General features: G+C 39.2%; 2 protein-coding genes and 1 long non-coding RNA gene across 14 annotated transcripts; all 3 read right to left on the bottom strand.

The window, feature by feature from the left end:
- Nucleotides 1-929: 929 nt before the first annotated feature.
- On the bottom strand, nucleotides 930-19599 carry PDGFRL (platelet derived growth factor receptor like). Its single transcript, XM_065061101.1, has 6 exons — nucleotides 19372-19599; nucleotides 12533-12827; nucleotides 4702-4853; nucleotides 2995-3288; nucleotides 2576-2715; nucleotides 930-1690 (listed from the first exon to the last, which is right to left on the bottom strand). The coding sequence occupies exons 1-6, from the start codon at nucleotides 19424-19426 to the stop codon at nucleotides 1502-1504; spliced, it is 1125 nt and encodes a 374-aa protein (XP_064917173.1). The 5' UTR covers nucleotides 19427-19599; the 3' UTR covers nucleotides 930-1501.
- A 2881-nt stretch (nucleotides 19600-22480) lies between these two features.
- Nucleotides 22481-84857, bottom strand: SLC7A2 (solute carrier family 7 member 2). Of its 12 annotated transcripts, none has more exons than XM_065061085.1 (14): nucleotides 84718-84857; nucleotides 81869-84214; nucleotides 54354-54450; nucleotides 44605-44995; nucleotides 43196-43351; nucleotides 40968-41133; nucleotides 40259-40395; nucleotides 39396-39618; nucleotides 36749-36888; nucleotides 32932-33034; nucleotides 30630-30835; nucleotides 30159-30325; nucleotides 29078-29186; nucleotides 22481-28483 (listed from the first exon to the last, which is right to left on the bottom strand). In XM_065061085.1, exons 4-14 carry the CDS (start codon nucleotides 44978-44980, stop codon nucleotides 28296-28298), a joined length of 1971 nt encoding a protein of 656 aa, XP_064917157.1. In that variant the 5' UTR covers nucleotides 44981-44995; nucleotides 54354-54450; nucleotides 81869-84214; nucleotides 84718-84857; the 3' UTR covers nucleotides 22481-28295. The 12 variants fall into 12 exon arrangements, with proteins under 12 accessions (XP_064917157.1, XP_064917161.1, XP_064917158.1 ...); XM_065061089.1 differs by having other exon boundaries at nucleotides 81869-81931; nucleotides 84718-84789; XM_065061086.1 differs by lacking the exon at nucleotides 84718-84857 and having other exon boundaries at nucleotides 81869-81931; nucleotides 84063-84697.
- Nucleotides 84858-88505: 3648 nt separating this feature from the next.
- Nucleotides 88506-93896, bottom strand: LOC135579355 (uncharacterized). The gene is made up of 2 exons (XR_010472229.1): nucleotides 92012-93896; nucleotides 88506-89006 (listed from the first exon to the last, which is right to left on the bottom strand). It is a non-coding gene; the product is annotated as an uncharacterized LOC135579355 (long non-coding RNA).
- Between the last annotated feature and the right edge of the window lie 20857 nt (nucleotides 93897-114753).

The raw sequence follows: 114753 nt of genomic DNA, 5'->3' as shown, positions 1-114753 counted from the left end.
TTTCCATGGATATTTATCTTATCAGTTATATTACTTTACGTTCCTGCATGCTGAAGAAAACACTTTCAGCAAACTTCTTTACTGCTTTTGTTACCTATGCTAATAACCAGGTTAATGAAATTATTGAGAAACTGCCATTTTTACATTACTACTTACTAGACACCACTACTCCAAACAGTACTGTACACATCTGCTCAAGGGCTTGAATCACCTGGAGCAAAGGGCTTTTACTTCAAGCCCATACCAGAAGAAAGCTTTACAAATTCTGGTCCAATGGGGGTTCAGCCACACTGCAGCATGCAAGCAAGGGACCAGTTCCTGCTTTAGTTCCTCGTAAGCTCACGCTTTGTAAATAAACTGGCTTATATTAAGCCTTTTTTTGTTACACCACGGAGTTGATTTGTGTTGGCATTTCTAGCTTACACGAATTCTATGCTTCAGCCTAGGAAGAAAAAAACATTGCCAAAATGTCCAACAACATTGTTATCAAGTTCTTATCTTTTATCTGGAAAGTCTCTTTTCCTTGTACTGGTAACTAAGTTAAACTTGTTATTAACCTGAGAAAAAAATTCTGCAGTATAATTAAATATTAGAATAAGGTTACATTTTTTTCTTCTGTAAATGATACTGTATAAATAAATTCAAGTTTTAACCTAGCAAACACTTTGCTACATAATTTAGTAAACATAATCCCCATACATCTATTGAGAAGTGAGCTCTAAGTAAGCTACGTATTATAAGGTTGGAAGAATCCAACAACATAAGGAAAAGCCAACATATCCAACCACTTATTTTCTGGACATGCTCTTTAGCACTATAATATATAGTTACTATTAATCTTCCCCAGGAGTAAGAATGTAATTTGTGTGTTTACATCTTTCTATGTATATGAAATAAACACACATACAAACACATGCACACACACACACTTACGTTTTCATAATGTTCAGAAATTTAATTATTCTTGCAAAATAAGCACTTGATGTTGGCAAATTCTGTAACAAGGTTTTGTTTTGGGGGGGCTTTTTTTGTGGTTTTTTTGTTTGTTTGTTTGTTTTAAACATGTACAGTAATCTAAAATTGCACAGCACCAGAAGAGTTACACCTGCTTGGTGGGTTTTTGAGGATATTTAATATCCTCTCAGTTCTCACACATATAAAAAAGGCACAAACCATAGAGCAGGTTAACCTTGTGAAAGAGTTTGAGGAAAGACACCACATGCAAAGGAAAGCCCAAGAGCACCTATTCCTAAAAATAATAAGCCCTATGCATGTTCAGGCTTAAACATTAATGCTTCATTGTAATTTTACTAACTCACAACTGATTACTGCTGGCAAGACAGAGCTTTGTTTTGGTCTGTCAAGCTAGTGACTATGGAATGCATTAACATATGAAAAGAGACAGTGATAGAGAAAGCTTCATTTAAACGTTATTAAAGAAACTAAATGGATATCATGTCAAATACCATACAGTTCATTCTATGTCCAGCAGCCTTTCCTGTTAATTTAGTCCAACTTTAGTAGCTACTGTTGTTTCTCCTTGGAGGTTCTGAGCTATACAAATGTAGTTTCCAGCATCTCTGGCTTCAAAATCCTCAACAACAAGAACACTCTCTGAGATTCTCGTGGTGTGTCCACTTCCTCTGTTTATCAGTCTCCAGAAGTTTTGGACAATCACCGGACTCTCAGCCTGTTAAAAAAAAAAGTCAACACCAAAACACCCATATAAGAAAATGTGATTCTACAAAGTGTATGTAGCACACCACCCTATCAAACCCTGAAGCAAGAGATCAGAGAGCAGGAGCTGCATCTGACTGAAGGTGTCTGGCAGTGGCAGCAATATTCCTGCATTAAATATTGATGTACCAATAAGTTATGACAAATAATGATAACATAACGGCTCTTCCACTCTACTGTGTCTCTTTAGATTAGTGATGGGCAGCCAAAGTTCCACCTGGAGTATCGCAATGAACTCGGCTGCAGTTGGGTACATATCAAACAGGTGAGGGATGCTGGGGAGAGGTCAGGCTCAACATGTAGGGCTTTCAAAGTCTCAAAGAGGAAGGCTGCAGTGGCAGGAGTTAGTTGACTGAGCTTTACCTTGTTCTTTTCTTAACACAGAGAATAGCTTTAAATGTAACTTCAAAGCCAAAAATACAAACAGCGATGCTTAGAAAGATGCTTTTTAGATTTTGTTGCTGTTGTTATAATGAGTTGGTTTGGTTTTTTTTTTTTTTCCCCCTGTTCCATAAGAGAATTCTCTGATAAAACAGTCTATCAGGTCACATTCCCATCTCTGGAACAAAAACCTGAGAGAGGAGTGAGCTTTGCTGAGCTTGATTTTTGCTAACATGGGTAAAGCTCTCCAGCTTCATTCCCATTATATTTCTAAGCTCTCAGGGAAAGATGGGCTGAACTTCCAAAGGGATGTGCTGCCTCCTCCTGCCAGCACACCTCAGCTAGCAAGAGGCAGACGTCACAGTCTGAAAGAAGCTTTAAGTCTAGACACTGACTGGCTTTTGAAGCATCACCTTCATCAAGAACAAACCATTTTGCCAGGGCACGCATCTCTTACCTCCTGCCCTGGGTACTGCCACCTGAAGTTCACATCCACATCTGGTTCCCCAAGGACAGTGCAGATCACCTGAACGCTGTCACCAACTTCTGCTCTATTGGGTGACGCTGCAATTGTGGTTGAGGGCGGGCCCTTGGGAACTGACAGAAAATTAGTTTCTAAAGTTAAAATATACTGATAAAACTTAGAAGTCAATTTTTGCTTCAGTTTGCTTAGCGCAACAGGTAAGTGATGTACACCTGCAACTTTCCCCTCTACACTGAAAAACTGCTAGAATTTAAACCTACAAAACTTTATACTTTTGATCAAGGTTTTAAAACTATGATTACATTACCTATTTTAACTTTTTAAAGTTGTTTTCTAAACAATGTCAGCAGAAGAAACGAGTCATTGTAAACATACAGAAAACAGCACCTTACCTTCCACATACAGTAGGTGATACTTGATGGAAATCTGAGGGGCTCCCTGTGACTCTGCTTTGCAGTAGACGATACCTTTGTGATCAGAAGTAGGGTGCATATAGACAAAACCCTTCTTCACATCATAAATAATATCAGTTCCATCTGTTTCAATTTCTTCTGCAGGAAATTCCCTGTGTAGAGTTACTTTAGCTGAAGGAGTAGTAACACGGCATGGGATGACTGCAGGTTTATCTGGGTTCAGGTAGACAATCTCAAAATAACTGGGAGTAGGTACAAAAAGTTCCTCTTTATCTACACAGAAGGGTTGATAGAGTTAGAATAATATACACATCTTGGTTTAACAGAAAGAACAGATTGTACATATGACAAGAGAAGATAGCTAAGAGCAACATTAAAAAAATCAACCCAAAGCTTTTTGCTTTAAATATGCACACACGAAAAAAAAAAGGAGAAAAAAAAACCCCAAAACCTTTCTAACGTGCGACTATCTATTTAATCTATTTACACAGCTTGCATTAAAAACATTAAATCAAAAAGAAAAACAAAGTGCTCTTCACTTTGGAATTCCTTTTCAGCAAGTTTCCAAAAACTCATCTGGACCTAGTTCTGTTCACTTGCCCACTTTTAAAGGGTAATGCACATAAAAGCCCTACCACCACTGGTAAGATAAGCACTCCTAGAAAGAGATACTTTTGGGAGCTCTGGCTTTTTTTATACATACGATTTTAGGCAAAATGTTTGATTTACTGCTCTAAGTAACTGAAATATTTAGTGCTTTTAGAATGACAGCTAAAGAGTATTTGCATATTTGGCATACTGCTTAGAAATATAAAGCTGAAATTCCTCTTTCTAACATGAGCATTTATTATAAAACTTGGCTGAAAAGTTTATTCCAGCCTTTCTAAAGGAATGTATCTTCAGAACATAAAACACTTCTCATAAATGGCTTCTGCACGATCTCACTGAGCTCCAAAACATATCACAAACCCATCTTAGCATTTTGTACTGAAATATTTGCTAGTCAAGAATGCTTTAGCTCTAACTGGGCAGCAAAGGTGGTTTTACCACTCAGGATGTTTTCCATGATAAGAACAAATTAACCATTTGATTTCAGCTCTGGTTGTACCAAGTTGCAGTAAAGCGTGCTTGGTTCCCTACCATGACCCTGTCCATGCAGTGTCAGGGCTACAGTCAACCTTAAGGTCTGCGGGCCTGCACGTGTACTTCAGAGTGTTTTGCCTCTCAGCATGCTGTACAGACTCTTGGGAGAAATTGTGGCCTTACCAAGATCAGTGAGGTCAACTTTTTAAGTCAGTGCAGGTAACTGGAGGAAGAGTCCACGTGGTCATCTGAACACCGTGACAATGAATCTTCTGCACAGATTTATTTATCCAGGCACATTTTCAAAATTTGTTTAAAAATTAAATTTATAGAAGATCCTCAGAATGTGTGTTAGTATTTTCAAAGGTATTTGCTTTGCATTATGCATTATTTTGCCTACACATTTAGCATAATCTATAGGGAGAACAGACTCATAAATCACACTGAAGTTTTTCTGCGCACCAGCACTGTCTTGCTTAACATCCACTAAAACAAGATGAAAATTGTGGAAGAAAAAGCTTGACAGTGAAACATCCAATGTGGCTTCATTCCTGTCTTACTAGCAAATAAGTTTCCATTAGTAATCCCCTTTGAGTTAATTACCTGTGAAAAAGATGTATGTTGAACCTGTTTTAGTCTCATCCTTCCTGCATTTGTTACCATTGCAGAGCTGAAGCCAGCAGCTATATTCACCTGTGTCCGCTGCAGTGGAGTTTGCAAGGATCAGCTGACTGTACCTGTCAAGCTGTTTTATACTGGGGAGAAGAAAAACAAAAGGCACAGACAAGCACAGATGTATTTCCTCATACATTTCTGTCACCTCACTTCTACTTTGATTTTTTTTTATTCTTGCTCTACAACTGGCCCATCCTTTGCCTTCAGAGCTATGTTGCAACTCTCCTTTTGCTCCAGAAAGACCTGCTCACATGAGTAGTTTTATCAATTCCAATGACACACAAGCACTTGCAAGCTTTTGTCTTGTACATCATTCTTGGATTCCTTTCAGTCCCCATTTTGAAACTAGGCTGTGACTGCTATAGACAATGTGTTAATCTATGTTTTGCCTCAGTTTGTCCATGTATGTCCTGTATTTTCGTGCTCAAGTCATCCTGTGCACACCTCAAGTCCTTTTTTTGATACCATTAACTGTAGCACTGCTTCAATAGTATAGAACAAACATAATTCAGGAGTAGTAAAGAGTAGGTGTTTAATAGGAGTTTGATTTATGCCTGCTTTCACTGTGAGTGCTTTCCCATCTTTAACATACCGGTCCAAGTTTCCACTTCAAACACCATCATGAAGAGCTTCTCTCTCAGCCTGGATTTGTTCTGCCAGGCAGTCATTTTGCATCGCCTGCTCCTCTGCCCTCAACCACCTCACCGGCATCGTCTCACCGGACTTTGCTCATCTCTCCTTGGCTCTTTCAGAACACGACCCCGGGAACTGCTGCAGGTGTACTGACAGTGTCCTCGTGTAACTTCAGCTTGTGAGATTATTTCAGACTTGATTTGCTTTTTTCACCTTCTCTTGAATTTCCCAGATACATTTCTCAGTGGATTGACATTTGTAAATGTGCAAATATTTATAAAAGCGTAGATGCATAAGTAGATACTGACAGTGTTTCTAAGGGTTAAAGGTCCTATCTATGAAATTCAGCAGCTACATTCTCATCTTGTTCCTTTTTTATTTTAAGGTTTGCTTTCCTGGCTCTTTCTTGGAGACAGATGGTGTTATAGTTGGCAGTCTGCTCCGCTGCCTTTTGATGGATTGCAAAAGCAATGGTCCAACAGCACCAGTTTTGGGGAGCCCTGTCAGGACAGCTGCGTGCAGCAGTACTGATGAACTGCACTGCAGCTCTGACCCTTAAAAATGTTATTTTCAACCGCCTGCCTTTACGTGGTAGCACATCCAGAACATGAAGGTTTCCCACTTTCCTTTGCAAAACATTGAGAAAAAAGGTCATTTCTGTTGCAACCAAGCCAGGAAAGTTTTTTCCACTTTCAGGCATTTGACAAAAAACTTTTCTGTGTTTCAAACGGGGTCTGGGCAAAGACACAGCTCACGTGAAGTCTGAACAGCTCTCATACTCTTATTCAACTGTTGGTTCTCTGAACACTTATTATCCTCCTATTATTTTTTCTTTTTAATGTGGCAGTTATTCTGCAAGGCAGATGACTGGCTGAACCATTTATTTCTGGGATTAGCATGCTTTGAAGAAGTTCTTATCCCATAAAACACCTTGTCACAGTGTAACAGCCCTACTATAGACATACCTGACTGTACTGTATGCTCTGAATGCTGTTTTGCTTACATCTCCATCGCAGGCAGAAGAGCTGCTTAAATAGAGACCGCTACTTACAGCTTACATGCACTTCCCAAAATTTCTGACTCCCTAGGTGTTCTGCTAGCAGGTTGCACTACTACCAGCAATCATAAGCAACAGTTCACAAAACCCAACATTCAGCCTCCAGCCAAGGCCAGTAGCTTAGAAATGAAAACCATACCAAACACAAAACCCAAACCGGGTTAACTGAGAATTACCTGTTCCATCAAAGCCCTCAGACACCACTAGTCCACTCATCCACCACGGAGCAGCTTTGAGGCCAGCCTGAGGAAACAGGCAAATCATGTTTCCTGCTCGCTAATGCACCTGTCCTACCTGACCTCATCTGATTTCACTTTTTGGAATCCTATAATTAAGGAGGAGTAGCATTGCAATTTTTAATATACACACTACCTTACACTATCAATTATTTTGTTCTTTTTGATAAGATTAGAGAGATTCCTATTCGCGCAAGTGATCCTGTTGTGTTTCATACCCAACAGGAAGTCCAAAACATGTCCTACTCTGTATTACTTAGATTCACAGTTCACATTTCATAGGCTACATGACTACATCAGCATAAAATGTTTTGCATGTATCCAGTACTAAATGTCAACATTACAGAGAAACCATTATGCCAGAACATTTTTGTCTCCAACCATTAATGCAGACACTGAACTATAACTCAAAATCCCAACAGACAGAAAAATAAGGTCAGAGTTAATTAGTTATTGTACAGCGTGTTCTACTTAACTGAGAACAAACTCTCCAGTAATCAATGGAAATAGCCTAGAGAGGTAGTCATCCACAGACATGCACTAACAAAACCTGGCAACTGAGAGTGAAAGTGTTGAAACTTGTGACATGACCATATTAAGCAGACAAAACAGGCCATATAAAGTAAATTATGAATGGTAAATCCCACATCTGACCAATATTTCCAGGATAACTTTTATTTCATTAGTATTTTAGATTCCGGGAAACCTGTCTCAGAAGCCAAAAATTTGCTGTGCTCTACATATCACAAAATAAAAATGTTGTATATACAAACATTTCAAGCCTGTTTAAAGAAACTAGAAATCTACTCCAAAATCTTAATCCATATTTTCATCTTAGTAAGCCTTAGTTATTTGAAGTTGAAAAGAACTTTGTCAGAAAAATTATTATAAGTTTAGAAGCTAAAAACAGAGATAAAAAGATGGTGTACAGAGCATCACTCAAAGAGCATCTAGCAAACTCCTCTCAAGCAGCTGCATTCATATTGACAAAATAGAGCTTATCTCAAATACAAGCTCACTAGAAGAACAACATAACATCTTACTGTTTAACACAAGAAAAAAATCCCTAGCTTTCAGACTTCAGAGCACATGGAACAAAATGAAATCCAGTTACACACACAAGCACAACCGCTGCCCCACTAAGCCAGCAGGAGCCTACATTTGTTGTAAAGCAGTTTGGTTTTGCTCTCTACAACATACAATTTTCTCAGTACTTGGGAGAGTTGTCCTGCCCATGCACCCCCCTGCACACAGAGATGTGCACCTGATGCACATCCAGCTCTTTGCCCCAGCTTCTTCCACTGGAGCAGTTCCATTTCACATGAGTTTATTTATCAGATGAAGTTCTGTAATAAATACAGCCGGTCTTCTGGAGTGAGAGAACCATGCTTCAAGTCAGGCAGAGCAGAGACTATGTCAAGTCAGACTGCCCCCATTTAGAGAAGATTTTTGCTATAAAGCATAAAAAAGGTGAAATGTGCTTGCCCTATTTTTTTTTTTTTTTTTCTTCATCCCTCTCAGTTTTTGATCCTTCTCATACATTGTAGATCCAGTTTCTGGGTGAGCCTACAGCCATCAATTTGTTATGCACAGCCTTATGAAATGGCATTCTAGCCCTTTTGTTCTGGAGGTGCAAGAGCTACCTTTGACCGCTAACACCATTGAGATTTATGGCCAGTTCAGCCAGTACGCAAAATTTGCAGACAAAAAGTTATCTGCAGGGTGTATTTACACTGCAAGAGACAAAAAAGCATCACAGTTATGCTAGTCCTGAAGCAAGGTGGTATGTGTCCTTAACTCAGGACCCAAGTTTCCATGATTCTAGCTTTCTCCGTAGAGTTGCATTGCATGCTACAGTCTCTAAAGCAAAGTGCATCATTTCAGTGTGCACTGTTATCTGCTCCAGTTAGGACAGTGGAAAGATCATTTATCCTCTGAAACAAGAAACCAAAGTGTCCTCCTCCTGCTTTCACTCAGCATCTCTCCCTCCACTCATGACAATTTTTGCATATGTTAACAGCTACAGCCTTAGTAAAAACAGACTTGCTAGTACAGCAAGCAACAGTATTTTACGTACCCGGTTGTAAAGTAATCCTCCAGAGACTAGCTCAAAGAAAGCACAGCCCCCAATACTACAGAAATGGCTTTTTGAATTATAATATCTCCATTCTTAGAAAATCCACACTGTCCTCCAGGCTGTTGCATTCTCCTTACCACATGGGTGAGCTGCAAATGTGATAAGCATGGCATGGAGACAAAACATCTGGCTTTTATCCTTACTTCTTTTTGCAGCCACCCATAGGAAATACATTGTGTGTATGCTAAATTTAACTAGTTGCAAACCAAAATACCCTCTTCTCCCAGAACAACAGACAGGAAACCAAACACAGAGAGCAGGCACCTTCGGTGCCAGCTCCTGCCCTGGACCTCTCATGTTGACAAACCTTCTGACCAACTGAGCTACAAACATCCTCACTGCTCTGAGCCTTAAGGTCACTTATGGCTCCTGTAACTGCAATTCCGTCAGATGCCAGGGTGCTTAAAGCCTCCTCTTGAAGCAGCAAGAGTCAGAGGATGTTAGCACTTCCCAGGAGATGCAAAACACCTTATTTACTGTTAAAATTCCCAGAGCCACTGCATCTGTACATCCCTCCTGTTGTTTAAAGAAAAAAAACAGGAATTGGATGCCTGAGCATCCATTGCTGTAGGGACCTAAAAAAGAACAAAAGAATGGCAGCCATTGTTCCCCAGCAATTGCATGGACCTCTTCACCATTGTCCCTTCTCCTCACTGACCCTCCAGGCCTGGCAACCCCTCCTTCCTCACTTCCCATCACCTCCTCAGACCCCAACTCTTCCCCCTGTGGCTGCTACCAACTCTGCTTGGCACCAGTGCCCCAGTGCCAGTAAGACCAGCATGGAAATCCAAGGTAAAAAAGCCCAGTCCAGTTAATTAGCTTGGGTTTCACTCTGCACCTCCCTAACTGGTAAAGGAGAGATTAAAAAAAAAATATATATATATATACACACACACACACACATATATATCTAGCTGATTAAATATGTTTTTGCTGTAGTTTATTTGCTAATATTTTTTCTGATTTTCCCTCCTTTGCCCTATTTTCAGCATTTTTGTTTTAAAATAATTAGTGTAATATATTCATAATTTTTAAAAATTTGCCTATTGTAGCTGGTGCTTGCTGCACGGTCTTTACTATGTCGTGAGGAAGATTTAAGCTCCTCTTGAAAGGTTATAACATTTTTTAATAACCTTTTCTGCTGCCAGTTCACTTATAAACACTACCAATGGAGCTAACTAAATAACACACTATCTTTATGATATTTCCAGTTAAAGTCAATCAAAGCTTTCTAAAACCATGAAATATAAACTTCATATTTCACATTCTGTAAAGAAAACTTTGTTTCATAAGCATCTATTAGCACTACAGCAAAGATCTGGAGATTACCAAAGTCATGCTAAAACTGTGTCAAAAATACCACTGCACAAGATTTTCTGGTCAATGTCTCCATAAATTACTACTATTCTGTGACTTTAAGTGTGCTACTAATCTACTTTTTCAAGTTTTCCAGTTAATTACAGGATCTTCTGCGTACATTTAAAATTGTTGAGTCGGTCTAACTCAGTCTTACTGCTTCAATAACTTATTTCAAAACAATTGTTCTAAAGCAAAGATCATAATATTTCAATATAGACCCTTAAATATAAGCCTAACATACTTCTGAATGAAAAATATCCACCCAGCCAAAATGCTTTACAGCATTTGTGTGATGTTACTAACTTTTGTTATATGGTTAAAATATTACAAATACTGCGAACTTGAGTGAGACTAGAAAGGTAAATTGCTGAGGCAACAGAATTCCAAGCTGCTTCAAACTACAAAATACCAAACTACACTATTAGGAAACGCATATATTGTTTTTCCCAAGACTACCTTAAATTCTTGTATTTTGTCCCATGTGCATCACTAGAAAAGTACTTTTTTATGTAAGAGAGGAACAGACAGTCAAACAATGAAAGAAATTCAGATTCCTCTCCAAAATCTGTCAACACTTGCCTTGCCTTCTTCAATGTCAGACGCTAATACTCAGATAACAGAACCTGGAGGTCTACAGGACCAAATGATGCCAGCAACCTATTTGCAAATGCACAAAACATAGGATACACTTGAAAATGGCAAATGACACTCCCTTCCTGTCGATACTACTTTGCAAGTTCAGCTTTGGTTTGCTGGAAGGCCAGATCCGTATTGCAGCTGATAAACGCCACCTACTGGAATAAATCCAGATAAAACATTATTTCTTGCAAAAGAAAAAGCAGTGGTTGTTTAAATCGGTCACAAGATCTTTTAAGAGATGTTGCTGCGATAAGTTCTCAGCAGAAATAGGCTTGTTGCTATAACTTACTATGAAAGAGGCCCTGCACTAGCTACAGAGGTTTATTCAACCACTGCAGTCCTGAACTCCTCAGCTGGCATGGGACAAGCAAATAAACACTTGGAGAAGAACTGGCTCACAAATTTCAGGAGGATTTGCTAGAGATCACAGTGCACAACTGCCAATCTTCAACACACCTCTTTGAAAAGGGATGCAGAAAGGTGAAGAATACATCTGAAAAACTGATTAGGTGGGAGTGATTTGAAGGTAGCATCATACCTGTAAATAAGTGAAATGGATCACGAAGATTCAGATAATCTGAGTTATTTACATAGAGTGTACACACTTGTATTTCACTTAGGAACAAAAGTGCAATAGGAGTTGATACCTTTGCTCATTCTTCTGTGCTTCTGTCACATAACAATCCAAGAAAAGGTACTTACAGCTTTTTCTTAGGGCGTCATTCACAGTGCTCCACAGTCTCCTTACTAATTGTCCTTCATAGACAACATAAATCTCTATAAAATAGCCAGTGAAAACACACACTACTAATGGCAAAAAATGCCTGTGGAAGACATCCTTAAGCTCCTCATGTGCCACTCCTCTTTCAAACCCAGAACTAAATTACTACATTTCATCTACACTTTGCTTTGTGTACTATTCCCAAAAAACTGGGAAGGCAAAAAAAAATTTACGGGTTTTCAGAGAATGACATTTAGAGCAACAGGACGCCTCTGGTTAGGCACAGAAAGGGAGAGTCCTCAGTCACTCTTCCTGCTCTACCAACTATTTATGCGATTTCCTTAAAGATGTCACTAGATGAAAGAAAATGCCTTCCTAAACCCAAGGTGACTATCCTCAGCCACACCACAAATCCTGCAACTCCCTTTTGCACACAAATGTAGCTTTGACTGAAAAACTAAAGACTACGCTTACTCGCTCCTTAGCATGGCTGTTGATGTAGCTCTTTTCTAGTTAAGAGATGTGGGTTTGAGCCTCTTCAGGAAATTAATCTTAGTGTATCAGGTGGTAATTATGTTAGCAACCAGTACAGCCCACCAGGAGGTCTCTGTAGAGCAACAGAATTGGTAGTGAGTACCTGACATCCACACTAACCAGCCAGGAGAGTTTTACGTCAGTCTAACTAATATGGTTCCCTGTTAGTGTCTGGAGCACTCTGCTGTCCCACTGGACCACATCTTCTATTTTAGATTCATCTGAAGGAAATCCAGTTTATATGCTACAAGACTATCCCACAGGGCAGTAACTGGTGACAAATGAAAGATGCTTATCCTTTTTTGCTGACATTAGAAACCACTAGATGGAACATCTTGAATGTAAAAATGTAAACAAACAAAAAACAATGGTATTGAAAGTGGTAGGAAAAAAAGCAGTCTGGATCTTTTTTCGCCTCAAAAAAAAAAAGAAAAATAGCTTACCTGAGTCTGGAGTCTTTAAAGGTATCTAAGTATGAAGGATAGTTCCAAGTAACATTACTCCCCTTGCAGCGCAGCTCTATGCTTTGTCCTGCAGGCAGGCTTAAAGTGGTAGCCAGTTTCTGGAAACGACCTTTATCCATCACCTGTGTCAGTATGGACTGGGACTTCAAAGAAGAGTCAGCAGATTCTCTCTCCTTCATTTTGGGTGTTTTGGGTTTTACTTTTTTGTTAACAGGCTTAATTTTGTTTTCACCAGGTTCTTTTGAATGCTTACTCTTAGCAGGCTGCCCAATAACTAGGAAAATAAAGAAGGCAATGTTACTGATTAGAAAAAGGTTATGTAATCTTTTTGCAAAACAATCCTTATTATCACAAAGAATAACTGAAGTTTTCTTCTTCCTATAAAGGATTCACAAAAATGAACAAGAATTAATTTCATAAGTTTTTGAAGTCTATAGCATGACCCATTTTCCTGGTGAAAACGGGAAAAAAAGAGAGCTTTCAACATGTGGAAAAACTATACTTATAGTTCACATAAACAGACAAATATGTAAGGTATGAGAATTCTATAAATGGGAAGGGAAAGAAATACAGCATTTCTGTCTCCAGCTACTTTTGTAATTTCTGCCTCATGTCATTGCCATTTAGTATGCAATGCTACCCAAGTTCTCCCCCTCCACAAGGATGTCACATACCCATCAATTCTGCACATCCTTCTCACACACCATGTCACCGTAAGAGACACACAAAGAAAAACTGGCAAGTGTGGAACTTCATGGCAATTATAATATGTTGTTAGTGATGCCATTTTCTTCTTTTACAGTAACTACTGTGAAAATACAAAGGGCACTTAAGTCGCTTGAAAGTAGTATTTAATTCATCGCTTCTCTGTAACAGCCATTTATCTTGACAGTCCAGATGAAAACAGAACCTTATTTAGAGGCAAATGATAAGAGGGTAAGATTTTATAGTTTCTGGAAGGGAGAGTGAAATAAATATTCATAGTTCTTCCAGTTTTTCTTCACATCTGTGATGCCACTGGCCATGCAAAATTGGCAAAAAGGGCGGAATGATAATAACAAGGGAGAATTTGAGAGAAGCGATTGCTGCCTTCCACGGAAGACCACAAAGTAGGGTTTTTCTAGTAACTCCTAGAACATTAGCCAAGTGAGTGACACTGTGCATATATCACAGGGGCAAGCAGTTGGTGCAGGAGAACATTTGCCTTCCATTTCATTAGAAATGCTACAGCGGGTCAGGCCAAACGTCTACCTACCCAGCACCTTCGGGCTGACACCACCCAGTGTCAGATGGCAACCAGGGAACACAGCAACCATCTCTGCTCCTTTGATACTAGTGTCCTGCCTTCCAAGATCCTTTAGCTCAAGGGATCAATGAACCACAGTTACCGCTGTTTTATTGCATTGAGTGGGTTCTTCCCTCATCAGTTCATCTGGTCAGTTTTCAAAAGCACACAAACTATACATAACACAAAAACTAGGAGGCATCTAATATTTAAGTGAATAAATATCCATTGTTTCTGCCACAACTTTTTCTGTGTCTCTTGTACTTTTAGAGAACCTAAGTGTCCTTTAAACATATCCTTTCCAGACTGGTAAGTCCTACCCTATTTAACAGCTCCTTGTGAAGTACGCACATCTTACAACAGTTTAGTTACATCATGTTTGGGTAATGGATAGAAGATGAAAGCAGACTGTACACCGGGTTCAAGATATGGTCAAATCACTCTTGTACCTATTAGTGGCATCTTCTTGCCTGTCTAAGTAGCTTGTTGCTTTTCAATAAAGCAATACTAGGAGCGGACTTTCTCTAGAATAATCAAGCGTAACTGAGAGACCACTTTCCTTAATAGGAATTATCGGTTAGAACTTCCTAAGTATAAACCCATCAACGTGTACGCAAAGTTAGAGTAATTTGTGTTCCCTTGCACCTACCAACATAAAGTTTCAAGTCCTATTTTCACTGCCTAGTCTTTCAAAATGGAGAGATCCTTCTGCAACTCTTTACTGTCAGTTTTCTCTTGTTTCAGCAGATTTCAAATTATGCTGAAAAGCACACGCCTTACAAGACTGCTGTGAAATTCAACTGGATAAAAACAATTCTATGCCCAGATTGCAAAAACCGAAAACTCATTCCTACTCCTTGTTTTCTATTAGTTATTACTGCCTTAAGAGATATTCCCTTGCCTGACAGCACCTTGGCCCCTATGGAGTCTTTAACAACAGGCATATCAAAAGCCTTTGGGAATCCAAGTACATCGACCAAATCATCCATGCCACATTATAAAGTCCTTAAGAGAACTTCAGCAGATCTGCAAAACAAAACACACTTCTGAAAGCAAAGGAGAGGCGGGGGGAAACAATAGCCAAAAAAAGGCAACAATACAAAACCATACTGACTCTTCTGTAATTCATGCCTATTTATTAATGAGTTCAATTTACTTAATACATAGATCTTGCTTTCTGCCTGTACCTGCCTCAAAAAATCTTCCAATACTTGTATATTTCTGTTTCCCTCAAAAGGAGTTGTTCTGTGATATGTTATGCACCTGAGTCAAGGTTTTAACAATTTTGCATTAAAATGCCTTTTAAGTCTTAGGTCTATATCATCAAATCATGGCATTTAAACACTATTCATTTTGCTGATTTTTTCTAAAGCCATTTCTTTTGGCATATCAATGAGACATGTTCTCTAATGATTCTCCCCATAAAGATTCTGTCTCAGAACCTGCTATTACAGTGCTCAGTAGGACACTGCACTCAAAGTTTCTGATTTGCTTATCATGTCACCATTTACCATTAAAACCTCCCTCAGCACCTCCATAGTAAACATGGGAGCACACAAATAATTAAGTTTTTGATTTAAGTGTTACTTTCTGTAGGTGTTCTTTCTTATCCCCTCTGTCTATCAGCCTTACAAAGTTTGCTTCCATCTCTCCCTGTCCTATGTCAGCACAACAGATGAAGAAAAGGATTTATGGCTGGTTTTATCCCTTTTGCAAGCTGTTTCTCTTTTTGTCTGCCTTACTCTGTTTTTTATATTTAACCCATATGCGAGTTAAATATATAAGGCTCATGAGATGAGCCTCCTCATCTTATGTAATTCCCCTTTCCAAAATCAAATGCACCAGTCATTTCTTTGGCTTTCATTATTCCTGCAAGAATATTAAAACTACAGTCTGGCTGTTCTAAAGTAACATCTGAATCCAATTACCCGAGCACTGCTCCAGGTCAAGTCAAGAACTGCAGCTTTTCTCAGGGGTTCCCTGAGTAGCAGCTCTAAGAAGTCATCATTTGTGGCATCTAAACAATTGCACTCGGGGTCAAACCCCAACCCAACATGTGTGATCCAGCCTGTGTAAGGGTAAGCAATTCTTCTTTCAGCTTTTCTATCCAGTTCTCGCTACCCCTCTGATTTTCCTTAACAGAGCGGTCATTCCCGCCATCCTGTTGGGCGGTCTGTAACCAGGCTGGTTGTTCTCTGCAAGGCTGCTACTTCAGTCCTAATGACTTTTACTGACAAAACCCACCAGCGACCAGATTTGACACTAAAGATTTCTTCAACACATACTGCCACTTCTCCCTTGGGTTGGGCTATTCCATCTTTCCTATGTAATTTGTGCCCTACTATTAGGAGGTCCTACTGACAGGCCTGACAAACCCCATTTCAAACCAGCCACTCCGGTTCCCTCTTGTACTTTCCAAATTTGTCTGTAGAAGCACACAAGCTTTGGTCCAGCCACCCTTTTATTTTTCCCTTGATGCCCCAAATCCTAGTAAATTAGGACTATTTGTTCAAAATACTCTTTGCCATTTCCATTACATTCTACCATCCTCAATCGTGACACTTGTTCAAGGGCACACGGTTCTTAAAACCTCACCCCAAGGAACTGCATCATCCCAGACTGTGCGCTCTTCCACACTTGACACTCTGCCTTTAAGAAAATGTTAAAGACTGCCCTATGAAAGCTTTTCAATTTTAAGTGCCAGAAGCCTGGTTTTGATTTTCTCTAGATGAAGTTCTTCCTCTCTGTACAAGCTCGCTCTGTTCCACATTTCTGTAGTTCCCAGTGAGTCTGAACACTGCCCTCCTATGCCACACTGCCAGGTACACACTGAGACTGTCTGACCTTGTATTTCCCTGCAGGTGACAGCAGGGGCATTTCAAGAAACACCATCAGAGAAGCTTTTATCTTCCAACACAGAAAACCCAGTTTTACCTCTGTGATGCACCTCCCTGAGAGATGAGTTTCCTAGCAAGCCATGACCACACTGCTCCCCAGCGCACCCTCCAGGTCTGTCCAAGTGTCTACTGAGGCCACCACTTCTGCACCTCGCAATCCTGCCTTCTCTCATGGCTGAATCAAGTATCTGTATGCCCAATAACTAAATTAACTGGTACAGTAATCTGTCACCCAAAGATAAAGAGGACACACAATCAAATCCCCCCAGGAACACAGAACCCACCACCCCGATTTCCCCATTTCCTTATCCAAACTGCAAGACCTTCCCAAGGAAGGGAAGAAACTCAACTAGTCCATTTATGCAAGTATAGGAATATGCCATGTTTGGGATTTTTCACCATCTCACTAGATTTATGCACAAAGCTCTCGTTGTTTTAATGCACCAATAGCACTTCTTATTAAAAACAAACAACCATAAAAACAAACAAACACACACTTAGTAGAAAAATATCCATTGAGAAAAACCCTCCTTTCCACCTCTGATCAGCTCTAATGGCAGTTCTAAGATGCACTGTACTCAGTTCATCCAACAATATATTCAAGGTCCCTACTAACTCAACATGCCAAAGTAGGAGACTATGCTTCGATACATCACAAAAATACAAAATGCATCCTATCTTTTAATGTTTGTCCCTTGTTCTCGCAGATGTTATACACAGAACAATCCTCACATGAGTATTAATCACAGAATGCTAAAAAGCATTCAGTTTTGACTTGAGACATCACCTATATCTACATACACATTCCTCTGGTTTCACAGGTACACAGGAAGGTCCCTGATCTTCTTCAAGTGTCCATCTAGAGAAATTCAGAAGCAGAGAGTGAGTAAGGTCTCCCACACAGACAGAGGAATTGCATGTGTTCACTGTCTGCCACATGTGCCCATCCCATGAGGCAGACCCCACACTACAACTTGGCAAAAGCATAGACCTTTAAACTTTCATTAACAACGATGAATTCTTCCTTAAAAAAAAAAGTGTGAGGTTACCATCAAGAATAATTCTTCACCACGAGGACTCAGATGAGAGGGAAGAGTCTTTGTGATCACAACTAACGTAACAGGTTGGACACATCTCTGTTTGTGGTACTTCAAATGAAAAGTTAATCATCCAAACACTCATTAGACAATACAGGAACACACACCAACACTCATGCAGACATTCTGCAGGGACATCTTTCACTGTTCATAAACTAATAAGAGTTAAATTAGGAAGGCTATTTTGAAATCACAATGTCTACATTAGGACTTACATCTCTAGCTTTAGACAAGGAACTGACATTAAATATGCCAGGTCAGTTTCTCCTGTAGCTAAGCTTCTGGATGACCTAGTGCGAAGCACTCTGTCAAACCTCGGTATAAAGTAGACAAACTAAGAAAAAAGTTGGCCTGGGAAATTTTTCGCCCAAGTAACAACTAATTTCTGATTATGTGTTTTTATTGTCTATTTCTCAAACAGAAAACACTTTTCTTGATGTGGTAGCGTACACCCACAGACCAGATCTTTCAGCAGATGTCCTCTCCCACACCACACTGGTCCAGAGTGCAATTTCTTTGCCTATAGTCACAAGCTGGGGTGGGAAGGATTCCTGAAAGGCCCTTCCTGCCCCTGTTCAGTTGCTGAGAGCTTTGCCTGGCTGAGCTCCAACCATCCTAAAGGCAGGAGACTTTACAGCCTCCCCTGACTTTTTATTTTCTGTGCTTAACACTTTTGAGGGTGAAAGATTTTTAATGTTCTTACATGAATTTTTTCCTGGGCAGCTTGTGGTAGCTGCATCTTTGCCTTTCAGTGCACACCTCAGAGCCAGCCTCCTATGTTTCTGCAAACCCTCCCACGGGCTACACGGGCCTTCTTCCCCAAGCCCTTCTGTGGTGAAAAACAACAGAATTCTTTTGTTTCTTCTGAAGATTTAGTAAGTTTATTCACGTGAGAGGAAAAGTTTCTCTTTTGCTAAAAGTTTATGTAAATCAAAGACTGGTTACGAATGTTGGTTCCCAGTCAAAAAATTGACTCTTCTCCCACCAAGGCTCCATCACAACCTGAAACTGAACATAAGGAAAGTTTGGCCCTCTCTACAAACGAACAAGAGTGCCCTATTTATTTATTATTATTTTTTTTAACCCTAGCACCCCGTCCAGCACTGATCCTCCTCGGGGCGCAGCACGGAGATTTAAGCACGGACTTAACCGTCGAGCCTAACGGGAGACAGCGGCGGCGGCCGCCGCACACGCCTCTCCCCGAACCCCCAACACGTACCGACACCACACTTTCGGTCTCCGGCGGACAGGCTCGGCGCCTCGCTGGCCGCAGACCGGGAGAGCAACCCGCCTTCCCTCCGCCTCTGCCCAGCACGACGGGCGCCCCGCCACCGCCGCCCCCGAGATGGCTCCCGCCTGCCCCGGGGCTGCCATGGCGGGGGGCAGCGAGGGGCGGCCGCAGGTACCCGCTGCGGCTTCGCGGGGCAGGGGCGGCCGCGCTGAGGGCGGGGGAGGCGGCCCAGCCGTGAGGAAAGCCCGAGGCGGCTCGCAAAGCGGGGGAACCCGGCGGAGCAGAGGGCGGCGGGGGTCGCGGCTCACCGTGCGGCAGCGTTTCCTGCAGCAGCAGCAGGCTGAGGAGCACCCAGAGCCGCATGGCGGGAGCGGCCGGGACGCTGGGCTGAGGCGGGACAGGAGCGGCGACGGCGGCGGGAGGCGGCCCCGCGGCGCCTCAGCGGGCGGCGGCGGAGGGGAGGAGTCGCCGGGGCTCCCTGCCCGGGGCTCCGGGCCTGGGAGGCTGCTCAGGGACCGCTGCTGCCGCCACTCGCACTCCCTCGCTGGGGCGGGGGGGACCGCTGCGCCCACAGGCGGGCCCTGTGGAGGCAACTCGCCGCGGGCCGACCCTGCCTGTCCAGGCACCTGCTGCCGCGCTTCACCGCTCGCATGGTGAAGCCCCTTCAGCCCCTGGGCTCCAGCCTCAACCTCTCCCTCTGCGGTCAGGGCTCTGTCTGCCTCTCCGCAGCTTCTCGGTTGAGGACGGTGACAGGGTCGCCCTGGCCATCGCTGGTCCAGCACACTCACCAGAAATCCATGTTCAGACCAGGAACAGAGCTAACTGCATCCCCAACAATCCCGACCTCAGAAACACCTGTGGAAGTTTACTGCTTGAATTAGCTTGTCAGCGACAGCTGTCCTTTGCCTTATCTCGCTTTGTGCAGGTGCAAGCTCTTGGTTGCCTTTGGTAGCCAGATGTGAAGAGAGGGGCAGAATGTGTGAGCTGTGCAGGTGATTAGATAGATAGATAGATAGACGGATGATGTCAGGCATGCATCAGTGTTGGCCGAGGACAGCAAAAGCACATCTTTAAGTCAAACTATTGCTCTCATTCCAGCCTGCCACAGCAAGGAGATTTCCAAAAGCCTGCTCAGGAAAAGCTACCTCACAGTGGAAAAATAGAGGCAGTATATGTGTTTTGCTACTTGGGGCTCCATGTTCCATGACACAGTCTTCATGTGTGATTGATGCATGTGCGAAGCACACTGAGAAGGTGCAGGTGTCTCTTCACTGCTAAGAGATGAACATGGTAAACTTGATGTTCGCTGCGTGTGTGTTTGTGGCCACACTGAGCTGTCAAAAGCCATTTTCTTGGAGGAGAAGGGAGGGGAAAATATGACTGGATGGGCCACAAAGGTAGATGGCAGGGCAAGGTGAAGACACTGAACTGGGAGAAGGAAAAATAATGGCTGTCACAGGTAGACCCCATTGTAGACAGGACCACAGTTCAGTGTGAATCAGAATAAATGGGAAATGGCGTCCCTGGCCACAGCTCCAGGACCGGAGTAGATGTGAGAACAGAGCACTTACAGATCTTAAAGGAAGTCTAGGTTTCGTCTGCATCCATTAAATATGTGTATATATATATATATATATATATATATAGGAATATACCTAACGCACCCTTGCCCACCTAAGTAGGTACACATGCAGAGTTCAGAGACCTGCATGCCTGAGCCTGCTCCAAGACTGCACCCTGGGTTATCTGGTTAGCAGTGAAGCCACCAGTAGGGCCCTGGTGTGGAGTAAGATGATGGAATTTCATCACCTTTTTTTCATTCTACAGCCCTATCACAATTCTGCCTAGAACTTCCAAGGGGCTTTGTGCAGTGACCTGAGTGTACATTAGCATGTCCTAAACATTTTGTCCATTACCTGTAACAGATTAAGAAAAATGGTATTTTTGTTGTTACAGGGTATTTTAAAAGTCTAAGATTATTTCCCCTTTAAACAGTTAGAATACGACCAAGTATTATGTTCTGAAAAGGTTGTCAGTCTTTGTTTTAAAGGAAATGAGTCTCAGAGATAACTCAGAAAATATGTGTAATACAAACTACAAATTTGCACTGGAAATACTCACAGCCCCTCCTGATGAAGCATGTTGTTTGAAAACTGCCAGTTGCAATTCTTATGGGCCTTCCTAGGTCAAATTTCCCTTTTCATACACGAGGTAGGTCAATGATCTAATGGTGATTGAGCTCCAAATATTAGTATATTTTGGAAAATATTGTAATAGCACTTGGAAATAACACCCAAACTGCATTAATTTTAAGACATATTGAAGATGACATATAACTTTTTCCCATATAGATATACAACAAGGAAAGAGATTTTATGAATTTTAAGCTTCCTAGTTTTAAATAGATACTAATGAAGAACTAGTTACATTTATAGTCATCAGAAGAGCTAATGTAAACCTACATGTAATGACCCCAGTTCTCCACATACTTAAATACGTCTTTTCAGGCCGATGGTTTAAATGTGATATTTGCAGGATGACTCTTGTCCTCATTTAAACCAGTGCCCATATCCCCACTGCTTCATGGAATCAAGACTTTTAAGATTAGTCTTAGTAAATCTGTATGTACAATAATGTGATTATTAATGATTTGAAAACTTTGTAAGGAATTACATAAAAGAGTTGCAGTATACATCAGGAAAAACCCCAAAATAATAGAGTCATAGCTACTCTTAGGTCTGTGAACAAAGATGACTACTCAAATGTCTTTAAACAGTGCCAAATGATAAGCCTGGCCTGGGAGTGTAGCTCTCAGTGCCAAGGCTGTCAATCTCCATTGCCCAGACTCATGCTTTTGTCCTCCTGCTCTACCCACAGTACTATTCAAAGTTCAGGAAGTTTTTTGTTTGGTTGTTTGGGTTTTTTTCCACAAAAAGGGAAAAAGAAGACAACAGTGAGTTTATCCATCCCACTATGTGGTTGGATGCTGCCAGGCCAAGGCTTGGTGCATCAGAAGGTTGAAGACCATGAAGGCTGAGGGCTACTCCCTCCCTCTGGAAATCAAACCTAACATCATCTCTGGTTTGGCACTGTGAGACTAAATGCGCAAATCGCAGGGCGTTATTCTCTGTCAGTGAATTCTCAAGTGTTTGGGAGCAAGTATGAAATGAAAGCTGCTACTATCCCCATCTCCTGACCACTGGAAAAATAAAAGATTTAAACATAAAACATGGGTGGTTTTCCCCCTCTATAAAATCCATATGAGCTATCTTGTTATTTATTTTAAATGAGTAATGATTGGTATAATGTCATGACATTAGATATCTGACATGCTAATGGTTATTAAGTCATTACAGTATTTTAGTGTTTACTAAAACTATAGTGGTGTTTAAAGTTATAGCTGTTGTATGAAGTACATAAAAGTGAGATTCAACTTTATTTAAAAATACAGAACAAATGCACAATTGTTATCCTGTGAAGTACATTTTACAGTAAATGAAGAGCAATGTAATTTCCATCAGAATCTGTAACTAAGGTAACTAAAAATATCGCTGCTTACAATTCTATTGTAAAAGTGAAAAAAGAAGCACCATATTCTTAAATACAAGCATTTTTTACATTCATAAAAATTCAAGACTTTTCATTTTGGTAGAGCAGTTCAAGGAAATACAAATTTGTGGTTTAAATTGCATCATAGTCGTCCTATCTACATTTCAAATGCTCAGCAGCATATAATACAGAAATAATCACTACAATGTACATATGAACAGAAGGAAAAGTTAAAATGGATATGAACAATAATGTTTCTTAAAATGATGCACACATAACTCTTTTTAAAGATTTGTAACACGTCTTTCATGCTTTACTTTCTGGTTACACAATAGAAAAAAAGCCATCCTGAACATTCAGATCGTTTTATCCTTTGTCCTGATTCCAGCTAAACTTCTGCTGGTGAAGCTGGAGTTTACCCAGCACAAGGCTCAATGAAAACATACAAAGACAAAAGAATTTGTCCAATGGACAATAAAAATAATTATATATACACACAGTTCTTTGCAATGCATGTCTGTGCACAGAAATCCTTTGACTTAGCTAATGTTAAGGAGCTTGATTTCTAAAATTAAATGGAAAACAGATCAGGAGATGGTAAAGGCATTATATTCAGGTTTGGAAAGATCCAACTATTAAAAATGCAGAGGTCCTCAAAACATGTAGCAGGAAAAAAAATAAAAAACCTAAAAGCACAAATACAACTGAATACTTAAAGTACAATCAAATACAAAGATCCTACACTATGTGAAATACCAACTGCTCTTTCTGTAAAATATGTATTTGCCTAACACTGAGTAATCCCAGCGCTTTCAATGAGTGTACTGCAATTTCTATACAATTCCTGGCAAGTCTAGGAAGAATTAGGGACCAAGAGCATTATAAGGTGCTTTTATTTTCTTTTTTTTTTTTTTTATGAAATGAAGTAACACATGCCAGCCATCATGTGAATTTAATTCCTACTTTACAAAATGCACCTCCATGTCAAAGGCATCACACCTGATTAAAACAATTGCGCAGTCCCACACAGGCAGCCTGCACTGCCATGGATTTCACCCAGGCTGTTCAGCTCTCAGTATCTCAGGATGCCTATGGCACACCTGATATTGGGACTTACCAAAAACATCAATGAAAACAGTGTGCCTTTTGTTTCTTAAAAATTTTCAAAAAAACATGGCTAGACTCGTACATTTAACATCTAATAAAATACAGAATATATATTTAAGCTTTACCAAGTCTATGCCTCTAAATTCACTGTATTATTTGAAGTTTCTGGGTGGCAGTGTTAGATTCTAAAGTAAGTACATAAGTAAACATATATCACTACTATTGCCATTTACTCGTGATAATTCTCTGACAGCAGGTAATATAAATAGCTTTAACACATTGTGACATAAACATAATATGACATTTTAGGAATCTAACCAGCATTTGTTGTACAGGTAAAAACATACTATTGTTAATAGAGTAGTTTTATCCAGCAGACAATGAAATCTAAGATGCCTCATAAAAGTTCCTGTTGCAGAACTAGGACTGGAATACCACAAGAAGATCACTTTAGTTAAATTATACAGAAATGTTATCTCTTATCCCTCAGAACGAAAAGCTTTATTTATTCTCCCTTAAATATTCTTTGGCTTACTTTCTTAAATCCAACTAGGTAAGAATAATTCCTCTATCTAAAGGCACATCCAGAATGTACAAACACGAATACATGTTTTGGGGGATTTTTCTCCACAAAGGAAGGAAAAAAACAATAAGCTACTTCCAATAAAAGATATTTTGTATTGACACATACCATTATTATTTGCACAGAACAATTTACAATATCAACAACTATGTTAAAAAACAACAACAATTTAATTCCACTGGACTTGTGCTTTTAGCTGCTCCCTTGGCAAATACAGACACACGGCAAACGCCAGAACAAAACCAGGATTTGTTCCATACATGACACCCGGGCAAGGACTAGCGTGGCTGTCCTTCACATGGCCTGCTCCTGCAAAGTCCCACTAAAGCACCTGGAATTTTGAGACTGCATATAAAAATACACACCCAAATTACCACAAATATCTTACTTCCGGCTTGTGGTGTTCTTACTCAGCCACTGACTAATAATGACTTTAACTATACACACATATAAATAAGCTTTGCACATTTGAAACAACCAAGAATACCCAATGACTTTCATTTAATTACATTTTATATCTCATTAGTTAAGTGGATAGTTCCCTGTGCTGCGGCTGCTCCCATCTCCCTTAGCAACACTTGTACAGGCACATTCTTTTCTTTTTATATAATTGATTTCTATAACAAAGGGGAGAAATATTAATACAAATAAAAGGGGAAACTGTCAATACACAAAGTGCTGACACAACCATTAGGTAAACAAGCTGTAATATTTATTTACTCTATCCCCAGAAGCCTTAGGTAGCACCTGCTTTAGTCAGAAACTTAGTATATTGACAGTATCCCTTCAAAGGAAAATCCCAGTGCAAGTATAGAAATTATCTCAATCAGTACATCAAAATCACTATATGCTAATGTCAGAAAGATGCAAACACATAGACAGGTGTGCACACATACATTCTATATGATAGCCTTGGGAGGGAATGGCATCTTCCTTGCACATCACAGAACAGCAGGAGTTCGCATCTTGGGGGCCTGGCTCGCCTGCTCTGCAGCATCAGCAGCCATAGAAAAAATAAGTCTCTGCTTCCCAGACACCAAGATGTGTAAGGACTTTTAACAGAGCTGTGTTTCACTGTAGGCTTGTAAAGATGGGATGCAAAAGCTTTGCCTGAGCACTGCTGACTTGCTCCCACAGCAATGCCATTTTTTGCAGCTGAGGATTTAAGAGTACTGGGCAAGACAGATTAAGAATGTCCTCTGAAAGTATAACCACTGAAGAAGCCATGCTGCTGACAGAGTTGCAGCTGATCAGGAAAAGCATTAGCTTCTCCATTTCAAATCCTTGTGGGATTAAAAACAACATAACATACATTCATTTACTCAGTTTTTTGGTTACTTACACGTAAAACCTTTGTTTTGACATATCTAAGAGTTTCTATATTGGATTCCTTTCAAGAGCCTGAAAAGTCTTAAATTTCTAGTATTTCAAATAAGAACATGTAGTTCTTTTTTTCATTATTGGCATAAAAATGGGCTTCAGTGGAGAAGTATAATTAAAATAAGAGATCCAACTGACATGGACATTCACTGGATCGAGGTATTGGAAATTATCAGTAGGTCTAGCAACTGCCCTGAGAATTCCTATCCATTCCTATCAACCAAATATTTACTTAGTATAGCATCTACTTGTATTAGTCTAATATGAGATTTGAGTCTTTCTTTAATGGCATTTGTAAAACAATGAAGAGTTGTGGAAAAAAATGGCTATAACATGATCAATTTTGGATGAATTCAAATATATTAAAAAACGGTATCCTGTTGCCACCCACACTATAGTTTCTCCTCATCCTCCGTCTCATCCATTTCTAAGGACCACCAGTTGTTAGAACAACGGTCCCTAAATGCAGTTGCATTTAGAGGATGTATACGCTTTAACCTCCGTTAAGAGGTAGGTGCTACACCTATTTCATGCCTCTCAGATTTTCAGATAGCTTCTCCTAATTCTGAGTAGCCAGTAGAGGCCACTGGTGCACCAGCACACGTCTGTCCTCCCGCTGCGGCCGGCACTGCAGGACCCTCTCCTCCCAGTTCAAACCGGGAAGAAAGCATCAGGCTGGAAACCTCAGAACTGCTCCACGGTGGAATATCAGCCCATTGCAGGGTTCTCTATTGAGAAGCACTTCTGCCCTTCAACATTTAGGCACGCTTCTCTCTTACAACAGCGTAAGTCGTTTTAAGATTAAAAAGCATGTATTTATTACTGTGAAAAAGAACAGGAGACAGAAGGAGCTTAACTAGTCTCTTTTTCTTTCCTCTAAAAATTTTTTGTGTGTGTGAAATTCTAGTCACTATAAGGTGCTTTTCACTATCAACCAACATAGTGACATAGCTTTCACTGTGCTCAACTCTCACGAGATCTGAAGTTTTTATATGATACCTACCAGCAGAAATTAATACTAGTGATTAGTACTGGCAACAGATTGCAACTCTCCATGACAAAGTCCAAGACAGTTCTTACTTTAGGGAAGTTATTTTTATAAATACGTTCTTGAAAAATAACTTCACCTTTTGGAATCCTTCGTGGGACTTGAGCCTGCTACTTGCTAAGAAAGACTGTTAAAATATCTGGGTACCTTTGACAAGTGACATTACTTTTATGTTGAGAGAAGGAAGGTTTCCATTTTCACTAGCTTTAATAAAAAAAGAGTACTGCTGAAAAAAAATCGGTTCTTTACGTAAACTAGCATTTGGACTTCCTACCAACTTGAATGGATTTGTAGATGCAGACTTAGCTCACAAAAACCTGCTGTGCTAACATATGTTTAAGGCTTAGTTGAAGTGCTGAAATACTGTTTTGACAAGGATTTTTTCCAAAGCCTGGGCCTCTGATTTTTTTAACTTCCCCTTCAATCAGAAAAGAAGGCTGGGATTTTGTGCATTAACTTTTCTGAGGAGAAGCAATGTGTAACAACTGATCTCAGAATTATCAGCTCTGGCACATGATAAAGGAGAAGAAAGTATAGTCAGAACAAAGGAGTAGTAAGGAGGAAAACTTGATGACTGCTGTATGTAAATACCCAATTATGTAGTCAGGGACAAAATCCTGGCCCTTCTGAAATCAAAAGCATAATACTTGCTAAATCGTATATGAATGTCACTGTCAATAGTGTGACCTACAGATTAGTTGGAGTCTCCTTCTCTGAAAACATTCAAAACCCACCTGGACACATTCCTGTGTGATCTGCTATAGGTGAACCTGCTTCAGCAGGTGAGTTGGACTAGATGATCTCCAGAGGTCCCTTCCAAACCCAACCATTCTGTGATTCTGTTATTATTTCCCAGATGCTTTTGCAGAAAACAGCATAGCTCTTCTTGGAAGTGTTATTTTATACACACAGTATCTCTAAAAGGAAAGGAATTCACATAAGCAGAAATCTTGAATACTATTTAGAGGGACTAAAAGCCTTTGAAGTATCTTTACTGTTTGAGTTCTCCATGACTACAGATTGGTAAGGGTAAGCAATTATTTCTTTTTATATAAATACACGATGCTCTACTTTTTGCGAAGTATCAGATCTGTACAATTACCATTTGTTTTGCAAATACTTTCCAGGCCTGTCTGCAATTTATCTCCTGTGAGAGTTACTTCTGTAGAAAAAAGAGAGCCATTAGATTGTGACCAAAACTTGCAACAGAGGTAAGGAGAAGGTAAAAAAGGCACTTGCGTTCACAATGTAGTGTCAAATGTTCAGAAATGCTTGCAGGCTGTTGTAAAATTCTTCATATTCTGTGATTGGCAGTGATTTTGGATGACAGTTCAAACAACGCATCCAAAATTTTTGCTTGCCAAAGGGTACTCCTCATTTGTTTTTTAATTTAAATATTAATCTCCATGCTGTCAGGTCTGCAATGATGAAGATGGATTAGCAGCTTGTCCAAAACATCAGCCAGGCCTTGTAGTAAACACTTGCAATAGGCAGAAAGCTTTTGAAATTCAGTCTGCAAGTAAAATGTCAATTTAAGGTTTAAAAGACTTGCACGTTTGTATAGACTAACATTCACTTGTCCTCTCACGTGCAAGAAACTGATCACTTTCATTTGCATTTTCAGGTTCATCCACTTCTTCCACAGGGTCCTTTTCTTGCAACCCACTATTTTCTGAACAAGAATCTTCATCTCCATTGCTATGATGACCTTCAAGACTGTGCCTGATGCCATAAGCAAAGTAAATGAGGAAGCCTTGTGAAAGGAAAGAAGAGTTAATAAGGTTTTCAGGCATGCAGTGCATTGAGAAGTGGCTAGATATTACTCTCTGGCTGAACATATTTTCCCAAAAATGTTTCTTCTTCAGGTATCTGGATTAAAGGTCATGCTTCAGATCTTCCTGTTTCTATGGAAAGTGCAGGCACTAGATTACAGTGCATCACTGCTGTGTAAATGAATGCTCTAACAGGTCGTGGAAACTACTATCTCTAATTTATGTCTAGATGGAATTAATGCAGTTTTCTATATCTTAAAGGAGAACGAGTGATGTACTGGGAAGAAAACTGTTACAAAGAGGTCTCTGCAAAATTGTAGCTATATTTATTAGGAAAAAAAATGTGGCTTAGTCGAATTAGTCCCATAACTTTGATTCTTCCGATTACCGCAAACTGTGTTTACAGTTTTGCCTGCATACATATACCCCTTCTGAGGCATACTCTTGTTTTGATCAGAAATATCAGCTGACTTATTAAAACACAGACTTTTATTCAGATATTTAAAGCAAGATAAGAAATGTTCTGAGATTCAGTCCTAACATAAGAGGTGATTGAAATGAACAGAAGTACCTACCAAGTGCCATCCAGAAGCTGAATCTGATCCAGGTTTCTCCACTTAATTGCACCATCAAGTAAATATTTACCAGAATACTTAATGATGGCAAAAATGGCAATAGTGGAACCTAAAAGGAAATATTCAATATGTCTGTAGCATTAAATGTAATTTCTTGCATGTCACACTTGAGTTATACAACAAACTAGAGGTGACACATTTATTCACTAAAAACAACAGGAAAATTTTCTTCTTGAAATACAGGAAGATTTTCTTTGTCACTGGGTTTACCCACTGTTTTCTACGTATCTTAAACTTTTAACGCAAATTATTTTTAAAATACATTATCTAAGGCTGTGCACAAAATCTTTCCAGTTTGTGCTGAACATATACTAATGAATTCCTGAATCTACAGCTGAAAAACATTATTTGTATATTTTTATATATCACTTGTTTCTGAACTGCCTCTGCAGTTCCACCAGATTCCTTGACCTTCAACAGTATTAGCTCCATTATTGCCATTAAATACTCTATTAAATAAATTATCTTAAAACATAAGTGAAAGCTCAAAATGAAAGTCTTTTTATATTCTGTGAGGTCCAAGCTGTACCATGGTCCAAACCACTGCACACAACACTGACAAGTGACTCCACACTAATCCGTTTCTGAATTATTTTCTGGTTTCTAAGTGCTTAAATTGAGGTTTAAAATTACATGGGTGTCAGTGATGTGTACTTTGTGGATGTGACTAAAAGAATACCTAGATCTATGTTGCCAGATCCACTAGTTTTAATAGCAGCTGCCCACACCATCAGTGGTACAGCCATTTTCTGCAGCCATGCTCCTAACACATGTCACACATTCAGTCTGTGGGCAATGAAACCCTTTTGTGAGTCCTGAGAAGACCTGAACTGGAACGCACATGCCAGTGATGCAGCTGTGAGCATCTGCTACACTTCCCTTCACCAAAAGCCCTGCAACAGTGGCAGTGCAGTAACGAAAGAATGCCTGAAAAAGGACCATCTCTCTCTCCCTCTGCCCCACTCCCACTTGTCCAAATCCATCTAAACCTTTCATTAGATAATAACATAAAGTTATTCACCATAAAGGCTACTTTCTGCTGGCTCTGAGGCTGCCTTTGGATGAGGAGAACAGTAACTATGAAGGATGCCACCAACACAGCAAGAAGGCCGATGCTCCAGGGCTCCATGTTAGCAATGAAATGAGTCCCATACGTAGTGAGGACACTCAAGCAACAAACCAAGAAAGCTGTGTGAAAAAAAAAAAAATGATGGGGAGGTCACTTGATCTCTGCATTGAAGAGGAAGTGACTTTTTAAGAAGAATGATAGCAGGTCTTCAGTATGAAATGTTATCATGAAAATGGTTAATTAAAAGAAAATATAGTAGACTACAAGTTAGATCCATCAAGAAGTATAAAAGCATTCTGCAGAATGATACATTAATTATGACTGAAAAAAGGCAGTTTATCACAGGATTTTTAATTTTGTCTTTGGTAAAATTCCATTATTTATGTTAATGCATTATATGAGTTTGGACAGCTGAATACTTACCTAATAGACTCACTAAAAAGTTAACAGTAGTTGCAGTCTGCTCTGTAGGGAAACTGGATGGATTAATCAGGGCCTGAAGACTGAAGTGATTCTCTTGTATCATATTTATCTGTGATTGACTTACTGCAGATTCCCTTTCAGATGCAGTCAAAGCTGCTTTTTCTGGAGAATATTTTGGTTGCTCGTAGGTTAAATTGGGTTGGTACCTATGCATAAAAAACCCAGAATAATAAAAAAGTAAAGGTTACTTTGGGATTTGAAGCAATATGACTCTAGGAAATTATTTAAATACTAATTTCTTTGCAGTAGAGATTTAGAATTTCCCAGTTTTTAACCACACTGCAACATCGTATATTATGAGTCACTATACATATAAACGAACTATGGCAACTCACTTTTTTGCTGAGTTTAAGGATTTTTGGAGCAGCTTTTTAAGCTGTCACTGCACCAGTGGGTCAGAGAAATGACCAGTCTTGTATAAGAAAAGGGGACTGGATCTGGTGGTCAATGGCAGGGAAAGGGTTGGGGAGCTTTTCAGCAGTGGCAAGTTCATTCTGACTTGCTTCCCATACTGTAAGAGACCTCCTCACTGGCATAAACTGACATTTTGCATCTGCTTCATTAGAATTTAAGTCTATTTTTTAAATTCATATGCTAACTAAGTTACTATGGGGTAAAATAATCTTCTCTTTTGTAGTGTAAATTATGGCAATATGGAATTTGAGCTGAATTTAAGCCGTTACACTTTTCAAAGTTAATTACTTAGCCTTTTAAGTTAAAAAGAGTAATACATAATAAAGTGAGCTGTAGCTACCAATATATCAATAGTATTCTGTAGCTATAAAAACAGAACAGATACCAGAGTTTTACTGACAAGTATTTATAATCTCACTCATTGAGAGATAATATTTGCACTCTCTCCTAGGGCTACCACACATTGAAACTCTTGTTTGGTCTTACATTTCTAACCAGGCTAATACACAGCAATTATTTGCTTTTATTATTAGTTCATTCTGTGACCTCCCTAGAACACTTATATCTTTCACATACATCTCCACAATGTAATAGGCCAGATGTACAACATAGATTTTATTCATATCAAGATGTAATTCACTGAGTTTTGGACACAAGCTTACTTCTAGTACCTTTGGGACTAACACTTGGACCAGTACATCTTCTGGAACATAAAAGGTGTCTAGATTTCACATGAGGCTTTGACTTGACTAACGGCTATATTCGTGTTTTCTTTGATGGATCACTGCTTCTTAGTAATTGTTTATATGTGTACAGCTATTTTTTAAACATTTAGCTATGTAGCAAAATAACATACACTGTAAATGTCACTTCTGTTTATATACTGACCAATGCAAAATAAAACAAAATAGAACACAAAGGATGTTTTTGACTCACCGTGCTGGTTTAGCTGAAATTGAGTTAATTTTCTTCATGCAGTTAGAAAATTTTCTTTTTAGTAGCTAGCACAGTCTTTTGGTTTGGATTTAGTGTGAGACTAATATGATAACACTGCTTTTTCCCTGGGATAGAGTCAATGTTTGTTTGTTTGGCTTTTGGTAGCTAGATGTGTTTTGGAGTTGGTATGAAATGAATGTAAGAACTCATGGATATTTTGGCTGTTGCCAAGGAGACCAAGGACCTTTCCAGCTTCAGGTGCAAATAGCAGCTGGGGGGAGAATAACAGGAGAACACCCAGACTGACATCCAGGTTGGTCAATGAAATATTCCCTATCATTAGCATCATGCTCCATATATAGCTGGCATTCATTTTTCCAGCTCATTACTTCTGTTCCATTTTAGAGAGTTTGGGTTTTGCAACTCATTAGTCTGCCATTTTGCTGGTTTGTTTTTTTTTTTTTCCTTTTGGCCAATTGCCTTTTGCCTTTTTGCTCTCTTGCTGGGACTGGCTGTTCAGGACCAGGGGTACTTTCCCTTCCAGGACTGGCTGTTCAGTGCAACTGGACTTCATGACCAATTGTGTTATTACTATTACCATTACCATTACCATTTACATTTATATTTATATTTATATTTACAGTTACAGTTACATTTATATTTATATTTATATTTATATTTATATTTATATTTATATTTATATTTATATTTATATTTATATTTATATTTATATTTATATTTATTATTAGTCTTACTAAAATTTTCTTATCTCAACTGATGAGTTCTTCTCTTCCCTTTCAATTCTCTTCCCCATCCCACTTGGGGAGAGGGGAGGTGGGCGAGGGGTTGCTGTGGCTCTAGTTGCTGGCTGGGGCTAAACCATGACACTCACCTGAGAATGAGGACACAGGCTGCCACAAGTGAATAAGCGAGAAGCGTACCAATAGACATCATGTCCACTAAAGCCTTTAGGTCAAACAGAAATGCCATTATAGCTAAAAAAGAAAAAAAAATGCAAAATTTGTATGAGGCTGACATATTAAGTGCTAAGATTTTAAAATCTGTCCACAGTGTAACTTTACGTTGTTTTACTGACAACAGTATAAGTGCAATCATGGTAATCATTGAAAACACATTTTTGAAGTCATCGCCAACACTCTCAAACCTAATTCCCTATGACTGGGAATCTCATTCCTATAGATATGCACTGATGAGCCGTACAGTCATGCTGCTTAATCAGTCAATAAATATTGGACTTATTTGGCCATTAGTATTTGTACACGTGGCTTGTTGAATTTGGGCCACGTTGAAAATACATTTTCAAAGATAAGGTTCAGATCCTGCAACAAAATCTCAGCAAAGCTGAGAGGATGGCTCCCACTGCAAAACCGGGGAACAACGGTCTAATCCAAGTAAGTCGCCGGTACGTAAAATTTCCACTGATCTGAGAAAGAGTTCTATGTGAAGAGGACTTTCAGGAGCTGTCATGAAAAAAATAGTTTTGTAGGGTTTTTAACAATTTCTCTTACTAAGAAAAATTAAGTTCAAGTGGCCTTCAGGAAAGGCCAGCGAAATCTCACAAGATTTAATATTCTTAAGATCACTGAAATCAGAGGCAGAAACTACTATGATACTGAGAGCAATCATAGCAGTTTTTGTATTTCTAAAAGCTAATGCCACATTCTTGTGGAGACTCTGGAATGTCTCTTTTTGTCTATGCTGCTTGCACACAGACACACAATTCATAAAGAATTTAGCACAAGCCATCACTAAATGAAAGGCTACTGCTAATTCATTTGAAATACATGTGGTCAAAGAACCTCTTAAAATACTTGTATTTTATTAACATTATTGAGATGTATAAAGAATCTAAAAATGCTTACATTTTGAATCACCAGTAATCTCAACATTAAAAGAAACTATTAAATGTAGCCTTTATACACTGTACGTATAGGCACAGACAATTTTTTCTACATTCAGAAATACTTATATATAATATGTATGTTGCACGTTTGTTAATATATTTGTAGACAAGTGTATAAGCACAAAAACACACATTCCCCTGATTTTTGACCCTGAAGGAGAAAGCAAAATGTGATTTCCTGAAAACAAGACTGCTGTGTTACAGAAGTTTTATTTCACCTTTGAGTCTTGTCTTCCAATGAAGGAAGGAAGACCATCCTGTTTAATGATGGTGGATGTTCCTAAATCAAGTAAGTCATTTACAGCATATATTTCTGAATACCTCACTGCTTTGCATGCTCAAAAGAGCACAGGCAAGCAAAGCTGAGAAAGAACAGAATCAACTATATCCTCACATACAGTAGCTGTATTTCATTTTCAATCCTAGCTTTGAAAGGCTACTTTGTAGCCTGGAATATTTTTTTTTTTTTTTTGTATTAAAACCAAACTGAAAAATGCCTGTAAGCTTTTGACTAAGAGAAAAAAAGACACAGTATTGCTTTTCCACCTCTCTTAATTCTAAGCCAAGAAACAATGGTGTTGATAGATCAACTTACGGTGAAGAAACCTTGGACTGATACCAAAACATTTTGCCATGTGCGAAGTTTTGGAATAGTTATTACCACATGTGAGAAGGTAAGTCACAGTAATAACATGACAATTGCCTCAGCTGCAGGCTTGGCCTGATAACTTTAATTAATGGCCTAAACATCTATATTTCCTAAAGCTACGAAACTATCCATGCTACGAACTAATAGAAAAGTCATATAATATAAGCTGTTGCACACATCCATAACTGCTCTGGCAAAACTTTTTATGACCACAAGTTGCCAAATATGCAATTTTATTTTTTTTTTTAAATAGAAGGAGAAATTATTCCTTCTCCAGCAGTAAATAAAGCTGTCTTCAGGTGAGCTGTTGACACACCAAATTCCCCAAACTGTCTACAAGCAGTAAAAGTGACGGCTGCTGCATAGCTTTATCAGTCAGTTTACCAGCTGAGTAAAATGATTTTCTTTCTCCTCATCATTACTGTTATTTCAGATAAAGATGATAATCTCATCCCAAATAATTGCGCTTCCAAATTATCATAGGGGAGTATGTCAATATCATAAATTAAAATAATACAAAGTCAAAACAATAAAAGTGATTCTAAGCAATTTACTTGTACTCTGACCTAAGAAAAGGAAACTGATAATAATGCTTCATGTGGGAACTGTCTGGATAATGACTGTGTCTTCTCACATTATTGTCAAGTACATGGTGTGAGCAGTTCCAGCCTGGTGGTATCTGAGGATGATCCTGACTATTAAGAATAATACTCTTCTCTCAGTTCTGAACGTTTTATTTGATACCAATTTCAGCCAGGGCTTTCAGGTGTCATAAGGCATGTTTGTCACATTTGAATTACACTTAAGACTTATTTATTTGCCTTTCAGTTAAATATTTCTAGAGCTTTCGGTTTTCCTGGAAACAGACATCCCACTCAACGACAATGAAATCTGGGCACAGCTACATGTACCTCTGCACAAAGTATGGACAAAAGTGGAACAATTTTATGTTAAAAATTTCTCTTTGTGAAACATTAAGAGTTGGCAACAGCTCCCAAAATGCTCTTTTGCTAAAATATAAGTAGGCATGTATGTGCATACATATAATTGCATACACATATGTGCATACACATATAACCCCCCAACACACACGCACATACCCCTCAACCACAATTGGGTAAGCCTACACAAAGCCAGAATAATTTTCTTAGGATAAATTTTTAAAATCTTTGTATTTTACACAGAAGTTGATCCTGCTGCAAATGTAGATTCCTTTTCCTCATGTCTCACAATAAAAGTGACAGTGATTTCCCCCCTTTACAGGTGTGATATAGAGACAGACAAGGAAACCCTGTAAGTAGAACATCAGCCTAAGGGACCCAGATCAAGTAACAAGCTTATTCACAATACAAGAGGCCAATATAAATTAAAAAAAAAAAAAAAAAATCAAATCATTTTGAATTCTGTGACATTAAGGACATCACTACCACCATGATTGGTATGATCTGGAGTTCTTACACCCTTTGATTACTCCGTAATTTTATTCCCACTGTACATGCAAGGGAAGTTAACAAGCAGCCCTTTTAAAAAATATAAAGTCCCATGCGCGTGCATAGAGTGTTTAAATCTCAGTTTTAAGTAACACGGGCTTTGAGAGCTTACCAGAGATGACCCCTGCTGTCAAGGTGGCAGAAACTGGTGCCTGCCTCTTACTCACTTTGGCAAGAAAACTAAAGAGTAAACCATCGCGTGCCATGGCAAACAGAATTCGGGGCAAAGGGAACATAGAGCCGAGAAGACTAGAACAGAAAAATGTATAGTTCAAATACAGGTTATCAAGAGCACAATGTTTTACTGGTAAACCCAACTATACAAAAAGAAAGCTTGGAAGAGTTAATGGGTTTAGGTTTAGTTTTGGTTTAGGCTCTGTGTTGCTGCTTTTTTTGTTTGTTTGACAGATGTTCTTGGTTTTGGATTGTTGTTTATTTTGAACCTAGGCTTTGTAGTACTTGAGATTAACCAACAAATACAAAATCTGTGGTAAAGTTTCACTGGTAGCCTACTTTACCTGGTAACAATCAGATTTGATCATTTCAGTCCAAAGCAAATCAAAGCTGCACAACAGTGGTCTATTACGATATATGCAACGTGTTTAGCAGAGCACCTTTCTTCACAAGGATCAACTCTCAGTCTCACCTGCTACTGCACCAGACGATAGAGTAGCAACTAGTGGGGTCTTCGTTTTGGAACTGATTTGAGCTAGACATTTGAAAAGCAAGCCATCCTTCGCCATAGCATAGATTACACGCGGCATTGGGAAAATGGATCCAAGAAGACTGAGTAAAAAGCAAACACATGCAACATGGCAAACACAGTTCATGCAGAGTTCTATCATGGACAAGATAAACAATGTTAATTAATGGCATGTATAGAAACAAAAATTATGATTGTAAGACAAAACCAGAAAGCCCAAGATACTACAGATCAGACACAAACAGAAATGTCTGTTTCCTTGTAAAGTCGATAGCTTTTTTTTTTTTTTTAATTTAGATAACGGAATTCATTAGAGAGAATCAGCAAAATAATTCATGCCTTCACTGTAGCTCTTGGGTATTAGTGGACCAGGGACATGTTCCAGGTCACACTAACTATGCAATTAAGCTTTAGTATTCCTGGAGAAAGTCAATCAGACAGCAGCAGCAACCCAATAAGCATTAGCAGCATCTCTTACACGCTACATTTCCATGTGAGTTGGCTGATTAACAGTAATCCAAAGTAAGCACTGTACAGTTATACCTGGCACATTAGGTTTTTTTATTAAAGCACCTCTAGCCAAGCTTCATTAAGATTGTTTCTTTGTTTGATGAAGCTAATTAATTTAGACTTGTTATTAGCAGAACACAAAAAGCTTTTAAGATGTTGATAACTCAAAGCTCTTTTTAAACATACTTCTTAAATCAGGTGGTTTCTTTCCCTCAAAGCAAAATATTGTATTTAAGAAAACCAAAACCGCTGAAATGATAAAGGGCAAAATCATAGCCAGTATAACCTCTGCAGCAAGCACACTAGTTTTTAGCCAGGTGAATGGTTGCCTTTCTTACTATAGAGAATTGACTATATCCCTTACAAAAGGCATAGATTTACATACCACAGATGCTAAGTACCTCCAGTAATGCTTGTGAGACATATGACACACATGACAAACATGACACACATAAGTTTCATCGTACGTGAACTGATTTTGATGTATGAATGTCTCTTCTAAAAAAAAAAAAGTTTCCTAAAACACGGTGACAATTGATTTTTCAAATAAGGATACTGTTAAAACCCACTGCCATTTTTTTGCTGTTGTGGCTTTGTAAAATTTATTTATCCTACCCCTCTTTTAGTACACATAAATAACAGAAATATTAAGAAACACCTCTACCCTGAGGTAACAAGTTCACAACATAACATAATAAGAGGCAACCATGTGTACTAAAAGCAATGATCCCAACATTTTTTCATAATTGCACCTGTAAACTGAGGAGTATCAAATACAATTTTCTTTGTTCTGTTCTAAACTGATATCAGTCAAGAGACTGAGGATTAACCTCTCCACATAAGTAAATATAATTCTTTAGAATACACAGGAAGAAGAGACCAACAGTTCAAATTTCTGAAAAAGCATTCTACCATCTCAGTTCATTTTGTTTTCCAGTATTAATGTCTTTAATCTAGTTTCTGCTTATGTATCACTTCCACTATTTATCAATAAAGAGGAAAAATTCAATAAAATGCTCAAAACTGAGGAGACCATGACAGCTAGACAGAAAATAACTAAAAGCCCAGGATGAACTGTCTAACTATGACATTCTCCAGTCAGCCCTACAAGTCCTTTAATGTCATTCTGGAACTCTTTCCTTTTTCTGTCCGATCCTACATTAAAATATTCCTTTCCTTTACATCATTGTCCACAGTTAGTCTTCAAACTAATGCTTACAGAGTTATCTCAGGGCACTGTTTGCATTAGTGCTTAACCAGGCATGCTGTTTTCCTTTGTGACAAGGCAGCTGGTATTTTTTCCACTGAAGTTCATGTAAATGACTTCTCACCTACATAAGCTCAGGTAGAAAACCAGCATCAGCATTTTCCTATCCCTAAATTCAAGTGTCAAGCAACATGTTCTATTCTATGGAAGTGTTTATACCACATTACAATTGGGGTATAATATATATGAACACATACTAATTTATCTCATGCCCTCCCTGATCTTTTTAATCAAAATAACATGTTAAGTTATAGTTACATCCACAGTTTCACAAAGGGGAATAAATTATCACATTTTCACAGCTATAATCGACATCTCAAGTACCCGCACAGAAACCACAGGAAGAGATCATGTCAGAAGACTGACTACTGGAAGAAAACAGAGACAGGCAAAGAAGATGAGGAGTGGAGATAGTTATTAATCTCTTCAATTTTGCCTGCAAATACACAGAGCCCATAACGCTGTTGAGCCATTGGGAGTGGACAACAAGGAAGGCCAGAATGGGTGAGGTTTACTTTATCATTTATTAAGGTAGCTTGCAGGTAATATGTCTGAAAATAAATATTTTAATAAAAAAAAAACTTCTAGGTGATAAGCCAAAGAGGTAGAGTTCAATAACAGTGTGGCTTAAAAAAAGGATCTTAAATTAATGCACCTACTGTGGTCAAGACCTGCTCAAGTCTAAAACGTGCTTGTAATACTTATTCCTAATCCTTTGCATGAACTGAGCCTTCAAAATGAACGCATGAACATTAAATGTCATATATTATCTATCAGCTTTTCCCAATAGAATTTGTATTTCAAAGCCTTTACCTTGTGGACAATGCACAGAGGGATCCCACAGCTACAACGTATTTTGCAGGACCCCATCCAACATATTCAAATGCTACTGGCAGAGGACTTTTCTCATCTAGTAGATAGTATGGCATCATAAGTGTCAGTGCAGCTGAAACCCCAAAATAGGCCAGGAAGCAGACAAGCAGGGACACCACAATTCCTATGGGTATGGCTTTCTGAGGATTCTTGACTTCTTCTCCTGAAAAAAGAAAGAAAAACACCCCACCAAAAATTCTTAATGATTTCCACCTTCAGCTTTAAAAGATAACATCAAAGATAAATCATTTGTTCATCTAAGCCATAGAAATCACATTTGTAACAGAAGTTTTAAAAATCTGTATATAAACAGCTCAGTGACACAGAAAAAAACTCAGTATTTTGTTGCCAGAAATAGCTTTAAAAAGAGAGGTAAACTAAAGGACATAAAATACATTCTATAATACTCGAAGCCCATCATTTCTAGTTATTTACCTACAATTTCTAAGTTAAATGAACTCATTCCCTATCAGCCATATGTAAGCCAGCTTTTAGGAGAGATACCTCATCTCAGAGAATTGTAAAAGTGAGCAGGTGATTAACGTGATTTGGACAGAAAAAACTGTATACTAAACACCTCCCAGACTTAGAAAGCAACCATTAAATTTCTCTAGAACAGGAATAAAATAAGTAAAATCTCCTTCCTGAACTCAGAGTCGTTCTACATGGACCAAAGGAGGCTTCAGAGAAAGCAAAGGACTAACAGTACACAGATTGTTATGTTGCTTGTGTGGGGTTTTCTAACAAAAAAACATGTGATACAAATATACTTCTACATGTACACACACATATAAGTACTATACCAGTTGTTGCAATGCAGTCAAATCCTACAAATGCATAAAAACATGTTGCAGCACCAGCCAGTGTTCCTGTGAAACCATATGGCATAAATCCTCCGCTCCCATATAAACTTGTCACATTCTCATAGGATGAGAAATTCCTATAAAGAACAAAAATACAGCAGAAAAATAACTTTTGTTGTTGTGGTTATTGCTAGGACAAACACATGCATCCTCCTCTCCTACCATTCTGGAAAAACATGTTAAAATACTCTTTGTCAAGACGGAGTTCTGCTTTACAAAACTGCATGAGAAGACATTTTTATGTCTATGCTCGTAAGAAAGACAAAAATAAGAGTACATGGAAGAATACCTGAAGCAAGGAACTATCATCTTACTCACTTTGCAGTTGGCAGCAAAACATATTAAAACACTAGTGGTGTAGTCAACTCTTGCTGTCATACTCACATACCGCAGTTCATACAATACATGGCATAAGGGTGAGAAGCCAGTAGCCTCTCAAATGGCTACAGACAAAAGTATTGGAATAGGATGATTTTTTAAAGGAAACTACAAACAAATAATAGAAAACTATTATTAAGGGAATAATATTTTATCGTCCCAACAGGAAAGGTATTAGTTGATACATTACTTACAATACCACAAAAGCAAGTATAATGGAAAATTGCTTGGAAGATGAGCAAGTACATAAATTTTTTTTAAAAGTAATTACTTTGTTACTGCAGTAAGATTTATGAGATATTCTTCACTAATTTTCCAGTTGTAAGCATCTCCTTTCACAAAACCAGAAATCACAACGAAGATTAGGACCAAGATGTTAACAGCAGTGAAAACTTTATTCACCCATGCAGATTCCTTTACTCCAAAGGATAAAAGACCTAGAAAGCAAAAATATTTTATAGGTGTGAATGGTACCTTAAACTAATAAAATGGAATTTTAAAGAACATATACATGCAAATGCTGTGAATAATACTAAAAAAATAGCATTAGCTTTTATACTTTCAAAAAGCAGTAGCACAAATTCACTAGACTCTGACAGCATGGTGATTGAAGCCATAAAACAAAAAGCTTCTTTAACTGTATTCTTTAAGCATTTAAAAGTATTTTAACCAGTTGTTACTTACTGCTTTTCTGAGATTCCAATTCATACCTCCATTTTGTGTGATGGAGCATAAGAATTCTGTGCTTAATAAAAACAAATTGGTAGAATCTATTCTGTCCAGAATGATTACTCATTAGATTAATAAAATAATCGAAATTATTAGACTGATAATGTGATCTGTTCACTCCAAGTTTTTCAGGCCATATCCACCACAGAGTAAGAGTCCCATTTCCTAGTGCATTAATAAAACCTCTGAAAGAAATGCACACCTCCTGTTCATAAACACTGATTCATAGAGATTCTAAAAAATGTCTGCCATAACATACACATGCCTTAGGTTGCAGAGCAGTGCATTTAAACAATCGGAAAGTTATTGCATCGGGATACTACCGTGTCTTTGGATTTTAACAACTGCAAGTGTACTAATAGTTTAATGGAAGAGCAGGCAGTGAGCAGATCAGGAAAAATTAAATACAATGGGAAAGCCTCCACAGGTTCTTTGCACTCAAAGTGTTTCCACTAATATCACATACATGCTTTCCCTCATTATTTAGAGATTAAGTATGAAAATTTTAAGCCTCTCAGGATAATGCCCAAAAAATGTCCAACTCTGCTAATGAGACATTTGGTATCTTCTTATAGTACAGAAGTTATATAAGCTGGGCATTTTTTCTTGGAAGGGCATTTTTATTGGAAATAAGTGTATGCTTTCTTTAGCTTAGTTTCTCTGAAAAAAGCAGTGTCTCAATCAGCCCAATGCAGTATGAAACATAGTATGTACATTTTTAAAAGTCCTTTCTGTAGCAAAACCAAAACAAACCAAAAACACAAAATGAGATTTCTGTGGACTTTCCCTTGTGCTTAGGACATAATGTTTTCTGTAAAACATCATCTGCTACAGAAGGTTATACCCATATAATTGATTAGTTTCACTTTCCAGAGAACAAAAGCTCCTGCTTTTGTTTGATCTGAAGATAGGTGAACACAACAAATATTTGAGATATGGGTCAGACCTCTACTGAATACTGATATACTTCTAGCCCTGGCTGAAAATGAACTATGTGCTTTAAAACATACTGACTGCTTCCTTCTCTCCTAGTGGCACTAAGAAATGTTCCCTTGTGGAAAGCAATTGTTGAATGAGAACATGCAAATAAGGTGCAGTATTTTTTGGCTTTCCCTCAAAAAGCTGGTGTAAATGTTTGTGATTTAAAAACATGATACATGAGTAAGAATGTAAAAGAAACATGACCGAGTGGGGTAGTGATGAAAGGTTTACTCAGGTTTGAAACCAGTCTGTTGGGCCACGCCAGTACCTTGGAGTGCCCTTTAGCTCAAACTAGTTCCAGGCTGGAGAACTCTTTTAAAGACTCAAAAAGGAGAAAGTTATTTTATACTGAATAAGTTAACAATTGAAAGGGGAAAAAAACCCCTTACAAATACCCACTGCATACACAATATATGATTGAAGGAGAGCCCATCACTTTACCAAAACACAGAACTCAAGGTCCCTCTGGAAGCATTCACCAGCAATAAAGCAATAAAAAAACCACAGGAAATGTTATAATTTTCCTGTTATCACCAATCTGTTACTGAGAAATGATTATTTCATGTCTTGTCTTCAAAAAAAAGAAAAAAAAAGAGAGTACACACGAAAATTAGATTATATAAATTTAATACCCAGAGTCATTGTGTCAATACACACATGCAAATCTAAATGTCTTAGATATTATAAAGGTTATTTCTCATAAGACAAAGCCTACAATTTAGCATTTTTGTCTGTAAGAAACACTCTGACATCACAACCATTATAAATGAAGCCATATATGTGTCTTACCTGATAAAAGTAATACAAGGAGTACAGCAAAGAAGTCAGGATACTCTGCTAGCCCAGAGTAATTCATTTTGAAGTAGGTTCTGAAGAAATGACCAATCTGTTTTCCGAGAAGTTCATCAAAGGTGCCACTCCAGGCTCTTGCTACGCTTGATGTACCTTCATAAGATACATGCACATTCAGAGGTTTGCATACATACAAGGATACAGTTACTTCTACTGTAAAAGAAATAAAACTAAGCATGTAGCTACTTGCAATTTAAAAAACAGAGTTTGTGTTAAAATGGTGGGGTTTTTGCCAAGGGATTTTAAAATTATTGAATTTTTTCTACATACTTAAATTATAACATTTCTACAACTAAAATATACAAATTTGTACCTCATTCATTCCCTAAATATTGCAGAAATTATTTCTGTATCATTTCTATTTCATGCTATTCTAGAAGACACTTATTTCTAAAGATACAATATGATATATGTCAAACAATATAAAGCAATGTCAGAAAGCAGTTTAAGAAAGAAGAGGAAGAGAAGTTTGTGCACCTGGAAGTAAAATAAAAAAATCAGTAGGAAGATGTATATTGCTGTCAGCAGTACTTAAGACTAATACACTTCTTCAGTAAAGTGTGTGTGTGGCAACGGCTAAAGGTAACCTTGGTTTTACTGCTCTCCTGTAATGAAATACACTTCAATCCAATACTTGGGCATATGGATTTTGTAGCAATTTGGGCAACAGTCCTGTAGTTAGGTATACATATACAGCTAGATATGCTTATGCAAAACACAATGGATGCTTGGAACACGTACCTCTGGAAGAAAATAATTTTGAATCAAAAAATGTTGTCTCTGCTAAAGCATTGAAATAGTTATTTGAATATCTGCTATATAAGCATTGATTTTATTCCCGTCTGGTCAACTTTGCATTTTATGGGATTACATGACAGGACACCATTTAATTAGCATGAGGTTATAGTAACAAGTTAGTACTTAAACTTCATAACTTTCTTGAAGTGAGATACTATAGTGATGGGGTACCTGTAAATGTCCTTGCTGCGTACATTCAGAAAAAAAAAAAGTGTATTGATATTATGAAATTATTCTTGCTGACCAAAGATAGCAAATAAATCCTGTTTATTCTTACGCATCATCACTGAACTGACAGAATCTTCATACAAGTTCTTCAGTCCATGATCCTGAAGACAGACTTTTGCAAAAGCACCTTGCAAAAAATCTGGTTACAATGGTGATGCTTAGGAGGAAATAAGCTAAACACATTACCTTGGTTATTTGATCCCAGCAGGAGTAAAAAGCAATAGTAGCTAAGTAGAGAGACAGAAAAGACAGACCCAAATCTGTATGGTATTTCTGCTGTCTCAGAAACTCTTGAGACCTGTGTTTGTTCTTAATCTTACCTATAACATAGGACAAAATGAGATTCCAACCAGTGATAAAAGCCCACAGTTCTCCGACAGTTACGTAAGTATACAAATACGCAGAACCAGTCTTGGGAACGCGAGCACCGAACTCAGCATAGCAGAGACCTGCCATCACAGATGCCAGCGCAGCAATGAGGAAAGAAGCAACGATGCTAGGTCCAGAATCGGATTTGGCTACTTCTCCAGCAAGGACATAAACACCAGCACCAAGGGTACTTCCTACTCCCAGGGCTATAAGGTCCATCGTTGATAAACAGCGGCACAAGTTGGCATCTTCAGGACTTTCACCACTGATGTTCTTCTTCCTCACCAGACACCGAATGAAGGACAAAGCTGATCCACAGGGCAACATGGTGGATGTAGAGCTCTGAAATAAAATAAATCATTATTTTACACAAAAGGCAGCATGGATATTGCTGAAAAACAATTAAAACATTTTTGCATAAAGAATTTTAATCACACCTACCAATTTATATATTTACACTCTTCTATGACTTTAAATAAGCTGGCATGTGCTTTTTTCTCGGGAAACACAGTATTCCTAATTTTAAACTCAGCATTTATTTCCCCAGGAAAAGATATCCATTATCTTTAGGTTTACTACACTGTTGTAAAAAAAGAAGAAATTGTTTCTGTTTATCTGCTGATGGCCACTTCTTAACCATTTCTAAACCAGAATCAGAACAGATGTCTGTTACCTCATATATCATAAGGACTTACAAGGATCAGCACTAACATAAATAGGATTTTTAAGTTCTAAAACTCCAACACCAAGGCTATAAACATTAAAAGCTTTAAAACGTAGCCTTCTGACAGAACTAATGCAGTCTCTTTTTGCCTTCAAATACATGGCTTTTGCCTTCAGAATTTGCTTCAGCAAGAACTGCTTGAAAGCATATTAAAATAGAAATACTCCTTCCCACACCAATGAATTTCTCAGAATGGATTCCGACTCTCCTTGACAATCATCTAACAAAACCCGATGGGATAACTGCCCATCCCATGCTAACTGCAGTTATTCAATATTGCACACAGGCTTGGCTTTTGTGACCAGCCACGTCCTGGAGGCCGGCAGCTGGGCAGTACTTCTCTGGCCTGTGATACGAGTTCCTGCTGGGAGGAGCAGCAGTGACTGTTTCCCAGCTCAAAAAAAAATGATAGCTGAGGGTCCAAAGCATTTGCTTGGGAGGGAAGACATGGGCACCCCATTGGAAATAACACAAAGAGGCAGCATTAATGTACAAGTGCTGTCTTTCTTAATGAATTCATGTGAATTGTGTTGTTGATAACTAAGAGTTTGTAAGAATTAAGTGATGCTATTTGCCATCTCCCCAAACTGCTACTTGTCTTTGCAACATTTGCAGTAACTATCTATACTCTGATCATGATTTGTTAATTGGAACCCTCCTGGGAACTGAGAAACTTTTCGATTTAAATGAAGATGTTCTGCTGGTGGATTGCTCCTTGGTCTGTATCAGTTTCCTAGACCACTAAAGGGCATTTCTACTCAAAATAGTTGAATCCACTAACAGCAATGACTTTGCAACAAGACTGATAGCTCACTTAGCAGTATTTGATCCCAGAACAAAGAGGCAGAAGTAAGAGAACTGCCGTCCCGAATGTGAGATTGCTTGAAAACATCCCCTTGGGTATGAGAGAGATCTCTGTTTAGAAACATTTCTCCCCTATTCGTGTAATAGGTCCCCAAGTACATGCCACTTCTGTCTTCAAAGAGCATTCTTAAAGAAAAAAAAGTCTCCATTCCTTTTCAAGGAAAGGGAAGTTGATAAATGATAGTGAATGCAATTGAATAGCTCTGGGCAGTGATACTTAACGCACATTAGAAAGGTGAGAGCTGCCCCAGGGTAGTGGAAGAAGGCAAGACAGGCAAGCTGCCAAAGCTCTGCTGCAATGAGGCAGTCCTTCCAAGGCGCTGAACTCTCAGAGATCAGTATCGGCCCATCATATCTAGACTTCATCCACTGAGATTTCATACATCAGCTCCAGAACTAAGATGATGTGCATGTCAACCATAAGCTCTTCTGAGGGGAATCAACATTGAACTGTTCAGGCAAAGTCACCTGCTGTAGCTCCTGAACTCTTCAGTAACAGCAGCCTTTCTTTGGGCCTGAGGCTGAGGTGCTCCACTCCCCCAAAGCCAGGTTGGTCTATCTTGGCCTGTACTTTGACAAGGATTTCCAAGGCCACGTTGTTTTGTTTTGTTTGTTTGTTTGTTTTCCCATATGAAGCTGTAGCAATTACTTAGGACAATGTATTAATATACTCATTAGGCTGTAGCCCATGGGGACAGGCAGCAACACTATGGTGACTTCACGCCCTTCCCCTTTGCAATTTCAGTGTTGCATAAACATGGCATTTTCTTAAGGAATTGATTTTTTTCCTCCCAAATGATAGTTCATTTGTCACTAACAGGAAAAAAACTCCTCTGGCAGATGTTGTTCTCAGAACACTAAACAGTTTCCAAGACTTTCATTGTGCAAATGGTATCTCAGATTGCTCCATTGTAATTTGGGACAGGAAGTCCTGAAGGTTGTGAAGTCATCTATCGAAGTGGCCAGTTGGTTGGTATTACGGTTTTCTCTGCTGAGAAGGAACCATTGTGACAAATTAGGAGGTTTTTATCTGCTTCTGCTTTCTCTGATTCTTGTGGAGAGAACAAGAGGCTGGTTCTTGCTAGCCACAAGCCAGTAAGATGAAACACCTCTTCTGACTCAAACCCATGCTTTCTTCTTTACCCTTTAAAAACTGGAGCACAGTCACAAACAAGGTTCAAGATACAAATTTTGTGTCTGTAGGCAAAAGAGAAATATCCCATACACATAAGAATCTTATCTTTTTAGCTATATCCATCCTAACATGGACTTGATGAAGACACATTCTTTTATGATGGCCAGTGCAATCCAGAACATCTTACCCTGTTTCCTATGTATATACATAGTAAAAAGTGTCTGAACACTGCTTCACAACTTCTTTTGCTGTGTACCAAGTGCAGAGCACTTCTTCGGACATGGCTCCCTTTCAGATTTGGCCAAGATATCCCAAGACGCTGGTACTGATCACTTCATACTCCATAGAAAGCTACATCAGGAAGAACTGATGAGCTTATGAAGATATTTGGCTTGTATGTGGGACTAAATAATATACGTAAGTGTAGCAAAGCAAAGTGTCTTCAGAAATCACTGACAAGCGTAACCTTTTTCTGAGGTGTCCCTTGTAAGACAGATCCTTTAATGCATTACCCACTGCAAGAGAGCAACCTGGGCTCTGACTCAGTGCCAAGGCAGGTTGACTAATTATAGACCGGTCAGCCTCACCTCTGTCCCTGGGAAAGTAATGGAACAGCTTATCCTTGGTGCCATCTCAAGGCATATCAAGGATAACAGGGTTATTAGGGGCAGTCAGCATGGCTTTACCAAGGGTAAGTCATGCTTGACCAACCTCATAGCCTTTTATGAGAATGTAACAAGGTGGATGGATGATGGCAGAGCGGTGGATGTGGTCTACCTTGACTTCAGTAAAGCCTTTGACACAGTCTCCCACAGCATCCTCACAGCTAAGTTGAGGAGGTGTGGTCTAGACAATAGACTAGTGAGGTGGGTTGCAAACTGGCTTAAGGAGAGAAGCCAGAGAGTGGTAGTCAATGGTGCGGAGTCTAGTTGGAGGCCAGTATCTAGTGGAGTGCCTCAGGGGTCAGTGCTGGGGCCAATATTATTCAATATATTCATTAACGATTTAGACGAGGGAATTGAGTGTACTATCAGCAAGTTTGCTGATGACACTAAGCTAGGAGGGGTGGCTGACACACCAGAAGGCTGTGCTGCCATCCAGCGGGACCTGGACAGGCTGGAGAGTTGGGCGGGGAATAACCTGATGAAATTTAACAAGGGAAAGTGTAGAGTCCTGCATCTGGGCAGGAACAACCCCAGGTTCCAGTATAGGTTGGGAAATTACATATTAGAGAGCAGTGTAGAGGAAAGGGACCTGGGGGTCCTGGTGGACAACAGGATGACCATGAGCCAGCACTGTGCCCTTGTGGCCAGGAAGGCCAATGGCATCCTGGGGTGTATTAGAAGGGGGGTGGCTAGTAGATCGAGAGAGGTCCTCCTTCCCCTCTACTCTGCCCTGGTGAGACCACATCTGGAATATTGTGTCCAGTTCTGGGCCCCTCAGTTCAAGAAGGACAGGGAACTGCTGGAGAGGGTCGAGCGTAGGGCAACGAAGATGATTAAGGGAGTGGAGCACCTCCCTTATGAAGAAAGGCTGAGGGAGCTGGGTCTCTTTAGTTTGGAGAAGAGGAGACTAAGGGGGGACCTCATTAATGTTTATAAATATACAAAGGGTGAGTGCCATGAGGATGGAGCCAGGCTCTTCTCGGTGGCCAACAATGATAGGACAAGGGGTAATGGGATCAAGCTGGAGCACAAGAGGTTCCGCTTAAATTTGAGAAAAAACTTCTTCTCAGTAAGGGTGACAGAGCACTGGAACAGGCTGCCCAGGGAGGTTGTGGAGTCTCCTTCTCTGGAGACATTCAAAACCCTCCTGGACATGTTGCTGTGCGACCTCACCTAGGCGTTCCTGCTCCAGCAGGGGGATTGGACTAGATGATCTTTTGAGGTCCCTTCCAATCCCAAACATACTGTGATACTGTGATCCTGTGATACTGTGACTCACAAGTGCAGCTTATTGTGTGTAGTACTGTGGCTGACTGAGCACATGCTCACATGCTCACTGAGCACATGCTCATGCTCACATACTAACTTACAGAAGCAAAGAAAGTAACAGCTGGGTGTGCCTTTTGGTGGCAGCATTGTCCTAGATAAATTTACACTGACTACAAGCACATAATCTTAAAAAGGGTATTATTCCTAAGCCAGCATGACTGGGCAAATCAGAGTTTTCTGTTATCTTTAGGACAGAGAAGAACATGAAGTAGGGTAAATGAACATGGAAAAAAATGATCTTTCATACTTTTTGACCAGCAGGTCTCAGTGTTTTCGTAACTGCTTCTTTTTACTTCCTCCCTTTCCTGTTGGAGTCTAAGCCTCCTTCGTCCTAGCAGGCCACTGTGGTCTACTTCCCCTGCCTCTGCTGCCATGAGATCCACCAGCTCTGGCCTGGGCCCACAATGAACATCCTGCACAGCTGATGAGCAATGGCTCTTCTCTGAGCCTTCCTGGGTATGCTTGACAGCCTGGGAAACTGAGTTATAGATATAATTAATTCTCTATTAAGAGTTATATATATAATACATATAATGGTAATGATATATATATTTATATATATATATATATATATATATATAATATATATAATGGTAATATATTGAGTAACCAGTCAAGAAGGAAGTGAGTCCTCTTAACACTCTGCTACTGACACAGCTCACAGTGCTTCTGAGGCACCTGTCCTATGTTTCTGAGAGCAGATTTAGGTACCTGCCTGCCTTTGAACAGCAGTGTTGGCATGTAGCCTGAAAGTGCCACCAGTCAGGGTGGGCTGAATTGTTCATGCAGTTTAAACAGAGTAAAGGTTGAATCCCGAGATTATATAGAGTTTAAACACAGGAAATCAGTGATACAAAACCAAAAAGGAAAATGCCCTTGCACTGACCAACAGTGTACGTTTATTTCTAATTAGGATAAGGAGCAGACACAATCTGTTCCTTCTCCCATGCATTCAAACATGTGCTAGGCTTCACTTCCGTGAAGTCTGCTTTACAGAGACATTTGTCACAAACAAACACCTATGACGTCCATTTGTCACTGACCTTGGCACGTTCCTTCTGCTGTGTACAACTGAGGTGGCAGCTCTCTGGCTCTGCACGTGCTGGGTCACTGCACTTATGAAGTCTCTTTTGGACTAAGTTTTTCTTTAGCTACAGATTATAACATGGAATACACCTCCAAGAGTCCTTTGAAAATGGGATGCCCAAGTTTAACTGCCTTAGACTTGAGGACTTATGTTCAGCCCTTATTCAAGCTTCCTCCTTCCTTGAACACATTCCTAGAAAGAAGTGCAATGCCTTCCACATTGCAGTTTACAGTTTCACCCCTTCAACCACATGTGACAAAGAGACATGCAGGACAGGAGGACTTACTTTAGACAGAAAAAGAATTGGACAGACCCCTCTAACATAGGGAAAAACAACAAACGAACCACCACCACCACCAACAAACCAACAACAACACCCCAAAACAAACAAAAAAGCCTCCTCATGTAACATGGACATTTCATTATATTTGTCAGAGTACCTGAATAGGCACAGATACTTCTCCTATCCCTTTTGTTCATTATTGTCTTGGGATTTCTTTTTCAACAGTATCTCCTGATACACCTTTTTTAATTTCAGCCTTTCCTGGTCAGCTGTAAATCAGATAATTTATTGCTTGATCACCATGCATCTGAATGCTAATCCAGCCTTATAATTAATACCAGCTTTTCCATTCAGATGGATGATCAGGAACATTTAATGGTCATCTATTGTTCACTCTCTTCTAGCAGGAAAAGTTTGGTATAAAAAAACTTCTAAATGCAAATACAATGCAAGGGACAAAGTTGCCATCTGCAAAGTTTCTATTAAAGTTGCTTTGACTACTGCAAGTCATGTAAAAACTACCATTTTTGCAAAGTAGTTTCCAAGTAAAAAAAAACCCTAACAGCCTCCTACCCCAAAACAAAATACAAATAACAGGTAGATATTGTAGCAAAAAGTAACTTATATCATCTATCACCACACTCTTCCATTAAAATAACATTTTATCTTAATTATGTGAAAGAAGTGGTTTAAGTCAGTACACATTAAACCCAACTACAGGTGGGAAACCCAAAAGTTTTGCGGCAGCTGCCATTCAACTTCTCCTACAAAGTTTTCAGTTAAAAGCTCTAATAAAAAAGATAAAAAACATCTTATGGAAAGTCACTGTTAGAAAGCAATATAAAAACTCTGAAAGTTTTAATACTGTTACTGAGATGTATGTTTAAAGATTCCTGGAGTAAAAGTAATTTAAAGATACTTAACTTACAAACTATTTTGTTGATCTTCTATTATTTATACTATAGTAGACTATAAATGTCATGTGCAGTGGTTTGACATTTTAAGGAGCATACCAATTAAGGAGAAAATACTCCAATAAGTTTGTAACATACTGAAAATAGAAAATATAAATATATACAGATTAATTTAGTCCATTGTCAGCCTAATTTTCCTGAAAAAACCTGTAAAAGTTTATATTTTACATTTTGTATCTGTAGAATTTACGAGAAATTTTTTGTTTGCACTTCTGTATATTTAACCTTAGTCAAAATTGCAGTATTGTGTTCATTAGATCTTGTGCAATAACATATGAAAGTAAAAGAATTCAGAGATGAAGCAAAACTAGGTATAGTCTACGATTTGTGTGTGTGTACACACATGCACCGGCAATACATGATTTTACTACAAGTGTCTTAGAAGTTGATGTTCTGCCCAAGACTTTAACAAAATTTCTAAAGTCTTGGAATATTTTAAATAGTGTATTTAAAGAATATTTAAAGCCCTAAAATTGGCAAGCAGCACCGGTAACAGAAGTCTACTATGTATAAAATAGAAAAGATTTATCACCCAAAAGCAGGAACACCTTCCAGTCAGACTGGGAAGAAAAACATAAATCACATTGTCTATATATTAACATTGTAATTTGCACTTTGTCAGAGGCACAATAATGCTGTAAAGTACACTAACTGTAACACTGCATACCACCAGTCTTGCTCCTCAAAAAGCACATCTGTTAAAGGCAAAGATTCCTATGAGAACACTACATTGCTTTCAGGTTACTCCTTTCAGCAGTAAACGTCATTACAAACCTGATTCAGAGCAACTTCTGCCAGGCAAACTTCTGCTGCTCTTACCCAGTCCCGAACTTCTGCCGTCTTAAATGGAAGAGTAATGACTGAAAGTGATTTTATTACAATTTTTCCTTTAAAAGCCATCTGTAGGTGGTGTGCGAGCTGCTGGTGCTGAGGGGTGGAAGCTGGGCAGCCCGGGTGATTGGAGGGCTGTGAGCTGGACAGCTATTTGCCCAGCTAAGGTGGGGAGGGACAGAAATTTTTGCTGCTGCTCTGATAAATCATACCCACTCTCTTCAAGACACAAAATCCTGCTGGAATGCCATTTTCTACTTTTAAACACACATATGTGATTCCATATAAAACACACACTGTTGTGAGGGTACCTGCCACACACCCTGGTGGCTTCTTTTACAGAACCTGTAGGAAAAGCAAAATTGTCGGTCTCAAACTTGGGCTCCCACTGTGGAGGCAAAGTCTTCCCTACTTTCGTGTTCACTCTCCTTGTCAAAAATAAACTGGCTTTGAATCATATTGAAGGATATTTTCCAACACTCTAAGACCTGAATCCAGTACTGTAGCATGAAAACTGCTTTTGCTGAGTAAATTTCAGAAGATTATAAATAATAATAATAATTATAATAATAATAGTTTGAGCCCATTCTGTTGAACTAGGGTAGATACACCATATATCTTGTTCTCCTTTATATGGCTTGAAATGTGAAAAAGTTGAAGACTGGAATTAGAACAGTCCAAATATTCCCCTGACACAACCAATAAATAATCCTCAGTTTCTTAAAAATTAGCTTCCAGAATAAGCCAAACCCCAATGGATAATATACAGCTGTATTTTTATTACTTCCAATGGCAGACAACTCCAGCCCAAACGTGTAGTAGCATTTCCAGTCAACACTATTCATGGCATTTTGTTCCCTTTAAAACACTTCTGTTTCACTATCCCTGTGTTTGCTTTTTTCAGAGAACACTGAAAATATGAGTCTTGCTGAGAAAAGTCCTATGCTTTTCATCATTAAAGTCTTTCCTAAGAAAATATGAAGAAAAACCATATGGCAGCCCCCAGCACCTTGCTCTCAGCTTTTAGTTTTCCCTGAGTGTCAAGTCTGCCAGTGCTGCAGGAGCACAGAAGGCTCCTCTTCCTTCCCCTGTGGAAAGTCCTGCAGCCACATGGAAGGGACAAAGACAACCTTTCCTCAGCATTCCCAGGTCCAAGGAGAGATGCCTCCAAAAAGAGTGTGCTCCACAGGAGCGGGCCATATTTCAAGACCCCAAATCCAGATGACATTTCTTACATTATCCAAGGCTATTCTTTCCTTAAAGTGCAAAAAGGTGTGAAGAGAAAAGGTCTTGTTCCTTGAAGCACTAATGACAACATACTCATTGTTCCCCTTGAGCTGATCTCATCCTTGTTCAACGCAAACTTTAACACTTTTGCATTTTGTGCCTGGTCAGAGAACAGAGAAATTATGAAGAAATTATGATGGAAGTGCAAGCTGCTAAACAGGTTAGGTTTCTTGTGTGGAAATATATGGAACTTACTTTAGAGGAGCATCACTCTCAACCATGACAACATTTGGGCTTTTTTTTCCCCAAACCATCACCCTATAGCAAGTCCATGAATGACCTGATTATTACTTTTAGTTGATATCCTCAAGGCCAATTCTGAATCATTTACAACCATGTAGATCCATTAGGAATTGTTTCTAATCCATAAATTAAGCAATTTATTGCTTAATTATGGGGAAACATCCCTTTCACTTAAAAAAAAGCCAAAAAAAAGTAGAAGCCGTAATTGCTTCATTATCTGCTGAATACAGAGACTCCATTTCTACTTGGCTTCAAAAGCTAGTTTTCCTCAGGCATACCTTTCCCACAGTATCAGGGCAGTGTGTGGCCAGCCTGGGGTTCTGCTTCGATCACTTTCTGGTACACTCCTGCCAGGTTAATGGCAAGCAACCAACCCTGAAAAAAACAAACAAAAAAGCAAACCTTGATAACTACTGTCAACTACTTTCTAAATGTGGCCATAGAACTGAAGACTATTCAGGTCATATAGATGTGGTTTTAACAGGGGCATGGGCCCAAATTTAAACAGGGGAATTGGAATTCTGTATTTCCAATGAGGTAGAACAAGTTTAAGAAAGTAGTTTAATTTCAATTTTGTATTCCTGTAAACATATTATTTACCTATAATCATAGTTCTTTCTATAGCATCTATAAACACCTATAAAATATTTTCTGGACATTTTATATACATGCATTGTTTGCATATGTATATACACACACATTTCAAAACCTTTTGCATTGTGGAGAATTAACACAGAGCTGTCCAGGACATGTTGTCATATTCCCAGCAAGACAAACAACTCTTGGTTTTAAATACACAAACCTGGTCAGATTGAAGCCAAAAGCAAAATTCCAAGTTATGTCATTGGGGACAGGATTTGATTCAAAATCAGGATTTTGAATTACGAAACAGGAAAAAGTAGACAGCAATGCCAGAATGGACTAACCCTTCCTCTCACAACAATAGACAACCACACCACCATGAGGATTGTTCACACTTTTCCACAATATAAATTTTAAGGGTGTCACCTTTTATTTTTTTTTATCTTTTTTTCACTACCAACTGCAATCTCTAGAACTCTTCCAATTTTATTCACTGTGTAATTAAGAAGAAAAAAAAACAACACTTATTATTTCACGGTAGAGCACCATCATTACGTCTTACATAGATTTAGTCTCCAAACAGAATAGAAATGTAACCATGCAAATTATTTCTCTAGTTTAAGTTTGTCTGCAAGTGCCATAACATACTTCACAATCAGTATATTTAACAACTTCAGCTAACACATAGCATAAAACAATCCAGTGAATGTACCATAAGGTTTCTAGAGTTTGGGAAAATCCACTTCCAGTACATCTCACTGAAAATTGCAAAATGAGCAATTATTTATTGCTCCAGGTAACCACAGCATCTCCAAAACTTTCTTTGGTACCATTTCTAACACTGAGGCATCAGGTCCTCTGGGATTGCCTCTTCAGAAGTGGATCTTCCTTTGATGGAAAATGCCAGACACAAGATTACAGTAAGTCAGATTTAGTATTAACCAGATCCCTCTTTGTTTCCTGCCTCTCTTCATTGTTATTCTTGACCTTATAATGGTACAGATTTGTTACAGACACTAGAAGTTCAAATCCTCCAGGAGTTGTATAAATCAGTTCGAAATTTCATCCTCATTCTTTAAATTAACAGTAGAAACACTACTGACTAGAAAGTCACTTGCAAGTGCACTTTCACAGATTCACAGAATCACAGAATCACAGAATCACAGAATCACAGAATCACAGAATTGACTGGGTTGGAAAAGACCTCAGAGATCATCAAGCCCAACCCTTGGTCCAACTTCAGTCCATCTACTAGATCATGGTTCTGGCTCCTTCAGAGCTATCACCTGGCTGTGATAACAGTTCACCCCTGGTAATAACAGTAAATTTATGGATCATTACAAAGACAGATAGGAGCAGCACTGCTGCAGTCCATTTGACTTTCTAAAACTTAATCCTGGGAACAGGAGCAGAGAGCAGCTACCCTGCTAAAGGCATTCAAACCTAGAACCCTCGCTGGCTCCCAGCCAAGAGGCAGGGAGTGCACTGGCAGGTGAAATAAAATAGCTTGCATCTGTCCTGCTATATATCTAGAGTGCTATATATCTAGAGCACTGTGGGGTAGATCAGTATGTCCCCACTACGTAGTGTTTGGTTCAGAGGTCCTGTGGACACTTAGACATGGTTTCACGTGTGTTTTCAGTCATGCACACTTGAAACTACAAGAAGACTATGCTACCACCCAGCAGAGGCGCGTTATTGTACATTCCGCCAGAAGGTGTATTCGTGTGCCGGAGGGTGTGTGACACAGCAGCACCAGAGAGGTGTTCATGAAGGTACAGGGACTGGTGTGTACCAGTGAAGGACACCAGATCTGAGGCACTTTGGACAAGACTGAGCATGCACAGTGCTGTCCAGAGCCAAGTAGCTGCAATAAGATATTCAGCTTCTCTCTTGGAGGAAATTCTTGTTTCTCTCCAGACTTTGTGTAGTCCACTTTGGCTCCCATTTTGTTTCCAGTTACAAATCTAACTGTGTTTTGACCTACAACTTTATTTTATAGCTTACATTCTGGCTTTAGAGACTTCTTTTCTGCTCCTTAGCGATTATATCATACTGGAATTATCTAACGTGCCTCATCCAACAACTTTCTGACTTGCATACCCCACGGACTTTCACAGCACATTCTTTCAATAAAGAAGTCGATCGGAAATTCTCTTCTTGCCATGAAACTGCTGATCACAATAGAAGGAATGCACTGAAAGAACAAACTATTTTATTTGTTTTATTTTCCTATGGACCTTCTATAAGACCTTCTCTTATACTGTCAAAAGAGTACGAACATATTTTCATAGAGTTATGCAGAAATTCATGCTCAGGGAATTTTAAATTAAAAAAAAAAAATCCTCATTATTTTCTGAAACTCTTGCACAGACTGAAACAAAAGACTGTAAAAGCCCAAATGACAAACTGATTAAAAGTTAGTTTGCTGTTGATTCTGACTTGTCTCACAGCTATGGACCAAAAAGCTGTGGAGTTTTACATAACTAGAGGTGCTAACTTTGGAAAAGCACATCCCTGTGCTTGCCCATATAACTACCTATTCTGTGCAGAAGTTAAACATGAACAAAAGTGCTTGCAGGACCAGGGCCCCAGTGAACCATGGAAATCCCTCGACAGAGCTCTGTCCAGTGTGTGCTGCTTTGCCTTGGAAGTCAGGACCTTGCAGCCAACTGTAACAAACATACCTTTTGACATGCACAAGAAAAAAACCATAACGTGGTTTGTACAGTTTGTGCAGCTCTGATGGGATTTGAGAAGATGTACTAGTATTCATAAAAGGATTCGTCAAGTGCCAGCAAGAATCTTTCTATGTCAAGATAAATAAAGTAATTAGCATTTTAATGGTTCTGACATGTGGTTCTGAGAATAAAAATCTAGGTTACCACACAAAAAAAATAGTGCTAATCTTCATAAGATGATCATAAACATGTGAGAGATAAAAAGAATCTTTATAAAGCTCAGCAGGAATGCAGGTTATCTCTATAATGTTATGACAGGATCATTTCTGGAAAGAATAAATTACAATCAACACTTTTTAAAGGGCTTCCCATTTGTTAAAACATGTTTTAGATTGCTTCTCATGGTTTAAGCAGATTGCTGAAACTAGTTCCTACAGAATACTGTACAGATTAAAGTAAAATTATCACTTAACTCTCTCAACTTTTCTTTAACAACTCTCTTTCACTTTGTACTTAGAAAGAAAAATACCTCAAATCCTGACCTTCTGTAAGAGAAATGTAGTATATCCTATTAAAAATAATCATATACTATTAGACTAATACAGGCATGAAGAATAAATCTGCTAATCTGCGTTTCACATGTAACAAGAAGAGCTATATTGGCACAAATTCCTACTAGTTCTTTTGACCCAGGAATGAGTCATTTAACCTACTATTAAGCACGTCCCAAGCAGCTACTAGCTATCATTTGTTGAATTCCAGATATTCCCAAGGGTCTAAAGAAAATGTTTGTAGTGCTGACTCATAGTGCTGTCCCCAAGTCTAAAATCAGAGTTTCGGAGAAGCCTTGCACAAGGAACACAACTATTTAAAGACATAACCTCTAGAAAAAAAAAAAAAAGTCCACACATACTTTTTTGTCCCAAATCCACACCTTGAATATGGGATAAATATAAATAGGAAATTCAGATAGAAAGTTTTTTAACATATACAAAAAAGAGCCAAGCGTATCAAAGTCAAAACTAATACTTAATCTGTAATTGAAAATAAAGTGCGATGCCATGTCTTGCTAAGACTGAAATGAAGCCGTTTTGTGTCTCCCCAGAGTCCTGGGAAAGGAGCATCTGACGCAGCTCCATGCAGTGGCTTGGGAAGGACCATGAGGGAGGCACCATAGACTGGCCAAGGTGTGAGCACACTTCTTCATCTGAGGCATGAAGTTAAAAGCTTTCAATAAGACCAAGGAGAAAGAACTAGCAGAAAACAAAACATTAAGATATTGTGCATTTTTTGAGATGTAACCTATTGGATAACATCTTATTCTGTTTTTCCATAAAGCTGATGAAACTCACAAGATCTCAAACTGAAGCAAACATAAAAAAAACCAAACTGACAACTGTCTGAGACAGATGTTTAAGCCAAATAGGCAGTAGCATACTACTGATCACATATTTTTTCTTCTAATGGCAACTCAGATAGGTAATTAGGTATATTTCATAGTAACGATCCCAGCCTATGTAAATGCAACTACTATTTCAAAACAGTATTTAAATCCCAAAATTTAAAAAATAATTTACTATGCTTTTTACCCAAACAATGGGGCTCTGAGTTATTTATTATTGAGTTATGTCATTATTTACAAAGTGAGTACTTTTGCAGTTCTTTTGAATCTGCTTGTTTTATAGTTTTTTAAGCTTGCCTTGTTCTAGTTATCACTTTCTTCATTACCTGAATTAACCAACTTGAAAATTCATTTTTACATCCTCCTACACTATAGAACTGCCATCCTTCAACTTACTTCTCGCCCCCCCCGCCAAATCTCTTTTAATAGTTTACTTGAATTTTTTACTGTTGTGGAAATACTTGTGAGAGAGTTTTGGTGTTTGGTTTTCTTTAAAAATCTTTCAGTTGGAATGACTAAAAGTGTTATTTTTTTACTGTATCCAAAAGGGAACTCTTTACAGCTACCATCTTTAATGAGCATCCAGTTTTCCTATAAAACATAATTTCATCCAGAAAATTTTTATTAACTCCATTTGTGCTTCATTCCTGAAGTATGTCTCTAACCATAATTTTCCGTGCTGGAAAATGCCTGCAAAAATGATATGAAAGTTGCTGTTTATATTTACTATTTTTTTAAGCTGTTTTTAATCAGTAACAGGGCTTTACCTCTCACCCCATGATTACTAAGTTTCCATGACAGCCTGTTGTGTAAGACATAAGCGAAAGCCTCTTACAAGCTCACATCTATTCTGTCCTTTTCAAAACCAGGCAAAATAGTAATAATAAAAAAAAAATAAAACAAACAAACTGTGACAAACTGGAAGAAAAGTATTTACAAATACAATCCTGGAATATTTTTCTTCTGTGCTAATAGGAAGATATGAGTAATGACTTCAGGATCAAAATTAAATCCCAGCCTTTTCCCTGATGAAAATTATATTTATTTGCACAAAAGCCAGTGATTCTCTAAAAGGGAATTAGACACTTAGACACTGATTTAAAAGTAGAAATCATGAGAGCCTTCTACATGCCTAAAATCCTGAAGTGGCTTCTAAACCATCTAAAATGTCTACATATTTTTGAATGGCTTTGGCTGTGTGTTCCTGTGCGCTTCCACAGGGGGGGAACAAAGGGAACAGAGCTCAACAGCCCAAAAAGCAGCCCAATCTCATGGCATAAGAATGGCAATTAAGATCAGAACTAATGATTCACCTAATTTCTCTCCTCCCTACCCAGCATCAGCTGCCTGGTTTGATGGCAGATGTGGCATCAGAACCAGGGATTCTTGCTCTGCTGAGGTTGCCCAGTCCCATCCCAGGTCACAGCACCTCTTGGCCCATTTGACCAGTGCACTATACACTAATAGGCTCCAGTGGGTCTTTTTGTTTTTTGTTTTTTGTTTTTTTTAAAGTGCGATTAATTTTCTGTATTAATTTACTGAAAATTGTTTAAAAAGCTCAATTAATATAAAGAAGTAGACTTTCCCCCTGATTTCTATGTGGGCTAAGAAAGGAAGAACAGAGAGTGAAGGAGAAAGGATGAATATATCTAACTTAAGAATAAAAGAAATAATGGATTATATTGGAAACAGATTTGCTTACAAAAGTGCCACAAAGCAAGGGAAGGGAAGGAATTCCTATTACACATCTTACTTGTTTCTATATGAAACAAGTTACAAAAAAAAGAAGTAGGTCACCTAACCAAGGTGTCACAAGTTTCTCAGAATAGAATGTCTAAAATGTATGTATTCATTATCTGCCAATTAATACAATTCTCAAAAGCCAAGTTTGCTTTCTCTTGCTTACAGAAATACAAGAACTAGATTCACAAATTGTTTGTATTTCATATTTCATTTATTTTAAGTGAAAGGTGGTAGGAATTAATTTAAGAGTTTCTTACATAAAGGTTTTGACAAATCTCCTTTGCAATCAAATATTGCTCTGAAATAATGGTGAAATATTTAAAGTAGAATCCATCGCTGGATCTGTACTGGACTTTAAGTGTTAGATCAGAGTATTTTACTTCCATTCTGTGTGAAAATGGAACAGTGATGTGCCCAACATCACTGGTAGACATCACTCAAACCAGACAGAACCAGTGTGCTAAGTGCACTGTTGCAATTTATTTTTGTCTGATATACCAAAACAATACAAACAGGAATAGTTAGTTCACATTATATAAATAAGCTCTATCTGCAAGACTTAATCCTAGAGGTGCTAAACAGCATTCTGTATTCTGAAGTTAGTGGTGTTAAGACTGCCCTGCATTCCTTGGGGCTACTTTCAGCATCCTGCAGAATCAAACACCACTTCTTTCAAATATGAAATCCCTAAAATATTGAGTCACTTCAAAGTCACTATAGCAACCCTGTTACAGAGCATTACCCTTTGACATTATTGTAGACACTCCAGCCAGACGTTCTGAATATACACTGCCCATGTCGAAATCATATAAATCCTAACATCTAACGTTATTTATAACTGAGGCAACTAATGCCAGAGAGTTCCCTTTTCATTCTTGGCTTTAAATAGCACCACTACATTCAATGCATGAGGAACAGAGCTTGAAGAACATCACAACTTTCAACTGGGTAATTTTCTGGAAAGGTTTTCAAATTTATCAGTATTTTTTAAGCAAGTCAATAAACAGTTAGACTGTGTGTAACAACCATGACCAAGACTTCAAAACACAGCAAAAACCAACACTGACCTTGGTAGTCACACACTGGGATCTTGATCACAGATTTCCAATTGACAGAGCAACAGCTATGGGAAGTGACCCTGTGTCAGCCTAACCATGCACTGTGGCTTTCCAGAGAGCTTAACACTGACACAGGCTGAATGAAGAGCTGCACTTTCATAGAATCATAGAATGGTTTGGGTTGGAAGGGACCTTAAAAATCATCTAGTTCCAACCTTCCACTAGACCAAGTTGCTCAAAGCCCCATCCAACCTGGCCTTGAACACTTCCAGGGATGGGGCATCCAGAACTTCTCTGGGCAACCTGTTCCACTCATCACTGGTCTCCATTTGGACATCAAGCCGTTGACCGCAACTCTTTCAGTGTGACCATCCAGCCAATTCCTTATCCACTGAATGGTCCATCTGTCAAATTCATGCCTCTACAACTTAGACACAAGGATATCATGTGGGACAGTGTAAAATGCTTTGCACAAGTCCAGGTAGATGACATCAGTTGCTCTTCCCTTATCCACCAATGCTGTAACCCCATCATGGAAGGCTACCAAATTTGTCAGGCATGATTTTCTCTTAGTGAAGCCATTTTGGCTGGCATCAGTCACCTACTTATTTTCCATGTGCCTTAGCATCGTTTCCAGGAGGAAAACTCTTTTTGAACTTCTCTTAAGAAAGAAATATTCTTTTGTGTCTCAATGAAATCATAGCTATGCATGACATTTGCATAACCATGATGCTACTTTGCAGATCTATGCAGGTCTGACTTAATGCACAAAGCCTGAAACTTTGGCAAGTCAGCCTGAAGAAACCAGATCCTCTCTTGGTATAAAGCCAGAACAAGTTTAGCAATAGCAGGAGAGTCATTTCAGCAGAGCATTAAAAAACATGTAAGACAGCACAAGCACAGGTTCATAAAGTGATAAATACTCTGAAAATAATACATGACATATGGAATAACACAAACATCTCCGATAAAGCCCAACCTGTGTGTGTGCATGTGTGTATCTCTATTCCTAGCCAGCCAGCATGATGGTTTTTTATTAGTTACTTTATCTTCAATATAAATTGTCTGGAGGGTATTGGAAAAGCTAGCAGCTTAGCAGTTCCACAGTATTCCAGGAGGCTGCTCTGCTCCTAAAAATCAAAAGTAATTTGAGCATTAAATTTCATTTATTGTACCTATGAAGCTACTTCACTGGCTACCAAACTGCATCGAGGAACAAACCACAAAAATGTTTCTTTCAGTAAAATACTTGCAGCATGAACCGATTCACTAGTTCTAATAAATTACTCGCAAATGTGTTTTCAGGATAATTTGGATCCAATAGCAACTTGTACATGGTTGGGACAGCCCATCACCTCCCCCACATGAAGATCAGGTGAAATCCATTTTTCCAGTTTCACTCTGTTGTGGTAACAGAAAGCTCCATAAATTTATAAATTTTAATTCTATCTTCAGTGAACACAGGACATCTCAATAAACATTTTATATCACCTTCTCCCCTCAGTCAGTTTCTTCCTTTGCCACATCCAATGATCCTGAATTGCATGCTCAACTTCTGACTGAGAAGGTCAGGGGGTGTCACACAGGTAATTATGAATTCCCTCAGACATTCCCTAACTATTACGTATTGAACATTAGCAACAGACCACATCAAGCACATTTAGTTACCAAATTATCTCATATTTGTTCTTTAACTGCATGTTCACATCCTTCTTCTTTTTTATTATCCATTAATTGAAGGGAAACAAGATACTTCTCCCCTTATTTGTTCCTAAATCAACCACTGTTTCTAAATGTATACAAAAATTAGTCTAATCTCCAGTCATGCTGTGACTAAATTGTTGCAAAAATCCCATAAAACACTGGATCCTAATACAGCCAATTCTATTCACTTGAAAAACCAGCCAAAATGCAGAAGTCAGGCCCCTGGAAGTCCAGACACTGCAAATAACTAGACTAGTTCGCACCAAAGACATATCCTTCCACATATTGCGTATGTGAGTTTGTGTGTATGTGCACAAACTACCGTATTTCTCGGATTGCTTCTCAGTTCCTACTGTGAAAAAGGATAGATTATTTCTGGGTGGCTCAGCCTTCATCATTATTATGGCTGGATTACAATTTTGGAATCAAAATGTCCTCCTCCCTCACTTTCTTGGGAGCTCTGGAGACAATGGCAGCAGCTTAAGTCCTAAGTGCTGGTCTGTGCAAAGGCAGGATCTGGCCGCAAACCATTCCTTACTTGCCCCAGAAAGAAAAGATGGCCAGGACAGATTCACTATCTCAAGGGCCAAACTCAGAAAACAGGTTGTTATTAACAGTTGAAATGCAATGATCTAGGGTAACTTCATGGGAAATTACAGCCAGGAAAGACATATCATTTTAACAACTGTTTGAAAAAAAGCTTCTGACATCTGGTACCTTCTTGTTTAAGATAATAACTGGAAGCCACACATGCCCTTTTGCATAAAATATTGAGTGGAAAAATGCCATAGAAATTACTTCGAATTCTGAAATGTCACCACTTCCCTTACTAGTACTAGATGGAATATTTCACCAACTCACTGATACTTATTGAATCTGATTAATAGGTTAGTACCCTTTGTAAACTATATCTGTTTTCATAATGCAAAAAATTTGTGGCACAAAGAGTAACTACACATTCCTCAGAGAAACACTATTAAAATATGAAGCTTTACTTGTACTACATGAGCAACAGATACTCATAGAAATAATTTTGTTACATAAAATTAAGATGAATGATGTAAAATTCTGCATGCCCAATCTAAAAAAAAATCTTAGCTAGTTTAAATGATAATGTCAGTAAGAATACCTTGGCTAAGATCCTTTTCCACCTAAGCGTTGCTTTACTGGCTTTCAAAAATGCCATTTTGGCATACAGTTGTCAAACTACTGCTCCTTTATTTCTGTCCCTGGAAACACAGCCCGCAATGCACATGCATTTCTTATGCAGAACTCCAGTTTCCAGCAGCTGAAGATGCTAAAGCAGAACCAAACATTCCCTGTGCTCAAGCTCCCATAACTTCCATTACTTTCTTTTATTTCTCTTTAATCTTGACTTTTGGTTTTTTTTTTGCATTTCACATACATACTAAGTTCAAATTTTCATTCTTCTCTGCCTTCTTAAATTATTATATGCAAGGAACAGAGTCTCATAGATCTTTTATGAAACAACTGGAGTGGTTTCATCTTGTATCCAAATATCCTTCCCTTTAACTACAGCCTTCCATGAAAACATACATCTTCTAGCACTGAAATATCATGCATATCCATCTAAATATTGAGCTTGTTTTTCAGAAGTGGTGTGCAAACATTATCACACGCCAATAGAAACTTTCAGACATATTATCAGTTGGTGCCAGGGTTCATCTTGTAACATGAAAAGTGAATTGGATGCATTTTTAGCAATATGAGACCCAGACAAAACGTCACTGTGATTTTGCAATGCGTGATTTTCAACAGGTACTGAGAAATGCCAGGGAATGCATCATTATTGACTGTTCTATTTAACTGCAATTGTGTTGATTTTGTGATAAATGAAGAAGAGAAAGGTGGTCTGATGTGATGAGTGTTCTTCAAAGAGCAGTAGAGTTCCATCTGCTTCAGCAGAGATTAAAATAATCCCATGAGCACCTTAATAAATTTGAAAATTTGCTTGAGCAAAGCAATTTCAAAAAGTTAATATTTTCCTCTAGTAGACCGGAATATCAAAAGCCACCAAATAATACGTTACATTTAAATGATCAATTTTAAGTATTCATTTCAAAATTAAAACTCACCTCAGAAGAAATGTAAAAGAGTTTTGTTGGGTTTTTAAAATTATTATTATTATTTTTTTTTTTTTTAACTTAGAGCACTGTACTAGATGAATGAAAGTAGACTAATTCATCAGACAGGAAACTACTGAGTTACAGTAATTGCTCCACTATGAAAATGTTCTTAAAACATTTTAAACTTCTTCTAGTTTTATGCTAAGAATCTTTTGTTTTGGTTTCAAAAAAATCTAACAGAATTCTAATGATCAAAAGAAAAACAATTTAGAAATACTTCAATAATAACAGAAGGAAAACCATTATTGTACTTCAGCATTTCTTCACTGAAGTCTAGAAATCATAGGTCAAAGCACCTAAAAGCCCCCAGTTCCACAAACTTTATACCAGCTTCTCAGACAAAGCTTCCAGAGATCAATGTCTGGTAGTGAACTATCTAAAACCTTATCTAACCATATCTTGGCTAAGAGAGGAAAAAAAGACAAAATGCAGCTCAGGTAATTGGGTCTAAGGTGATAAACAGCTTTAAATAATATCCTTCTCAAATACTATCAGTCTCATAGATTTAAAATACCAATAAAAAGCTCTAATTAAAATAATAAAATAGCATGGAAATTTGGAAATCCAAGGCGGGAGCTCTGGGTCTTGATAAATGGATATGAAGGGCAGAGAGTTTCTTAGGATCTTCTGGATTAAGAGTGACTCTGTACTCACTAGCAAAGTCTTGGTGATATCCAAATTAGACATGTTTTTTGGTGCTAGCCAAATATAGTTTAAAAAATCTGTCATTATATGCACAGCAGAATTTCCTGCTATAACAAAAGGCAAAACTCAAGCTTGAAGATATGCCATACGATCCAACTGGAATTAATTGGCATTGTCTTATGAAGAGAATGCAGAAGAGAAAATCAGTGAAACCTGATATTCTGCTGTAGCACTGCAGGTACTTTTGGAAACCTGCCATATAAAACTGCCTGTTGTGTAGAAAAACATTTGTGTTTACCGAATGATGGTAGAGGTTCAACCTAATGTGTAACTCTCTAGTAGCCAGTAGCGCCAGTAGTCATCCTAACTCCCTCTGATTATCCTTAAAGATTAACTGGATGGTAACTGACTACAGTCTCTTGTTGACAAGATGTTGAGAAAAAGCTTTGAAAACCTTGAGAGTAAAAGTCTGAAAATGAAAAGTGGTGCTCTTCTAGACATAGGACATAAATAGATATTTCTTTTGAAATTATTCTGCATGTCAAATATAGCTAGGTAACATTCTAAGTAGGAAAGCAAAGACTTCACAAGGCTACAGCTGAACGTATTTCACTTACTCTGAAATTCCCAACAATCATAAAGAGAAATAAAAAAAATCCCCAAAGAATTAGAACTGATTTATTTTCTTCAAAAGTGACCTTATGAAGTGGATTTTTCTGACGGGAATCACAAAACTCACCACAAACTGCAGGCAACTATGCAAAAGCCAAGAACACTTCTAATACTTCTAAAAGGATGTTTAAAGCAGGCAACAGCAAATGGATTAATTGTCCAGAGCAGAAAAACTTATTTTACTCTTGAAGGACATCATGAGCTCAGCACTAGACTGCAGTGTTTCAAATGAAACTCATGACAGTTGTTAAGCCAAAACATAAGAAAAGGAGAAAAAGGCAGTAGACCTACCGAGCCCAGAGATCAAACAGATCACAGATAGCTACTCCTTCAGAATAAAGACCCTTTTTTCCTTTTTTTTTTTTTTTAGGTATAACTTTGCTCTCTACTGTGACAGCTGTGTGAGTGTATGACATTTCAAATCTTGCCTTGACCTAAACATAAATCATCTAAACAGGCAGATAATGCTTCTGAGAAAGCACAGACAGCTACTCGACCATTTCATGCCTACTACCATAGAATACACACTGGGACCAGTGATGCAATGACAATGCCATCACTCCTTCAAAAGTTATAGTATTCTCATATTACATTTCCATCTACCTGTTCCTAAAGCTCTAAAATCAGGGGAGGGGGCAAGCACCTCAGAAAGCTATTTCATCTGATTAAAGTTGTGTGCTTACAGGTTCTCTTCAAAGAAGACACATAAACAGAGCATGAATGTATTACTAAATGCTCTTCCTAAACTCAGCTTAACTCAATTGATTCATACTACTGTTGTTTGGGTTTTTTTCCCTTTCTTCCACAAAGGACAAAAGACCAAACAAAATAATGTTCACATTAGCTGCTTGGAACTAAAACAAAGCACATTTGGAGAAGCTTGTGTAAAAGAGAGGAGATGGATTCTAAGTGAACATGAATGGTGTTCAGAGGATTTCTTTGTTCAAAGTTTATCAAACTGAGTGTATGGCACACAAAGAAAACACAAGCAACAAGGACATGCTGGATAAAAGGCTATTTGGAAAGCATAATCAAAACCAGGTAAGAAGACATGGATATGGAGGAGTTAATTTTTGGCATTGATATGAATTCTGAAACAGTATAAAAGATCAAAGAGAAGCTATTGACAGTTTGGAGCATGACACCCCTCCCTCTCCTAAATGAATTTAACATCTCCCAAAAATATAACTGGGTATTATATAGACTCTTAGGCTTGGCATTAGATGTTAGCCACAAATGATTCCTCATGACATCTATGTTTAATACACTTACCAATGCCCAGAGACAGCCTATATTATTATGCGACAGAATGCCCACTCTGCTGGGAAACATTTTTAATACTCAGCTGAACTGAGAATCTTCCTGTTTCAAAAAAAAAAAAAAAAAAAAAAGAGAGGTGGGCTGTGGCTGATAAGCAATTTTCTTTTCATATCTGTCAGCTTTTTAGATTACGAGCAGTGTTTTGCATTATAGCTAAGAGTAAAATGACTTGGTGACCCCATCTATTTGGATAATTCTTGAGGCTGATGTGGCTCAAATTCATGGAACTAATTTGTCTGGATAACAGCTTTACAAAGGTTCAGAAAAGTCTAGACATTTTCACTGTGGGAAAAAAAGATGCACAATCACTTTGATACAAACTTTAAAAATAATATCCTGCAGTCATCCTTTCACATTGCAAATTGTACTTCTAAAGTCAACCACAGATAAACTAAAGCAGTTGAAAGTAGCTGTGTTTGTACAACGCTGGAAGATATCAAGGGAGACGGAAAAAGCCTTTGATTCAACTATTTTGCAAGAAATGACACAGCAAAGAAAAAGATCAGTTATGTATGTGCATTGCTACAGGCTCCACACAACATAATTTTTAAGGTAAGTGAAAATTTACCTAATGATAATATGCTTAAAAAGTAAGCTACTTCTCAAAGAATAAGTCAACTATGTAATTTGCTATCCACAGTGACTGAGGCTCAGGCAGAAGAGCTGCAAGATCCATGGAAAGTTTGAGCCCAATTTCTAGCAGCCTAGCAATCTCACTAAGCAGAGAAAGATGAATAAAGGAGGGGAGAGAAGAGACAAACATTGTATCTGAGTTCTACCTCAATCTCTCTCTCACTACAACTACAATTTTAGTTTAGAATTAGGCTATAAAACTTAGCTCTAATGTACCTTGGCCTTACTCCATTCTGGCCTGCCAAACTACGTTCCCAAACTGGTTTAACTGGAACCATGTTCAAACACTGCTGCCAAACTGGTTTTGCTCCAGAACAGGAGGGAAAGGAAGAGTCAGCATTTATTTAAAAAAGAAAAAAGAAAAATGAAATACTTAATTCTTTATCTTTGATCCAGAAATTCAAACAGTTATGTATAATCAAAAAGACTGAAATCCCTTCAAAATTAAGGGCTTTGTTATAAAAGTACTACAGATTGTAGCCACATGGCAAAATTATTTCTGTAAATACACTTTGAGTCCCAATTAGTGAAACAAAAAATCCTTCATGCTAAGATAAAAAAAAAAAAATCTCTGCAGTTATTCATACTGCAGTAACATCCAGATCATAATCAAGGCTTGTCCAAGAGTTTAATCTAAGAAAAATCAACAGTATGATAAATATAGAGGTAAAACAACCAAATGCAATCAAAGAATATGGTATAGTGGGCTCATCTGTCTTCCTACTGATGTGCAATAAATTTTCCTGATGCTGTCAAAACAACAACAAGCTCCAGCATAGCCATTGCTACTAATACCTTCAAACAAGAATGGAAACAGTTTGTAAAGTTCATCTTTGAAACATAGTTCAGTTGATTCAGGCCAGAAATTGTGGGGTTTTTTTTCACCTCACAATTCAAGCTTGGCTGGCTGCTTCCTGAGGAATTACTTTTTCAATAGTCAACTGTTTGCCCAAGTAGAATCCAACAGGATTGTTTCCTGCCTAAATTCTTACATTGAGGTTTCTTTCTTTAGTGCTTCTTAGGTTATATGGATCCAATATTTTCCTTTATGCATCAAACGCAACCCTTTCAAAAACTGTCATTACACTTCCCTCTTTTTAGCAAAGGTCCATCAATGAAGACCCACAGTTAGTCTGGAATAAGAAATTCCCATCTTTGAGTACTAAAGTTCATCAGAGCACATGTACACACCAAGAACAGCCCAGTAAAAAGAGGTTTTATTTGACTTACACTTCATGGTGCCATACTTACCTCAATTTTCACAGACTACTGTAGATAGGTAGAGATAGGTAATGAAATGGTGCTAGAATCATATTTCTCCTTCTGACTGTTACAACCAACACGGAGTGAGTGCATCAGTCTCAGAGCTTAGAGAGCAACAGTGGGACATGCTTGGTTCAGGACTAGCTGCAGAACTGTCACCAGGACAAGTTTTGAAATGCAATGTGAAAGAACAAGAGTCATGTACAAGTGAAACTCCATTGATACCACAGTCAGTGTAATGACCTAGCTCCAGCAGGTACAGGCAGAGCCGAGTCACCCTCGGTATGGTTACACTGGCATTTTATTCAGATCAGATGCATATTTTCAAAAGTATTCTCCCAGTCATCCTGGCCATTCACTGTGCTTTGGTTCACTCCACAGAGCAATCCTGAACCATTCTTTTTGATGAAAAGAATTTGGAATATGTGATTCAGAACAGCACCTAATGCACTTTTAACATCTAGTTCAATCCGTGGGACTAGACAAAAGCAAAGCTGAAGTCCTCCCACTTCTCCCACACAAACCAAAACATAAGTGGCGCGGCCTGTGAATCCATAGCACCAAAAGATCTCTTGCAGAGCTGCAGCAGTTGCTGAAGTAGACACTGCTGCACTCTGATGTGGCATTCACTGCCAGTTGGGAATGCCAAATGAACCTCTCACTCAAAGTTACTTGATCTGAAATTTTAAAAGTATAATGAGGCTTCTATAGAAGTAATATAGACACAGTGCTGCTTTACTTCTAAGAAAACACTTCACAAGTTCTATTTCAGCATGCCTTTATTTCAGCGTGAATACCCTTATTTCAGCATGAAGTGCAGGAAAAAAGCAGCTGAGAAAGACAAGGGCAGCAACCTACAGAGGTTGCATTTGTGTAGGACGAGTTTTCTTATTTGTTTCAGTCTTCACTTTCCACAGCTGTTTTCTCAGTTTCTGGAGGAGACCATTTTGAAAGCTTATCCCCACCACATGCTGATATGGTCTTAATACATGACCTTGGAATTCAGGTAGGAGGTACTGCTGAAGTCTAGGGGTCATTTATCTAAATCACTACTAAGTAGGCTTCTCTCACTTCCCTTTTAACATTTCATACTGATAGCTGTCCACCTGGTTCAAAGGGCTTAGTATATGCCATTTAGTACACAGTGTATGTCTCAGTATAGCAAACAGGCTGTGGCAGGCATCCAGGCAGTATCTTTTTCCTACCATCAAAAAGCAAACTGGTGTACTATACAAGTCACACATAAAAGTCACACACTCATCCTTGTACAAAAACAATCCTTTGGTTGTTCGTTGGATTGGTGGGTCTTTGGATGCTGAATTGCTTCCCAATTTAAGATTCAGTACAGAAAACAAACAAACAAACAAAACAAACAAAACAAAAACAAAACCCAAAACCCACCACACCCATTCTGTATTAGCTAGGATCTCTTTTATTTGTAAAGTTCTCCAACATCACATTGCTAAGTTCCCACAGTCTATAACACAATACAATGCTGCCATACTGTCTTAACTAGTGAACAAGGTCTCAGAAGTGGCTGAAGGTTCAGACACGCTTTCTTGATCCAAGTCTTCAACGATACACACAAGGAATGAAAAGAAGCTCTCTAAATGGTCAAATCAATACCAAAGGCCAGAAAAACAACTCACACAGGACTGAAGCAGCATTTTTGTGATTTCTGTTCTTCACTGCTTAGGGTGGTGAGCTGTTCCTCACTATGCAGCCTAGTGAAGGATCATATTCTGAAACATCAGTTTGAACATATCGCATATTGCCATTTTGCAACCGGAGTGGGATTTTAACATCAGAGCTTTGCTCTTCTTGGTCTGAAGCACATCCCACTTCTCCATTTTTCAAAGGTTGATACAGTATCAGGCTTTGCCACTTCAGGCAAGAAAATGTTTTGTGCAATAGCTCCTACCTCAGAGTCCATGCTCAAAATGTTCTCTTTCTGTTTTGCCAGGTGATTTATCCAATTTACCAGCAATAATGAACTAAGCCAAATAAACTTGAGCAGAACTGTGTCAGTCGCACAAAATGCTAATGTCAAGGACGCAGCATTTCTGATGGGGCAATCCAACCTTTCCCCTCCTGGCCCTCTGGAGTAGAAACCTGCAGTAAAATATTCAGCCTTATACAAGTTCCCTGGCCCACCCAGCTTCACAACCAGGCAGATGATTTCTACAGCCTATGCAATTCAGAGATTTATTTCCCAAGTTTTGTGGAGGTTTTGTTGTTGTTTCTGAAACCCTGCTTACTAGATTTGCTAAGAGAAATGCAAAAGTTCTTCACTTTTGAGCCAGCATGCATGGCAGTTGATTATGAGAATGCCACTTCACAGAGGTAGCACTGTGAATGAAATTGCTATATACCACTGTTTCTGGTCTTCCTCCAGACTTTGGGTGAATTTTTGACAGGGTTTGTTCACCATCAAAGAAGATTCTATGTACAGCGCTTGCAAGCTTGTCTTGCTGGAAAACAGGTGCTCCACCAACTACTGATTTTCCTCTTTGACTCAGAAGATCTGTTTTCAAGGATTTGCAACATCTTACAGTGAGGTGGAGAAATACAGTGTCACATATCTCACATGCCCTGCTGTGTGTTTCCAGAGTCCTGTTTCCCTGAACATAGCGGGAGTCAAAGTACAAGGAGGGAGCTCCTTTGCTTACAGTTCCAGGCTTATGTCCAGCCACCAGCTCCAACCCCAAGCTGTCTCTCCAGGGAATACTATGAGCACCATCCACATCATTCTGTGTTTCTGCTGCCTTTCTGCCATCTGCAAACATTTGCAATTAAATCAACTCACTGTTTGACTGTGTGCTATCATCAATGTTTGTTATCAGATCCTTAGAAACTGTATGGAACATTGAAACCCACATTTTCATCAGCTAGGTTTCAACCATGCTAAAATAACTGGGTTTTCACTGTTCCCTGATTTAGATTTAAAGGAAGCTACTTATCCCACTCACCATCTTCTACAGGAGGAGTGATTCGTACCAATCATCAATCAGTTCCTGGGACAAATACACTGTAATATTACATGTTTTTATAAACAGGCACAAGAGGATCATTTTGAAGAATTCTGATAGCTTATACTAGTCTACTACTATGTGCAAATGAAAGTTGAGTGAGTGTTGTGGGGGAGGGAAGAAGAGGGATGTTTTGCAACTTCAGTAATTCCCCTGGTTCCTATGGAAATGTTCTCTACTTACAATGCCAAACCAAGATCAGAATCAGGTCAAATATGCAGTAATGGAACTAGAGTTATAGGAAAGATGTAACAGATGTGAAGCAGGAACTATCCAAAATACTTAATCAAAAAACAGTTTCACGTGTAAGTCATTTACTAAGCAAGGCTATAAGATAGCAGCAGCAAAAATGCAATTGGTGAGTGACATTCTCTTGTTCAAAAATTTATTACTTTTTTCAGCTCCTGTTAGAAGAAATAAAACTATGGAACTGAACTCTATGGGAGTTCCTATGTTGCAGGAGAAATAGGATTTTAAATGCCCAAACTTACTTCAAAAGTTTGGATAAAGTACTCCCATGATCAAAGGTTTTGCAACTAATACTTTCTTCAGTTAAAAAAAAAAGAAAGAAAGAAAAAAAAAAAAAGAAAGACTCAGACAGGATAAAAGAAATTACTGTATGTTTTACAGCTCTGTGTAGTATATTCTATAGTTTCTCCCACTGGTGGTACTATTTAAGTAGCTTATTCTATTCTCTCCTCCATGTCCATCCCCTAGTTGCGGCTGCACAGCCTTATTCCTTATTGATAAGGATCATGGCTGAAAATGTTGTGGCGAACGAAACTAGTTCATCCAGCCACAGGAGATGACACATTCAGTACAGGGTGAACTGCGATTTACATATCAATGACAAGCTAACGAGCCACAGCCCAGGCAGGCTGACTGACACTAGAGGTGGAAGATGTGGAGGGCACATAGCCCCATCTTCTGATATGCCAGTTTGGCATACAAAGGGGAAAGGCTGAGACCCTTCAACATGGCCCGGGACTTATCGAGACTTGTCGATCTTTTGCAATCACCCCTTTCCCCCAGACTCTCCTTTACTCGGAGAGCTATAAAAAAGCTCACCTAAAAAAGCACTAGTAGAGAATCCAGCAGCCTGAGGAGCCTCAGCCCCCCAGCCTCGCCAAAGGGAATCCACCACCCTGAGGACCTTCAGCCCACCAGCCTCGCCACAGGAACTAGACCAGACACCAGACGACGCTGCGCTCCTGAACTACAAAACCCAGCATCCTCACCACTGGACACCGGAGGCCATACATCATGGTACAAGTCCTGTCATTCACGCTGTAGAGCCGTAAGAGTGTCTGGATCCCTCAGCCTTTTCTTTCTTCCTTTCTTTCTTTCTTTCTTTCCTTCTCTCCTTTTTTCTATACCCCCATTTCTTTGTCTCTTCTTCCGTGAGTGGTGATATATTACTCTCTTTCTCTCTCTCTTATACCTTAGATTTCCTTCTCTACCACTCTTTCTCTCTTTTCCTTTTGAACATACAAGAGTAACATTATCTTAAGTTCTGCTGTTAGGTTCTTGTTAAGTCTTGTATTATAGCTGCTAATGGTTGCCAATACATCGCTCATAGTAGGACTTTTGCTGTTAATGTATTGATAAGTTCTGCCAAGCCACTATTCACTGTAACTAGTATTCCAACATGTACTTTTAGTAAAACTCATAACTGAATTGGACCCCTGGAGTGATTGTCTGTTATTCACTTTGCATAACTGCACAGAATTAACCCAGAGTTGACTCACACCTGTTCTCATCTGTTGAGTCAGGGCGTGTGTCACGTTCGGAGTTAACTCATCCCTCATCCCATCTGTTGGGACGGGACAAACGTATCTCAAGGAAAAAAATGAATTAGTTTCCTAATCCAGCTCATTGCACAGTACCACAAACAGCTGTGCAGGTATAGCAGGATGGTTACTGGAGCAGGAACAAGAGAGAGCAGCCTGGAGCAAAACGGGCTGCTGCTGCTTCTGCTGCTTCTGCTGACATGGCTTCAGTAAGAAACGTGCAAGCTCTGCCATCCAGACTGGGAAAGCCACTTGTTTCACAGGGAGTAGTGGATACGTTTTAATCAGTAACAACGAAATAGTGTAAACATTCGCTTTACATAGTCCAAAAGTTGACTTAATTTATTGTGTACAGACAAAAATGCAACATCAACAATATTTTACTGCAAATTCTGCTCTTTTTGCATCTGGTTCACTGAACTAAGTGCAACCCATCTGTTACCACACAGGACAGAAAAACAGTAAAAAAAACCCCTTCTTATTTAATACAGATCCAAAATTATTTACTTAGACAACTAATGAAGTGGAGTATATAGGCAGTTAAACACCATAGAAGGCTTTACAGGGTACTACAAAATTACAGAAAGGTTTATAAAAGTTTATACCCAGGATAATTAGAAATATAAAATGAGGTTATTAAGTTTGCTGTTGCAACTAGTTGCCTCAGAATAAGGCACATGCATGTAATAAATTAAAATGTTATAATAAAATATTTCTAATAGTTGGACACTGCATGGGAGACTGCAAACAATTCTGGACTGGTTACCCTGAAGCAGTGTCCCACCAAGGAATAAATGTTGAAACAATTAGAACAGACTTCCTTCATTAGGGAAAGTATGTTAGAGAGCTGATTTTTCCCTCTCAGTTTATTCTAACTTGAACATGCACAATACAGACAGTGAATACCCCACTGCTGTAAGATAGTCATTCTACCAGAACACCTCACAGCAAATAACTTGCTACCACATGGTATTTTTCAGTATCAGGCTCTACAGCCGTGATGATGGTTGCATTTTCACAGGACAAATAAGGAGAAGGTTTTTCTAAATGACATATGAGTATCTATTTTTCAACTCCTGAAAACTTCCTATTGTCTTGAAAATCTAAAGGAGTCTCAGTAATAGTCGGTCAATATAATTCCCACAAAAAATACAATTTCAGAAGTTAGACATTCAGAAGAAAGCAGGGAAAACTAAAGAGAGGTGGAGAAATGAACAAAAAACAAGACTGGTAGGAAAGTCATGTATAAAAATCATATTGTGATTGGCAGAGCTACAATAAAACTAAACTCTAAAATAGAAATGTATGATTTTTGATAGCATGTGTGTGTTTGGGGAGGGCATTGGAAGATCACAGGATAGTCTTCATCATGATCTTGGCCTAAAGCTTCCATATTTAAAAGACGTGTAGATTAGGTTCTTTAGGGATGTGGTTTAGAGACGGACTTGACAGTGTTAGGTTAACAACTGGACTCAATGATGTTAAAGGTCTTATCCAACCAAAACAATTCTATGAACTGAAGCCCTGATATGGCTGTCAAGTACTTCAGTAAACTAATACTAGTACTAGTACTAGTACTAGTACTAATACTAATACTAATACTAATACTAATACTAATAATTTGTATTGTTGTTGCCAAACGGGCAAGCAATATCTAACTCTAATACTATTTTGTTTTTAGTTTAAAAAGATAAAGAAATACACTTGACAAATAAAGAAGCAGAGAACACATTAATTGTGAAGGCACAACACTTTCCATATGTGAAAATATATTTATGAAAAACTCATTCCTGCAAAAGTATGCATTTAAATAATTTTGGTGTCCACTGTGGGATTGTTCTAAACTATTTATTTTATTGTCAAGCAAATTTCTGCTAAAAAGTCAGCAAGAGTAAAACCAAATACCACAAAGTATGCTCTTCTTCCTAATGTTCTGAGAATATGTAAACAAGCCAGCACTGAATGTTTTACTTACATCGCATGCTTAGTTTTCATACAAGCCAGAGAGCAACACAGACCTGATATGGCTCATAACTCAAGTTCTATGCAGCACAAGAATTTATGCAAAATGTGACTGAAAACCTAAAGTTCTCAGATGATCTGGGTTCTACCACATACCTTAAACAAGTTACTGATAGTCACTCACTCCTGTTCCAGCTCTCACGAGCAAACAGCATGTGAATCGCCATATTGCTTCCCTATGCAACACCTCATCTCGAGCCAGCATTGACTACCAAAAACAAGCTACCACAAAGAGCTTCGTAATATTGTTTTTTGCAACATAAGTGGCAACTAAATAGGATTGATGTGCTGAAATCCCACTCAGTTGTTTAGACCACAAGAAGAGTCTGACTATATCTGCTAGATTTGGTTTCAAGAATTTGGATACTGGAAAACAATAAGGATGTTGACTTTATTTTCTGTCAGGTATTTAGATCTTTCACATAAGTGGGTAAATGACATTAATCCACTTGGCTCTGGACAAGAGAGCAGAAAAATACAACTACTGGGAGAAGGCAGCTATGTACCTTAAGAAAAATACTTCACCTCTGTAAGTCTATTTCTGAAGACGGTTTTAGCTCCAGCATGGTCAGTCTATTGGACTATAGGCATTGTTTGTTTACACCAGCACAAATCTCTACAGGCCATTGAGTTATTCCACGTGAACTGACACATACATGAAGTATAGAAGCCTCTAATGCACAGAAAAATAAGTTGGGAAATGGGAAAGGCGGCACTGTGAGAAAACAAGGAACAGCAACATGCCTTTGAGTTGTCCTTAGGAGTCAATGTACTTTATCAAGTAACTAAAAGGAGATTTTTTAATATTTCTTCATAGTAACTATGTGGACCATTTCAGAATGTAACAGAAAGATTAAGATACGCTTCAAGTGATGGAAAGGACAGTCACCTTAAACTTTAAAATATTGAAAACCCAAAGCAGGTTAATTAGATACAATAGTGAACTCTCCTCATAGACAGTGTTTTAAGAAGTATTATTTTCAGCTTCTCTAGACTTTTCCATCTGGCAGTGAATATTATAATTGCAAATTTTATAGTACTTCTAACCAAGCACTGTGTACATCTTTGTAATTCATATCACTGAATTTTATACTGGATCTTTTTGTTGATCTAGTTCTACATAACTGTCATTTTTCTCTTATTTGTCACCACAGCAATTTACCTAGTGTATACTCATTCCTTATTAAACATTAATTTTTTGAAATATTAATTCATAGATGTAAGAGGCACTTTCTACAAATGAGCCTGAAGGAAGTCCCCAGCTTAGGAATTCTCTCTTCACACAGGAGACCTTGTTCCACCTGCAGAATGGCCACTCCTGAAGTCAACATATACAAAGAGGGTGAACCCAGTTTGGTAAGTAGTGTGTAGATGTAACACATCCAGATTTTCTAAAAACATATTGTTGAGGGAAAACAACAACAGTAGAACATATAATTACCATATACCTTTTATTGCAAAAACATGTAAGAATTTTTCCTGGCCTACAATTTCCACAGATTTCCTGATGTTGCGCAATACATACTTCTTCAGTACGACACTTGAAAATTCCCCCTTTTCTTACAGCAGAACAGAGCAATTAAATTCTGCTACTGACTGCACTTGAAAGCTGTTTAGCTTTAAACCTTAAAACAAGTCAAACTGTCATTACAAGGTTCAAAAATGCTGCCTGGTCATCTAAAGTGTTGCTTCTAAAAGGCACTCTGAAGCAGCGTACCTTTGAAAAGAATCACACATTTGTGCTAATTCTATATGTCCACAAGCCTTTTCATCTAATTCACAGTGCTGAACGTATTTCATGGCAAGTCACATCCCCTTGTTTTCTCTCAACTGCATGATAATCCAAAAACATTCAAGGGCAGAATAAAATCCATATTACACCAAATCACTCATAAACAGTGAATTCAGAAGAATTAATTTAAGTCCTCATGGGAGTAATCAGATATCTTCATGATATCCAAATGTTACAATTTCCTTAACTAATATGGAGATGTTTCTCAATTTAAGGAAACTCAGAAGAGGACAATAAATAATCCTTTCCAAATTCCATTTCAATTATTATTTAGTCCATAACCACAATGCACATGGTACTGCACAAACAAAATGAAATAACACAATTGCTTTCCCATTTTGTCAAATAGCATGCAATCAAACTCCAGACAACCTAACCTCAAACAAAATGAGCTAGGACCAGGGATTAGCTACAGGAACTCACACTGCTATAGAACAGGTTATCCACATTGCTCACTGTTTTCACAGCAAAGAAAATGAAGATTAAATTGCATTAAATCAAACTCTCTCCCCACAAAGAGAGTCACATAAAGAAGAATGTTATTTAAAGCAAAAATAAATTTATTCCATATTTATTTAAACAAAATCACTTTATTCTGGAAAGCAAAAAGCACAGATGAAGTGACATTGTACATTAAACACAGAAGATAGTAGTAAAGTCTGGCAAAATTGCTTGGTACAGTTTGTCTTTTCCCTCACTCCAATCTCAACTGACAAGTGATTCCTAGTTAAATTCCCTGTAGATTTTGTCAGCTGACACCGTTCCACATTTTACACCTTTCTACAGCACACAAACTGCTGCTCACCAAAATTCTAGTAACCGGTACAATTGGATGAATCTAACCAAGTACCACCCCTTTTTGGTAGTACATCTAACAAAATAATTTTCAGAAATGAGGTAATTTAGTGAGAAAAGCCATGCAAGACTTCTAAAAACTGATGCTACTCTCACAAAGATGCAAAACCACCTTGCCATTAGTGACACAGACGACTACAGTGTAACACTGAATCACCAACACTGATTCTGCCCGTTCTGATTTCTTATCAGAAACAGCAGCTGTGGTGTGCACTCCTCTGCGCTTCTGATGAGTTGTCACAGAGAACTGAGCGCATCAAACGCCACCTTTCTACAGCATCTGCACAGAGGTCTTTACAGGTCCCCTACATTAAATACTGCATGTAGTAGGAAAACGTAACTTAAAAAGTGAGATGGAAGAAGAACCAGAGTCTGTCAACGAGCATGACAGTAATGTGGTAGTTTACATATGATTGTTTCCTCCTTTTTTTTCCTGTGTGGCTGATTTACTTCTACTTGTCGGATGTGTGCAGCCAGTCAGACAATAATAAGAGATTCTACTCTTTCAAGATAAGTTTTGGAGAGGTCATTGAGTGGCCTGGATTCTTATATAAACTAGTTTTAGATAGTATCATGCTGTTCATAGAAGCCATAACCCAAACTAGAGTACCTAGCTGTTATCAGAGCTGTGATGTCCTCCCCATTGCTATTCCATACAGTTCACACAAGTCTGTTGTGAGAGGCTAGATCTTCTGTCAGGATTCTATTAACTTTATGATATGTAAATTAAGGTATACTTTATTTGTGAGGCCTCTGTCATTAAATTTAATGATAATTAATATACTAGTTCAACGCTTAGTTCTTCATAACATATGTTGGGGGTGTGTGTGTACACCACACATCTACGGGAGTCTCTTCAGTCCAAGACAGAATCTTATTGGCCACAGTAAAGAAAGCATAGATATGAGAATTGTCTATGTATGCTACTTCAGTAGCACCTCTCCCCTAGTTATGTTCAATAAATGCAGACTCAACACCAGCCATTAGCCTATTGACTTTTTACACTGTCACAAACTCCCCGCTCTTATTTCTACCTGGGTTCACGGTCAAGTGAGACTGATGGATCTACAGGATATCTGCGTACAAAGTTCCTGTAGACCATATCTTGACATTAAGAGATCTGCAATAATCATCTCACAAGTAGAATGAGTTATTCAAGAGAACGGTACATTTCTTCTCCAGCTGTGTAGCACACTATGTCCTGAGCTAACTGTTCAGCATATGGTCAAGCACATGTGACACATTTCCCATCAGTATCCTAAATACATTCAAAAATCTCTAATTCCATACATATGCAATCCTATGCAGGAAGTTGTGAAGACAATGACAACGTTAAGGGTGTTTCTAAACGACCCTCCCCTTTGAATAAGTCCACTCAAATTACAATTTTGAGATCAAGCAAGATAAGACTGTGGCTGTTGGACGACTATCAGCAATGACTAAACTTAGGAATCCCAGAAGCCACTTTTACTAGTAACCTTTGTAAATCTCACTGGAGTTGTAGTGCCAGATGACTTACACAAATGCTTTTCCCAGCAGATAGGAGGACACATTTGTCATTTTCTGAAAGATCATCTGTTTGCTTCTAACAGCCCTGTAAGTTGACTTACCAATACTAAATTGTTTAGCTACTAAACTAGTGGAATGAAGGTGATTCTTACCTCAGCTGAACAACACACAGAAAGTTGAAGAATCAGTAAGACTGAGGATCATAATTGTATTGTCGCACTAAGGGAGCCCCATGTGATAGAAGGCAAGGTGATAAATGGCAAAGGTGTCATGAAGGTAGGCACTTTCAGATATATGAAAACTTTTAGACATGGAAACATGACTCCAAGCATTTTTATATACTTTTTAATAATTTAAGCAGCATATAAAATGATTTTAATATCTTAGTATATAAAAAGCTAATGTTAATACATGAAGTTCTTCTTTAAAGTCACAAATATTTGCACAAATGGCATTGCAAACCATTTTGTATATCTTTGGCTACATGGCATTAATAGGTCACTAACTGCCTGGGAAGTCCCTGAGGGAAGAAGGAAAAAGAATGGCAGAAAATTGCTCATTCTAGTATCAAAAATGAACAATAAGTCACAGACAGGACTGGTAGCCTACAATGCATGATACATTTTACAGTAATGTCCTACCTAATATTGCCTATGTAAAAGAAAGTTTCCCTAAATGGTTCTACCCTCTGCCCTCAAACACATCATTCTACGAGCTGGGAAGAAATCTGGTTAAAAACAGGACAGCATGGAAACCAGGAAAGCATGGCATGTTTTGTTGTATGGGGTTTTTTGTGTGTCATATGATACCTGTATCGTGATGGACAGATGCCAAAATACCTATAGAACAAACACAGGTGAAGATGATCAAAAGCTATGAGAAAAGCTGAAAGAACTTTATGATCTTATAAGCTCTATGACAACTTACAGAATGAGATTTAGCTTACGGTCTTTTTGGATCATTTGCAGTCCTTCCCCTTTGTTTGCCTCTGTCTTAAATATAAAGTCCACTGTAAAATGAACAAAAATGTGTGAAGGCACAAAAGGAAGAACTAAATCTTCACAGCACCTTTCAATAGATCTCATTTTACAATGAACACGTCACAACTTTTCTCAACTACTCTGCAATGCATGCAAGCTGACAGGTAGAGGCAACATGCATTTTCAAGCCAACTAAAGACCACATTGACTTAAGCTGCTGTGTGTTTTTTTCTCACAGTTGCGAAGTTAATCTTGGTCCCATTTCTGGTCCTTACACTAGTAAAATTAAGTTTGATGTTTTTCACTTAAGATGCAGGTGTTTTTTGCAGTTATCTCCAACTAGAGGAATTCTAAGCTGCTAGATCCTTGTACCCAACATACTTACCCAGAAGTTCTTCTGGATTTAGTCACTGTAACAGTCAACTGTAACCACTGATTTACAAACAGAAGCCCCCTCTGTAAAAATACATTGTTTCCAAAACACTTAAAAAGTGAAAGTTTTTTAAAAGTTTTAAATTATTACTCCACTTTTATCTTACCTGTCTTTTTGTACTCACTGCTGCTTATTATGACAATATATTCACATAGAAAATATCCCCATAAAGCTGCTAATAAATGGCATCAATAACTTAACACATTGACTCCAAATTAGTTGTCATATTTATGTACCTTGTTAACCTAGAACCTTAAGCTTTAAAAGGATTTATACATAGACAGGTTAAAAAAATTCTAAATAAATTAATCTGTTAAGAAAGTTGAAACTGATTTTTATTTAATCCGTAAGTGTGGACAAAGCTAGAAGCAGCTGCATATTCATGCATCTCATCAAGTACATTTTTACTTAGGTCAAGAATCTTGGTCAGACCATTTATGCACACACACACTAGCCAACATACTGAGCTTCAGGACCAAAACTTAATTGCATTAAAACTTCATAAAGTGCCAGTCTTCATTGAAGTCTGAAGAATCAAAAGTTGTGTTTTAGTATCATCAGTTACACAGAAGATGTATGCTCCATACTCCATGCATGGATAATCTTAACTACAACATGTTGCAAAAGACTAAAAATGTATGTCACACATACAAAATTCACTGCACCTTTCAAAATATATCATTATGGCTGCTCACGTCTGTGTAGAGCTGTCTTGTTCCTGTTCCAATTTGTACCAGAGCCCAGCAGGGTTCAGAAGTATTGTGTGTACAGGGGTAGTGTCAAATGGAATCAACTGCAGCAATGGACACCTGCTTACAGGAGCTGGGCAGGCACCATGTCTTTTTCTGTCTGTATAGTACATTATAGATGCCAATGAAAACCAGTTTAGTTTTCGTATAGGCCTTATGCCTATTTTTACTGTCAATGTTTTAATACCAGTAGGTAACACAAACCAGAACTCAAACATTTTCCACACTGTGTAATACAAATTCTAATCCAAGATCCACTGTGTACTGAATCTGCACAGTGTCTACATGAACTTTTCATAGAATTTGTTTTATTTGGTCTTTCTAGCATAAGCAAACTACCATCAGCTTGTTTCAATATATACAAGTTCTATATGCCATGATCCCTTGTCTTACATTCCCCATCCCTGAAACATTTGAAATGCCTCTCAGTATATTTGTTTTGGTTTTAATTTGGAAGAATACAAAGATAAATGTGCTTGAAAGCTTTTAAAATAAATAAATGTTAGGTACTAATGTACTTGAAGCAGAGGGTGGTCTGGAAGGACTTCCTTTCACAGCTTGGGACAAACTTCAGGAAACTTCTGTCCCTTTCACAGGTGAGTTACTTTTGCTGGAATGATGTGTTCAGCATCAGCATAACAATCACAGAAACTCCACTCACTGTCAGAACCAAGTGGTGCGATTTCCCCTCCTCCCCAGGACTAATTTAGTTCCCTTGATTTACTGGAGTTCACCCAGACACAAGACTTGCATCAGATTCACAACACTCTATCTTCCAAACAGTACCATAAATCTCAAGTGATAACTAACATTTTAAAAGGAAGGATTTTGCTCTGCTGCTTCAGATACATTAAATTTTAAAAATTATTTTATTGGACTAGATTTCTTCAGCTGCCACTAGCATTACATGTTGGATGACATATACTTCAACATTTCTATATTTAAACATGCAAAGTTGGCAGAAGGGAAGAATCTTACATTTCCTACACTTGTTTACAACAGCTAGGGACGTGCACCCACTTTGTGCTCTCCACTGAAGCATGGTTTCTCCAACTTCTCGAAATGCACCGAAGAACTGAGGTTGTGCTGTGATTATTTGCTTTGACTCTAAAAACCTGCACGGATAGCACCTTCAGATAAAGTTAGCACATGAATGAGCTTGTCGGTAACCCAGGGGGGTTGTTTCACCCATCCATGACTCCAAACCTTCACAGTAGTATCAGATCCTAGCCCAGGACCAGCAAACACGACCCCGCGCCCCTCGCCCAGCAGCCTTCAGGAGCACCTCTCCCCTTGTGCCCAGCGCCCACTCTTGCCTCTGCCCGCGGACCCAGACCCCCGCACCCCCTGCCTGGCTGCAGCGGCCGAGCGCTGGCGGGAACAGCGACCCTGCGGGGGCAGCGCGGAGAAGTCAGCGCCGCGTCCCTCAGGCGGGCTTTAAAAGGCAGCAGCAAAGCCCTTGGCCGCCCACCCCGCGCAAGTCGCCTGGCACTAAGAATAACTCCTCGGAGCGCCCTTCGGGAGGGGCGGTGGGTATCAGAGCTCCTCCAACCGCACACCGGGCCTTCCCGCAACCCCTCGCCCACCCGGTCCCGAGGAGAGGAAAGGAAAGGCAACAGAAGGTGCCACTTACGGGGCCGGTGCACGGCTCCCTGCGGCAGCGGCGGGTCGGGCTGCGCGGAGGTGCGGTGGTAGCGGCGGGTCTCTCAGCGGCGAAAGCCGGGGCGCTCCTCCCCTCAGAAAGCCCCCATGCACGTGCGGGGCCGGCTAACCCTATCCCGCCCCGCCGACCCCCTTCCCGCCCTCCCCTCTTCTCCTCCCCCCAGGAGCCGGGCCACCCCTTCCCGCCGAGCAGCGCGGTGGCGCAGCGGGGAGATGCGGGTCTCCCCTGGAGGGCCGGGCCGTGTCCGTCAGGGAGGGGAGCCCGGGCAGTCCCGACCCCGCGGCTGGAACTGGTGCCGCCTCAGAGCCGGTACAGACACCGCCCCGTCCCCGGCCGTTACAGGACTCCCGTGTCTGTTACAGGGCCGTTACAGCGGCGGTTGCTTGCACCTCCTAACGGTCAAGGGGCGACCGTTTAACTCCCATCTACCACTCTCTGCCATTTCTCATTCCCAACAGTCACTGGGGTTTTCTAACCCGAATCTGCCCCGAGTGCTCTGAAGTTCGGCATGTGAGCAGCACCTGCGGGAGGTTCACGATCCGCTCTCAGAAACACTTTTCCACACGGTTTTGGATGGGGGGCGAGTGAGTGGATTCCTCCCCTGTCGTCACGTTAGGAGGCAGGAGGAACGGCGGTTCCGAATGCTTTTGAAATGCTCTTTACCGCTTTGCTGGATGTATTTTCCACGGCGGCTTTCGGGAGTGTGTGGTGGGGCCGCACATCATGTGCTGTTCCACGTGGGATTTCACGGGGAAGCTCCAGGGAGTGGTGAGAGCAAAGGGGAAAGAGCCGCTACAACTGTCCTAACAGATAACACTTCAGAAGTTGCTTTTGGGATACATCACGGGCAAAATTTGGCTGAGAGCAGCAAAAAGTGCCACAGGATGGGATACAGCACCAAACCACCACATGTATGATGCTGTTTCTTTTCATTCCAGTGTTCGCAAACAGCTTAATAAGCTGCCTTTTTCTACGAGCCTTGTTTGAGATGCCTGGGACTTGGCAGTTCTATTTGTCCGCAGGTTGCAGAGGTTTTGTGCCTCTTTCTCTTTCAGCCTCAGTAATTCAAATCATTCCCCTGGGCCAGATATCTTAAAAAACTCATTTTCGGGCTAAGAATAGTCTTAGACTAAGAATAGCTAATGCTAAGAATAACTAATATTAAGAATAGCCAGAATAAATCTTACAATCATAATATCTTTTTCCCTGCATATATTATACTTACATAAGACCTTTGGATATGTCAAATTGCTGGGAATACCTTCAAAAATTTTGGCTGTGGATTTGCTCATCTTTTTTTCTGTGATATTTCATCACCGTATATGACACATGTGCATATATATGTGCAAATGTACATTATATACACATGTACACACATACATATATCCCTACTGTAGTCTTTAAGAAAACAGAAGTTGATCTGTGGACACCAGAACTAACAATACAGCTGATTTGTGAAGAAAATTATTAATTGTCTTTGTCTTTTTATGTGGTATCTTTAAACCTAACTCTTTTGTTTAGATCACAACTTTCCAACAAATTTTGTATTATGATACCAAAACTTTGTGCTATCAGTGGGTCACATATAACTCACATTTCACAGCTGGGGTAAACTCTCACATAATTTGTTATGAACAGGCCTTAAAATTAGCTTCAGATAATATTTGTAAAAGACCAGTGATCATACATTGTTGCCAACAGTCATCAGTTCAAGGCAGTTACTTAGCTTGCGTTTCACCAAAAATAAAGCTAACGTATTTCCATAAAGATTTTACACCAGCCTTAAAGTGCTTCTACCCACTCCACATCCCTATGGTTTCCTGAAGAGGCTAATGCCATCTTCTGTCAAGGATCCAGGCAAAACCTGTGAAGACCTGGCTCAGTTTCAGCATCCCTGGATCTCTCCTTTTCTGTAGAAGAGGACTTGCAGACTGAGTATATTCTCTTGTTTCATTTTTGGGGTCTAAAAGCCGCTTGTTCTTCAGGCAAGGAGTTGTCTGTCTTAAATATAGTTCTTTACATGATGAATAACAATATTCCTTACAGTTAAGTAATTTGTATTTAGTTGTGTAGATTTCAGCTATTAGACCAAAGGACTGTTTCTTTTTCTTCTGTGAAGATGCTACCTGAAGTGGTCATGTGTGTGTGTTTTCCTCCATCAATACTGCCTGTAAAAAGTAAATTTAAATATTTACATCCAATATAAACGGGGCTTTGAAATGCCTTCACCTAAAACAGGAGAAATGGCCAGATATTATCTCAGGTCTAATTAGGCTATGTTGCTCTGTTAAGAACTGAAACGGCTTTACCCTGCTCTCTCAGTCACTGTGGTGGCTTTGAAGTGTTGACAGATCCATAACTGCTTTTATAAAAAGCAGCAGAGTGTCACAGACACATATGTTTCTGGGAGGTTTGGTAGCCCTGCACAGCCACAGCGTTCCTTTTCTTCAGTGGAAAGTCCTTACTGGTTTTGCAGCCTCACAGCGAATGTGTCAAATGTGCAACTGCAGCTCACAAACATACAATCCAGCTTTAAACCAGCTAGGCCAGAAACCAATAGAGTCATGGAGTTCAGTGCTGACTACAAACATGCCCAAAAATTATTTGTTTATTTAACAAAGCTTCCTAGGCATGTTTGGAGTCAGTAGTGAGCTCCCTATCGCCATGACTACAGGTAAACAGACAAGAATTAGCCCAGGTGAATGAGATCTCTGCTGCCATCATTACGCTGTTATATACTGCCTGGTATGCAGTATGGAAATATCCAAAGTATCTTTGTTGTCCTTGTTGAGACTGGCACATTGTATAGATCCTCCAAAAGCACATCAAATTCCACCTCCAGTCTGGCTAGGGTTTGCCTTTCTTCTTCTATGGGGAAACTCTTTGAGAACCAAAAATCTGTAGGAAGTCAAGCATCTACAACTCTGATTCAGTGCTTATACTGTGAATCTCTTACTTCATGTGATCATGCAGAGGGTCAATCTGACAAAAGGGCAAAAACATATTTGGACAGTGACTGTTTAGTGACTTTGCACTACATAAGTCAACTTATGGCTCAGAGGCATTAACAAGTTTCTGTTTATCTGCAGAAGAATGGACCATTCTCCTGAACACTCCTGTTGTATTCCCATGTGGCTGGGCTACTTTTACTTCTAAATTCTCAGGACAATGATCTGTAAATTACAGTCTTACCCCTTGTTAACATATTCCTTTCACCTTTCTGTTTTTCAGCAGGTGGTACGAGTTTTTTGTTGCTGTTTGGGTTTATGTGTGTGTTTTATTTTTAGTTGTTTCTATTCTGAGTATTGATTTTCCTGTGAACTGTATTGACAGGAGGAAATGCTGAAGAGATAAGTATTAATATACTTAATGAACACATGCAGTAAACTTGAAGTCTTGAAGTTTAAACATGTAATTTTCCATTTGAACACTTAAAGTAGCCTTATTTTCCCAGTTTTCAGTCTTAGTGGGCCAGTTTGCAATTAAATGTTTTTCACCAAATTATATAACTAGATAGGTGTATGAAAAAATAATAGTCAATGAGAATGGAGTGGTCACCTATGTATGTGGTAGTACAGGAAATAAATCTGGAGAATAAATTAATCATATAGTAGAGGTGGCATGTATAGAGATATCCATGTCTTTTCCTCTAAATAGCAGACTGCTCTGTAGATTTTTGTGAGATTTTGAGACTTGTGCTGTATTAACAGACATCAGTGTTATAGACGATCATGATAAATAGCATGCACTCGTTGGAATAAATTGCTTAGAATTTATTACAGCAAGCAGGCAAAACAGCCCTGGGCGGCCTGGGAGTCTCCGCTCCACCACGGCGCACCTTTCCAGTAGCAGCAAGCTTGGTTAAATGTGGTAAAGGTTTACATATTCATGGTTATTCTAGGAACGCCTGTACATATTCATAACTTTTTCCTCGAAAAGGCCATTCTTATTAAAATGAGTTCCAAGGAATTATATCTATAGTCATCACCTTTGGCTCTTTCCTGTTGCGCCTGCTCAGTGTCTCCGGGTGGTCATGGGCGGGGGTCTTTTGGATGAAGGCTGCGGTCTATCTTGTCGTGCACTTCTCATCTTTGGCCTAGCACGCTGGGTTTGGCCAAGGCTCCAACGGTTTGAGCTGGTTTTCCTCTCGCTTTGTGCTGAAGACTCCCGTTAACACAAGGATGCAATGGGGCCCTTATCTCTGTCAGTCTCTTACTGAATATTCTGCAGGGTACACTAAATTAGGCTTTTACACATATCTGTGGAACAAGATTTTTACAAAGACTACATACAGGTTGCATTGTTTAATGGCAGCATGTACTAATATCATGTTATATGCTCAGGTTTCACAGCCACTGATAACATATCCATTTAGACCGGTTTGATTAACAAATATATCGTTAAGAGTATTACAATCAGTACTACCAATTTCTACAATCTCACTAGAAGTCTTAAGATGCTTTCTTCAACACCTTGAGTCTAAGTTGGGGAGAAAATCTCCTCTTGCATTAAAAGAAAAACCTGTAAAATATATATCTTGATCCAAGTGAGGCTCAGAAAACAAGGCTCTGAAGATAAACAACATAAAATTCCACTCTGAAAAACCTGATGACTTTAAAACAACTATCCTGATTTTTGGAGTCTGACATGCCTTTAGATACAGCTTAGGATGCTGGTTGTAACTAATGTGTATAGCAGAATACAGGATATTAGCATAGACTTATAGGTCATTAATACATTATACAAAAAGGCTCAAAAAAGCAGAGAGACAGGGTGGCAAAGAGGAAGAAGAGAAGGAAAGCATTCATTTGTCTAAGCAACCCAGTATTCCTAACAGAGGTATCAGACCTTATAAAATAAAGTTTGCTTATAGGTACTCAGCTGTGGGGGTAGGTAAATTAATTCTATTAACAATATTTTCAGGGAAATTTTGTATGAAGGAAGGTACTTAGTGATACTTTTAATGCCCTTGTGAGCTGTGCTGGCTGGTGATTTCTGGGGGAGGAGGTTGGAGCCCAGCCTCCTCTCCACCTAGTTCATGGCAATGTTATTCATAGCCAGTAATTCTGTGCAAAATGCAAATGTCATAAAAATGAAAGTGTTCTTCCTTTCAAACAGGTTAATACCCATCAGGTCATGACAGAATTACTTGGCAGAACAGAAGCTTCACATTTTAGCTGCCCAGAATACATTTAGCCACTAGATAAATAAGAGTTTTTATTATGCAGGACAGATTGTCCTTTAAACTTTTCAAATACAAACACAGAGGGGAAACGTTTGCAAAGGAAAAAAATACCAAGAAATGTTTAAAATCTGGGTTAATAAATAAAAACTGCTGTGTTTTATTACACTGAACAACAAAAGAACATTTAAATCACAGAAAAGTAGTGTCTCTAAATAATTCATTACCCATATGCACAAAAAAAAAGGTATGAAGATGTAAAAGTATATTTACATGAACATTGGATGACAATTTTTTATTCTTTCCAACAGTTATGGGGCTTTATTTTCTTTGGAGATCTTGGCTTTGTAGAGTCAGAAATGAATTATTGATTTCCCATAACAGTAGGAAAAAAGTTCTGGCACGACTTGGTCTTCAGCTGCATAAAGCAGTCTGCCATTTGAGACGTCAAGGGGGTGTACCAAGGGGTGTGTAATGGGGAGTGGCAGGAGAGCTGCAATCATCTTCTATTTTGCAGGGAACAACGTTGAGGTAACCAAAAAGTACCTCTAGCAAACCTGTGGCAAGTCTCAGCTGTTGAGCAACTGAGGCCATGTCAATGAAACTTCTAAGGCACACGTGCCAAGAAAATTGCCCAGCCTCATCAGCACAGAAAACATACTTTTTGTTACAGATATCAGCATGTTGCTTACATATTAACCACTGCTTTACAGTCTCCTGTAGACAGGTACTGTTCACAGGCTCAACATATTCTCTTCTGGGGTCAGAATTTGCCAAAGTGCTTAAGGTTTGATTAGACAGGATGAATCGCATGAGTTGCCTCAGTAAGAAGTACTAGGTGACTTCTGTAGCTGAACCAAACAACATGAGTTTTTGGCACACCTAAAGAATGAAATGTGCCTTATGGGATTGTGAGGGTTGTCTTATTTTCACCTCTTCTACTCTTCCACATGAGCTGTGCATCAAAGTGACACCCTAATTTGTCTGAAAGTGGAGGAGGTAATCTCCCAAATTAGGGTGGGGTTGTGGTTTCGGTTTTTGAGTTTTTCTAAGACATGATGCGAATTTTGCAGTCTGATCTGTGCAGAAGGGCTTACTGAGTTCAGAAATTGTATGCATTATTCATGCATATGTGCATGATATACATGACTCAGTGGAGTTCTGCACAAAAGTAGCATGTGTCGATGGTATGTCGATAGCATGTGTTGTCTGGTATAGGGAGCAGCAAAAAGAACAATAGCATGTTCCAGCAGAAGTTAAATGCAAAGGTTTAAACTGGAACTCCTTTCTAAATATGGCCCTGCAAAAGTGATGCTGTTGGGTACCATTGTCATCATCAGTTCTGCAAGCTCAGAATAGCTTCTGAACTATAAACTGTTCTTCTTTTCCAGCATCAACAGAGCCCATGGATTGTGTGACTTAGTGTCCTCAGACACTTAGCTGTGTTGAAGAGTTCAAACTTTTGGTTTAGAGGGGGAAAAGTATCTTGCTTGTGATTTATAAAGAAACCTCTGATAACCAGACACAGATGCTGTCTCACTGAGCTTCCAGGATTCCTGAAGAGAAGTTGACACTTGAGAATGAACCTCTATGTAAAAATACTGAGGTTACCTTTTAACGAGCAAGGCTTTGATTCTGGGTTCTGGTAACTATTAATGTGGAGCTTTGTGTCACTGCTGTTAGACTTTTCCTGACATGCAAACTTGGATCTCTCAAAGTTTGATCAGGCTCTTTTACGCTATGTGCCAATTGTGCAGTGTGGACACATTGTGAAAAACATTAACTCCTCCACACATTTCAGCCATGTAGTTAGTTTTAATGAAAAAGGCAATTCTACATCAATACCATTGGTCTTAATTCATTAATAGTCTATTGCTCTTTCACCAGACATTAGTTTTAGTTTTTCACAGTTTTACACTGTATCCTACAGTTCCTACTTATCAGAACCTCCAGCTTTCCTAAATCAGCCTCTGTGATTCAGCATGTCTCTGTCACTCAGAGAACTGATCAAAATTTTTACAAAATCACTTTTCAGAGTAAAGCAATACATTTAATCGTCTTTCCCAGGAAGATTCCACTGACCTTTAGGTTGCTGTGTAATCCTCACACAGCTATTCTTCCCCTTCTCTGTGGCTGAAGATGTGAGAGAACTTCCCACAGGAAAAGGGTGGGAGAGAGCAGCCAGATGTGGAAGACTTAAACAGCCCTTCTGACCTTGGAGAAGAAGGAGTATAAATATGTACTGACACATTTTTAAGTTCAGCTTTGCCTAGCGTGCTGGGAAGGAAGTTGTCTGAATGATTCAGTCCTGGCTATGCTGCTGGGGAAACCATAATATCAGCACACTCTGCTGCACCTCCATGCAGCAACAGCATTCATTAATTACTGAAATATTCCCTGAGGAAAATAATGTTTACAGTTGGGGCTTGTAATTGACTACACAGATGCCACAGATTCTATGACTAGGTACATTGTGTATGTCTTTGCTCATCTGCATTTGCATATGTATACCCCTGCATATGTATACACTTATACAAGTGTATATTATACATATATGTACTCTGATCCTGATGAAAAGAACAACATATTTCAAACTACTTTATGATCAGATTAAGTTAAATTTTTAAGTGGTAATGAATAATTCAATGTGTTTTGGATATTGGATATAATTTCTCTTTGTATTTTATGCTCTTTTGAACTTGTTTCTTCAAATAAAAATATCACCTGTGTAACTTCCTACAGCTGCCACTCCATTTTGCATTTGACCTTTTTGTTCACTTCCTCTTTTGAACCATGTAAGAGCAGCCACCAACAAAATGGCTGGATTATTCCACTCCTGCAGTTATTATTCATCAGTAAGGGATGACATGATGCCCTAGTTTTGTTAGAAACAAGTTTCTCTTTTAGTGAATTTGCCTGTCAGCTGAAACCTTCATATTAGCTGCATTTTCCTGGAAAGCCAGATAAGCGTTTCGGTAGACATAGCAATGGAATGCGAGGTCATTGGTAAGAACGGATGCACACCTCACGAGAGGGACAACGAGAAACAAGTGACAAAAAACTGACCAACTGAAGTGTTCCATCCCATTCACATCATACTTCACATAAAAGTGGGAGATCATGAGGATCTCGTCCCTTTTCCCTTATGGCCGACATTAGGAGAGGACCTTGTGATTTGTCCCTGTGAACGGAGGCCTAGTGACAGACTGAATCCAGTTCCAGTTCGCTGCAGAGTCCAGTCCAGGACTTCAGGTGCCGGCTCTGTAGTTCCTGGGACTTTGAAGATTGGTTTTGTATATTTTGTATTATTTTCTCTATTCTTATTAGTAGCATTAGTAAAACATTTTTAATTTTTCCAACTCTCTTCTCTCTGTCCTTCTTTCCCTCCTGATCGCCTGTCCTCAGTGGGAAGGGGGGAGAGGGGGGAGCTGAAGGGGGAAGGGGGAGGAGACAGGGTTAACAATACGTCTGCCACGGTTTTATTGTCACCCTGCAATCAAACCTCGACACATGATCATTGAAAATGTATCCTGCAAAATTCTTTGAACCCATTGAAGGAAAGCTAGTGGTAAATCTAGGGTAGTATTCACATGGTGGAGTGTATGCACCACCTTTCTTCACACTGCTAATGATTTTCTTGAATAATGAATATGATTCATATCCTATTATTATTTGCTTCTTTTGATACTTAAAATGTGGTGAGCTTAACTGAGCAACAAATGATAGAACACTTTATTTTTCTCATGGTGTCAATACTTGTACTTTATCCCCTTTAACCACCCACTTGTGTAACTACTACCCTTCAGGATGAGGGGAGCTAATGTCATTCTTTATGCTTAGGGAAATATGTCTTTAATCAATACTGATTAAACTCATTAATCAATACAAGAGAATGCTGAGAAACTGGAGGAGCTGTATCTTTTCCTGGTAACTCCAGTGAACTCCTAAGTTTCTACTGGCCTCTGAAACAAATACAAGACTTGATACTCTAGGGAGAACTTGGAGTGCTTGTTTTAACCAAATAAGCTTATTTGAGTAGAATGTTTTGCTGGATGCAAAGTGTGATCGAGAGTGGAAGAAGCTCATTTGAATTCAGTATTGCAAGCACTGAAAAGGTAGAGGACATGATTCTGGTAATGTGATAAGATTTATTTCATCACTTATGTTGTACTAATGTTAAAGGCAAAGTGTCCAGTGACTCAAATAGTAGAGAGAAAGGCTTAATTTGGAACATTTCCTATTGACAGCAGCACAAACAGATGCACATTCTGTAATACTGTATTTTCACATTCGTAAGGACCTCTGTCAAACTCAGGGGAAGAATGTGTCCCTCAGAGCTGATTCATGACTGTAGCCACTTGTGCAGTAGGAATAAACACTCTATAGGGGAGAAAGCATTGAACCTTGACTTTAAATGTGGATATGGAAAAGCCTCATCAGTATTTTAACTTTCTCATCACTGACTTTCCAAATTGTTTGCTTGGTTTAGCACATAAATTAGTCTGCAATATTTTATATGGATCTTCTTGCACATAGTAATCAAATCACTGTTTGAGCCCGCTTAATTGCTTAGTGAACTTTACTTGCAAACACAAAGATATATGTTTATGCATTATAATATAATATACATTATACGTTTGTGTATATCTAAGTTTGCATTAGAATTTATTATTTTTTGTCTGATCTTTACATTTGTTAAAATGCTGATGAACAAGACACAGTATAATAAGCATACTAAATATATGGAAACTACAAAGAGAAATGTAGTAAAAGAGAGTGCAGAGAGCTGCCAGCTGTCATGGGAAGATTGCCCTCATCAAAAGCTGCCTTGTGATGTATAGTTGCTGTACTGCAATCTGTAGTGTAAATATTCCCAGAAGAGAGGTTTTATCCTGGCAAATTGAAGGCTGATGGGAGATATGATTGCAGCCTATATTTCAAAGGGTAGTTTTGGGGAAAGACAGAAAATGTTTAGCTTGGCAAAAGAAGATGTTGGCACAAGAAGCCCTTGAATACATTTTGACTGGGGCATATGACTCAGCATCTAATTCTTTGTTGAAGTGGTGTGGAGGGAGGAAATAAAGCGGCTGGTTTTAAAATGGACTTAACTGAATTTATGAAGAAGATAATATAATAGAGTACTTCACAATATCTGGGACTAAACATAATGATCCAGAAGGTCCCCTTCGGTCCTTTGTCTTTCTGAAAGGGTGAATATATTTTTAATCACTAAAGTAGTTTTGGAGAGCACTGTATATGTTTCTAATATTGCCTAGGACACATTAGGCCTAAGCACAAGGTTTTAGAGACAATTTGTATTTTTTTTTTTTAATGTATGGTTTTTATAAGAATGAGCACACATGGATTGGATTTCTTTCCAATCAGAAAGAGTGCAAGAGAAAAGGATTGTTTTAGTACTACCTAAAGAAGCAAGACATCCAACACAGAGCAAAACTAAACTAGTTATAACAACACTGTAACTATCTGGATTAGCAGCTCGGCTCTAAATGCTGTTTAAGACATAGAACTTAGCACCCTTGCAAGTGACTGTTGGACATTGGCTGTAAAGGCAGTTCTTTGCAGTGTAATTTGATTCATCACTGCTCACTGTCAGAACTAATATAGAGTGTGACCTATTAATCCTGGTGTTGAAGGCCTTCCAGTCCCAAGCTTTGAGGTATCCAGTTTGCTTAAAAATAGCAGATTTCTAGGGCAAAAGCTAATGGCAATAGCTAAAGTGCAGTTTGTAATCAGGCAGTTGGTAGTGGCACCCCTAGTAAAAGTCTGCAGATGCACAGATCAGAAAAGGTACAACCGCCTCCCTGTAACTTCTGTCTTATCCTTTTCCTAAGAAACCCTGAATTTATGCAGTTTCCAGAAAACTGAGAAACTGCATTCAAGATAGATACATCAGGCTACATGATACGATACAACAAATCGCCGCAACCAGATTCATATAAGTAGCTTCTTGGTCACCAGAGCACAAAAACTCTGAGTTATCCCCCTGGAAGGGTATTCCAGAACCTCACTGCTCTGATGCTTGGAGATGTTCCTGTTTCAGCCTCAGGTGAATCCACAGACAATTTTTTAAAAATTTTTTTTAGTATCAACACTATTCTGTAGCTTGAATAACTTTCCCCCTCCCTCACCCTTTCCTCCTCAAATATGTTTGCAGGAGATAATAATACGCTTTCTTCACATTCATTTTGCCCAGCTTGATAAGTGAAGAGCTTTCCGTCTTCTCTGGAGTGGTAAGCTCTTCATATCCCTGATTGAGGTGGTATCCTTTTCTTACACCCATTCAAGGTTAGTACCTCATTCTTGAATGTGAATGAACAAAATTGTAGACCACTTCATGTGGGAGGTCACCAGGGCCTTGTACAGGACACTAATACTTCGTATATTTTCACACAGAATTCACACTAAGATTGCATCGGCTTACTTGTGTCTGAACTACAGTTTCAGGAAGTCGGTTTAATCCTTTTACATACAATTTCAGATTTGCAGAGAATTTCTTACATATTATAAACAACTAGCAAATGGAAGTATGAAAAATGGAGCGTGGTTAAATCTTTATGTCTTTTATTCAAGCAGGAGGACCTTAAGACCAGGGGATAATTGAAGCCTAGCTTCAGATAAGATTGCTTAAAGGGAGAAATTGTGAGTTCATGCTAAAATAATGGAAGAAGAGTTCAAACTGCTAATACTTAACATTTAATATGATAGAACTTCAGAAATTTGGTAGGAAAACCTTGCTGAAAACCTGAGTAGTGGCAACTGAAAAAGAAACAGGACTTCATAGTGGAACCATTAGGTTTTAACTCTGGCACCACCCAAGTGAAAGGGAAACTGGCTGCAGTAGAGAGAGAGTGAGAGAGAAAGAAAGAGAAAATAGACAATTTGGGTTTAAAAAGTAACTACGTTCAGGAAGAGAGAGATCTTGGCTTGCTCTGAGGAATGTTATTGGGGTTGAAAGAGTCCTCAGCTGCGGTGAGGAAGGAGAGGCAGGAAATCTAGGCAGTGACATGATCTATATCTTCATGTCCCTGATGCTACCAAAAGTAAGAAGTGGATAGTTTCAGAATGTGTTTATCTATTTTAACTGTTAAGTACCACTAAACAGTTGAACTGTAAAACCTGACTCCTCCAGGCTTGTACTTCTAGGAAAGCTGTACCTCAGATACTGGAGAATCTGAAAAGTCCCTTGCCCAATGGGGACTAGTACTCTCAGAAATGGATTATAAGAAAAAGAGCCCCCACCCAGGAGATGTGTAAGAAGGTGGGGAGAGGAGGGAACCAAATAAAAAAATAAAAACAAGATGGCATCTGAATCAGCCAGTGGAATCTGTGGATGTCAATGAGACTCAGATGCAGCAAGATGATGAGTACCCAGCCAAATGTCCTCAAGGTTGTCTGACACTCAGTAGTGTTTAAGAAACAAGCTAAGATGCTACAAAAGTTTATTAATATTCATACAAACTACCACAACCGTGCTGTTTTGCAGGAGAGTAGCATTGACAGCTGTGTATTAAAAAGCTATAAACTGGGATTTCATCATGGTCCTCTTAGAGCACAAAGAATAATTCTGCTTCAGATTGTACATTTATAACCTTGATCATTCAGTGTGATGCTTCTGTATTCCCGCTGTCATTCTACAGTGGTAGGATTCAGGAGGTTCAACAATAGAGGAGATGTTTTTGTGGCCATGTTTCTTCTAGCAACTTCTTGCCAAATAGCATGAAGCTAGATTTTGAACATACTGAACAGGTAAATTCCAACCACTTACTCTTTGTGATATTCAACAATCTGTCCAATACCAAACTGCCTATAACTTCGAACACTGAAATGCATTGAAAACTGCCTATAACTTCTAACAGTGAAATGTAGTGAAAAGGAGGCATTATGTCAGCACCAAAAAGATTTACATCCAACAGTTTGGCAAAATTTTCTTGCCAAGTGCCTGTTATTTCCTCACATCACTAAATCAGTGCTTTCTTCTCGTGTGACACCTGGACAACAGCCAACTCTCTGGGTGTAGATTTGCAGTAAGCCTTTAAATTTGCAGTACCTGATTAATTATAGTTTTATTTCTGAAGGTGTTCCTGCCTTGTGAATATGGAGTGTGACTTTTCCTGCTTTGTGAACATTTGTATCATCTCTTTTTCCTGCTTTGTGAACATTTGTATCATCTCTTGTGTGCATATTTTCTGGTCTTTAGTAGAAACTGTGCTCACTTCAGATAAGGTTCTCACTTCCTCTACCCAGTGGCCAAAACTTCAGGTACCAAATTATTTTTCAGAGCTCCTTTTGTCTCTCTCTCTCACACACCACCCCATAAATCCCACTACCACATTCACCGCCTTGAGATGTTAGTGAGGAAAACCAATTACCTTTAAAAATCAGACCGGGTAAAGTTTCTGCCCATTACACTTTTTATAACTCTCCAGTTTTGTGGGAAAAATCTACCATCAGAGTACACAGAAATTTGCCAAAAAATAAAGACTGCTAAAAAATAGAATAGAATAAAAAAGCTAAAATAATTTAAGACTTTCTGTATTGGTAGGCATGCTTCCAACACATCAGTCTATTCAGCGTGGACTTTCCCATGCCCGGTATAGAAGCAAGAAGTGTTACTGCACATTAATAGTTAGCCTCTACGAGCTGTGTCAGTCTTCTTGTCCACAGGGACTGATGCTCACATATGGGGTGGGGGTGGATCTGGCAGTGTAATGTGGGAGCCAGCTTGTCTCAGAGAAATATGAAAGTGGTGAAGGTCATCCAAAAGTGGCTCAGGCTGTCACTGTCACTCCAGCCTGTGAGAGTAGATTCCCATTGAATTTGATGCCAACTTTCGCTTAGCTTTTTATCAGAATGCTTTCATAGGACTGTGTTTTAACAACATCACGAGAGATGGGTGGATGTTACTCCACTTTTAAGCTAGAAGGGACACTACATGGGACATTCATACCATAGACCTACAGGATGCTGAATGAACTAGTCTTCCTCTTCTGGCTCCTCCAGAGTGTCAGTCAGAGCAGCAGTGTAATTTAGATGCACTGGATGTATCCTCCAGCCTCCATTGAGTACTTGTGGAGCTTTCCAACCTGGCCCCTTTTTTTGGAAAGGAAAGAGTGTGGTAGTGACAACAGAAGCAGAACAGTTGACTGCTGAGCCCCCATCTCCCACATTGTAAGGATTGCAAAGAGAAGTTCATTTTTGTTCTGACTCACAACATGCAAAGACTGAAGAATAAGGTTCAATCACTGAGCACTCACTGCAAGAGGTATTAGGTAAAACCTGCTCATAAAAAGACACAGTTGTCAAAGATTGTATGTATCATAACACTGAAGGTACCAACTCAGAAATTTTAATTCATGGAACAGACGTACTAACTGCAAACTTATTGAAGAGAAGAAAAATTGCCTTGTATTCAGGATTCAATCTTGTAAGGTGCTGCATACCTCAGAAAGTGCTGGCCCACTTTAAACCTCCCATTTAAAGCCCCTTGAGCCTGGGTGAGTTAAGTATATCGCAGAATTAGATTCTTAATCAAGAAATAATGTCTTTCATTAAAAAGAAAAGAGTAGTTTTGTGTGAAGGAGGGTATGAAATTGTTCTGAGAAGTGAAGACTTGCAACAGACTTATACAATATATCATCCAGCAACAATAACAGAAACATATTTTCTATTCTTAGCACTACTTAACATACTTTTTTTTTTTTTTTTTTTTAAATACAGCTTGGAAGAGACTTTGCTGTACTCCCAGCAATACTCTGATGCACTTGCTATGACTCCTGCTGAGTAGGAGCCTTCATCCTGCTCTCATTCACATTCTCCAAATAAGGCTAATTTTAGCAAGTTATTTTAAAAAGGGGTCTCAGACTTGCCACTAGTCCTACGACAGAGGTTGCATTCAAAAGAAGAAAGAGTGGCAGAAAAGATCTGAAATATAGGTATTTTCTACCAGTTTTCTCTTTTTAAAAAATAGGAATGTCTCAAGTTTTATAGATCAGAAAAATCACACAGAGAAAAAGCAGCTACTTCGCACACCACTGCCAGTAAGTCCAAGCACATGAAAACTCCCGTGCCTTAAGCTGCCTTGTTAAATGCAAATTAAACAAACAAACAAACAAACAAACCCAACAAAAACCTCACAAAATCAAACAACAAACAAACCCACCACCTCATAGCATTCAGAGTGCTAGATAATGGATTTTACAAAATGAGGAAAAAAGAATAGTTTTGTTATTCTTTTGATATGCTATCTGATGATCTCTGACTACTGCGTTCTCCATCGTTAGAGTGATACGACAGCTGTAAATTGCCAAGGAAAAAAGCTCATAATGTGTACCAGGCACCAACAAATATCTAGCATTGCAATCTGTCAAAAAACAGTAAGTAGAAATCTAGATTTAACTCAGTGTTGTGAAATCAGCTTCTTGGGTGGAATCCTGGGCCTGTTCAACTTGGTGAGAGTTTCATAGGGGGAGGGCATACTACCATTTTCTTTATAGTATTTAAAATACCTGCCCCAAGATCTACAGTTACTGAGGTGCTGTAAAGCTTAGTATGCTTGTAAGAAGAGAACTACAGATGAAATTATGAGAAGCACTCTCTGCTATAACCCTGTTACATGCTGGAGCAGAAAAGCTGTATGTCTCCTTGCTCATCTATGCTCAAATTTGTTGTAACAACAAGGTTTGGTAGGTTGACCTTCCACAGGAACTTTTGGAGCAGGGCTTAGTCTTGAGCAGTATGATTTACATATATATCTATGCGGGCATTTTATTGCTGGACAATGCTACTTCAGTGTACCTTTTTTCCGAAGACTTCTGTTACTTGCACCTTTATTGCCGTGATAGCAGTGCATCTTCTTAGTTTTTGCAGCTTGGCTCCTCCATTTGGTGAAGAGGGAGCTGTCACATTTTTCAGGTACAGAGGGTTACTGGCTCAGAAATCAGTTAATCCTTTAATTTTTATTCTAGTTAAAAATACAAAAGACATTCGGGAAAAGAAAATTCTGACTGAACAACTTCTTAGTACCTGTTAAACTGTCCAGATGAAAGACAAAATTCCTAATCCCTTCAATATATATGAACAAAGAACATAAAATAGAGAAGAATTTGGCATCCACAAGGGAACTTCTCAAAGATCCAGAAAAATCCAACCATCTACTCTGTAGTTTACTTTCTCATGTCAAAAGTAATGTATTGTGTCATATGGCAAATAAAATTAATTTATGAATTATTAATATAATGAATGTTGGAAAAATGAGTTTACAGTGGAAATCGATGTAGATCATTAATATTTTATTTTATAGAAATGATGAGGCATAGAGTTTATTATGTTTTTTTCCTGCACTTATTGCCATGTCAAAATCTAACGAAGGTCACCGACATGAGGAAAAATCACACGTGATTTAAAAGCTGGAAAATTACACAAGGTTCTAAATTACACAGACCTTGGATTTCTACTTTACTCGACCTCACATATTTCTATTTAAATAGGCTCTCAAGGGCTTTGTTTGGTTGATTTTAAACTGAGAAACACACTGTTGTAATGTATTTGCCAATATCAAATATGGAAAGAGGTTCAGAAAATAGAAATGAAGACTCTGTGTAGTTTCGTTTAGGCATCTGCTGGTCATATCTTCCACTTACATTTTCCTACCAGTTACCCAATGGGATGTTCACATTAAAATGGTCACAAAATAGTCACAATGTTATAATCTCCTTCACAAATATACTTGGGTGTTAATAAGTGACAACCTCACGAAAACATCATGTCTTCCCTAAAAGTGCATTTCTGCACTGTTTAATCAGCTCAGTTAAGTCTTGAGTGAAGCAATGGAAGGCCCTCTTATCTTTCTAAATTCATCAAATTTTTAACTGTCATGCTAAAAAAGTTCAATTCTGAAGAGAGACCTTTGAGATCTTCGAAGTTTCACTTCAAATAAATGTTTAACCAGAGGATATCAGGAGCTTTTTTTCTCAAAGTATATTTTCTGAGGTTTGTGGCTCTCATAAATTCCGTGTAACAGGAATATTTCTTACTGTCTCAGTGTTTCCCTCATCTAGTTTGACTTTCTTTTATCCATTTCTGCATTACTGTGAGAAGGGAAACAAAAGCCAAACAAACAAAATAACTATATTTTTCCACAAGTACAGAATTAAGAATTAAAATTTTAAAAGTCACTAGAATATGAAAGATATTAATTAGTTCCTTTGTTTTGGGAAATATACCAATAAAGGGTTTATCTAACAAAAAGTAGATACCTAGTGAAGAAGAGAGAACACCAAAAAGCAAAACATCTAAGAGAGACAAGGTCATCTTGAATCCCAGTATTTTCTTTCATGATTCTGCAAACTCTTGCTGAACTTTCACTTTTGCAAAATACACCAATATGATTCAGACTTCATATAATTCAATTAAATAAAAATATTTTCTAAGATCATAGAGACTGTAATACAGAAGCTATGCTTGTACACCTGGAGAATTAGAGAAATTTTCTCTGAAACTTATCTTCCATTTCGCAATATTGAACATTACAAAGAACATTACAGGCAGACGTTTCTGAAGTTCAACATACGTGAAACAAGGCAGGTAATCTGTTCACTGAACACCAGTCCACAAAAGTACTTCTATCTTGTCACTTTGGCAATTTGTTTTGCACTTTCTTCCTCCCTCTTCCCCTGCCCATCAGATGTTATCAGAGACAGCAGAGCCAGATCCACCTCAGACTTACTGTGGGACTCCTGGGAGCAAATCTCTGTAGTGGAGCACTACTTGACAGTGGAGAAATATGTATTGCCAAGTGTTATTCTCTTCCCCTCTGAAACAATCCCAACATTCCCCCAGAGCATTCTGTTCTCAGGAAACCCCTGAGATGCCCTCATTCCTCATGAGAATCACCAAACAGTATGCTAAAAAACTTCAGCTCTCGGAGCCAGAGAGCAGCCTGCTCAGAATCTGGCCCTTCTCTATGCTGTGCTGTTCATTCTCAGTGAGAAAGAAGATACCTATGGGGCACAGAAGAGTGACCTAGGGACTAGAAAAAAAGTCACATAGTTCCTCAGTTGTGTTAGGAAAGGGCTGGAGATGTTGACCCGAGACAAGCAAATAGCTTTCTACTTTTTTGGGTATGTCAGGCTCACCAAGGGGTTCTGATTCACACTGAAAAAGACAAAGGCAGGTCAGGAACCATAGAAGATATCCTGGGGTAGCTTGTCAAACATGTCCACAGCACAAGAAGCTGTGATACCATATCTGCAATAAGGAAGATACTACATTGGAGGGTTTATCACCTGATCTTTATGTGAAGGTCTGGGTTGACAACTCTGGCCCACCTAGGGTGTCTTCAGCTTTGAGAGGCTGTCACAGCAGCTGAATCATTAACCTCCTCCCCAGCTACTGTCCCTGCAAAATCATTAAGGACAGAAAGGCGAAGAGACAGGCACCCTTTGCTGGGCAGGGCGTGAGTACCTCAAGCAGCTTCCAGGACTAGCTCTTCTACAGACATCACATTGTCATAGAAGAATGGAAATCTTTAATGGCAGCCTCCTGTGCTTTACAGAGCATGGACAGCTTGGGTTTGTGGCGACTATGGGTGAAGTTTATAGTGACAATGGTAATTTCCTAATGAAAAATGGTCTGTATAGGCATGCATGTGTCCCCCAAACCCAATCATGTGCCTCCTTCTGCCAACATGACACTGCACCTTGGGATTATGGAAAACAGCTTTGCATAAATAGAGAAGAACTCACACCAGTTGTAACTGGAAGGAATGCCATGTAGTCTGCTTATGAGTGAAAACACAGTGAAGCAGCATTTGCAACACCTCTCCTTCTTTTCAGCTCTGTTTTCACTAACATTTCCTGATCAGCCTGGGAACTTAAGTCAAGGGTATCTTTCCCCGTAGTCCTTCAAGAAAGGGAAACATCTGCTTGCAGTTCAGTCACATTGGCAACCTTCTCAATGCAAAGATGGGTCACACAAATATTGTCAGAGTCCTTTTATCATTGGCAGTTCAGCAGAAGAAAAGGTTGAGACCTTTGTATAGATTCTAGTGGCTGCACGACTTCTGTTCAGTTGCTGTTTGGCATGTCTGGGTGGCATCATCCAGACAGCACTCCGTAGATTTACAGAAAGAAGGATCTCAAATGAAAGAAGGACCAGGCCCTACAGAAGCAGACCATCTCAGGGAAATTATCCATCTCTACCAGTGTGTACACTGATGGGATGAAAATTTAAGTGTGGTGACTCATGGCAAAGATTCACAAAGAGGCTGAAGAGAAGGAGACAAAGCAAGAGAACAAGGCCAGTTGTGAAGGAGACACATGAGCTTCATGACGTTGCCGGCTAAGACACATCAGGTTCAGATTCCTAATCTGATCTTGTGTTAGCCTTCCTCTTGGGGCAGCCACCAGATCTTTGAGACCCTCAAGAGTCTAGAGACAGCTTTGCTACAAGTTTCTAAACCCACACCAGCTGGGGAGGAGGCAATGCCAGAGCATGCACTCCACAGCCCAAACTGAGTGAAGAACAGCTGTTTGGAAGCCGCATAGGATATAACACATATTTAAATCCTTTTGAGAAGAAAGTTTTTGTTTTCCTTTTTCTGTTCATGGGACACATAGGCCTTTGTTTATTTTACTTGGCTGGTTTGGTTCCATCTTTCTTTAATTCTGCTGACTACACTAATATTGAGTATGGTATTACATTCCTGGCACTGCTTGCTGGCTGGGTTGGCCAAGGCTTTGCTATACAAGTACCAAACACCATAAGGTTTGATTTTGTGGGTCAAAGTTCTGCATGGGTGGTATAAGGACACTTACTCTCCTTAGGCCTGCTCCTGCCCTAAGATTCAGCCATGGGCGTCCCCTTGGGAAGGGATATCTGCATCCAATAAGTAGCAATAGATAAAGTGCAATAGGCGGGTGTGATTTTGCTGGGATTGGACCAGCAGCACCTAGTTTATCCTTCAGTCATCCAGCATTAAGTGCTGGAATAAATGCTCCCTTTTGGCTCTAGAGGAAGTTGGACATAAGCTTGCAGGCTGTTTGAATACCCCTTCTGTAGCAGAGAGACCTATGCTGCAGGTAGTGGCTAGCTCATTGGATGCTGATGTGCCCCAGAGGGAAGAGGGTGTCAGCTTCCTTGTCTCTGAAAAATTAAAAATTTCAGAAGACTTGCCAGCACAAGCCTATAAATGAATCAGTTTGATGGAGACAACATGAGTAAGAATGTAAATTTTACTGATTTTCCCACTGTGAACTTCTACAATGGCTGAGCATCACCGTGTTCTTGGGGATGCTGACAATGTTGACCAAATGGTAGCAGGAGCTGTCCAGGATGATCACCATGGCAATGACTACACTATTGTGGAAACTGCCTGGCCAGCAACGCGTATGACTGGACAGTAGTGAAAGTCTACAAGCTGATGTTCACTCTTTTCCACAGAAATAAATGATGGGGAGTATATAGGTGCTGAAGCGCGGGCAGTAGCTAGAAATAGAGGCTTTCAGATATGAACCTTTATATCTGCAAGTTCTGCCCCTCCTATAGTCTGCTTGTGCTACAGTGATGCAGTCCCATTCCTAGATTTATAGAAGCAAAATCTTTTCTGACTCTGAGGGGACCACAGTGGACTCTAACCAAAGGCCAGACTGGGACCCAACTTACTGCTCTTTAAGGAATATTTTTTCAGCAGATTCTTCCAGCTGCACTAGGAGCAGTTTCTGCATGATGATCAAATCTGGATATGTTGGGATCCCCTTTGCCATGATCTAACATCATCAGGCCAGTTGCCATAGCCTGGCTTGCAAAACAGCAGCAATGAGCGGTGGCATCTCTGAGGCAGAGGGAAGGACTAGAAAGGATGAGACTCTGGGTCATTCATTGTTCTCACATACTCTAGTGATGTATGATGGGCATGAGGCAGATGGCTGACCAGCATAGCCACAGAGAGGTCTGCCCTATGTGGACACCAGGACCATGGAATAGCTATTGAGCCAGTAGGATGTGAACGGATCTCTTGAGACTTGTAGAGATGTCAATCAGCATTAGCGATGTAAGCTGGCAAGTAACAACTCACTCAGTTCGGTGGTTCATGTTGTGGCATGCAGCAAAAATAAAGTGTAGACATATGGTTTACATGTTGACTATAATAATTGAGTTAGTTAACTGTTAACCTAAGACTGGACTGTTATGTACAATCATATCTGTAACTATCTGCAGTTAATGATACATCTCACTTTACACATATTTTTTCTAGAGGTTGCATCCTTTCCACTCAGATGAGGATCTTTCAACCATGATGATTCATGCACCCTGACTGTGACCAGTGAGCAAGAAATATGTTGGAACAAAACCCTGGACATTCCACTCTGGGAACAAGTTACGTTAAACACTGTCTTCTCATGCATAACCCGTGAAAATAATTGACAGAGATCAAGAACACAAATATAATACCATATAGGATAAGAAACCTTCAGGAGTTAGAGAAAAGACATTTCCTGAGCCTCAGAGCTTTCAGCCCGGGAACAGCAGAAACAGTTCAAAGTTTCCTCAGAACAGACTCCAAAATCTACTTTTTTCCCAAAAGCCAAGAAGCAGTAGTGGAACCTGAAAAATACTGACCAGGTGAAAGTGAATCAGAGTGAATTCGAGTACAAAACTGGATATATTTTTGAATGCAGATGAATTAGACCATAATACCCTTTCAGTCTGAACACTGAGGCTTCTATGACCCTTGCTTAATCAGCAACTCAAAAACTAAATTGCTTGCCAGTAATTTAAAGATTATTGGGTAATTTGAATCTCCTTTTCACAGAAGGTTAGTAAGTAAGACTTCACTGACAACTTTCACAGTGTCAGTTTATCTCCTTAATACCATCATAGATAAGGGGCTGAGACAATCACTTGACATTCAGGAGGCTTTGGAGAGGCTCGTGTCCGCCAAAACTGATTCTGGTCACTTACTGTGATGGCGGTTTGTCAGTAAGATGATACAAATCACATCAGTTTCAGTTGTTCTGTACAGGCATTCAAATAATTGTGTTTCACTTTAGCACTTTATTTTTTCTTTTTCTTTTTTCTTTTTTTTTTTTTTTTTTAAAAAGCATAATCTTAAGGTTTAATTTTAAAGTACAGAAAGAAATAAATTATTTATCTGAAAAATGTCCTTCCATATGGTGTGAATTTGGGACATGAAGCAGCATTTCAGTGAAGTTTTCTTATGTATTTTTGGGAAGCAAATGCTTTTTTTTTTCTCTTTCCCTACATATAGCATTGGAGCTTCTGTAAAATTTGGAGAGTAATAGAAAATAATCTACTGCCATCACAACCTCACGCATGAATCTCATAACTGAAAGGGCCACATTTGCTTCCCTGAATTATGATCATCATAGGTCAGTGGGAAGTTTCAAGATAAACTAGCTCTTCATAGCTTTAGCTAATCCTTATACAAAGACCACGGAATACATTTCCTCTGTTGTCTACTTTTTCTTTCTTCTCTCTTCTTTTTTCCCCTAAACCTAAATATACCACGTCCATTTCTTTTTCTTCATGTTGGGAAAAATACCCAAGGAAGACTATTAATACAGTCCCATCAGTTAAAAAAATTTTCTTTGTGAAAATGTTGGAAGCTGCCTTGCTATCATCATTTTTTTTATTGAACAATACTGCTTCAGGCTACACACAGTTGTGGTCTGCTTTGAACTCAGCAGTCTTATTTTCTTCTCCTAAATTGTTGCTGAGCCTGTGACTGAATGTTTCAACGGAAAGGGTCTGAGAAGGTAAAAATGCACTTTTTTTTTTTTTTTTTTAATATATATATATATATATGTATATATAATTTTTTTTTAAATAATAATAATAACTGTTAAGGAAATATTGAGATCATGATCTGGTGGCAATTACGGAAACATGGTGGGACAGTTCACATGACTGGGATGTGGTCATGGATGGCTACGCCCTTTTCAGGAAAGACAGGCCAGCCAGGCGTGGTGGTGGAGTTGCTCTCTATGTGAGAGAGCAACTACAATGTCCTAAATTCTGCCCAGGAGTGGATGAGGAGTGAGTTGAGAGTGTATGGGTCAGGATCAAGGGGCAGGCTGGCAGGGGTGACACTGTTGTGGGTGTCTGTTACAGGCCACCAGATCAGGCTGAGGAAGTTGATGGGGCCTTCTATGGGCAGATGAGAGTGGCCTCACAGTCACAGGCCCTGGTTGTTGTGGGGGATTTTAACTTCCCTGATGTTTGCTGGAAGGACCATTCAGCCAGCCAGCCACAGTCCAGGAGGTTCCTCCAGTGCATTGATGATAACTTCCTCATGCAGATGGTGGAGGAGCCAACTAGGAGAGGTGCACTGCTGGATCTCACCCTCACTAACTAGGAGGGTCTGGTTGAAGCAGTAAAGGTTGAGGGCTGCCTGGGTTCAGTGACCACGAGATGGTGGAGTTCAGCGTCTTGGTTGGCAGGAACAGAATAGCAAGTAGAATTGCAACCCTGGACTTTAGCAGGGCTAACTTTGGCCTTTTCAAGCAATTGCTGGGGGAAATCCCATGGGCAAGACTGCTTGAAGGAAAAGGGGCCCAAGATAGCTGGATTGCATTCAGAGATTGCTTCTTCCACGCTCAGGATCAGAGCATCCCCACACGCAGGAAGTCGAGGAAGGGAGCCAGGAGGCCTGCGTGGTTGAATAGGGATCTGTTGGGTATGCTCAAGCAGAAGAGGAGAGTTTACAGGTCATGGAAGCAGGGGCTGGCCACTTGGGAAGAATATAAGGCTGCTGTTAGAGGATGTAGGAAGGCAGCTAGGATAGCCAAGGCCTCCTTAGAACTACAGCTGGCAAGAGGGGTCAAGGACAGCAAAAAGAACTTTTTCAGATACATAGCAGATAAAACTAATACCAGAGGCAATGTAGGCCCACTGATGAATGGGGTGGGTGCCCTGGTGGCAGAAGATAGAGAGAAGGCAGAATTAGTGAATGCCTTCTTTGTCTCTGTCTGCTCTGCTGGAGGCTGTCCTGGGGAGCCCTGTACCCCTGAGACCCCGGATGAAGCCAGGTCAATGGAGGAGTTTGCTTTAGTCGATGAGGACTGGGTTAGGGAGCAATTAAATAGTCTGGACATCCATAAATCCATGGGTCCAGACGGGATGCATCCGCGGGTGCTGAGGGAGCTGGCTGAAGTCATTGCTGGACCACTCTCCAACATCTTTGCCAAGTCTTGGGAAATGGGGGAGGTGCCCGAGGACTGGAGGAAAGCAAATGTCACTCCAGTATTCAAAAAGGGCAAGAAGGAGGACCCAGGTAATTATAGGCCGGTCAGCCTCACCTCTGTCCCTGGGAAAGTAATGGAACAGCTTATCCTTGGTGCCATCTCAAGGCATATCAAGGATAAGAGGGTTATTAGGGGCAGTCAGCATGGCTTTACCAAGGGTAAGTCATGCTTGACCAACCTCATAGCCTTTTATGAGAATGTAACAAGGTGGATGGATGATGGCAGAGCGGTGGATGTGGTCTACCTTGACTTCAGTAAAGCCTTTGACACAGTCTCCCACAGCATCCTCACAGCTAAGTTGAGGAGGTGTGGTCTAGACAATAGACTAGTGAGGTGGGTTGCAAACTGGCTTAAGGAGAGAAGCCAGAGAGTGGTAGTCAATGGTGCGGAGTCTAGTTGGAGGCCAGTATCTAGTGGAGTGCTTCAGGGGTCAGTACTGGGGCCAATATTATTCAATATATTCATTAATGATTTGGACGAGGGAATAGAGTGTACTATCAGCAAGTTTGCTGATGACACTAAGCTGGGAGGGGTGGCTGACACACCAGAAGGCTGTGCTGCCATCCAGCGGGACCTGGACAGGCTGGAGAGTTGGGCGGGGAATAACCCAATGAAATTTAACAAGGGAAAGCGTAGAGTCCTGCATCTGGGCAGGAACAACCCCAAGTTCCAGTATAGGTTGGGAAATTACATATTAGAGACAGTGTAGGGGAAAGGGACCTGGGGGTCCTGGTGGACAACAGGATGACCATGAGCCAGCACTGTGCCCTTGTGGCCAGGAAGGCCAATGGCATCCTGGGGTGTATTAGAAGGGGGGTGGTTAGTAGATCGAGAGAGGTCCTCCTTCCCCTCTACTCTGCCCTGGTGAGACCACATCTGGAATATTGCGTCCAGTTGTGGGCCCCTCGGTTCCAGAAGGACAGGGAACTGCTGGAGAGGGTCCAGCGTAGGGCAACAAAGATGATTAAGGGAGTGGAGCACCTCCCTTATGAAGAAAGGCTGAGGGAGCTGGCTCTCTTTAGTTTGGAGAAGAGGAGACTAAGGGGGGACCTCATTAATGTTTATAAATATATAAAGGGTGAGTGCCACAAGGATGGAGCCAGGCTCTTCTCGGTGGCAAACAATGATAGGACAAGGGGTAATGGGATCAAGCTGGAACACAAGAGGTTCCGCTTAAATTTGAGAAAAAACTTCTCAGAGCACTGGAACAGGCTGCCCAGGGAGGTTGTGGAGTCTTCTTCTCTGGAGACATTCAAAACCCGCCTGGACATGTTCCTGTGCGACCTCACCTAGGCGTTCCTGCTCCAGCAGGGGGATTGGACTAGATGATCTTTTGAGGTCCCTTCCAATCCCAAACATACTGTGATACTGTGATACTGTGATTTCCTGCCTAAAATTCTGGATGAAATATTGTAAAGGTAGTCAGATGCTACAATTTGGAGAATCCCTATGTGACTCTCTAGGTGCTGGAACAGCTTCCAAACACCACTTCTCAAAGAGAATTAATGTACTCACTGTCACCCATGGCTGATATCTGACTCCATAGCAGAGCCACTTGCAAAATATCCAACTCCCATTTTAAAGTGGAAGAAACACATTTTTCTGCTAGATTTCAATGAAAAATAAGTTCTTTAGAATTAATAAATCAGATTTTCTTGTAAGTTTTTCTACATAGTTGGAGATTTAGCTTAGGAGCAGACCTGTTCAGATATATTCAAGCATAGCTAATGTATGGGGGAGGTGGGTGCCTCTCTTACAGTTCCCAGTTCCCAATATAGTCATCCATTACAGTTGTGTCCCGCTGAGAAGCAGTAAAGGGCAAGATGAAGCAATTGCTTTTCACTGAACTATCTATCTGGCAAGGCAGAGGTAAAGCAAGACAGAATGAAGTAAACCTCTAAGCAGTATTTATATGACTTCAAGATTTCGGGAGCTTTGAATTACCTTGTGAAAGAATTTTTTTCTCTACTGGCTATACGGAGAAGCACTTATCTCCATTTTCCATCTATAATCCCTGTTGTAATAACTGATCCTTTCCTTTATCTGCTATTAGTATATGTGGTATGACATACACCAGCTCAAGTATACCACAGCTGACCTTCCAATGCTATACTCTCCAGCTGGTTGTCCTAACGTGCTTTGTTATGAAACATGATCTCATTTAACAGAACATTATCACTTTGCCAAAATCTTACCAGTTTCCTCAATTGTGGGAATCTTCGTGTAACTGGACATATATCTTGAGTCATTCTTTGTTATCTGGTTTATTTCACTAGTACACATTTCAGGCCAATTATAATGTATTTGGACAAATATTATATATGATGTATCATATATTATATTGTTCATCTATCTGCAAAATAGGATCAAACCCATTCCAGTTTCCAGAGGTCTGCTGGTATTTTTCCTGCATAAATTTGCTTTTATAACAATGCAATGATGTTTTATAACAAGGCAAAATCAAAGATTGCTTTGAGTAATTCTTGAAGGAAATGTTAAAAGGTCAAACCTAGTAACAGTTAGCTGAGTTAAACAATAAAGTCAAAGCTGGTCCCTGCATCCCTTACCTTGTCACATGCAGCTCCTGCCAGATTAACTAGGGGAGAAGTTTGTGTGTCCAAGAGTGTTTGCCACAAGAAACTTGCATGTTCCCTGAAAAAGTTTAAAAGTTATGAAACAAATATAAACAGACACACTGTTTCTGAATCTGTGATACTGATTATCTTGGGTGTAAACACTATTAAGATACCCACAAATTCCGCATTTACATATTTGGCTGCAATCAGTAGTGGCAATAGGTAACAGGCAAATGGGAATTTTGATGCTACAGTGTCTGAATGCCTGCCACATCTCCTGCATGAGTGGAATTAGCCCGCCTCACCATCCTCTAGCCCAACTCTTCTGGGTTTTTTTCTCATCATTTTCACTCCTCTCTTTTACTCTTTAACTCACCAGGTTCACCGTCACTGCTCGCTTTCAGCTGCCCCCCTTGCCTCTCTATCACACAAAAATAACTGAGAAGAAGGCAGGCAAAACAAAGCAAATGGTACAGCAAGCTCACTTGGCTTACAAACACCAAAGCCAGACCAACACCAAACCAGAGCATAGGCAAAGGGAGCTGCAGGGCTGGAAGCTGAGGCACGAAGAAGGAGAAAGCAGTTGGTGCTCTGCCCTGCTGCGTTGACAGCAGCTGGTTCAGCTCAGCCATGCTATGGGGCTGTTACAGACACACACAGTAGTGTGGGGCTGGAGCATCTCTTCTCTGGGATCTTGGCATCAAAGAAAGCTCATCTGGAAAGGAGCATGTAACACCACAAAATATACAGTGCCTGCTGAGGGCACAGGCTCACAATGTGGTTTTGTGTTGGAAAGAGGCTTGCTAAAAACCTTCTTCAAAAGGTTTCTTGCTTCTTCAGCAACACCCTTGTGCTGTGGGTCTCCCTGGGGTTCTCGTGCATTGGGATATTAAAAAAGGTGAGAAGCTGGTCTGTGTTAGGTCATACAGCTGCTGTAACAGACCTCTGCTACAAGGTTCTGCCACTCACATTGACATTAGTGTCCAAAGTCCTTAAGCAAACATGAATTTATGGTGTTTGGGCATTTGTATTTCAAAAGGCTATGACAGTATCCTCCAACAGCATGTACCTGAAGAATTAATCTTTTTAATTTGAAAAGTGGCATGAAAATCCCTGACGAAAGGAAAAAAGAAATTATAATTGTGTTACCTTCTGCAGGAGTTAAAACAGTAGAGCAGCACTGTAAAAATGGTGGAAGAAACAAATTTTCAAACTACAAAGTAGACATGCCTAAAATGTATATTATTATGATATGCCAGTATTATTAATCCATAATTACAATTTTACAAGTCACATGATTCTTTAGTCTATTACTGGTTTTGATACATTTTCAAAGATGTATCAATGTATTGTACTTTATGGTAAAAGCCTGTATAATTTCCCTTTTTTTTCGAATTTAAAAAGTCTAGTTACTGGATATTTCCATTAGAAAATGAATGACTAAAAAGTCAATCGACTTTGACAGAATCTTGTTGGTTTACTTGTTTTCAACAAATAATGTAAGAAGACCTGCATGCTGAATTGCAGGAGAAAGTGTTGGTGCCCATAAGCCACTTCTTGCCAGCACTGAGTCCAGGAACATTTCCTTGGTGAGATGCCAAGCAGGTGTTTTTTTTCTCCATCCACAAACCCAGGGCTGCACTCAAACCAGTACAATCTGCCTTTAGCCCACAGTAGCACAGGCTGATTCCAACCTCTCTATGTCTTTATCCCACATACCAGACTCTTTAGGTGGAGGATTCTGTCACATTGGCGATAGTTGTCCAGCAACAAAGCTGTTAAACCACCACTTGCAAGTTGATTTCTTCCCTATGAGATAGTATTCAATAGATGTCTATAAAGCTGAATGACCATCTGTAGACAACACTCAAAATTTATTCTTTGAGTTCGTATTATATTAAAATGCAGCCTATGGGAAACCACCTTTAAAATAGCAAAATATAATTGTAAACTAAAAAAAAAAAATCTATAAAGCCTTCCAGATCTAACATGAAGATTCAAATCCAGGCCAGGTAGGTTGTAACAGATGCGAAATATCTGAGCATTCAGATGACTCCATTGAATATAACAGAAATTTTTACATAATGGAAGTGAAAAATCATTCTTTCAGATTGTACTGGATGAGGCTGAAAGATGACTCTGCTGCTTATGGATACAGAAAATAAATACACAGGCCTTCTTCATGTGACATTAATCAAGAACTTTGTTGGTAGTTGCAGCAGATACGTCAAAACTTATGTGAGCATGGCAGTCTAATTTTCCTGTCCCTATATGATAACTGAGTCAGAGCAGCAGGGTATGCAGTGTTATTTTTGTTATTGCCCTCACAGTACCTTTGCTATGGACACAGGATTTAATTTCCAATATTGCTAAGAGAGTGATTTCCATGAGTGTGAAAGGCAAATGAAAAATGTAAGAGAATTTTTAGAAGGTTGTGTTTACTGCAACTTTCCATGACAACTTTTATCTAAACCCAAGTTCTGTTTATAGCTGCACTGGTCCATTAATTATTTTGCCAGCACAAGGTAGGTCAAAAACTGATAGCTATATAAACAGTCTCCTCTGAAATTTGTCTTAGTTTTGCATCTATTGATGAATGTGAAGGAGAGATAAAGTGCATTGTCACTTAAGTCTGGAAGTCTTTTTGCCATCAACAGTAGGACTTAAACTTGGCTGTAATAATCGCAAGCTGTACCAGAGAAAAAGTAAATCTCTCTAGGGACTAGAAGGATAATCAACTGTGCTTTCTTCCAACTTTACTTACTCACTGATGGTAGCAAATGCCAAAAGATGATAATGTATGCAGTGAATCACACCAGCCATAGTTACAAAGGAAACATGGTTGGTTAATTCTTAATTGATTCTGATAGCTCTGGCCTAAAATAGAGAGCAAAATATGCCACTGATGAAGAGTCTTGTGAAGACCACACTTTACACAATTCATGCACTTTTATGGGTGCTGTCC

Source organism: Columba livia, chromosome 4, assembly GCF_036013475.1.
Source record: "Columba livia isolate bColLiv1 breed racing homer chromosome 4, bColLiv1.pat.W.v2, whole genome shotgun sequence".
In the NCBI taxonomy this organism is placed as follows: Eukaryota; Metazoa; Chordata; class Aves; order Columbiformes; family Columbidae; genus Columba; species Columba livia.
Note: the sequence above shows the minus strand (reverse complement) of the source record. Positions and strands in the feature narration are given on the sequence as shown.

Bases quoted from the DNA above. Each gene is read 5' to 3' on its own strand.
- PDGFRL (XM_065061101.1), bottom strand. From the start codon at position 19,426: ATGCGGCTCTGGGTGCTCCTCAGCCTGCTGCTGCTGCAGGAAACGCTG. The intron at 4,854-12,532 runs GTAAGCTATTTT...TCTTCTCCCCAG, and splicing joins TTTAAAGACTCCAGACTCAG to TATAAAACAGCTTGACAGGT. The intron at 2,716-2,994 runs GTAAGGTGCTGT...ATTTTCTGTCAG, and splicing joins TCACCTACTGTATGTGGAAG to TTCCCAAGGGCCCGCCCTCA.
- SLC7A2 (XM_021285883.2), bottom strand. From the start codon at position 52,614: ATGGCTTTTAAAGGAAAAATTGTAATAAAATCACTTTCAGTCATTACT. The intron at 36,889-39,395 runs GTAAAGGCTTTG...CTTTTTACTCAG, and splicing joins CTCTGTGCATTGTCCACAAG to TCTTCTTGGATCCATTTTCC. The intron at 30,326-30,629 runs GTAAGTATTCAG...TTTTTCACACAG, and splicing joins CTTTTTAGTGAGTCTATTAG to CTTTCTTGGTTTGTTGCTTG.